Genomic DNA, 137,665 nt, shown 5'->3' with positions numbered 1-137,665 from the left:
TCCGGGTTTATCATTCAAATTGAAAACAAAGCCTTGTAAGTCTAGACCGATTTTGGGAATTTCTTAAATAAAAGTATTTACCCCATTTTGTATCAAATTAAGGTAGTTACCCCAAGGTTCGCCCACCGGGGAGGTTTAGTGTGGGTGCCCGTACGATCCATGATTTGGGTCGTGACACTATATTACTAACCTTATAACGTATACAAGGAATCATGTAAGCAATAGACAACTATGCAAACCTCTTAAACCAGTTTTAACTTAAACATAAGCACATAGATATCATATCTTACTGCCAAAACAATCGATAATCTTCAAGCTATTCTCCAATTAATCAACTACCAACCCAATATAACTAATCATGTTCGACCTGATTGACTATAACATACAAGTACTGAAATATGTTTAACCACCAAGCAAAATCGAGGCATAGACATTTCATCTAATCATACCAACATATAACATGCTTCACAAACTCCAAACTGAACCAACATAGTAATATGCTGAATCATGTAGACAACAAACTGCCGTTAACACATAACAATTAAGAAGGTGTAAATGCAAAGGATGAAGAATAAACAGAAGGGAATTAACGCACCTTTTAATAGCAGTGCAACCGGATTTTTTAAGTCTTGAACTACACTCGAACATCACCAAATCCGAATTCGCGTATACTCGGGTTCAAACAAGTACCAAGGAAAAAAACGGAAAGGGATTTAGTATTTTAAGACGATATCCAAAAAATCAGCAACCAATATTTTAAAAGGGGAATTTGAGCAGCTAAAGAATTCTTGTTTTAGGGGGTTTCAAACTTTGATTTACGGGAATTCCTCGGCTAAAAGGAATTCTTAAATCTTAGGGGGATTTTCCGATCTGTCCAACTTGTCCCAAAACGAACCCCGGAGCCATTATTTATAGGGGGAAATCTAGGGTTTGCTAGGGTTTCCTACCTTAGGCGGGATCTTTTTGGTCGAACATCGTTTTTGAATCACAGAAAGGCTTTTAAAACCTCGACCGAAACCACGATGAAGAGACAAAACCATTAAAAAAAAAGCGGTACTTCGAAAGACGAAAGCGATTGAGAAAAAACAAAATTTACCTCACAAAAGCCACAAACACCATTAAAACATTTTCGGATCGAGACGAGAGAAAGGAAACCAACAAAATCTCAACTTGTCAACGGTTGAAAACACTGATGAGAGAGTGCGGGGCATTAATTCGTTTCCCGAATCGACCATGCATGGCCTGGATTTGTAAAAATGCTCTGTGAGTTAGCCGTTTTTGGTCATAGAGAAGAGAGAGAGAAGAGAGAGGAGAGAGAAGGGGAGAGTGCGGCGTGGATGAAAAAAAAAAGAGTAGAAACCCTAGTGGTTCATTTGTGAGGAGGAACCGGGTCGGGTCGGGTAGATTAGTGGACTGGGCTGGTCGATTTAAAATGGGTTAATGAATTGAAAACATGGGGTTTGGGCATTCTTTATTTAGTCCGAAAATAATTATAAGTTGATTGGGGTGGATGGGCTAAAATATATTTTCTTCTGTGCTATTTTGGACTTCTAAATTTGCATAAATGACCTCAGTGTGCCAAAATACAAAAAGTATGTATTCATTAGTCACTCGATAAAATTATATAACCTCATAATAGCGGTAATAATATTTTTAAAGTCAACGGAATAAACGCTATTATTTAATTATGCGAAGATAATTGCGATGTGCATAAGATGCAAAAATCTTTAAATGATAAAATTCGAATAATAATAATCTTGGTAGTAATAATAATAACAAAATAATAGTAATAATAATAATAATAATAATAATAATAATAATAATAATAATAATAATAATAATAATAATAATAGTGGTAGTAGTAACGGTAATAAAATAGAAGATAATAACGATGGGACTACAACGGATAATAAAAGCAGTATTAGTAAAAGCCAATAATTATAGTAAAACACAAATATTTTTTTTTTAAAAATAAAATATTAGAAGCTCAAATAGATATTTTTCGGGAGAATTTTTAAAATTGGGTGTCAAAAAACGAATCCTTCATCCCCTAAAATTAAAAGTCGGTCAAAGCTCATTACTCAAGATTAAATTAATGACGGCCTTTATTTTCGTTCATTATTAAAAATTAAAAGTTAAATAGCAATCTTTATTTTCCGAATGTTAATAGGCGATTATGATTTTGACCTTTAGTTGTTGTATACCTATATATACAGCTTCAAATGTCTCTTGTCAAACACACTAAACATCCTCTCTTCTTCTTGAAGTTCTTCTTCTACTATTCTACGCACTTTAGGAGGTATCAAAGCTGAGTTTTCAATAAAAAAGACTTAGGCACTTTCTCACATTAAAGCAAATACAACCATTATATCATCATTCCAACTTTATAACATTGGGGCCATATTTAACGACAAGGGTCATCACCAACTAGTCGTTTTATAAACGACACAAAGCTCGAAAGGTCTTGTGGAAGAAAATAAAATACATAGAGAAGACATTTAATGATATGAGATTGGAATATATGGATCACTTTGGCTTAAAGCATTTCTTTCGAGTCATAATGAGGTTTCGCCCTGCCCTGCATGAGTACACGGCTTAGCGCATTGCATGAGAATAGCAAGTGGAGAAACAACGCTTTTCCTCCTCGAGTTGTACAACTTTGCTCAATCACTTGTACTTCTTCTGATAAAGGTAGGTCTCGCAGAGCCATCACTTGAGTGTTTGAGGACCAAAATAAATTAACTGCATAACATAACATGATCAATCAAATTATTACAAATTATATACTAAGTAGAGATATATATATAATTACTCCTTCCATTTCAACTTGTGTATTTTATTAGTTTTATCGGACACAGAGTTTAAGAAAATAAAGAATATTTTTGAATTATGCAATCTAAAATTAAATATGCGTACAATATATATATATATATATATATATATATATATATATCAAAGTTACACATGCTAGGTGAGATGTTGACATTAAAAAGTTACTCCATTAAATATCAAATATTTTTAAAAATTAAAATAAAAAACATAAATTGAAATGAATGGAATATATTTTATAAAAAGACTAATGGATATAATAGAAGCACAGACCAGTGAGTGTGATAAGGAGAACACAAAATAAGAACTTGTTGGCCACGTTTACAGAGTTTGAAGAGCTAATTGTGTGAGTTCATTTTCTTGGTTGATAAACACATATATGGGGCTTTTAAATTGTTTAAATATAAAAAAATATTCTTTTAAATCTTTTATATATATATCCACTGCTAGTGTCCCATGCACTCTCTCTCCGGCTGCTACTATATAAACCATCCAAAAGGATGGCTCACTTTTATTATTAAGAAATATTCCTAAGCTCATTTTTAACTTTTTAGTATTTTCAAAATAAATTTTCACTTTTTCTTATCACTTTTATCATATCAAGATAAGATAATTTATTTTTTTCTGTTTTACTCATAGTATTAACTACTCACTTCAAATCATTTTTTAAATTCGATAAAAATATGCACCAATTAATATGAGTATATTGATAAATTATGTACTTCATTTATTATTTCTTAAATAAGATGAAAAGTTTAAAGTGAACAAATAAAAGTGAACGGAGGGATTAAGAATTAATGTTTGATTCAAAAGTATAGCACAATATTCTATTGATTAGTGTCATAAAATACGTTACTTTATTGGCGGCTTTTATTTTTTCATCGCTGGGTTTTATTTTAATTGCGGCTTTACTCATGAGGAGGCACGTCCAAAGAAGAATTAATTTTAAATGTTATAAGTAACAAATAATGATATCTCGTAACTCGTAAGGATAAGGATGTGAAAATTTAACTTGTAGTGAAGCTGGTGATCATGATGAGACCAGTGAGTGAAACGTGGCATGTGAAGTTCAGTATTAATTACTGGGGATTTTTTTTTTTTAATCACCAATAATTGTGTTAAAATTATATTTCTAAAAATTTTATAATCATGCATTGGGTACATATTTCTGCAATTTTGAGATGATCAAGTTCATAATGAAGGTATGAAAATATTTAGCAGCATGAGTCTACAAATGTCTATTACCACGTATATGGGCCCCTTCTATATTAAGGTAATCTTATAATTAAGAACGGAATTCTTTACAATGATAAAATTGATCTTAATATACATATGTCCATCTTCATCGTCTGTCCTCATTCTTTTTTTTTCAAGTCACCTTTTTTTTTATTTTTTTATTCGATGTTCGGTATCCAGATTTGAGCCCGATTAATTCAGATTCGTGTCACTTAGGATCTATTAATTCGAGGGAAGCGCTTTCTACCAAGGATTTTTTCATAAATTTGGGGCTCGAAAATCGGACATCTAAGGAATGAGGAAGAAATTCATTCGTCACACCACGCCTTTTTTACTGGTGAGAGTCACCTTATATTCATACACATATTATATTTTTTGGTTTCAAAGTTATGTGACTGCCAATTTATGGTCCAGTTTAATTGATTTTTAGATCTTTTCTGAACATGTATCAAATTGAAATGAAATTTGGAAGATTTATAGTACTGCTTTACCATTTAAAAATTCTCGATCGAGTCTATTATAATTCTAGCAGACAGCATCTCATTGTTATATTTCTCATAAAGGAATTAAGTCTTGAACGCAAAATAATGCGAGGGATTTGTGTGCATCTGTATTATATTATTGGTGCAACTTCTATTGTTTTAAATATATATAGTATATGTCAGTACTGTACCGTACTTCAGCTGTGTATACTCTCCATCTTTAGTTAATCTTCACGTTTCCTCAGTTTGGATGTACTAAGTGTGTGATCATTTCATACAAAAGCTTAAGGCGTTAGAGTGGCATATGTGTGTTTGCTTTCCCTATTTACTTAGATCTAGTATGGCATATGATGATATAATAAACTTAAAATTTAGTGAATAATTTGTTTTGGATTATTGAAAAAGGTTGATTTTTTCTCTGTCCTAATTTATGTGATAACTTTCTTTTTTAGTCTTTCTCAAAAAAAAAAAAAAAAAAGAATGGTATCTTTTTATCTTAGAACAATTTTGTTTTAAAACTTCTTAATAAAATGATTTATCGTCACTAGAGACTTATAACTTATTTTCAGACCAAATTTCAATGTCTTTATTTCTTGCTTAAAATTTATGTCCAATAAAATGTACCACACAAAGTTAGGATGGAGGTTTGACTGTACTTTCCTCATTATTATAACTAAATGTTGTTATAACGAATGTATTATAAAGAGGTTTGAACAAAGAAATCAAATGATTGAACAATCGGGAGAAATTTACTTAACATACTTAGTTGACATTCATAAACAGCATTTAATTAATTATGAGTTTAATCCACCATGTTTAGCAGAAACACGGATATCCGTTGCTCATTATGAGACACTACCAAATTATCTATTTTTAAAGCAGTAATTAAAGTAAAAGCTTAGCTCAATTGTAAAGGGAATTCAAATTTTCGTAGAGCGGTGATTTCTTGAACCTCCATAACAAAAATTCTAAATCTGCATATATATATTACTATTATATATAAGAGGGAATGTGAGGACTTTTGTAGTCCTCACAATAATTTCCCAAATTTTTAAAAACTTTTTCATTAATTACTTTTATGTCCTAATTTTATTTATTTAAGTCAATTTTTTTTTTTTTGTTTTTAAAGTCTACTTTTCAAAAGCTATCGAGCTTCGGAGACTTTTGTAGTCCTTACAATAATTTTCAAATTTTTTTAAAACTTTTTAATTAATTACTTTTAGGTCCTAATCTTATTTATTTATGTCAATTTTTTTGTTTTTGTTTTTAAAGTCTACTTTTCAAAAGTTATCGAACCTCCTACCTCATTTTTCACGTTCTTTGATTTTCTGATTGGGTGCTCGATATTCGCATTTGAGCCCAATTAATCCAGATAATTCGCAACAGATCGCGCCTATTCGGGGAGCGCTTCCTCCAAAGATTTTTTTTCATATCCATGTTCGAACCCCTAATCCCTAATTAAGAGAGGAGCAGCTCCATTTGTTGCACAAGTTAAATTATGTATTTGTCTTAAAAGTTCATTAACTATGTATAGATTATTTATTTAGAATTAAATAACTTCAGAAAATTAGGATACATAAGTTATAATGTCAAATTCTGATTCCAAATTTGATTTGAATTAAATAATTTCATCAAAATGGAAGTTAAAATATTAAAGGAGTGGAATGAAAATTTTGCTTTTATATAACTACCCACTTATGGGACTACAATGGGTATATGGTTGTTGTTGTTGTTGTACACTTGTACTAACACAAATTATATTTCTTTAGTTAAAATATCTCTTTTATATCTTGAGTTGGGCCTAGGCTTAAGACGGCCTCACATAACTAGTATATATATAAGGGAGAACAAAAGGACTTTTATAGTCCTCACAAAATTTTACCAAAAAATATTAAACTTTTCAATTAATTACTTTTAGGTCCTAACCTTATTTTTTAAAGTCAAATTTATTTTTTGTTCTTATGGTCTACTTTTTAAAAATAGAACATCTCCTCACAAAGCCTTTATTTATCCGTTTTCTATCGTAGTATCACAAAACATTGGAGCTTGCCTAATCCAGATTCGTATAGCATAGGACCCAATCGGGGGACCGCTCCCTACCAAGAATTTTTTCATACCTAGACTAAAAACCCCACCAAGTTAAGAGATGAACAACCCCATCGAAATACTTTATTGTCCCCCCCTTTCTTCTATTGATCTTATCTATTAACCTAAAAAATAGTTCTTTGCTAGATATTCTTGCTTCTTGTTGCTCTTTGTTTTCTTCGTTTTCATTTGTTGCTTATTATAGATTTTTACATGTAAGCATTTCTTTTACTTTATATTTATACTTTAATGAGCTCATATGTGTTTACCAAGATTAGTACAAAAATGATTTTCAGATAGTTTTAAAAATTATTAAATGATGCCATATAATGTTAAAATAAAGACAATATTATCAGTTAAGATCGGGTTATCTTTAAAATCTCTTGTTTGGTTAACTAAAATTAATCTTTTAAACACAAAATGAGTTTGAATTAGGGCAGAATTAGAGTGTTAGCTACCGATTTGATCGGATTCGGTAGCACTTTGGTCCAAATTCTGTATTTGTCTTAAAAGTTCATTAAATATGTGCAAATTATTAATTTAGAACTAAATAACTTAAAAAATTAGGATTCGAAACTCATATATTTCAAATTATGGCTCCGCATTAATTTGAAGTAAATAATTGCATCAAAATGAAAGTTAAGGTATTAAAGGAGTGAAATGAAAGTTTTGCTTTATATATTGAAAATATACTTATTTGAAGTTTAATTATTACCAACATAAATTATATTTCCTTAATTAAAATATCTTTTATATCTGGAGCTGGGCCCGGGCTTAGCACAGGCCTAGTGAAACTAGTATATATATATATATATATATAGGGCAATTGGCGTGAATGCCCTTCAAATGCGCTGGTCTTTAAATTTTGCCCCCGTAATGCGTGGTCTTTAATATTTGCCCTTTTAAGCTAAAAGATAATAAGAAAAAGACTTTACTACCCCTACCCATAACATATAAAAATCTGAAAGTCCCCCAAACATCCAATTAAACCTATCCATCATTTCAACAACAAACCTTTCAATCGTTCCATGCTTCCAACATTTCACCGGAGAAATCTCCATTGATTTTGCTTTTCCGCTACAACATCGAAAAAGATAAAATACATAATATATAGCGTTTCAATTGAATGTAATTCAACTTAATTTGATGCTTTATTAAGTTTAGATTTGTTAATATTTGAAAATAACAACAAATCATCTTCTATGAACTAAACAATGATATGCGATTTTTAAAGATTCACATCGAAATCATAATTTTACTCAACAACATAGAATTGATCAAATTTATTGCTTTGTTCTGATTTTGATTAGTTTATACGTTCCTTTTGATTAGTATACAATGCCCATTGACTTAGACTTGAAATTATAGTAACTTCAACTTGACAAAAAATAATCGAAAAGTTCTCAACAAGTATGCCGGAGGAGGCAAAAGTTTACTTTACAAAAGAACAAAGTATGCTGTTAGAGGCAACTTTCATTTTCATAAGTAAAATAAAAAAAATACACAAGTGTTAAGAATTAGACAAGTATGCCGGAGGAGGCAGAAGTTTACATTAGAAAAGAACAAAGTATCTTGATTAGAGGCAAACTTTCATTTTTATGAGCAAAACAAAAATTTACGCAAGTGTTAAGAACTAGAAAAGTATGCCGAGAGGGAGAAGTTTTTACTTTACAAAAGAACAAAGTATGCTATTAAAGGCAACTTTCATTTTCATAAGTAAAATAAAAAAAAATACACAAGTGTTAAGAATTAGACAAGTATGCCTAGGAGTGCGTAAGTTTACATTAGAAAAGAACAAAGTATCACTTAGAGGCAAACTTTCATTTTTATGAGCAAAACAAAAATTTACGCAAGTGTTAAGAACTAGAAAAATATGCCGGAGGAGGCGTTTTTACTTTACAAAAGAACAAAAATTGTATGCTTTGTTAGAGGCAACTTTCATTTTCATAAGTAAAATAAAAAAAAATACACAAGTGTTAAGAATTAGACAAGTATGCCGGAGGAGGCAGAAGTTTACATTAGAAAAGAACAAAGTATGTTTAGAGGCAAACTTTCATTTTTATGAGCAAAACAAAAATTTACGCAAGTGTTAAGAACTAGAAAAGTATGCCCCGGAGTCCGTAAGTTCACTTTACAAAAGAACAAAGATGTTTTGTTAGAGGCAACTTTCATTTTCATAAGCAAATAAAAAAATACACAAGTGTTAAGAATTAGACAAAACCGACCCTTATTTGGTTCACTTTACAAAATTACAAAGTATGCCGTGAGAGGCAAACTTTCATTTTTCATAACCAAAACAAAATATTATTAACAAAACAACACCAATAACACATAAGATTGCATAAAAATCAAAATTATTAACAAGACAATACCAAAAAATCAAGACACACATAAATTAACTTAATTCATGAAGTTATGTCGAACAAGCATAACTTTATGCCGAACCGCATAACTTTTCAAAAATCATAAACTTTGGACCGGCATATGTTGCCTCGTACAAAAGCATTCTTCAAAAAATCGATTATTAAACAAAAACAAAGAGAGAACAACATAAAAAGTCATTCACAGTAAAACTTCAAAGATTCAACAAAGAGAAAACCAAAACGCATATCAAAATCGCCTAAAATATATTACGACATTCATAATACGATATTCAAAAAATCAAAATATATACATGGGGAACGAAACTAAAGTTGAAAAAATCGTAGAGACACTATAACAAAACACTATAATTTTAAATAAAAAAGGATCAATTAAATATAAAAAATAGACGAAGACAAAGATATCAATTCAACAAACAACAATTTAACATAAAAACAAATATTGAAACGAGCAAAAGATCCAAATTCGTACCTAAGTTTTAGAACATAGATAGACACAAAAAAGAGGAGGAAAGAAGCAAAAAAAAAAGAAAAGAGCAAATGATAAATAGAAAGAGTTTTAATGGGGTAAGGGTAATTTCGTCAAAAAACTTTCATTAAACGAAAGTAATGCAAGAAAAATTAAAGAAGACATAAATGAGGGGCAAAATATAAAGATCATCTCAAAAAGAAGGACACTCCGTAAAAAAATGATATATATATATATCCAAAAACATATATTATCCATTGCTATAGCGGGCATGTACACTCAATTGGTTATAGAACGCACTAGCATCAGAATCATAAAAACTCGCGCACTATTATACATGTTCTCTCATAAAATCTATGTTCATCGTTGTTTATCTCGTGTTCACAACCTAATACTTAATAAGAATCTCTTCATCTTTTTTTCTCTATGTAGTATTTCAATCCGATTATTTATTTTACTGTATATCTTTATTACGTTATTTCTATAACATTCACATTACAAAGATTAACCGAATTTGAATTAATCATGCACGACGTTACTTGTGACCTTCATCTTAATAATTTGATTTATTGACCTAATAAACTAATTTTAGGCAAAACAGTTTTCACTATTTGACGTGAATCCAATCAAGAAACGAACAGAAATGAAAAACTAACTAAGAACTACTTCTTTATTCAATGAGAAACCAAAAAGGAAAGGAAATACAGATAAGATCATAGAAAACACTACTTTTTTCATACGACATTCAAATGGATCGGTCAATTTTTCCAAATTTGGCATGTGGTAAACTTGGATCGCTTGCCATATTTGAGCCGACATTGTGTACACGGTCCACCTTTGTAATTGCAATCTGCATGAGAATTGCAAGGTTTGTTACATCCTTTATAATATTTTAGAATATCTTGGAGTACAACCTGCTTAATCACTTGTGCTTCTAACGGTAAGTCTCTCAGAGCCATTGCTTGAGTATTTGAGAACCAAAATGAATCAACTGCATAACATAAGATCAATCAATTATTTCAAATAGAGATTATGGGTGTCGAATGAGGGGGTCAGGCTGAATTTAGGGGTTAAAATGGACTGCATTAATAAATGAACGGGTCAAAGTTGGTTACACCAGCTAGATTAAGATGAAATTTAAATAATAATTCATTATCTAATCCGCGTAAATGTTGTTTGTTTTCTTATGAGTTGTTTATGGCTATGTATGACATATCAAACAACAAAACATATTTTTAAAAGTATTTTAACAAAGGTTTCTCCTTGATCTATTTAGGTTTACATAGTCCAAATCTTAGACGGACAGAATTGGGCGTGTCAAAATAAACTAAGTTAACAAAATGAATATTTCATATTTTTATGAACTAGTTTTACCACCTCTAATACATAATTATATTATATTTTATAAAGAGACTAAAAGATGATGAAGTTACTAATTACTTACCGGCCAGTGAAACAAGAAGAAGACCAAAAAAGAAAACAAGCTTGTGAGAAAGGGACTTATTAGCCATGTTAACAGACTTTGGCTTAGCTGATTGTGAGAATTGAGCTAAATTGTGTGGGTGCATTTTCTTCTTTGATGAATGGCTACTTATATAGGCTTTTAAAATTGTTTAAATATAGGAAAATGTTTCCACTACTAATATTGTCCCATGTGCACTCTATCTCTGGCTGCTACTATTTAGCATCCAAGGATGACTTTTATTTATTAAAGAAAGCACTAGTTGCTCAAGTGAAGGGCCACGCCACGTAGGGCCTTTAAGTGCGATAAATGTTCATCCCTCTTATCCTGCACTATATAGCGCCAAATGATCTTGTATCTCCGCATATATATAAGTATATAACCCTAGTTACACTTACACAGCCAAAGTCAGGATTTAAAGTTCAGATGTTCGAAATTTTATTCTGTGTAAGTTACTAAACTTTAAATTAATAATTCATATAATCTAATAAATTTCTTAAAATAATTAGAAGGTTTAATTAAAGTTATCAAATTATATAAAACCCGTAACCTATACTTTTAGCTCCGCCCCTGTATAGATACAATTATAAATTATATTATTTTAACGGTGGCTTTTCTTTGATCGATGCATTTTATCTTACTGGCGGCTTTATTGTAAAGGCACCTAAAGAAATTAGATCTAAAGTTTAATATGGTGATCGTGTAAGTGATAACTAACATGCTAATATTATCACATTCATTTCAGAGAATAGATCTATATTTTTAGCTTTTATCAAAAGTTTTCATTCTTCAGGAATAGAACACAATCATTTGAACGTGCCTTAAGCATATCAAATCGTGATAGCTTAGAACATCTTTTAAGATATTGCTACTTAAGGAGCAAATCGAGGCATACATATCTTTATTACGTTATTTTTATGACATTCACAATCAAAAGATTAACTAAATTTGAATTAATCATGCGCGTTACTTGTGACCTCAATCTTAATAATTTAATTAGTTGACCTAATAAACTAATTTTAGGCTAAACCGTTTTCATTATTGAAGTAAATCCAATCAAGAAACATACAGAAATGAAAAACTAACCAAGAGCTACTTCTTTCTTTATTCAATGAGAAACAAAAAAGAAAGGAAATACAGATAGGATCATAGAAAACGCTCTACTTTATTCATACGACATCCAAATGGATCGGTCAATTTTTCCAAATTTGGCATGTGGTAAACTTGGATCGCTTGCCATATTTGAGTCGACATTGCGTACATGGTCCACCTTTGTAATTGCAATCTGCATGAGAATTGCAAGGTTTGTCACATCCTTTGTAATATTTTAGAATATCTTGGAGTACAACCTGCTTAATCACTTGTGCTTCTAACGGTAAGTCTCTCAGAGCCATTGCTTGAGTATTTGAGAACCAAAATGAATCAACTGCATAACATAAGATCAATCAATTATTTCAAATAGAGATTATGGGTGTCGAATGAGGGGGTCAGGTTGAATTTAGGGGTTAAAATGGACTGCATTAATAAATGAACGGTCAAAGTTGGTTACCTGCGCTGGATTAAGATGAGCTAAATAATAATTCATTATCTAATCCGCGTAAATGTTGTTTGTTTTCTTATGAGTTGTTTATGGCTATGTATGACATATCAAACAACAAAACATATTTTTAAAAGTATTTTAACAAAGGTTTCTCCTTTATCTATTTAGGTTTACATAGTCCAAATCTTAGACGGACAGAATTGGGCGTGTCAAAATAAACTAAGTTAACAAAATGAATATTTCATATTTTTATGAGCTAGTTTTACCACCTCTAATACATAATTATATTATATTTTATAAAGAGACTAAAAGATGATGAAGTTACTAATTACTTACCGGCCAGTGAAACAAGAAGAAGACCAAAAAAGAAAACAAGCTTGTGAGAAAGGGACTTATTAGCCATGTTAACAGACTTTGGCTTAGCTGATTTTGAGAATTGAGCTAAATTGTGTGGGTGCATTTTCTTCTTTGATGAATGGCCACTTATATAGGCTTTTAAAATTGTTTAAATATAGGAAAATGTTTCCACTACTATATTGTCCCATGTCCACTCTATCTCTGGCTGCTACTATTTAGCATCCAAGGATGACTTTTATTTATTAAAGAAAGCACTAGTTGCTCAAGTGAAGGGCCACGCCACGTAGGGCATTTAAGTGCGATAAATGTTCAAGTATATATACAAGTATATAACCCTAGTTACACTTACCCAGCCAAAGTCAGGATTTAAAGTTCAGATGTTCGAAATTTTATTCTGTATATATATATATATATATATATATATATATATATATATATATATATAATTAAGTTACTAAATTTTAAGTTAATAATTATATTTATATAATCTAATAAATTTCTTAAAATAATTACAAGGTTAAATTAAAGTTATCGAATTATATTGAATCCGTAACCTATACTTTTATCTCCGCCCCTGTATAGATGCAATTATAAATTATATTATTTTAACGGTGGCTTTTCTTTGATCGATGCATTTTATCTTACTGGCGGCTTTATTGTAAAGGCACCTAAAGAAATTAGATCTAAAGTTTAATAGGTGATCGCGTAAGTGATAACTAACATGCTAATACAATTCAGAGGTCCAGCATGCATGTTTGATGGATCTCCGTAAATATGCTCTATCATTTAAACTTGTCGAATCTCCGATGTGTGTATAAAAAAAATAGCAGAGACCAACTATTTGTTACAAGCATTCAATGGCGTATGCAGAATTTTTCGTAAGGGGTGTTGACATTTAAAAAAGTAATCAAGTAAATAAATCATGATAACAACATCATAATTTAGATAAACATAATTAAAGTATTACACTACAACGATCAGCTTTCATTTTTTTTTTTAAATGTATCCTTAGTTGACTCACTTAAAATATTAATAAATACATCCTTTTATTAATTTACTTTAGGGAAGGAGTCAAAGGATCAAAACTTGGTGTCTTCAACAATTATTTTTTTCTGTAAAATATTAAAAGTAATTGTGGGCAACTATTAGCTTCAATAGTTAAGTGGAATTTATGTAAATGATGGTAACAGCTCTTCAAATTCTATTCAGTCTGATAGATATGTCACTGAAACAAAGTAGACCTATAAATGACAAAAGAAATGCCCATGCTATACTTTGTGACAAGGGATGTCAGTTTGAGCTATATGTTCCAATATTTCAGTTTGCAAATAATTTATATATGTATAAGTGAAAATATTTTTTGGCAGAGCGATGTTGGATGACTCCCCTTGCTCAATGTGTCTACGGCCCCGCACACCTTCGTCTTAATTTAAGTGCTAGTGTTTCACACACACACTCTTTTTACTAGTAATTGCTCTTTTTTTTTTTTTTTTTTTTTTTTGCGTGGATTGCCCTTCATTTGGGGTGGTCTTTAATCTTTGCCCTTCAAATTGGCGGTATTTAAGTTTTGCCCCTCACCTAACAACTCGAGGTTGTGGGTTCGAATCCCAGCTCAGTAAAAAAAAAAAAAAATCGCAAGCCAGAATTTTACAAATCTGCCCATGCAAATTCTGCCTATTTGGGCCTTAAGGCAGAATTTCTATGGACACATGCAGAATTTTTGCCCATGCAAATTTTGCCTTAAAGACCACCATTCTGAGGGGTAAAAATTAAAGACGACTCCCAGCGAAGGGTAATCCAGCAAATTGCCCGTAATTGTTTACGAGCCAGTGAAACGAGAAGGCCCAAAAAGAAAGAAAGCAAGTTTGTGAGATAGACATTTTAGGGAAAGTTACATAAATACAAGTAAATAAGTAAAATATTTCATAATCTACAACTATTAACTAAATTACATAGTCTACAGTATATACTCTATATTTAGGGTATATGTATGATTTTATACTATAAATAAAAAATGTTTCTATGAATAAAAGGCTAATAATAAGGAGTTTCCTATATTAGTGATAACCAAATTAAATACATATCAGAACACATTAATTACTTTTCTAAACATCCCAATATACTCAGCTAGCATTTTAATCCATAAAATAGTATACTACTATTTATATGATATATATTATACAATTCCTTGAACAAGTATATATATTCTTGTACTTATATATTACTTATATTTCACTATTATATACTATATATAATATTATTTTTTATGTATATTAACTAGTATATACTATATATAAAATAATTTCTTATGTATAGTAAACAAAAAGTATTATATATATATATATATATATATATATATTGACCACATACATTATTATACATATTAGGCATATATTGTTTATTATAGTAAATATATATATACAAGTATAAATTTAATTGAGTTAATTTTCTTATTTCATGGAAGAGAGCTAGACAAATTGAATAATTAATATGTGATGACAAAAAGGACGTCAAGTTTTATGGGATGAGGTGTCAATTATTAATTAAGATCCTATTTTAGTGGTAATCCATAAGTAATTATATTATTCTTTCTATATATTATATATTGTATATTTTATATGTTATTGTAGAGTACAATTGGTTGGCACATAGAGTAATATATTCATATATTAGGTATATTGATGATAACGTCCAAAAAAAAAATCGCAAGCCAGAATTTTACAAATATAAATTTCGCCTATATAAGGCGAATTTCTATGGACACACGTGTACACTTTCTAATATTTGGACGTTATCATATATCGTAATATTATATACAATAATATACTATATACAAAAATAATATTATTGTATTATATAATATATATAATATACAAACTTAAATATACTAATTTCTAATATTATATTCACAAATATTTTGTTATCACCTTTTCACTTAAATATACTAATTTGGATATACCATATACTTTTTAAGGTATATTTTCATGTACATTTCTTATACCATATTTCCATATACAATAGCATTTCATGTACTTTTCTTAATATTAATATATTCAAACAATTTATTTTAGTCACAAAAAAATAATTGAATCATCATCAAGTGAAATTAAAAAAAAAAAGAAGAATAAAAAGGAGAAAACGAAAGAAAAAAAGTCTTTTTAAAACGGTAGATGGAATATGGGATTTGAAGTTGATTTTATTTTGTTTATTTGGAAAATTACATTCTAATGATTTTGAAAGAAAGAGAAAGTAAAAAGTGGATATGCATTATTGGTAGTAACTCCAAAAATTAAGTATTTTTAATATTTTAGGAATGTCAAAAGTTGTATTTTTGTAATTAAGAAGTTAAAATTTTGAATAAGTTGTATTTATGTAATTTTTTGAAAGTAGTTGTAATATTTTTTATTACCATTTGAAAAAGTTGTATTTGTGTGACTTTTCCGACATTTTAGCCATGTTAACAGAGTTGATTAATTAGTACTTAGCTAATTGTTGAGAAGAAGAGCTAATTAATTGTGAGTGAGTTTTCTTGCTTGATGAAAAGCCACATAATGACATAATATATATATATATATATATATATATATATATATATATATATATATATTTTTTAAATTGTCCAAATATACAAAAATACCTCTCCTACGACATATATTATCCATTTCTATAGTGTCCACGTGCACTCTGAATTGGTTATAGAACGCACTAGCACTATGGATTTGGCTCCTCTCCATTTCTCTTCTCTAAAAATTTTTATTTGGATAGGTGACATGTGTTTTATTTTAAAATAAATGGTCTAGATTAAATTAACTTATCTTAACCACAATTAATTAAATATTTCCATATATTTCTCTCAAAATATTTGGTAACCCACCAATTGAATTAAGGATACAATAATTAATATTCTACTAATAACAAATTATCCTATTAACCCCTCCAAAGTTTAACGTTTTATATTTATATATATATATATATATATATATATATATATATATATATATATATATAATCAATTTTGAGAACATCTCTTATTTCTTAGGTGGCACATACCTTTTGGTTTTTTTTTTTTTTTAACATCAATATACAACCTATATATTAATTAAGACCTTTTATTGCGAGTGATGTCAAAATGAGAATATTTAGAGCAAAAATCAAGAACATACTTTTGAATATGAAGTCAAATTTATAAGAGATTGATAATGCTTTTTTTCAATTTTTTATAGAATAAGAGAAAGTTCTTTTGAATTGATTTAAACTATTTTTCAACGATAAAAGAAAAAAGTCATTTTAATTTATGGCTTGAATAATTGTGGAATATTGTCATTTTGAAGCAAATATATATATATATGAAAATATTTTTGGGAGTTCTTTAATAAAAGTAAATATATTGAATTATTAATTATCTAAACCATGGTTAGGGTCTTGTTTAGTTAATTAAATCTTAGCCTTTAGTTTTAACTCATGCCATGTGTCACCAATCTTACTAAGAACTTGGGGAAAATGGAGAGAAGATTTGGAGAGAAACAAGTTATAGCACTTTTAGAGAGTCCTAAAAATACATTATTTTAACGGCGGCTTCTCTTCGATCCATAAGTTTTATCTTAATTAATAATTAATGGCGGCTTTACTGTACAAGCAGTTAACAAAATTGTCTTAAAGTTCTATTGACTTCGTAAATGGTAATTGATATATATATATATATATATATATATATATATATATATATATATATATATATATATATATATCGTCCTGTTTGATGGATTTGTAAATCTTCTTAGGAACATGTTTACTGAATTACTAATGTTGTCACCTGTGTTGCTTAGACCTTTAGAAATATTGCCTCACTCAAATCGGATCCTTTAAAAATGAAGATTTGACACACATCTGTTGATATTTTTGTAAAGTCCGAGTAACATAGATCATCACATATTCATTCAGAAAAATAGATAGTCACTTAGGTTATATATCTTAACACTCGAACAACGATAAACGTTCAGATGCGAGTTTAGCCGAATTAAGTAACTTTTACTCAAATATATATATGTTTTAGAAATTTATTAAATATGCATAATATATTAAATTTAGGACTCAATTATTAACACTTTAAATTATCGCTCTAAAATTCAAAACACATTAAATTTAAATCCCCGCCTCTGATCTTACAAGTGACACAAAGCTCAGAATTAGGAGTAGGTAAAACTAAAAAGATTAATAAAAACACATTTTATCATATGAAATATATTAAAATGGGTCAACGTGGAGTCAAACATCTCCTAATTGGTGACCTATAATTCGGCTTTCGACAATGCCCACAGTCTGGCAATTTTCGGCAATCCCAATTATTTTCACATTGCTCAAAACAATGGACAGTATAGCTCAGTTCCGGAAGTACCATCTGCTTAATCACTTGTACTTCTAAAGGTAGGTCTCGCAAAGCCATCGCTTTAGTGTTTGAGGACCAAAGTGAATTAACTGCAATATATAGAGATACAAAATTATACTTCATCAGTTCAAATTTATATGAAACTATTCTACTGAAGTAATTTAAGAACGAAAGTAAGATTCTTGAAATTTGTGATATGCAATAATCTTTAGATAATATAATAAAAATATAAATAGAGAATAATAAATTATTCTCTCCGTTTCAATTTATGAGTCACCTTCTGATTGAGCAGAATTTTTTTTTTTTTTTAAAACTTATGGCATGAAATAAATATAAAGAATATACAAAATTATGCTCCTTTGATTCCGGTATGTGATATCGTTTGATTGATCTTGATTTTTTTTTTTTGAAAAAAAAATAGTAAGATATTTGAAATTTATAATCTAATAAAGTCTTAGCATTAAATCTGAAATATTTTTTAATATAAAAGTGTAATATTTATTTTGAGATAAACTAAAAAAGATGATGAAGAAGTTACAAACCAGTGAGTGTCACAAGGAGAATTCCAAAAAAGAAAGAGAGCTTGTGAGATAGGCACTTCTTACCCATGTTTACTGAGTTTGGACACTGCTGATTGTGATGAGAAGAAGAGCTAATTAATTGAGTGTGAGTGCATTTTCTTGCTTGATGAAAGGCTACATATATATAGGCTTTTCAAATTGTTTAAATATAAAATATCTCTCTTAAAAACATTATACTATTTATTATTTATTTCTAGTGTATCTCTCTCTCTCTATATATGTATATATATATATTATTTTTATTTTATTTTCTCTCTCTCCGGCTGCGAGTAAAGCATTCAAGGATGACTCACTTTTTGTAATTAAAGAAAGCACTAGTTGCTCTAAGTATTGGTCATGCATACTCCTAAGTCATAAAGGACATTATTTTTATGCTGCTTTTCTTTATCAATAAGTTTTATTTAGATATTCAAAGTAACGCTTTTACTTATTGTCTATTTGAATTCTAATTAAATGATGTATATTGAACACTTGTTAACATGGCAGTATATATGTTATTGAACACTTGTTAACATGGCAGTATATATGTGTCACGTTGATTCTTAACACGTGACTTGTGAGATCATTATTTTTCAGCCAAAAAGCCAAAACATGATTTGACCTCGAACTCGTTCGATTTTCCATCTGACCTCTCAACCGAAACGTTTACCATCCGAACCCCGAACATACAAGATAAAATGTGTCATTTGAACCCCTCGCGCACCGGGCACACGCGTGAAGCTCACTACGTGACACCGAAAAATAGACCGTTGACATGGAGCCATGTCATGTTACCTGTTTTTTTTTTTTTTTTTTTTTTAAATAAGCCATGTCAACAAAAACAATTAATTTTAACAAAAACTCTATATTAAAATCTATTTAAATAATTAAAAAAAATTGAAAAACCCAACCCATCCTCTCTGATAGCCCACCTCGCCGCAGCCACTGCCGCATGCCTCCCCCGCCGCCGCCACATTCTTTTTTAAATTTTTAATCATTAAAAATTAATTTTAACAAAAACTCTATTTTAAAATCTATTTAAATAATTAAAAAAAATTGAAAAACCCAACCCATCCTCTCCGATAGCCCACTTCACCGCCGCCACCGCCGCCACTGCCCCCGCCGCCGCCGCTTCAAAATCTATTTAAATAGCGTTTTTGTTAAAATTAATTTTTAATGATTAAAATTTTAAAAAAAAAAGCGACGACGACGAGGAGGCGGCGGAGGAGGAGGCGGCGGAGGAGGAAAATGCGGCAAAGGCGGCGGTGAAGTGGGCTATCGAGAGGATGGGTTGGGTTTTTCAATTTTTTTAACTATTTAAATAGATTTTAAAATAGAATTTTTGTTAAAATTAATTTTTAATGATTAAAAATTCAAAAAAAAAAAAATTGGTCTCTCACGCTCTCGTTTAAAGCGATGAGCCACGCGTGTGCCACGGGCACGAGAGGGTTCAAATGGCACGATTTATCTTATGTTTGGGGGTTCGAGATGGTCAACGTTTCGGTTGTGTCTGGGATGGAAAATCGGACAAGTTCGAGGCCCATCTATGACTTTGGCCTTTTTCAAAACATAGAAGTTCTCCTTTCCTCATTTTCTCTCTTTGCTACCACCTCCTTCACTTTTCATCACCATTCATCTTCCTTCTTGCTCCATGACATCGAACCCCGACTCAGTAATTAAAAAAAAAAAGAAAAAAAAAAGACAATTTCACGAGGCAGAGTTTTGTAGTAAAGTTAGGCCTGTTCGGGCCAAAGTTAAGCCTGAAGGCAAAACTCTGCCTTACTCTACCTTAAGAAACTCTGCTTGAAGGTAGCAAAATTCTGCCTCTACTTTGTGATTTTTTTTTTTTAAAATTTTTGATTGATCAGGGGTTCGAATCCGAAATCAAAGGGTTCTAACGAAAGGCAAAAATTAAAGACCACCAATTTCATGGATAAAAATTAAAGACTACCCCAAAATAAGGACATTCCTGCAAATTGCTCACGTCTTTTTCGCTCCTCCTCTTAATTATTGATGGCTACACAACCCAATACATCCTAGTCGTTTGTGCTTGGGCCATGTTTGGTGGTGGTAGCCCAATTCTGTATTCCATGATCTAATTAGGAATTCAATTACACTGTTCGATTGAATTAGGAATTAAGAGCAAAGGAGAACTAACCGGTTTTTTGAAATCTGTGGAATGGTCAATATCATGACAGCTACTACTCGATAATGTTTCTGGACTATTGCCATTTTTGAAAAAAATGTTTTGCTTGCTATTCATCGCACTGTACTTTGCTTGTCCGAAAATTGCACTTGGCTTTAACAAGCAGATTGTACGATGTATATAGTCTTACCTTATAAATTAGAAATCTAGAAAGACTGGTCTCAGAATTGTTGCACAAAGACAAGGGTCCTTGCCAGAGCTGACATTAAAACCTTTTATTTTTATTAGTTTGAAATTCTTTTTCTGCCCCTTTAATAACAATGTCTCAATCCTAAATTAACGAGTAAAAGGTGGTTATTATATGAATTTATCATTGTCGATATCATTGCAATTGAGTATGTACGCGCACTGGATACAAACTATTAAGGCTTTGTAACAGTCCAACAAAAATAACCTAATTTTTATTGTACAAATTTAGCCAGTATACATTGTGTATAATCAATGTATAGCTAGCGTGTACATAACTAATTACTACACCATGATTAGATACTTGTTATGCATTGAGCCTGAGTATACACTGACAACGGCTATATATTATTACGGCAAGATGGGTGAATTTCTCATGTCGATTTCATTGCATTTGAGTATATACGTGCACGGATATAAACTATTAAGGCTTTGCAACAGCCCAACAAAAAATAACCTGATTTTTATTTTACAAACTTAGCCAGTAAACATTGTGTATGATGAATGCATAGCTAGTGTGTACATAACTATTTACTACACCCTGATTATAAATTGATTATATACTTGTTATACTCTGATTCTGAGTATACACCGACAACAGCTACAAACTATTACGGCAAGATGGGTGAATTTTTTTAAAATTTTTTTTTAACCGGCTGGATGATTAAAAAAAAAAAAAAGAAAAAAAAAGCAGTTCCAATTGACGGGATAGTCGTTTCTAAGAACTAAACAAAATGTGATGCATTTCATCTGGTCTCGCCAAATTCAAATTTAGTAGAAAATATTCTATCTGTTTCACTTTTCCAGTAAGCCCATATTTTACTTTCTGGTAATTGGGTTCCCCTGTAGTACTGTACAAATCCTCTTAAGAAGATTTTTTGAAAAAAAAAAAAAAAAAAAAAAACTTTTTTTATAAAGGAGTTTTAATAGACCAAATTTAATGCCACAGCTGTGAAAAATGAATGGTTCTTGAACAGAGTCCTAACTCTTATCTATGTGAAAAAAAAAAAAAAGCTTTTAATGCGGTAAAGCAAGAATCAATGCCAGCTAGGCAAAATATGGGTTCACCTCCTTTGTTTGGTACTCTCTATTTTGATTTTTTAGATGATTTATATAATCCTCATTAAAATCCATGAGGAATTTAAGGTAAAAAAGGTGCTGCGTAACAAAGTACAAACGAGAGGGGCATGTGCTTATTTTGTGAAAATTAGCGGGTCATTTCCACTTTTATCTATATTTTGTGTTGGTCTTCAATTTTTGGCCCTCAAGTCAAACAGCTTTTCGCAGGACATAAGTTCATATTTTTGCATCACAATAATCTACAAGTAATGTTCGGTGTCTTTAAAGAACTTATGAATTCAATTTTGAAGGACAAAAATTAAAGAACATGAAGGATAAAATTTAAATACCAACCCATTTGAAGGGAAAAATTTAAAGACCAATCCATTTGAAGGAAAAACCGTGCAATTCCTTCGAGATGAGTTCTCTTGACATGGATCATAACAGAAAAAAATTGTTGTGTTTCTTGATTGAAAATAACTGATAAATATTGACTATGTATATAAAAATAGTTGTAAGTCTTTAAACTAATTTTGTAATGAAACAATTACGTATTTGAATAATCAAGTAATTGATAATAAAGCATTGACGTGTTTAGTAAAAAGGAACAGATATAAATTTAAAAACATCTCTACAAGAAGAAATATAAAAGACGAGAACGGAACTAAGAGAGTTAATTGTTGGGGGAGCATACTTCGGTAACTACAAAAAAGATATTAAGTAAATTTGTTTTTCAAATCAAAAGCGCTTATAAACTGAATTCATAAATTTGAAGTGATCGACTTATGATTTTTGACTAAATCTAATTTTTTACCACTTTTGTTGTTTATTAAACAAGTGAATATACCAAAAGTTCTCATATATTTATTTGACAATTTATAAACTTATTCAAACACCCTGTTAGGAAGTAATGAATGATGAAGAGGCTTCATTTCAACAAATGATGAAGAGGCCTCATTTCAACAACTCCCAAATACTAGTAATGCACATGATAGAAATATCAAAAACTAAATTCATAATGTTTTCTTGCGCAAGTAGATCATATTCCAATATTTTTCTGAACAAATATACTGTTTTTATCCCTCTCCTTTATTGCTTTAATAATCAATGCACCCCTTAGGTAAAACTTTTCACTATGCTAGCCCATAAAATGACAAGTATTTGCCAGTGATGAAAGTTGTTGGCCTTATCAACAAAGGTCATAAGAAAATTGCCAAACTATAGCCAAATAAAATTAAACCAAAGTACTACAAATATTTGAACTACTTGGAGAATGAGCCAATGAGGAGCTAAAAGATAAGACAAGAGCATACAATTCTCCTGTCCTTCATAACTCTTTTGATTTACTGTACTTTTGTCATTACATTTGATCTAGCTAGCTGGCTTACACTCATTGGTCAAAACCATACCATCAAAGCAAAGAGAATAAGGGGGTTCCATACCAATTTTCAGGAGGACAGAATCATTGTTGGAAGCTCTATCTCCAATCCCCCACCCCCTCAAAATACTTGGGTTCGGAATCTATTTTTATGGAGCCAAAATTATAGTCATAATCATAAAGACATATTTTAAAATTAATTTATATATAAACGTATAAGAATATTTGTTGACCTATATATATAGTATAATGTTTCGACAGATAAAGTGACTGACTCCCTTCATTAAACGTGGCTTCACTCGGCTATTGATTGTGTCATACTCTATATAATTTGAATTTATTGCGTTAAAGATCTATTTTATACTGATTTATTGAATTTTAATCATATATACAAGGTCTGAGCTTGAGTTCGTCCAAACTCACAACTAATGTACTAGGTCCGCTTCTGGTTATCGTATACAATGGCAAGTGCAGGAACTTTATGAAGAAAATTTGAAAAAAAAAGGATGCCTTTAGGAAACTCAACAATTCATATATACACATAAAAAAGATTTTTTTCATCTATATACAAAAAATATTTTTAATTTTTTAAAAAAAAAATTCATTTTTTGTTTTAACCCCTCTTTTTTGATAAATGTGGCTTGGCAATTTATAGTGTCCGATATTAGTTGAGAGGCATGGTGTCAAAATCAGACCTATTCTTGATGTTATGTTTCTTAATGTTACGTTCTCATTTATATTATTCACGCTTCAATTATTCTGAATATGTGAAAAATGTTATAATGTCCCACATTGATCGGAGAAATATGTCACACCACCCACCCCCACTCCACCCTCCTAAATCAAAAACCAGAGATCCTAAACCATCCAATGCCAAACAAAACAAGGGTCCAGCTCTTATGGTATATGCTACCCAAATCCAAAATTCAAAGGAGTTCACAAGTATTTTGTCCTCTCCTTTATAGCTCCCCTGTCTTCTAGCCACTATAAATACTTGTCCCCTTTAAACCCCATTTTCCCACACAAGCAAATCACAAACATTCTAAGTTTAATCACAAAAAAAAAAGATCCAACTTTTTCACTTCTATCCACAGATTGGCTAGCTAAAAAAAAATGGGATTTTCCCATTATGAGTTATCAAGAATATTGTTTATTCTTTTTGCCCTTATGAATTCTTGCATAGTTTCTTATGGTGGAAACTTCTTTCAAGAATTTGACTTAAATTGGGGTGGTAATAGAGCCAAGAATTTAATGGAGGCCAACTTCTTTCTTTATCTTTAGATAGAGTATCTGGCTCTGGTTTTCAATCCAAAAATGAGTATTTTTTTGGGAGAATTGATATGCAACTCAAACTTGTTGCTGGAAATTCTGCTGGCACTGTCACTGCATACTATGTAAGTTTTCTTAAATCAATTTAACTTATATACACTAACTATGCTTCTCGGACTCTTCAAAAATGTTGCACGATGTGTGTTGAATCCTCCAAAAATAGTATATTTTTTGAGATTTCGACTCTTGTGTGACATCATTGTTGGAAAGTTCAAGCGACATAGGTTAGAATAATTTTTAGTTATGCTACCAGTGTATGTAAGTTAAACTCTCTTATTAATAATAATGTATAGTCTACTATCACTACTACTAATAGGATGCGATTGTACTCTTCACAAGCAACTTGTTTCCACATACAAAAGCCAACTACATATCATCCATATTCTGCTATTATTAGGAAACAACCTGGCTGGTCATGTATTTTTTGCACATCAGACTAACCTTTTACATGCTCCAATTAGATAGAATTTGACTTCTATAAATCGGTGATCTTCAAGTTTTTACACTATCAGGTCACCTAAAAGATAGTTATTGGTAACTACTCGTAATAGGTGAAATAAGTAACATGAGAAATAAGAAACGTAACATGCTATAACAAGTTAAAATACAGTGGTATTAAACGTTATTTCTAACTTCTTGTTGGGCTTATATTTGCAGTAACAACTTATATTTCATCATGCATGATGAAATTGACTTTGAGTTCTTAGGAAATGTTACTGGTGAACCATATATTCTCCATACAAATGTCTTCAGCCAAGGCAAAGGAAACAAAGAGCAGCAATTTTACCTTTGGTTTGATCCTACCAAGAACTTCCATACCTACTCAATCATATGGAAACCCCAACACATCATGTAAGAGCAAACTTGTTATATATATTCAAAAGCTAACTCTATTTTATGATTCACTACATAAACCACTATTTAATTATCATACGTGAATTCAGAAGTTAAAGTCGGTCTGTTCAGAATTTAATCTTATTTTATACATATACACACCAATTGTTTCATTTTATGTGTCAATATAAGTACTATTTTGGCAGTCTAAGAGATTTTTATGTTGTTTGAATTATATATTAACTTTTGTCTTATAGTTTATTTAATGTAGTCTCCAAATATATACTTATATTTTATTTCTAAGAAGTTGAAGAATCTATGTCTGAATTCTTATATTGCTCATACTTTTCAAAAATGTCTCCGCTCCCTTATCGGTGTACGAGCAACATAACCGAATTCATGCTGAAAATTAAGTAGTTTAACACTCGTACTCTTCTGAACTAGGTCGCATAGAATGGAACCGGGGAGTATGCACGAGTATTTATCGGTATTAATTTATTTTTTTCGGTCGCATATACTACATAGTTCGAGCTGAAAGTAATGAGCTCAGTTGAACCAACATAACCTGTCCTAAATGTGCATGTGCTAATCATTGTTTATTTGGATTTTTCAGTTTCTTGGTGGACAACACTCCAATTAAAGTTTTCAAAAATGCTGAATCACTTGGTGTACCATTTCCCAAGAACCAACCAATGAGGATTTACTCAAGTCTATGGAAAGCTGATGATTGGGCTACAAGGGGTGGACTAGTTAAAACTGATTGGTCTAAAGCACCATTCACAGCTTATTACAGAAATTTCTATGCATAAAAATTTAGTAAACCTCAGTTCTCAGATGCAAAATGGCAAAATCAAGAACTTGATGCCAATGGAAGAAGAAGACTAAGATGGGTCCAGAGGAACTTCATGATTTATAATTATTGCACTGATTATAAAAGATTTCCTCAGGGGTTTCCTCCAGAATGTAGAAACTTTTGAGTTCTATGCTAGGTTGCCGGTCTCTTCAAAAATGTTGTCGCATTCATGTTGGATCCTCTAAAAATGCTTTACTCTTGTAGGATCAAACGTGCAACTGACACTATTTTTTAAGAGCCCAAGCAACATAGGTTCTATGTTGAATATGTTATGATTTTAGTTGGGATATAGTATGGGAAATTTTTGTTACTTTCTTTTTTTCTGGTTTCATGTTGATACGTAGTGCTTACATGAAATAAATACTTTGTTGGTTTCTTGCTGTATCTTTTGTCTCTGGTGGTGTATTTTTGTATCTGATAATTGTAACTCAATATCTAATACTTCCATACAGAGAACTTTTCATTTAGAAATCCCGAAGCGGATTTAGGATTTAAATTTTATAGGTTCGGAATGTCAGTGAACCCGCTGATCATTTGAGTAACTGTGTTTAAAATTTAATATTTGTACATATTTAGTAGATTTTAACACAATATACAAGGTCTAAATAAAAGTTACTTGGTTCAGTTGAACCCGTACGTTTAATGTTACATCTGCCCTTGAAACCCCCCAATCCCAAACCAACAAAAACAAGAACCAGACCAAGAACAGAAAGAAAGCAGGCAACAGAGCAGTTTGGATTGCAGATTACTGAATCAGATGTGCTTTTTGTGCTCAAATAAGGCTTTCTTGTATCTGCACAAGTGTCAAATTAAGCTAGACTTACAACTAAGGCACTATATCATGTCATGTTTTAACACTTCTATTCAAACACGTAATTACTTATAAAAAACAGTTTTAGCACTTGATACTAATGTCTTGCTGGACAAAATTACTCGATACCTCCATTGGTGAGATTCAATGAAATAATTGTGGTATGCACAAGGTGGCCTGAACACTAGCATTATTTAAAAAAAAAAATCAATGCCACTAATGTTAATGTGAACAAGAAGCTAATATTGAACTGCATGACCATAGTTTTTTCCATTTTTTCTTTTTTTAAATTCTTTTAACATACAAATGATTCATCAAGCAAAACCTCATGAACATAAGCCTTGAGATTCACATTAGAAGAACCATCTTCCTTCATAGCATCCTTAGCCAAATCCCTCCATTTCTTCGCATTCTTTCTTAATTCTTCTCCTTTTTCCCCATCTCCAACCACAATCTCCATACACCTTGCGAACTCATTCCTCTCAATAACGCCTTCATCATTGGCGTTCACTCTCACTCCAGTCTTCCAAACATCTTGAAGAAGCTTCGCATTGCATAATTGATCGGTCCAAAGTGGACACGCCACAACCGGCACCCCCGAAGCCAAGCTCTCCATACTCGAATTCCATCCACAATGAGTCAAAAAACACGCCACAGAAGGGTGTTGAAGAACCTCCACTTGTGAACACCAAGGCACTGTTCTCCCTAGCTCTTCCAATTCCTCTTTGCAACTCAACTTTTCAAATGGCTTTTCGCCGTTAGGACCCTCTCTAATTACCCACAAAAATGGCCTTTTACACAACACTAATCCTTGAGCAATTTCTTCCATTAGTTGATTTGGTATTTGAGAATAGCTACCAAATGCTATGTATACTACTGATTCTTCAGCCTTAGAATCCAAATAGTCCATGTAATTATCTAAACTGTGTCTCATATCAACTCCAAATGAAGTATCAGAAGGATCATTTCCATCAAGAAAAGCTGAAGGAATTAAAGGGCCAATTCCCAACATAGTCACATTCTTTAAAACCCTCAAAGCATCAAATTCTAAAGCATCAAAAGTGCTCACAAGCACTTTTTGACTTATCTCGCTATTCAGTAACTCAACATGTTCTTTCATGGCCACTAATGTCCAATCGTTTGAATCAGCAAACACGAACGTAGGGAAATCACGGCGAGACAGAACAGGCAGACCATCAAGCTCTAAAGATTGATCCTTTGGACAATTCTTGATAGAATCCTCAAATCCATTGAAAAAATAGTAGTAAATATCCAAGACTGTGGCTGGTTGAATCCAAAGAAACGTCGATGGAACGTTTATGCTCTTGGCCAGTAAACCGACCCAAGCAGTTAACGTCGTGTAGATGATACGCTTAAAGGAACGGCCCTGTTTCGTCCTGTTTTCGACTAAATTCGTCACAAATTCAGAACCATTAGTCCTGAATGAAGCATTGAATTCATGGAAATTGTTCATTGACCCTTTGAAGTTGCCGTCAAAACCATCAGAGAAAGGAGCAAATGTTAATCCTTGTATATTTGGAAGATTCGAGATTCGATTGAAAGCTGTTAGACTTGTGGAGAATGTGACATTTACGCCTAATTTGATCAAATTCTTGGAAAATTGAATACATGGATTGATGTTTCCTTGTCCTGGAAATGTAACAAGAAGAACATGGCAATCATCACTTAAAAGTTTCCATTTTTTTTAGGTAAAGAATTGGTTAAGGTTGTAAATATTTTTTCTTGGTGTTAAATGATATATACTAGGCAGAGTTGTCTGATGGAGTGTGTGGATGATCAATGAGTGGACACTGTAGCAAATTGACATTTTGAAGAGAACATCCATTCACATTCAATTATTATGTAGTTAAATATCTTTCTAAGTAAAAATGTAGCCACAAATTTATAGCTACTCGCACTACATGTTGTCTAGTTCTTTTTCTTAACCATCTGGTATAAGTGACTCGCTGGTCCGACTAATTAAGATCCATATTGTCATAATGTCTATTAAAGGCGAAAGCGGTCTCTACCATTTACCAAAGTGTTTTTCCATTCCCAAGACTCAAATTCGGGATCGATAATTAAGAATGGAGGGGTTACATCCATTTCATCAACACTTTCTTTCACAAGAGGTATTGCGCCACGTAACCCATTAAAGACGAAAGCTAACTAACGAAATCTAGGATTTTTCTGTTCCTAGGGTTCGAACTCGAGCTATCTAATTGTTAGCCTGAGTTGATAATATGGGAATAACTACAGTTGAAAAGGTGAATACATGGCTGTCAGCCTGCCACTAATATAGAATCCAAAATTTTGTGATTGATAAAGCATTTCATAAGAAACAAGATCTCAGTTATTGCACATATAAAGTGGTCCCCATCAGTAGAAAAAGGATGCACATGACATTGTTCTAAAATATTAATGAAAAATATTTATATTTTCGATTTTCTTGTACAAAGTAATAGTTCTTTAATCAAGCAACTAAAGTAAAACACACGAATATACGGAGGAAATGATCTTTGACAAAGATTATGTTTTATTTACCGATATATTGTGAATTTATAACAAAAAGGGCAAAGGTGCAAATATACCCCTCGATTTTGTGATTTAGAGCAGATATGCCCCTCGTTAAAAAGGTGGTGCATATATACCCCTGCCGTTACAGAAATGGTGCAAATATACCCTTGTCGTTACACAAATGGTGCAAATATACCCTTTTCGCTAACATAATTTTAAAAAAAAAAAAAAATCATTTGTGATTTTCTTTTCATAAAAAATTTCACGTGGCTTTAAAAAATAAGATCTACCAATTTTTGCACATATTTTTAAACTGGTCCCCATCAGTAAAAAAATACCTTCGTGACTTTAAAGAAAATAAGACTAACCATTTTTTTTTAAAACGAATCCATTTATATTAACACGTGGCTTTTCTACATCTACTCAAAAAAAATAAAAAATGGGTAGACTTTTTTGAATGCCACATGGCATTTTTTAAATTAAATAATAAGCTACTAAATGTTTTTTTTTTAAAAAAAATCTTTGACAAAGATATATTTGTGTTTTATATATATGATCTAATCATGTATTTGCTCTAAAAGGATCATATTTTTCCTAACAAAAATAACATTTCCAATGGATTGCAAAACCAAATCTCCCGTTCGAAACTCAAAAACATGACTATAACTTGTCATGAGATCTTTTTATACTTTCTCAACTTGGATTTTATTAAGTCAAACTTAAAAGGCACAAACTAAGTAGAATCTTGAACTTGAAATATATATATAGGAATACCAAGACCACTAAGGTGTCCTATGTTGCTAGAACTTTTCATAAATGTTGCCGCACTCGTGTTGGATCCTCCAAAAATTCGCTACCTTTGTATGATCCAACACGCACTCATCGCCGTTTTCCAAAAGACTGAACAACATAGAAGCTATCTTCATTTTATTCTTAACAAATGATAAGCAAAGGATACAAAAAGAGAAAAAAAATGCCGTATAAATTAAAGACTAAGTTATAAAACATATCAATAACATTTAGCGACTTCATCAATAAAATCCTTTAAATTCTTGTGTGAAGATCCACCTTCTTTCACAGCTTCTCTAGCCAATTCTTTCCATTTCTTAGCATTATTTCTCATTTCTTCCCCTTTTTCCCCTCCATCCATAACCAATTCAATGCACCTTTTCATTTCTTCACTCTCAACAACACCATCTTCATTCACATTCACTCTCACTCCACTCTTCCACACATCTTCAATTTGCTTGGCATTTGTCATTTGATCAGTCCATTGAGGAAACGCCACGACCGGCACTCCACAAGCTAAGCTCTCCAGAGCCGAATTCCATCCACAATGCGAAACAAAACATCCCAGAGACGGATGTCTCAAAACTTCGAGTTGCGAACACCATGGGACAATTTTCCCTATTTTTTCCAACTCTTCAATACAATTAATCTTTTTCTCATTTTCTTTGTCTTTTTCATTTTTTTTCATTATCCACAAAAATGGCCTCCCTATTTCTATCAACCCTTTTGATATCTCCTCCATTTGACTTATTGATGGATTTATTAGACTCCCAAATGATATATAAACAACACTTGAATTTGGCTTTGTGTTTAACCATTCCATATAATCATTTGATTTCTCAAAAAGATCAGCACCAAAACAAGAATCCAAAGGGTCATTTCCATCTAAAAAAGCACTAGGAATTAGTGGTCCAATTCCATAAAACTTGTAACCTTCAATTGCTTTGAGTGCCTTAGGCTCTAATTCATCAAATGAATTCACAAGAATTTGAGGATTAATTTCAGCATCTAATGTGTCTATTAATTCTTTGAAAGGGGGAAGTGCAACTCTAAGGCTTCCTTTTGCACTTGATGGAAGTAAAAATGAGGGAAGATCTTTAGTTTTCAATAGTGGAAGCCCTGGAAGTTGAATGGACCAATTTGGATCATTGGATTCGTTAGCCATTTGTTCTTCATAACCATGAAAGTGAAAATAGTATATGTCCAATATTGTAGCTGGTTGACTCCAAAGGAGAGCAGAAGGGATGTTAACTTCGCGAGCGACCTGTTGAGACATAATATATAATTAGATAATATAATTGAAAATGTGCTATCTTTAATAGTTCAAGGTTTTAGATGAGATGATCGCACATTTCAATGGTATCAGAACATGCAAGAGATCTTGGGTTCAAATGTGAGAGGACATGCTGAAACATAATATATTTAAAAAATAATAGCACTTTTGGTCTACCGTTACTGGTAAATTATGATTTAGTCACTGTGATATAATGACTAAGCATGTATATTTAACCTTCAAGCAACAAAAATGTGTCTTTTTGGTCCCTTTATGTAGGAAATATGTTATACGTAGACTATCTTCAGAAGTATATTGTCCTCAAACATTGTGTAATAGTACAAACTTAACATTACACCTAGATAGTTAAATAGTGTAGGAGTCAATAATCCGGTAAATTAGTTAAGAGTAAAAGTGAATCACTACAATCAATTGAAGGATCAATATGCTTAATAAGATACCATAAGCACTGAAAGTCATAATTACCAATAATTGAAAAAGTTAAAGTACTCTTATCCATAAGTAATAACTTAAGTCATACCTCCGCTGCCCAAGGAAGAAAAATAGAGTAAAGAAGGCAAGTTATAGGACTTCCATTTTCAGAGCAATTGAGAATAATCTTTTTCACAGTCTCACTCCCACATTTACGAAGTTGTGACATGTAAAATTTAGGGTCTTTTGAATGATCAACACCATCATCAAATCCATCAGAAAATGGAACAAAATTCATCAACCCCTTTGGAAAATTAGCAATGGATTTTTCATCCATAAGGCTTTGAGCATAAATGCTTGTAGAAAATGTCACTTGAATGCCCATTTTGACAAGATTTTTGGCAAATTGAAGTGCTGGATTAATATGCCCTTGTGCTGGAAATGTTGTTAAAATGATATGGGGTTGCACCATATTTTCTTTGCCTAGTGAAGCATAAAGATCTTGGTTTTGTACTTGTATTTTTTATTGGTTTTGTATTGTGGTGGATAGTTGATTTGTTCAACAACTATATATAACACATTACACATTGATGGTGGATGGTGGAGGGTGGCACATTTGTCTGTGGAATGGGGAGTGCAACTACCATTACTTGGAGAGTACAAAAATAACATTTTTGCATGTGTAATAAATAATGACAAAACAATTGAGCTTACAACTCAAAATTGACAGTTTGTTAAAGCAACTGGAAATTGGAATATAAAAAATAAAAATAAATAAAAAAAGGTAAATTAGTAAATGTGGTCTCTAAATTTTCCGTCTTATACACTTTAGTCCCATAAGTATTTATCGTTCAAGTCTGAAATAAGAAAAATAGTTTTATTAAATGAAAATTCAATGCAAGAACAAATCTTCATTATGCATAATTATCTCCCTTCAATTGGTTAATTCTCATATTCTTATGGCCCGTTTGGACATGGATTTTTTTTTGTTGCTTTTTTCTCAAGTTTTTTTTTTCTTTTCAAAAACCTGTTTGATTATGCATTGTGTCAATTTTCACCCCAAACTTGAAAAGAAGTTTTTCAAATTTGAAAAAGTGGTACAGAGCAGTTTTTCATGTTAAAAAAAATTCTCGGAAAACTTCAATAGTTTCAAGTGAAATGCATGTTCAAACACAATTTCAATTTTCAGTTTTTTGTTTTCAATTTAACTTCAAATACCAATACTTTTTTTCAATTTAACTTCAAATACTACCTTCTTCTTTTTCCAAATATAATTCAGCTCATGTCCAAACGCCTACTAAATATTAAAATGAATGCCCTTTCATTAATTCCTGTCCGAATTTCGTAGCCGTCCTCCTCATATTTTCCTTTCTCTTCACCACTCAAGACCATTTCTATGCACGTACGTTAGTATCATCAATTCATTTGTTAATACCAGATCAGCTTCATTTACTTGCACACTTACTCCTGTCTGTTCCACACCTAGCCGAATTAAAAATTAAAAATTGATGGGTTCAACATTTAAGGTTTTTAACACCTGATCTAATTCTATTTTTCAAAATATGAATCAAAATTTAATATACTTAATTATGTAAATTTTAGTGATCTACACATAATATATTTATATTTCGTGTGAAAGATATTGCATTCAGTTTCTCCATCCACCTTTGTCCCCATCTTAACATTAGTGCCTTGATATATTCAATGTCGAATTCATCCACATTGTGTGACAAAACTTCCCTAATAATAATTATTAACAACTATAACCCTAAGAACAAGTTTTTTCGACTTAAACACTTTAATTTCACTATCAAGTCCCTTTAACAAATGCCAGAAGTCTTAATACAAGTGACAAACTAGAACAGATCTTGTTATATTATATTATTGAGAAAACCAAAGACCATTTCCCTCTTGAAGAAATAGATCGAATCAAGAAATGCTTAAAAGTATTATTATGAATGACAAATTGGATAAAATATTTAATTTCTTTTCATTGATCGATGAAACCAAAGACCATTTTAATCGTGTTATTTGAACTAGACTAGATGGTTATTCTTTTAGTGTTGTCTTTAGATGTTGGCCACTTTTTCAAAATTAGACCCTGAATAAGTTTTGATTTTTTAGAACTTCAGATCAGTGGTCTAACTCTGAAAAAGTCACGAATTTCCAAATATTGTGACACAAATGTGACAATTTGCGTAAATCATCAATTTTAATCTGCCTAGTCGCTTAACCGTCCATTTGATACTATTTCGGTAAAAACTTAAATGCACCAGATGTTTATACTAAATTATGCTAAATTATATATCATGAATTTATGATTAAGTGATTTAATGAGGTGATACTAGTAATTAACTATATGAGTAAGTGAGAAAAGTACATGTACAACTTGATTACTAGATCTTGATTACTATAATTACAACTTGATTACATGTACAACTAGATGTACAACTTGATTACTATAATTCATCCATTCGTTTAGTGTAATGTACATGTCGATGAAAATAAGGTAAGTTTTTCTCAACATATAAAGCTAAAATAACCTTGCAGTCAAACACTAAGTTTTTCAAACAAAACTTACTTCGACACCCTTATATATATATAACCGTTCATATAAAATATTGGCGTTTGATCCTCACACACGATTAATCATTGCAACAAAAAAAAAAAGTTACTAGATCTTATCAACTTCAATCATAAGAAGCTTACCTTCCATAACATTCCTTTAGTGCTAAGTATCATAATTAATACTCTCTTCATCAACATTAACCAAGAATGAAGAAGCACCATTTCCTTGTTCTCTCTTTGCCTGCACAAGGCCACATAAACCCCACTCTCCAACTAGCCAAGAACCTTGCACGCGCTGGTGCACGCGCCACCTTTGTCACGACCGTTTACGGCCTCAAGCAAATGAAAAATCTCCCAACACAAGACGGGTTATTCTATTCCTCGTTCTCCGATGGGTACGATGATGATAGTTGGATTTTGAACAAACACAACAATTATTTCAACGATTTAAAGAAAAACGGAACGAAAAACCTCAAAAATCTCATTCGAAAATTTTCCAACGAGGGTCACCCCGTTACGTTCTTGATATACACAATTCTCTTACCATGGGTTGCATTGGTGGCGCGTGACTTGCACGTGCCGTCAGCTTTGCTTGTCATTCAGTGTGGTACTGCTTTTGCAATTTATCACCATTTATTCAATTCCACCAATGGAGTTTATAGTTCTGTTAGTGATATTATGGTTACACCCTCGTTTCCTATTGTATTTCCAGAATTACCCTTATTTTCATGCAATGATATTCCTACTATAGTTTTACCTAATAGTCCTCACTCTTCAATCATGATACCTATTATGAGAGAACACATACAAAATCTTGAAAATGATCCAAATTCTTGTGTTCTCATCAACTCGTTCAACGCATTAGAAGAAAAATCCATGAGAATTATCGATAAAATGAGGATATTTTCAGTTGGCCCTTTGGTTCCTTCTGCTTTTTCTGATGGAAATGATCCTAAAGACAAGTCTTTTGGATGCGAATTATTTGATAAGTCTGAGAAAAACTATCATCAATGGTTGGATTTGAAACCCAAGGGCTCAGTTGTGTATGTATCATTTGGGAGTTTAGCAGTGTTAAATAGAGAACAAGAAGAAGAAATTTTGCGCGGATTATTGGAAAGTGAAAGGCCATTTGTATGGGTGATGAGAAAAGGGGAAGAAGAAGGACAAAACAAGAATCTTGATTATGATGATGTTGTAAATGAGAAATTAGGTTTAATTGTGCCATGGTGTTCGCAAATGGAGGTACTTTTTCATAAGTCTATAGGGTGTTTTGTGACACACTGTGGATGGAATTCGACTTTAGAAAGTATAGTAAGTGGTGTGCCTATTATGGGGTGTCCACAATTTTCTGATCAAACAACAAATGCCAAAATGGTGGAGGAAGTTTGGGGAATAGGAATAAGAGCAAAAGAAGTGGAAGGAATTGTAAAAAGGGAAGAGTTGAAGAGGTGTTTGGAAATTTTGATGGGAAATAAAGAGAAAGGGGAAGAAATTAGAAGGAATGTGAAGAAATGGAGTGATTTGGCTGTGGAAGCTGTGAAAATTGGAGGTTCTTCAGATGATAATTTGAAGAAATTCATAGAGGGTTTGTGAAGGATTTTTGTACGTTAAGTGATATTTCGTGTGTTTTATTTTATATGGCATTCTTTCCTTTTTGATCTGTTTCAATAGGTACTATTACATTTTTATATTTAGAAACTCTTTAATTCTAAACATATCATTTAGTGACATCTCTTATAGTTACAAAAATATCACGGCATGTTAAAGATTGCAAGTTCTTCCCATGATAATCTCAAGAAACTATTGGAGGGGGTTTGTGAAGAATTCTTATGAATGTTGACAGTGTCTTTCATACACATATTTATCATTTAATCATGATCACGTGATATGTATTCTTAAATTTTAACTGCTAAAATTAACTTGCATGATTTGACGTAGAAACATCAAGTGCGGATATTTTTATCCTATGTTTTGCGTGTTTATAGGCAAGGCAAACCAGTGACAAATGCTATTGTATGGCCTACATCTATGTATTGAAGGAAACGTTGCTATGTGTAATCACCTTCCATCTTTTGTTACAAATATATGTAGTTGGGCCTTTCGTAAGTTTGTTGTGCTGTGAATCTGGTGGACTTATCTCCTAAACACAATGAAACTTTGGGCTTACAATGTCGAGAGGTTCCAGAATATTACGTACCAAATTTAATTTCCTTTTTAAAAAGATCAAATTTGAAAGATAAAAAAAAAAAATGGACGGAAAAGTCTCTGTAAAAACAGAATGTGCATTGCGAGTGTATTGTAAGTGGAATAATATGGCATTCTTCATATGAAAAACCTATTACTACTAAGTATGAAAGAGTTTTACAAACAAACTAACATTGAGGCCTTCTCAATTGAAGGGTCTAACTTGATTGGCAAGTGACAAAGGACAAGGGCTTCACAATTGCCCTACATGGCCAAGCAAGTGTTGTGTTCACAAGCATAAGACAAGTGCAAGCTTGAGGATTGGATTGTGTCAGCGAAAGGGCACTTGATGCGAAGAACATACATGTCCATAGGCAAGTTTGGGTGTACACGGGGGCGGAGCCAAGTGGTGGCCAGGGTGTTCACCCAAACCCCCTTCGGCAAAAAATTATCATGTACATAGAAGGTTAAAATTATTTTTTATATATAAATAGTAGATGTTGAACCCCCTTGACTTCCTCGTTTCTTACTCTTTTATATTTTTGAACCCCCTGATGAAAAATCCTAGCTCTGCCATTGGGTGTACATAAAGACAAAATCCAACATATAAAATGTGCCACAAGAACATGATAGATCAAGGCTGGAGCCTTAACATTAAAGGAGCACATTGTTGAAACTAAACCTCTGAGACAAGTTTCGTTACATACACAAGACCGTGCTAAAAACTTGGAACAAGAGAAAGATGGCTTGTAGTCAGATAGACTATCACTGTCCCACGGTGTTGTGAACCAAGCTGAGTCTGTATGGGCCTATGGGCTAGAAATGATAAATATTTTTTTGAGCAGATTGTCCTTCAAACGCGGTGGTGTTTAATTTTTGTCCTTCACTAAAAAGGTGGCTAAATATAACCCCGGCTCATTCGCAAGGCAAGGTTTCGCGAAAGTTAGGCCTTATAAGGCCTAACTTAGTTATGTTGTAGTTCCAAGTTAGGCCTTATAAGGCATAACTTCTGTAGTTCTAAGTTATGCCTAAGGCAAAAGTTATGCCGGACAAGGGGTAAAGTTATGCCTTATCTATATAGAAACTATGCCTCGAGGCACAACTTGTTTTACGATTTTTTTTTTTTTTTTACTTTGCTGGGATTCTACATATAAGGCCTAATTTTTGCCCGAATAAGCCTAATTTGCTACGAAATTATGCCTTGCGATTTTTTTTTTTATACTCTGCTGGGGTTTGAACACAAAATCTCTGGGATATTTTCAGCACTTATAAAGTTCCGAAGGGCAAAAATTAAAGACCAACAATTTGAGGGCAAAAATTAAAGACCACCCCCGAATAAGGGCATTTGTGCAAATGACCCAATGATAAATCAGACTGATCCAGCTAGAATTGTTGGACCAAGTAAAATGCTGGAGAATTTTATTTTAGTCAAATAGGTCATGGATTATGCGAATCGTGATGTTTAGTGTTCTCTCTCTCATCTCTGCTGATTTCCTCATCCCCTTCTGTATCAGTCTAATTCTCATCTCCTTTTTCTTATCTATGTTATTTCCATTGCTATTTTCCTTGTAATTCTGTTTAATAATTACAATACTACAAGTCAATTTCCTTGTGTGTGAACTGATTATTTCGGATTTGTTACAACTTACACACGAGCTATTGTGTATTGGTTGACACTAAGGAAGAATCGGCCTGTGACGGTTCGAGTCGTCAACCCTACAAATAACCACCGTATGATCTTGGCCATTAATAAACCAAACAGAAAATATATAAGTGTGTGTGTATGTGTCTCTCTCTATATATATAGCAACAACAATCAACCCCGTAATCCACGGAGCCATACCATCTTCAAAGGTAAAAGATTCTTACATTTATTAGTAGTAGTAATTAACACGCCAAAAAACAAAAAACGGTTACGTGTTAAAAGGTCAAGCGTCACAATTTCATAGATATGCTGAAGTTATTAAGATTTTGTCGAACTTCTTACTCAACTAGCTAGCAGATCTAAATGTAGCACCTCCTATATTGGGTAAATAAAAGTTTGGCAGTAAATAAAGGCTTCCTAAATTATTTCCTATTATTGCCTTATAAATACGCGATACTTGAAAGTTATTGTAGCATCACATACAAAGGAATCTAAAAGCAAAATGGATGAGAGTTCATGTGTATCTGCTCCAAAGAGAAGGTAAAAAAAATGTTTCTTTCATCCCTTTTTTTTGGTTTTAAAATAGTCTGGTATTTTTGTTACTATCATTTACTCTACTTCCTTTTTGTTCTCTTTTTTCACATTAATATGACAGTGCTTTTTTATGCTTTCTCTAATTAAATTCATTTTTTTAATCGTTGTTACTCTTGTCATTATCAGTTCTTTTGTTATTTTCTTACTAGTTTGAAGTCTTTGCAGTTTGTTAGATCAAGAATATGATGGTCGTGCAAGTATTTCATCTTTGAGTTAATTAAACTAAGCTTGGCATGTGAACAAATCCTTCCTAGGATCTTGGTGTTGAAGATTAATTAAAATGTGTTCTTTGTAATCATTTAATCTTTAGATGAGATGATCACACATTTCTAAATGTATCACAACACATAGAGATCGGGTTCAAATCTCAAAAAAATGCTTTATTGGAACTTCTTTTGTGTAAAGGGACATATAATTAAAAGTACTATAAGTTACCATAATTAATAATCTAAAATATTTAAAAGACATATGAAAACATTACGGTCAAAGAACAACTTATATTTAAAAGACATATGAAAACATTACTGTCAAAGAACAACTCATTTGACTCTCGAGAAACAAAAAGTGTCAAGCAAATTGGGACAGAGGGAGTAATAAGTGAAATCAGTACTCTGAAAAGAAAAAAAAGAAAAAAAGGCAAGTAACATTGATCTAAACCAAAGTTTAGTCAAACTAGTCATGTAGAAATACATTTGCAATATCTGCATTAGTGCAAGTAAGTTAAATCTCGAAAGTCGTTTTTCAGGTTGGAAGGCAAGGTGGCTATTATTACTGGTGGTGCAAGTGGTATTGGAGCAACTACAGTCCGTGTCTTTGTTGAGAATGGTGCAAAAGTTGTCATTGCAGACATTCAAGATCCACAGGGTGAAATCGCATCCCAGCTAGGCGAAAACGCTCATTACGTTCATTGTGATGTCTCCAAAGAAGACGACGTGAAAAATTTGATCAACGCTACAATTTCAAAATTTGGTCATCTTGACATAATGTACAACAATGCTGGCGTCTACGACACAACAATAAAAGGCATTTTGGACACAGAAACCGCTGAGCTAGAGCGTAAAATCGCGGTGAATTTAATTGGATCTTTCTTAGGAGCAAAATATGCGGCTAAAGCGATGGTATCTCGTAAAAGGGGGTGCATTTTGTTCACAACAAGTTGTTGCACTGAAGTGGCTGGAATTGGATCACACACTTATGTTGCAACAAAATATGCAATTGTGGGAATGTGCAAGAATTTGGCTGCTGAATTAGGGTTACATGGAATAAGAGTGAATTGCATTTCACCCTTTGCTATATTGTCAAGTAAAGTTGATAATGAAAGTGAAGCAAGATATGAAGGAATGATGGGTGCTATAGGAAATTTAAAAGGGATTGCTCATAACAAAGAAGATGTAGCAAATGCTGCTGTTTTTCTTGCTGGTGATGAAGGGAAGTACTTAAGTGGTCATAATCTTGTAATTGATGGAGGGTTTAGTGTTGTGAACCCTAGCTTTCTCAAGATTACAGGACAATATCAATGAGTCAATGCTAGAAATGTGATAATTAAGAAATAGATCAGGATAAGAAGGCTTGAGGCGTGATATTATATCACTTTCTTAAGCAAATGCTTGTTTTATTTAGATATCAGATATGCTCTTTTGGAGCAACGAGCATGTTCTCTGTTATGAGGCTCTTTCGATCATTATTATCACTCCAATATTACAAACTATTTAATAATGAGAACACTTTCTGATATCAACAACTTAAAATATTCATTGATTCTTTATGTCATTACGTACTCCTTGTCTTAGTATAAATATTGTTTCCATTCTTTGTTACTACTAACATATTTTACAACTCTTTTTTTGCGCGGATTATCCTTCGTATGGATTGGTCTTTAATTTTCTCTCCTATTTCTCATTTAATGAAAGTTTGTGGGTCAAAGTATCCTTATTCATCGGTTTTCGAAACTAGAGATTCTAGGTTCGAACACAGCAGAGTAAAAAAAAAAAAAAATCACAAGGCAATGTTTCATAGGGTAGTTTCTGTGTAACTTTGCAGGATAAGGCATAGTTTCTATGAAACCTTGCTTTGTAAGATTAGGTCATAGATCCGAATTTCTTTTTGTTTTTTTCAATGTCAGGAATATTTTTGGTCACTTTTTTATTACTTAACGTATCAAAGGACGAAAATTAAAGACCTGCAATTTGAGGGCCAAAAATTAAAGACCACCCCAAAATAGGGGACAATCGGGCGAATTGCCCATTTTACAACTCTTACAGCAAATATGATTGCACCCGGCCCATCCAATGTATATCAAATGGGCCGGCTCAACCCGAATTAGGGGTTGGGGGTGGAAAGGGAGCTGGGCTGGACACAATTTTAGGCCCAGAAGACCGGGATTATATTGCCCCGGTTAGCGGCACAGCCCAATTTTCAGTTAAGTTTTAAAAAAATTGACAAATCAATATTTAAAGCGGCAAGTATTTTAGTAGTCATTTCTAAATCATAAGTCAATAAGACATAAAACTAATCCGATAATTTGAAAAGATTAGTTGTAAGTGGTTGAAACACTGAACGACTATAATTTTGCATTCATTTGTCCGATTTGTGCGACTTCTTATTATTATTATTGTTATTTTATTTTATTTTGAGAAATTTTAACAAGGGGGTTGACCGAATCAATTTCGAGAATAACATATTTTTTTTCAAAATTGGTAAAAAAGTTAGTTCATTTTTATAAGAATTCAGATTAAAAAGATAAAATTCAAAATCGAAATAATTGTAATAACATTGATGTGAATGTCAATCTCAATATGCAAAATTCAATTTCAAAAAAGATGTGGTCTGGCATACCCTAGTTCGAGTATTTCAAAGGGCTATGTCGGGCTCTCTTTTATCTCCCAAAGACCGGCCCTAACCTAACCCATCAATTTATGTGATACACTTTGACTCGAAATGGTATTTGTCACACCCTTTTTTGGGCCCTGCGCGATAACGCACATGTTTTTATTATTAAAGGGTTTTTCCATTTGAAGTGACTGTTTGGAATAGGAATTATTTATTTACAGAGTCGCCACTTGGAATTGAGTTTTGGTGTTCTAAGTCACCTTATTGAATCCCTAATCAAAAGGAAATGACTCTTTATTTTTTTGGTCCGCGAAAATAAAAGACGGGGTGAGGAATTCTATTGACCAGGGAGAAGGTGTTAGGTATTCCCCGAGTCCCGTGGTTCTAGCACGGTCGCTTTTATTTACTCACACTTGCTTATAATTAATTCTCGGACAAAAATGTTTTAATGGCTTAGGCCTAGGAGCGTGTATGCATGCAAAATCTTTCATTAATTATATATTATAATTATTAGAGTGTCAAGGAGCGGGATGGCCCACATGACTTTTCTTTAATTATAGGCAAAATACATTAAATGACACTTAAACTATACCCAAAAAGTCAAGTTCATACTCAAACTATGCAGACGACCTATTATACACCTGGACATCTAAAAAGTGAATTTAATACCACCCTAGAAGCTAATATGGCACAAAAAAATTTATAATTAAAAAATAGGCGCATTTTGTTTAATTTTTTTATCTTTTTTATGTTTTTTTTTTTTGGCTAAATATACCGCCCCACACCCCCTCTTCTTCATCTTCTTCATCTTTCCCTCTACATCCCCCCCCCCCCCCCCCCACCGGCCCCCCCTCACCGCCGCCCTCCACCTCCACGTCACCTTACTCCCTCTTGTCCCCGACCTTCACGCCACCCCCTTCATTTCAAATTCACAAATAAAAAAACCGAAATATAACCCACTTCTTCTTCTCCAAAAATCACCCAATGATTTCGCCAACCAACCAAAGCAACACCCACTACCACCGCCACCGGAAAAACTGAATTGAGGAACAAATCATCCAATTCCTCCTCAAATTCGTCCCACTTACACTCAAATTCGTCCAAGTTTAAGAAACAATACGTAACTACAATGAAGAAATTGCACGAATTGCCCTTCAAATGGACTTTTAACAACAATGAAGAAATTGCACGAACTGCCCTTCAAATGGACCGGATAAATCAAATTTTCTTCATTGTTGTTAAACAATGAAGAAATTGCACGAACTGCCCTTCAAATGGACTTCCTCCATTTTCCTCTTCTTCTTCTTCCATAGCCACCGTAGCACCACCATTTCTCTGCTAAACCTACTGTTGAACCACCACTAAACCACCATTATTCTCCTATTTTTCCACTGGTGAGCTTAAGATTTGGATTGTCCAATTTTTCCAACCCATTTTCCCTATTCTTCTTTTATTCTTTACATATAGTTTTGTTTGTGGATTTGATATTAGTTTTGTCTTCTTCCAAACTTTTTCCTTTGTAATCATTTTTTTTATTGAATTTGAAAGATTATCATTGATTTGGGTTTGGCAGCTAGTAAAATTGATGGTGGTGAAATAAAATTGATGGCGGTGATGAAATTAATAGTTGGGTCTAGGGTTGATGATAATAACGGGAAGTGAATTTTAGTTGGTGGCGGGCAAGGCAATGGTGGTGGTTTAATGGTGGGATGGTTTAGTGATGAAGAAGAGATAATTATTAGAGCATTTTAATAGTTAATTAGGGATTAATTAGTATAAATTTAATTAACAAAAGAAAATTCAAATGGATAAAGAAAAGTAAAAGAATATTAAAAAATTTAGAAGATTTCCACGTGGCGCTGGCGTGGCGCTGACGTGGCGCTGATGTGGCGGCAAGTGTGTAACACCTCCCCTTGTGCAACTGGTTATGTACACATCAGGTGGTATTAAATTCACTTTATAGATGTTCAGGTGTGTAATAGGTCGCCTGCATAGTTTAAGTGTGAACTCGACTTTTTTGGGTATAGTTTAAGTGTCATTTGATGTATTTTGCCTTAAATATATGCATTTAACTAAGGAACAGGTCTGTCCACACGGTCAACACAAATTATTATTAGAGGGTCAAGTAGCGGGATGGCCCACATGGCTTTTCTTTAATTATATGCATTTAATCAAGGAACGAGTCGATCCACATGGTCAACACAATTATTATTAGAGGGTCCAGGAGCAGGATGATCCATATGACTTTTCTTTAATTATATGTGTTTAACTGAGGAGTGGGTCTGCACACATGGTGAACACAATTTTAATCGCACCTGCATTTGCCTAATCGGTGGATATATCCTAATATAGTTGAACATGTCACTAGCGAATCAACTGTACCAAAACGAAAGCAAAATCTAGCCCAGCTTCTTTCCAGATTAATCTCACGTCCAAACCCAATAATTCAACAATAACAATTCGTAAAAAAGATCAAGTCCGAAACCAAAATATGAAGCTAACAATTAAAGAGTTGCACTTATTAGCTCATCATTGGATAAATATTGTAATATACATGTTAGAGCAAATCAGTAAATGAAACCCCAATATGATCATCAATTAAAAAACTATAACGTATTAATGAACTGGCACTAATTATAGCATAATAAAGATCCAACATTCATGAAACCAACAAAAAGTTTAAGCGTATAGAATTAGGCATATACAATATCCTATTCACTGTATAAGAAATAAAGAGCTAATCCTCCTTATTTTATTAAACCAACTAAAGCATGATCCATTTGGTTCTTAAATCAGATGGTCCTTGAATCAAATTCGAACCAACTAAATTCCAAATTAATTACTAAACAGAACGTTCAAACATAAGAGTAGTAGTCAATGCAACTAACTAAATATTATTCACAAAAAACGCAGCATTAAAACCTATCATTTATATAGCTGATTCATATTAAGAAGTAAAAGAGGGATTAAACAAAAGAGAGAAAGAATTAGACCTTTGTGTAACTAAAAGAAGAAAATTAATTAAAAGATGACAACATAATAATGTAGCTGCTACCACACTTCCAACTACACAGAGAAAATATTAAACTAACTTTCTAGCAAGAGATACTACTAGTTTTCAAATTTAATGTTTAAAGCATGCAAAGGGAAATTTTATTTATTTTTCAAAAAAAGACATGAGCTAAACTAAACTTGATCAGAGGCATTAAACTTCAATAAACGCAAGACAAACATGATACTATTAAGCAATACGAACCAGAGAAATCAATTAGAACCAAATCTCATACAAATTCCCAACTTCAATTAAATGCATAATCTTGAACATGGAACTTCCTTTATTAATCAAGAACAAGGTAAAGATTGGACCTTTATTCGTAAAATTGAACATGGCCTTGGACCAAGAACCTCGCCAGCAAACTCGAACTCGAACGGGAACCGAAGCTTTGAGAATGAGCCTATGGCGGTTTAATGATGAGTTTCATGGTGTCTACAATGGTGTCTTCCTTTTTGGTGGTTTTAATGGTGTTAAAAATGGAGAAATGGAGCATTGAAAGTGAAATTCATATGGCTATTTAGGACTACATGATGGAGAAGAAAGGATTAAACAGATGGTGTTATTCTATTTCAATGGTGCTTGTGTATGATTTGCCTACGGCTGAATGTTGTTAGGTATTATCTTAGGATGATTCATGTGTAGTATGCGGCTGATTATCATTTAACGTGAAGAGTGTGTTGCGGCTGAATTCTGGTGTAGTATGATTGTAATCTGTTTTAGTCTCTAGGATAGGAAATTAGGTCCGTTTTCTCTATTTATGATGGTGTCTTGAAACTTTTGGCTTAACCTTCCCAAAATATCCTTGGATATTCTTTTCCCCAAAATAGAATATGTCATAGATATGGATATGGTTTAGTGGGCTATCATTGGTTTAATTTTTCTTTTCTTTTGATTAAATTAAAAAAAACCAAGATAAAATATTAATCAACTACTTTTAAATAAAAAAATAAGAAAAATCATTACACTGAGGAAAAATTTAAAAGGTAATTAACTAAAAAAAAACTAGATTAAAAGAAACCTATTTTTTGTTATTTTTCTTTTGTTAAAAAACAAAACTTGTACTCTGAATATCTTTGTTCTTTTTTTTTTTTTTAATTTCCGTTAATAAACCTACTAAATAAAAATAGAATAAAATCGACACATCAAAATTAAAAGAAATATTTAGACACTAGAAGGTGAAACGACTCGGAGAGGATCAAAAATCACGTGTCTACAATGTTTGAGAAAGAAAGACATGCCTTTGAAATTTATGGTCTAAAACAAGTCGTAGATGTTTATGTAACTATAAATCATCTCATTAAGGGTAAAATGAAAAGTTTAAATTATATTATTTCTAGATATATAATAGATTTTTTTTTTTTTTGGACAATCACATATAAGACGGAGCGAGTAATGTACGTGAATAAATCACTTACCAAGCCACGTACAGTTTAATAGAGGTTCATATTTTTACGTACTCTGCCTATGTCTCTTTTTAAATGTTAGGGAAGGTATCTACGTACATAGCTATGCACGATGCACGTAGTCTAGTATATTTAATTAGTGTATTTATCCGCATTTCGCTCAGATTAGACTTTTAAATATTAAATTTCTTAATTTTCAAAGTCAAATATTTCAAATTTTCACCAATTATATTATTAACGCTTAATTTATATATTCGACTATGTTTTCCATCACTTAAGATTATTTAATCTTCTATAAATACTTGTGTAATCTACGTATAAGCGAAACCAAAAAAAATTATTTTTCTTAAAAGAAAGAAAATAATTTCAAGAAATTTTTTACCTTTTTCTGTGCACCTATACAAATTTTAAAATACAATTATTTCCTTGTACATTTGTTATATGTATGTATGTATTTAATTGTATGAATCTTTTTGTAATTTTTGTCTTATTTTCCCTTTTTAACCTTTTTTAAAAAAAGTTTTTTTCTCTTTTTTTTCTACATTCCTACACAATTTGTTTAAAAATGTCATATCTTTTCTTCTTTCTCCTTTAACTCCATGGTAATATAAACTAATTAACCTAAAAATATTATTCTCAAGTCTTAATATGAATTACAAAAGAAGATATTAAATAAATAATGCATGAAATATATCGTAGAATATGAAGAACTATAGATATTATTGCATAATATATTCAATCAATATAGTTAGGAACATGAAAATGATAAATAATTTAATGGGAGAAAAAATCATTAGAAATACAAAAAAGAACCAACAAATGTTATAAACTATTTTAATATTTTTCTTTTATTTAAAAATTTAATTTGACAATATCTTAAAATCCCAATATTAATCCAGAGTAGCCGCTTCCTTATTTTCATTTGTCACTTTACTATATGCTCACGTTCCTTTCAATTGTTATGTTATGTATATTGTGACTTATGTTTGGTTGACGATTGTTGGGTGCAACAATGAAAATAAATCGTCTATGAGCATTTACTGTTCAGAAGTTAGATTTGACCTCGATTTTCAAATTATTGAACTTCAAGATAGCCCCCAAATTACAGTGTCAAATTTTAAACAGATAACATATAATTGGAAAAAATATGCTTTGTGAGAGAAATTAAATAAATTAAGAAGTAGAAAAAGAGTTTATTAATTTAGAGAGAATATCACTATCGAGTGTACCAGGCTCCTCGATGTAGATGACCTATAACAAAATATCAAAATTTAGCGAATAATGAGTAGAATTAATAATGGAATTCAAAAGTTGTTTCAAACTAAGCATGTCTTTGTTGGTATAGAAATTAATCTATTTGAATATGCTGGGAAGATGAAACATACAAATAAGTCAACCAAAGTAGAATATTATTTAAGACATGAATATTACAAGACAAATTATGATTACGCAAAGTAAAAAATAAAACACAGCGAATATGGAAAGTCAAGATCAGTATTAGTCCTTTGGGTTTTCTATCAAATAATGCATAATCCTATCCCAATCTAGCACAAAATAATTGCAAAAAAGTGGGAAATTTTTTTTATTTAAACAGCTACATATACTCACCATACATAATAGACAGAGGAAAATTTGTGAAAAGATAGACCCTCGGCATAACCTGATAACTGCAAAAAATGAAGCAATATATACAATCAATCACACAAGAATTGAAAATATATAAAGAGAAACAACGAATATGAAAGAACATAAAGGAGCATAGATATTGAATGTATTAATTGCTTAATTTAATAGGAAAAGGACATATATAGTCGCTCGGTCATAAATAATCCCATCCTCTAGTCCAATTTTTCCCCAACCCAAAATTTAGCAACTAAACAAATATCATCCATTAACCAAAATTTAAATAAGACAATTTTCAAATAAAAACCCAAACACAAAAATGTTTGAGGCGATTTTTATATATAATATGTGTCATTTGTGTATAAAATATGTATCAGTACCTATCTGTAATGTATAAAAACTGTATAAAATATGAATCACTAAGGTATGTATCATTTTTGTATATAATATGTATCATTTGTGTATATAATGTGTATCAGCACAGTGCAACTGTCCTGTATAGAATAGAAAATTTATCATTTTTGTATATAATATGTATCATTTTTGTATAGAAAGTGTCTATATAATATCAGCATGTGTATATAAATTGTATCAGTCTTGTATAGAAAGTGTATCATACGTATAAAAAATGTATTATAGAAACCGTATCATTGTGGTATATAATATGTATCACTATTGTATATGTAAAAAAAATATCATATCATTATTGTATAATATGTGTACAATAAATGTATAATTAACGTATAATTTATGTATAATAAATGTATGATTAATTCCAGCATACGTAAATAAACTGTATCATTCTTGTATATAAAGTGCATATGTAATTCCAACATATGTACATATGCTGTAGCAGCCCTTTAATGGTGACGTTTGCGTGGTGACTTAATCGCCAAAAAAAGTCTTTTTTTTTTTAAGCGCCTGGGCTGTTGGGCCGGCCAGCCTTGGTATTATTTTGGGCGGGCCGGCCATTTTTTGGCATTAATTTGGGCCGATCAGACTCTGGTGAGATTAAGCCCAAACAGTGATTAAATGTGGGATTAGTTTGGCTGAGTGGACACACAGTATCCTTTTCCCTAATTTAGGTATTAGTTAGAGATTAAAGTGATTGTTGACCCATGAAAGGAAAAAAATGAGTAAACGGATGATTGTTGCTAAATTTATGCTGTTTTATTGCAGTATAAATTGATCACTAAATCACTAAATTAATGACAATGACTTTTTGTCTTTCTAAACTGAAAAAAGTGATGGGTAATTAAGAGAAAGTAATTAAGAATTTTTTTTAGATTTTCTAATATATCATATAAATAGAAAAAATTAAGAAAAATGCCATTCTTGGCTTTAGAGGCATGCCACATCACATCTCATATTCCTATTGCATTGTATAAAATAGTTTCTTATAATACTCAAATATTAAAATGTGTGAAAAATATATTTAGTTCCTCCAGAAAATCAGAAACTATTATTATCCTTTCCTTAGATAACAAAGTCAACTCTCTATTCTCCCTTTGCTATTTTTTATGGAAAATTTCAAAAATAAATTTCTCTCTTTATTTACTTTTTGTTATATTTTTCATGATTTATGTTTTATATTTCAATCATTCATTATCTTCTTGCTCGAAACTTCTTTTCTTTCTCATATTCTTACGCTTCCAAAAAATCAGAAGCTCTTATCCTTGAGTAATCAATTCAAGTCTCCTTAATTCTTCAATTATTTTATTGAAAATTTCAAAAATCTTCCTAGCTTTGATTAATTTCTCCTGCCACTATGATAAACCCATCAAGTCCTCTATAAATTCAATAAAGAAGTTACGAAAAAAAAGGTCGAGAGATACATAGTCATAACCATGCAGAGAAGTGAATATATATCTAAAATAAAGCTAAGCATAGACAAAACTTTGTCAAAATTAAATTACTTATAGCAAGTGAGGAAGTTGAATTGTTTTTTAAGATTTACTTTTTACTCGTAACTATATGATTTTGAAATGAAATAAATAATTATACTTTGAAGATGTCACTTGTTCTGTGATCATGTGGAAAATCATACTCATCTTTTTGTGTTTATAAATAATAATAACAATTACCAAAGTCCAAATATGAAATTAATACAATTATTTCTAAAATTTAAAATAGGGCATTCACCCTAGAAAAGATAAATTATTACATTTGAATTCACACTATAACTATGTACAAGCTTACAACAACACATAAACAAAATTTGATATATCACTAATGATAGTGCAATCTTCAAGCTTCAATTTGACGGATACTTCTCGCAAATAAGGTCATATGCCATTCTTCGGCCCTTCCTAACAGATAAAAATAACGCACCAGTATAAAATTAATAATCGTGGCAAAAACACCAATAGTGAGAAAAAACAAAAAAGTTTCAAATGAAAAGGAGCAAAATAATAATGAAGAATTGAGAACAAAGATATGGAATGGAAAAGGAAGAACGTTATGCAACGGAGAACATTTGCTTAGTATTTGTAGTATCCAATGGAATTAGCAACATAACATGAAATGAAAACTAATTGAATGAGTATTAAGTATATTAATTGTACTTAATTGGGTTTTATTATAAACAGAGTTAATTAGCATTAAGGGGATATACTACGTGGTCTGGAGCAAATTTGATTGGGGATGCAACGTGGGCTCCTACAGATATAATTGGGCTTTATTGCTACATTTAATTAGGCTTTTATTGATAATACATTAGTTAGCACTAAGCCTGTTAACCGGTTCCAACCGGAACCGGTTATGGAACCGGTTAAGGAACCGGCCGGTTCCGGTTAAAAAACCGGAACCGCTTAACCGGTTCCGGTTTAACCGGTTCCGGTTTACCGGTTTTAAACTCCAAACCGGAACCGGTCCGGTTTGGAGTGTTTAAAATATGTTTTTTTTTTGTTTTTTGTATTATATATATATATTATAGTATTTATTTGTATATTGTAGGTATATTTACATATGTTATACAACTTTATAATTAAAGTTTAAATATTTATTACGACTAACGACCTAACGACAAGTCGGAATACGAATAATATTTTTTTCGTATACATATATATGTATAACTTACATATACTTATATATATGTATAACTTAATATATATAGTATATATACTTATATACTACATATACTTATATATATGTATAACTTAATATATATACTATATATATGTATAACTTAATATATATACTAAATATATGTATAACTTAATATATATACATATATACTATATATACTAAATATGTGGATAACTTAATATATATACTATATATATGTATATATATGTACTATATACTATATATACTTATATATAGGTATAACTTAATATATATACTATATATACATATATACTATATATACTATATATACTTAATATATATACTAAATATATGTATAACTTAATATATATACTATATATATATTAAGTTATACATATATATGTATAACTTACATATACTTATATATATGTATAACTTAATATATATACTATATATATGTATAACTTAATATATATACTAAATATATGTATAACTTAATATATATACATATATACTATATATACTATATATACTAATATATATACTAAATATGTGTATAACTATATATACTTAATATATATACTAAATATATGTATAACTTAATATATATACTATATATACATATATACTATATATACTTAATATATATACTAAATATATGTATAAACTTAATATATATACTATATATACTTACTATAAGTATATACTATATATACTTATATATGTTTAAGTATACTATATAACTTAATATACTTATAAGTATATTCTTAGTATATTTTAGGTATATTCCTAACTTAATAAAAGTAAAAATATGAACACAAGTAAATAGAAGTAAGCTCAATGAGCCATATTTTTATTCATTCTTGGATAACATTTATTTGCAAGTTGTATTTTTTTTTAACTTGCAAATAATACATGAGTTGTACAAAAATAGTAGAATAATAAAATCACCAATTTTGAACCATTTCGTTAATTTCCCCACATCATATTCGGTCATGGAAATATCTTCAAAGTCTTCCATTTGGTCCGGTCCACTAGCTATCAAATCTTCAATTTCTTCCTCTTCGCCTTCCTCCGCTTCTGAGTTTTGGTTGCGTCGCTCCGATCTAATCCAATCTCGAATGCACACTAGTACTTGCAAGCTAAAGCCGGATAATGAATGTCTATGGTCTCCAATTTGCTGTCTTCCTTGGCTAAATGCGCTCTCCGAAGCCACGGTTGATACTTGAACCGTAAGGATATCTCGAGCCATTCTTGAAAGTACCGGATAGCTTGCCTTGTACTTCTTCCACCATGCTAAGACGTCCACCTCATCCAGGTTGGTTGATATCTACATTTGGGTGCATCAAATAAAAGTTATATTCATCAAAGTTTGCGAGTAGAAGAAGAAGTTGGCTGTGAATGTAAAACTTTTAAACCCGACAAGCCCTTTTTGCTACTTTGAGAAGTAGTAGGGCGTGGAGCAACGGTGTCTTTACGCACGTTCTTCCAAACTAGAATAATGAGTAAAAACTTTTCTAAACTCATCATCAATAGCGAGTTCGGCTTGACTAAAGATGGTTGAGTTCCCGCTTCAATTTCTAAAAATGTATAAATTTGACTAACCAAATTTTTAGTATAAGACAGCTTTTAAACAAGGATTTAAAAGGGAACCCAATATAAATAAAGTTGGGATGGGAAAAAAATACTTCTTAAATTTGATTATCATTTCAAAAATAGCCACTTGATAATCGGGTTTATGTTTATACTCTTGTAAAACTCTAGCTATTTCCGCTAAGTAGGCTAAAATTCCGGTTACCGTGGGATAAAATTGTCTAGAAAAAGCAAGAGTTGCATTATTAAAATTTTCTAAGAGTTCAATACATTCTTTAACATCTTCCCAATGCATAAAATTTAACCAATCCACGACTATCGGTATTATATTTGTTGTGAACTTGTTGTATGGGAATCCTATACTCATATGCTTGTTGTAGCATAATGTAAGTGTAGTTCCACCTAGTCTCAATTTCTATTTGAATTTTCCTAGGTCTAAGGTTATTTTCCACACAAGCATTCTTAAAATCTCTAATTCTTCCCCTATTAGCATTACAAAAAAGAAACGCAACTTGACATTTCTAACTTTTTGAACAGAATCATCAAAATGCTCAAGACCATCTTTAACAATTAAATTTAAAATGTGACAACTACATCTTACATGAAAAATATTTTTTAGAGGAGGGTTTATTTCTTTTTTTAAAAGACCAACGCCTTTGTATTATTAGAAGCATTATCTAAAGCAATACAAAGTGTTTTTCTATAAATGTTAAAAAATCTCATAATAGTAGACATTGAATCGGCTAAAAATTTTCCATCGTGACGACCTTTTCCTTCGTCATATAAAAAAGCTATAATTCTTTTTTGCATAACCCGGTTGTCATCAACCCAATGACATGTAATAGCAAAAAAATCTAAATGGTTAATACTAAGACCCAAATCGGCGGTAAGACAAACATTACAATTTAAAGAATTAAATACGTGGCGCAAATAAAATCTATATTTTTTAAACAAATCTATAACATCGGCTCTACAAGTACTTCTAGGAATACCCTCAAATAACGGATTATAACAACGTTGAATGTAAGTAACAAACCCCATACCCGATGGAAAGGAAAATGGTAAACAATCATAAGCTACCATTTTAGCTATTTCTACGCGTTCTTTTTTCTTGTCATACTTAAAATTTCTACCGGTTCGTGGGTCTATCGTCATTTGAATCCCCGACATTTGAACCCGTTTGCTCTCCCCAAACATCCATATGTTTGGTTCTCATATGAGAATTTAGTGTACCCGTTCCACCATCCTTACCAGTTCCTTGCTTAAAACTAAATACTTGTCCACATACGTTACATGTAGCTGATTGGCTTTCCCTATTCTTAGTCATAAATTTCCAAATTTTAGCTGTTGGCTTACGAGTTCTAGGCGGTTTGTCTTGTGTATGTGATTGTGCAGGACATGTATCTCCTATGGGATTTTCAGGGGGTTGTGTTTCATCATCATCATTTAAGTCTTCATTAAAAGTGTCGGTAAAATGTTGTTGCATTGCCTCATGACCTAAAAGTGGATTATTTCCACCAACATCAATACCTACATTAGGTGTTTCTTCCACAAATGTTTCCTCATTAAGCGCACCCCTAACAATACGACTACTACTACCGCACCACGTCTTAATCTCTTTGACATTATTAAATAGAATTAATTTAAATCACAATCAAATAAATCACAAGAAAATAAATTACAACAAATTAAATTACGTAAATTAAATTGCGTAAATTAAATTGCTAGAATTAAATTGCAAAAAATAAAGATAGAGTTGGAACGAAGGTACCAAATTGCCGGATTAATTTCTAACAAAGTCAAGGCGGCTAGAATTGCAAATCCACCAAAGCTACTTCGGATTGTTGCAAAATCACCAACTCCACCAACAATATTATAATTGCAAAATTAATAATTAAAAGTTGAAACTATAATAAGACTTTGTGGCTAGTTATTGCAAAATAATTATAATTGAGAGATTGAGATTTGAGAGAAAGATGAAGAAGAGTGAATTGGTGTGAATTAAAATGAAAATGAAGAAGGGTTTATATAGGGGTGGGGGATGGGTTAAAGTGTTAAAAAAAAAAAATTTGGGGGCCAAAAATTAACAAAATGGCCGTTTGGCAACAGCCATTTTGCAAATGGACCGTTGCCAACGGTCCATTAACGGACGACGATGCGGCCCAACCAACGGCTCTTTTTTTTTTTTTTTTTTTTTTTTTTCACGGTTAAACCGGTTTAACACGTCCGGTTCGGTTTTACGGTTTAACCGGTTCCGGTTCTAAAATATTGGAACCGGACCGGTAAACAATTATCCGGTCCGGAACCGGTTTCTACCGGTTCCGCTTCCGGTTCCGGTTTAACCATTCCGGTTCTATTTAAAACCGTTAGCCCGAATTTTCCTTAACGAGGCTTAGTTAGCACTAGAAATAAATAAATAAAAAATGCATAAAAATGCAAAAAATGCCAAAAAAAGGAGAAAAAAGATAAATAGGAATAGTGGCTATAGAGAGGTGCCACATCACCTTGTCTATACCTGGCTTTATTATATATATTGATTGATGTTTACTCAAAAAAACATACTGTTATTTCACAACTTCACAAAAAAAGTATTTATATTTTTCTAATCTTGAAAATAAGACATGTTACGATTATAGTTAGGTAAAGATCATTTGATAGTGTAAAAATTTCTTACAATTCAAAGTATATAATATAAACTTTTTAATAACGTGCTCATAATCGGTGGTGAAAAAAAGAAGTTAAAATGCTCATAATTCATTGAGTATAAGTTTTTTATACTGACAGTGCAAAAAATATTTATACAATTAGGTCATATAAAAGGTAATTACATATAACTCTATTTAATAGAGCTGATCGATAACTTTAAATAAATGGTAAGCAATCTATTATAATAAGCTAAATTATAGTGATAGATGTAAAAGAATCATTTTACTATCAGTGTATATAACTTAATTAAATCCAATCCCGTTTATAGCTAGGGCCTCCCTTCTTTTTTCTTATGAAAAAACATTTTCTCTAAAATGATCTTTTGGCTGAATTAGAGCTTATTTCACTGAGTTAGTTTTCTTGTGTGGGAACTGGTTTGTAAGAGAATATTTTCCCTGTCGTTTCTCATTCATTCCATAGGTTAATATACATCATGTACATCATAATTGTAGGCTATAAATTAGGAACTAATTTGACTAATGGATTCTAACCTATTGGATCCTAAAATAGAAGATTACAAAATATATGGGAGATTAAATATGTACATACTCTAACACACCCCCCCGGTCGAAGCGGAGATTTACGAACGGTTAGTCACCCCAAAAATCATCAAAAGTACGCGCGGAAGACCTTTGGTGAAGATGTCGGCAATCGATAACGGGACGGAACATGTAGGACACGAACCTCTCCCGTCTAACCTTCTCACGAACAAAGTGAATGTCCATTTCAATATGCTTGGTACGTTGGTGTTGTACCGGGTTCCCAAGACAAATAAATGGCACTCACGTTGTCACAATAGACCAAAGTTGCTTTACGAATAGGACAATGGAGTTCAAGCAACATTCCTAATCCAACAAGATTCGAGACAACATTAGCAACCCCTCTGTACTCAGCTTCAGCACTAGATTTAGATAGAGTAGGTTGGCGCTTGGATGACTAAGAAATCAAGTTATCTCCAAGATAGACACAATAACCCGATGTGGAACGGCGAGTGTCTGGACATCCTCCCCAATCGATACGTATATGATAGTAGCGATTGTAGAGATGTTGTATAAATGTGTGCCAAAATCAATCGTACCTCGAATGTAATGCAAAATGCGTTTTAATGCTTCCATATCGGACTTTGGGATCATGCATAAACAAGCAAACTTCTGTTGGACGGCGTATGATATGTACCGGCCGAGTCAATGTCAAATATTGCAAAGCACACACGCGGACGACGATACTTCGTAGGATCCTCGTACGGGGCGCTTGAAGAAGCGGACGAGTTTGCCTTTTGTGTCAACGGAGTGGGGCAAGGCTTACATTGTGACATGCTTGCCTGTCAAGAATATCCTAGCATAAGAACTCGAGACATAAATAGAGAATTTTTGTCTCGGGAGACAAGAATCCCCAAAAATAGCTCGATACCCAAGTTTTTCATTGCAAATTCCGTAGCTAACTTGGACATAATACCAAGTCGAGAGAGTACGAAGATGCGGTTAGAATAATATCATCCACATATAACAAAATATAAGCGGTGTCCTTGCCACGACAATAAGTGAAGAGAGAGTTGTCGGATGTGCTATGCGAGAAACCAATGGTTGCCACATATTCGGAAAACGGCGGTACAAGCCGTGGTGCTTGTTTCAAACCATAAAGCGACTTACGCGAGGAGACGGACATGATCGGGACGGCCCGGATCCCGGAATCCCGAAGGTTGATACATATAGACGGTCTCATTCAAATTGCCATGTAAGAAAGCATTCTTTACATCAAGGTGGTGAATGGGCCAAGAGTGAGATAAAGCAATAGTAAGAACCACACGGATAGTTGCCGGCTTGACCACGGACCGACAAGTCTCGTCACAATCAACACCTTCCCGTTGAGACACGCCATCACCTACAAGACGGGCTTCATGCCTCTCAAAAGAACCGTCGGTACTTCTTTTTATGCCGAAAATCCATAACGACCGAATAATGTTAGCATTTGGAGGACGAGGACCAACTCCCAAGTCTTACTATCAATAAGAGCATTATATTCATCTTGCATAGCATTTTTCCAATTCGGGTCATTAAGGGCACCAACGGGATTCCGGGGAATGGGGGAGATGGAATTGGTGGTGGCACTTAAGGCTTGATTATGGTATTTCAAGTTTGGCTTAAAAATCCCATGTTGACTACGTGTAGTCATGTGATGAACGGGTGGGAGGCTGGCAGGAAGTGAGCTGCTGCCGTAGTGGGGCAGCGAGGGAGAAGAAGAAACCAGCGGCGGGGATGCTTTTGGGCGAGGCGGGGAGGCGGGTGAAGGTACAAGGGGCGGTACCGGGCGGTGGGAGGGCAGCTTCGCCGGGCTACCGACGCTGAAGAAGAGGAGGCGGGCGAGCTCGGGTGGTGGGTTGCAGGAGAGGGAGGGGGCTGGGTGGTGGAGCGGATGACACAGTCGTCACGCAAGTGGATTCTCGATGGGGAATTATCATCACCCAAAACTCATATGAAGTAGGAGATGGAGTATTTATTTTTGAAAATGGTAAGGAACTTTCATCAAACCACACATGCCGGGCTATGATTATTTTTCGGCTCGATAAATCATAGCATGTGTACCCCCGATGATTGGAAGGATATCCTAGGAAAACACACGGAGTGGACCTAGATTGCAGTTTATGAATTTGAGTGGAGGGAAAAAGAAGAAAGCATAGACAGCCAAAAACTCGGAGATGAGAGTATGATGAAATCTTTTGATAAAGAATGTGAGTAGGTGTCTTATATGCTAAGATTTTAGAAGGGAGAATATTGTGGAGGTACGTTGCCATGGCTTTGATGCCATAGGAGGGGGCATAGATGCATGGGCAAGGAGCGTACGAACAATATTATTGATGGATTTAATTTTCCGTTCCGCCTTACCATTTTGAGGGGAAGTGTGGGGACAAGAAAAGCGGAAAAGCATCCCGTTTTGTTCACAAAATTTATTAAAAGGACCATTATTAAATTCACGCCCGTTGTCACATTGAAAAGTTTTGATTTCTTTTCAAAAAAGCGCGAATGAAAGTAAAGGAAAACAAGAAACAATTATAAACTTGGGACTTTGTTTTGATGGGAAAAGTCCAAAGAAAATTAGTGTAATTGTCAAGAAATAAAACATAATATACGACCAAAAGAGATAAGAACGAGGTGAAGTCCATAAATCACTTTGTGAACAATGTCAAAGGGCATAGTAATAGTTGAAGGAGAGAGTCGTAAAAGGCAATTTAATTAATTTCCCCGGAGGGCAAGAATGACAAACATTGTTTCGAGCCTTATTACATTCAATCAAACTCTGGATACTACGTAAAGAACTTAGAATAACATCCCCTGGATGACCTAAACGGGAGTGCCAAATATGAGGAGAGATGACACTAAAAGCAGATGGTGCGGAAGACGAGATGGCTTGAAATTGTTGGAAGAATGGATAAAGATCACCCGAACTCTCACATCTCATGAGTTTGGTCCCCGTCCGGAAATCCTTCACAGAAAAGCCAAAAGGATCAAATTCAACAGAAACCATATTATCGATAGTAAATTTACGAATGGAAATAAGGTTTTTGATGAGTTTAGGTGCATGTAAAACATTTTTCAGGGTTAGGGAGGGATTTACTCGAAGGGAAGTATGACCATAACCACGAATAGGAATCATGTTACCATTACCAACAACAATGCTATTATTTTTGCTCAATTTATAGTAAGATGAGAGAGTACCTTGGGAGTTGGTTATGTGAGATGTGGCTCCAGTGTCCATGTACCAATTGGTGTCTTCGGACGGATTTAACGACATTGTATGCATAGCTTGATCAATATCGCGTGGGCGCGCATAGCCACCATGAAGACGGAAATTTCTTGAATAGAATAACGACCGAGAATAACACCGAGAATACCTTGCGGGGCCCGAGGCCCGCGACTGGCTATGGCCCCGGCCGCGAGGGCGCGGCTGCGCCGGCCCGGTGGTGGGGTAGGGGCACGGTGGGGTGGCCCGCGGAGGCCCCGGCGACCCCGGGGGTAGAACCGCGGCGGGCGGTGGCCTGCGGGTTCGGCGATCTTTCGGGGCGGTGCCTGGGCGGTGTGCGTTCGCCCCCCGCCGGCCCCCCCTTGCTGCCCGTTCTCGCGCTCCCCGCGATGGCTGTCGCGGTTTCCGCCGCCACGACCGCGGTTGTTCTTTTTTTCGCGATTTTGAGAATTTCCTCGATTATTAGAACCATTCTCGGAATTGTTGGATCTGCCCATTACTAGAAAAATTATAAGGATTAACATTGTGAAAACGAGAGCGAGCGTTCGACCGAGGGTCGTGGATGGTGTCCTCGCCGTGTTTGTCTTCCTCGAAGTTCGAGCATTGACGAACAACGTCAAAAGATGGGAGAGGAGAACGGTCTTGTACCGTCGTTCGAAGGTTTTATATTCCTCCGATAACTCGCGCAAGACGAAGCACAAGTCGTTCGTCGGAAACTTTGTGGCGACGTTTGCGAGATTGTACGCAAGGACTTTTAACACAGTGCGGTATGCTTTCATTCGGAAAGTCCACCAATTTGGTGTTGGTGAATTTTGCATCGAAGCGAGAGCCCTGCCGATTTGTTGTCTGAAAGAGATGAACAAGACGATTCCGTACCTCGAGCAGGTGTCCCTCTTGATGAATGATCGTATTGAGAAGATCGTTCGATATGTTACCATATATCCATTGACGAACAATGTCATCTAGCCGTTCCCATAGAGCTTTCGTAGCAAGTTTCTCGGCTGCCGTTGCCGGTGGTGGCACGGTGGGGGAGCGAGGAGGTAGTATATGGTCGATCACCAAGTTTACTCGGTAATGGAGCTTGAAGAGGTAGCCAGAGTTGTATTGGTCCGCCCATAGTCAAGAACAATAGGAATGCATGATTTGATATTGGTGAGCGTAGTCGCGGTGCAACTTGAGGTGTCGGCCATGGAGAAGGGAGGAGGAAGAAGCCGAAGAGGAGGAAGGCAAGAAAGGTGGCGGCGGCTAGGGTTAGGTTGCTAGGGTTATAGGAGAGACCTAGTACGATACCATGTAAGAGAATATTTTCCACAATGTCGTTCTCATTCATTCCATAGGTTAATATACATCATGTACATCATAATTGTAGGCTATAAATTAGGAACTAATTTGACTAATGGATTCTAACCTATTGGATCCTAAAATAGAAGATTACAAAATATATGGGAGACTAAATATGTACATACTCTAACATGGTTATTTCGAGATTGTTACACACAGGAGCTATTTGTGTATTGGTTTACACTAAGGAAGAGTCGACCCGTGACAGTTGGTCTCCGTTGTCAACCCTATAAATAACCACCGTATGATCTTGGCCATGAACAAACCAAAAAAATAAAAAATATATACATATAGCAACAATCAACCCCGTAATCCACGGAGCCATACCATCTTCAAAGGTAAAAGATTATTTGACATCTTTAGCTTATGCCAATCACGTAATCAAAAATTACAATTGCGGCACTAATCAATGAGCGTAGACTTGACTTGACCAATGATTCTTACATGTATTAGTAGTAGTAAAGTAATTAACACGCAAAAAAAGAAAAAGAAAAAAAGAACACGGTAACGTGTTAAAAGGTCAAGCGTGACAATTTATTACATATGCTGAAGTCTTTAGGATTTCGTCCAACTTCTTACTCAATGTTTACTCAAAAAACATATTGTTATTTCATAACTACGCGCAAAAAGAGTTTATATTTTCCTAATCTTAAAAACAAGATATGTTATCGTTATAATTAGGTAAATGTCACTTGATAGTGTAAAAATTTCTTACACTTCAAAGTATATAAGATAAACCTTTTAATAACATGCTCATAAACGGTGGTGAAAAAAAAAAAGTTTACATGCTCATAATTCATTGAGTATAAGTATTTTATACTGGCAGTGCAAAAAATATTTATACAATTAGGTCATACAAAAGGTAATTACATGTAACTCTATTTAATAAGGTTGATCGATAACTTAAAATAAATGTTAACTAATCTATTAAAATAAGCTAAATTATACTTAGTAATGATGTAAAAGAATCATTTTACTGTCGGTGTATATAACTTAATTAAATCCAATCCTATTTATAGCTAGGGCTATCCTTCTTTTTCTTATGGATTTTTTTTTTTTTATCTAAATTGATCTTTTGGCTGAATTTGAGCTTATTTCGTTGATATTACTAACACCTCATTTATATACGATTTTTTTTCTCTTTTTACGAAAATTTAACATTTTCCTCCACACAAAAAAAAAAGTCATTTCACGTGTAGTAATTGCAAAAGGTAATTTATATACAATACATACACACGCAGTCTGTCATTTTTACTTTTATTGATTTTACAGTATGAAGCAATTTGAGGTCACTAGTAATTTTTTTTTCTTTAATTTCCTTCACCTTTTTCTTTGTCAAACTAAACGATAAATAAACAAGACGTCGCTATTTGTTTTGTTCCTTTTGTGTCCTTTCTTTAGTTTCCATACACACAGGCTAAAAGTACGATAGTCACGCCTCTTTAATTGGCAACTTCAAAATTGAGAATACGAATATTTCAAAATAAGATATATATTCTTTCATTTTAATTCCATTATTTTTTTTTGCTTGCGCACGTTGGAATTTATGTCTTTAGACTTATAATTAAAGCAAAATCCTTCGAAGTCTAACGCAATGAATTTTTTGACACGTATTTGAGCAGTGAGTGCCACTGCAACTATAGTGAGTATAATAATATTATTCACTAATTTATAATCTTGAATCAACTTATGAAGTTAATTTAGTTGGAAGATTTTTTTTTTTTTAAATTTTGGGGAATATTTTAGACCTGGAGTAGGTAAAAAATTGTTGCTTGGTTTAGTCCCTGTTGATTCAAGGCAAAAATTGCCAATCTTGTGAGCCTATTCTTTACGTAAAATAGGGAACAAATAGGTGATAACGAAGACGATAACAACTACCAACAGTTGCGATGGAATGGTAAATATTCTTTCATCTTTAACTAAAGGTATCGAGCTCGAACTCCGAAAAGAAGTTGTCCTTTGTAAGGAGCACTTTACCTTCTCCACCCCAGTCGGAAGGCGCAAATTCCTAAAACCAGTGGCGGAGCCACATAGAGCCGAGGGTGTTCATCCGAACCCCCTTGGCGGAAAAAAACACTGTTTTTACAAGGTTAAAATTATTTTTTATGTATATATAGTAGATGTTGAACCCCCTTAGACTTCTTCGTATGTTTATTTTTTTATATTTTGAATCCACTCAGCGGAAATCCTGGCTCTGCCACTGTCTAAAACAAATGTCGAATACCGAATGAGAAACTAAAAAACAGAAGACGACCGCTACTTTCTACGATGCGAATAGAAAAAGAACTTTTTTGATATTTTATTCTATGTTAAAAATTTATAAAAACTAAAACATTTCCAAGAATTGAAGTTCATATATATTCGCTTTTTAAGCCTCCAAAATAATTAAAACTTTTCAAAATGTTACTTTACTAGTTACTTCTTCAATTATCAAGCACTAGTTAAAGTAAATAAATAGTTGTTGAATTATTCAAGTGTCGTTTAAGAAAGTTGATCTTGAGTTGTCACTACTTACCATATTAACTAGTCTTTAAGACTAGTAGGTGTAGATGAAAGTTATAATAAATACGATAGACAACATGCTTAAATTACTACTAAGTTTAGGTAAACTTATACAGTAGTTTATGGATATTTTAATTATTTCTTGACCCAATTTTAGTAAAAGTATATTCAATAACAGATTCCGAATTCCCACATTTTCTTTATATAGATTCATGGTTAAATGAAATGACGAAAATAATGTCCAAAGATTCTCTCATATTTCTTGTTCTCACTTGTACACCTTTTTTTTTGGGTCTTGTCATTTTTACACTATCTTACAAGGTAATTAGAGATTTTTACTTTTAAAGGGTAAACACTGCCGTTATTAAAAGTGGCTCGATTTTGTCCTTATGAACTAACAACGGCAACTAACATGCAAATTTAGATCATTCGCACAATTTAAGGACAAATTCAATAAGTGTTTTTTTTGGAGAAAATAAGTGCTTTTGAGAGTAGTAGAAGTAATTTTTAAGAAGCTAAAAAAAATAGCTTTTGCCTAAAAATATTTTTTTGAAAAGCACTTTTGAGAAAAATACACTTAGAAACATTTTTTAAAAGTTTAGCCAAACACTAATTTCTGATCAAAAGTGCTTTTTAAATTAATTGGCCAAAGACAAATTGTTTTTCGCCAAAAGTACTTTTTTGAAAAATACTTTTGAAAAAAAATAATTTTCAAAATAAGCTGATTTTAGAAGAACGCCAAACAGGCTAGAAATCATTTAAATCTAACCGAAGATTTTAATGAATAACCTATAAAAAATAAATGAATTACATATCGAAGTATATATATATTTAAATTGAACACATGAACTCTTTTTTTCCCTTTATGCAAATCCGTGAATAAGACTTTAATCCTAAGAAAGAGGCAACAAGAAAAACTTATCCTTGATAAATAAAAAATATTCTGTGTCTAGGTCAAACTGAGAAAAATAGTCAATCAATTAACTACATCTTGATCTTAAATTAATAAAACATAGTTATGTAAATACTTTACGATCATAAGGCAAACTTAGGTGGATACATCTCAACAATTCATCTGCCAATCATAATTAGATTACCTTTTATAATTATCATCAATCAATTAAAACATGAAAAATGTTTAATTTTACCATTTATTACACAAGATATCTTAACTTTACCCTCAATTATACTTCAAAACTTTTCCTATTATAAGTGCTAGCAAATCATTTCGTATTTACTCTTGATTTTATCAAAAATCTGGCCTAAATAATATGAATTTTATGTGTCAAAAAAACTTTTAGAAGAGATATAGTTACCGCTATGTTCTACAATAAGGTTTAAAATTACCTTACAATATACTTTTCTTACAGCCTCATTAATGTCAAGGTTACATGCGAGATGATTTGCTAATAATAAAGGAATGGACGAAATATTTATTTATACTCAGTGTTTGTACTGAACTATACTACTACTAATTTATCATGATTAAACCATAAATTAATGTAAGAATATTTATTACAACAACATATCCAGCGTAATTTCATCAAGTGGGATCTAAGCAATATAGAATGTATGCAAGCGTTACCCTTACTTTTGCGGAACAGAAGAATGTTCATTAATTAACTAGTCTATAATTTAGTGATATATATCTATATATCATGTATTAATTAATTTGATGTGTAAACACCAAACACGAATAATTTTTATCAGGTATGGAGAACTCAAAGTAGAACTATACTTTTCACATTTTTCCTTAAAATATTACTCCTTACACGTCTCAATTTTTGTCTTAATTTCACTAGGCACGGAATTTAAAAAATAAAGAGAGACTTTTGAATCTTGTGGTCTGAAATTAAAGATGTGTATAATGTATTAACATATCCTTTTCATCTTGTGGTTATAAATTTATTTAAACAAAAAAAAAAAGTAAGACACTTAAATTAGTATAGAGAACTATTCTTTTTATAAAAGTTTAAACCTAATATGCTTGATTTTTTTAAAAAAGTTAAAACATTTGAAAAAAGCGAAAAAAGAAAATAATTTAAGGGGAATTTGAGCAACAAGTTGATGACAAGAGATACAGTTCATTCAAAGCTGTCACCATTTAGCATAAATGCTCTTAACATATGAAAAAAAAATGAAAATCATTTCAACCAAAAAACACACGGACAAACATAGTTGCTTGCTAAAGAAACTCTTCTTGACCGAAAAAAACACACATAAACCAAACACATTTTTCAAGAACCAAAAATCTACATTATATGTAACTCAAAACTCTTCTTGTCCAAAAAACACATTTTTCAAGAACCAAAAATTCTCCATTATAATTTATATGTAACATACCAACCTAGATCTAGTAGTACTATAATTTCAATGGCTTCTTCTTCTTCTTCTTCTTCTTCCTTTCTCATTCTTTTTTTTCTTTCCTTTTTTACCCTCACATTTTGTGATGATGCTGAAGTTATGTCAAAGTTACTAGCTGCACTTTCTCCAACACCAAATGGTTGGGATTCAAAAACATCATTTTGTAAATGGAAAAATGTAGACTGTGACAAATCTAGTGGTACTGTAACATCAATAAATCTTGATTCACAATCACTTACTGGTTCTTTACCATCTGAAATAAACCAACTTTCAAATCTTAAAACACTTTCTGTTCAAAAAAACAGTCTTTCTGGTACTTTACCTTCTTTTGCAAATATGACCACTTTATCTGAGATTTACTTAGATAATAATGGTTTCACTTCTATTCCTCAAGATTTCCTTTTGGGTGTTACTAGTTTAACCACTTTTAGTATTAGTGAAAATGGGAAACTTAGTCCTTGGCAAATTCCTAGTTATTTGACTGATAGTGTTAATTTAGGCTATTTTTATGCAAGTAATGCTAGTATATTTGGTGTTATACCTGATTTCTTTGATGCTTTTGCTAGTCTTCAAGATTTGAGATTGAGTTATAATAACTTTACTGGTTCTTTGCCTAATTCTTTTGGTGGTTCTGAGATTAGGAATTTGTGGCTAAATAATCAAGATAAAGGGTTATCAGGTACTATTGATGTTATTGGAGATATGTCACAATTGTCACAAGTTTGGTTACATGCTAATTCTTTTACTGGTCCAATACCAAACTTGTCCAAATGTGAAAATATATTTGATTTGCAGTTAAGGGACAATCAGTTTACTGGTGTTATTCCTGATTCAGTAATGAGTTTACCTAAATTGTTGAATATTTCTTTGCAAAACAATAAGTTGCAAGGTCCAAAGCCAGAGTTTAGAAAAGAGGTTAACGTTGAATTTGGGACTACTAATAGTTTTTGTTTGGACAATCCTGGACCTTGTGATCCACAAGTTACAACACTTTTAGAAGTGGCTAGTGGTTTCGGATATCCACCATTTTTAGCTGATTCTTGGAAAGGAAATGATGCTTGCAATGGATGGTCACATATAAGCTGTGGTGGAAAAAAGAATGTGGATGTTGTAACATTTGGTAAGCTGAAACTTTCAGGTTTTATTTCACCTGCTTTTGCAAATTTGACATCTTTGAGGAATTTGTTATTGAATGATAATAATCTTACTGGATCTATACCGGAAAGATTGACAACTTTGGCTAGCCTTCAGGTTCTTGATGTTAGTAATAACAATTTATCTGGTCCTATACCCGCGTTTCGACCAGATGTGAAGTTTACTACTACTGGTAACTTATTTCTTGGAAAGAATATTAGTGGTGGTGGTGGGGGTAGTGGTGGATCCTCAGGGTCGAGGCCCAGTAGTGATGATGGTGGAAATTCGTCTGGTGGTAAAAAGGGGTCGACCCCTTCAGCTGGAATGATTGCTGGTGTGGTTATATCTGTTGTTATATTTGTCATAGTTGTGTTGTTTTTGTCGTATAAGTGTTACGTAAAGAGACGGCATAAGAGATTCGGGAGGGTTGAGACTCCTGAATTAAGCAATGAAATGGTTAATTTTAAGCCGCCTCCTGTAGTGAATGGTACGAATGGATATGCAGGAGTCCCGAGTGAGTTACAGAGCCAGAGCAGTGGTGATCATAGTGAGATGCCGATATTTGAAGGTGGAAATGTTGTTATTTCCATTCAGGTGCTTCGACAAGTGACAAACAACTTCAGTGAAAAAAATATATTGGGAAGAGGAGGATTTGGAGTTGTTTATAAAGGTGAATTACATGACGGGACTAAGATTGCTGTGAAGAGGATGGAATCTGGGGCGATGGGTACTAAAGGAATGAACGAGTTCCAAGCAGAAATCGCGGTGCTTACTAAAGTTAGGCATAGGCATTTAGTTGCTCTTCTTGGTTATTGTGTTAACGGGAACGAGAGACTTTTGGTGTACGAGTACATGCCACAGGGAACTTTAAGTCAGCATTTGTTTGAATGTAGAGAACTTGGGTACCCAATTTTGACCTGGAAGCAAAGGGTGACGATAGCGTTAGACGTTGCGAGGGGAGTCGAGTATCTTCACAGCTTGGCACAGACGAGTTTTATCCATAGGGATTTGAAGCCCTCTAACATACTTCTTGGGGATGATATGAGAGCCAAGGTTGCAGATTTTGGATTGGTTAGGAATGCTCCCGATGGGAAATATTCTGTTGAGACACGGTTGGCTGGAACTTTTGGCTATCTGGCGCCTGAATATGCTGGTAAGTACTTTCTTTGCTTGTCTTAATCCATTTTAATTTACATGAAAATTGTGATTAGCATGCGCCTAAAGGCAAATTCTATATTTGATAGAAAACTAAACGATTATCCTATCATTAGCTTTAATGTGCTTTATAATCTTCACTATACAGTCAAACCTCTCAATGACAGCGTCTTTTTTTTATTTTTTTATTTTTTTTATGACATGAGAACCAACAGCCGCTACCCTTCGGGTGCGCACAGGGTAAACCCAACTCCTGTGCAATAGCTCGCAAACCACACAGGAGAGGTAACTCGCACTAGGCAAGCCCGGTGCGATGAGCTTGACCCAGAAGGCAAATCCCCTGCTGCCGTAGGCAGGGGGTTTCGAACTTGAGACTTTCATTATGAAAGTCCCATGCTCAACTAACTGAGCCACCCTTGCGGGTGACAGCGTCATTTGTCTAGATATTTTTTGGCTGCTATAGAGAAATGTTGTTATATAGAACATAACATGAAAATCGGTTCAGAAGAAAACTTGGTCATTATAGTGAAATGTAGTAGAGGATGACTGCTATAGAAAGGTCTGACTATATGTGATAGTCATAGAGAGGTAGTAATTCTATTGAAGTCAATTACATGCTCAAATGCTAGTTTGTTAATTTGTTCCCGCACATGGATTGATACCACAAACAATGTTCATTAAAGTAACTGTTTGTTCGCTAAAAGGAGTAAAGTTCAAAGACAAACATAAGGTGGAAATCTAGAAATCCAATCATATGGTCCTCAAAATGAAACTTAAGCATTTAATTAATTTGCTGAGTACTGATGTTGGTATAGTATAATGTGCATGAGTGATACCATTGAATCTAAATCACTATAATGTCCTCAAAATGAAACTTAAGCATTTAATTAATTTGCTGAGTACTGATGTTGGTATAGTATAATGTGCATGAGTGATACCATTGAATCTAAATCACTATAAAAAAGCTGAAATTAGCTACGAATTTCGTCTCGCTAATTTGCTTATAGCTAACAAAATCTTGTGATAATCCGTGGCTAAACAGGATTAACGACAGATTCGGCTGTTGAGCTACAAATTTTGTTCGTCGCTAATTTCTGATTTTGTTAGTAGTGAACTGAAATCCGGCAAGTAAAACAGAATTCGTCTGCTAGACACGAGTTCTATATCTCTAAATTGGCATTGGTTGACAATAGTTTTCTGCTCCAAACATGTTTAATTTCTTTTCAAAATCTTGTTTTTATCTTCGTATCGACTCCTGGCCTGTTTATCGCTCATTTCAGCAAAGCTTGTCTGAGTATGTGTCATTACAAAAGAGAGAGTTCTGATATCATTTGGATCTGATCTCTTTGTTTACAGCTACTGGACGAGTCACGACCAAGGTAGATGTGTATGCCTTCGGAGTTGTTCTAATGGAGATCGTCACGGGTAGAAAAGCATTAGATGAGACCATGCCAGACGAGAGGTCCCATTTAGTGACGTGGCTTCGCAGGGTCCTTGTCAACAAAGACAACCTCCGAAAAGCCATCGACCCGACACTTGACCCCGACGAGGAAACATACGAGAGCATTTGTAAGGTCGCCGAGTTAGCAGGCCATTGCACAGCACGAGAACCGTTTCAACGACCCGATATGGGACACGCCGTCAATGTCCTTGCACCCCTCGTTGAGCTGTGGAAGCCTACGAGAAACGAAGACGAAGATAGCGGCATTGACCTACATATGAGCCTTCCTCAAATACTACAAAGATGGCAAGCTGATGAAGGAACTTCAAGAATGTTTGATGACTTGTCATACAGTCAAACACAGTCAAGCATACCCTCAAAGCCTTCTGGATTTGCAGATACTTTTAGTTCAACAGATTGCAGATGACAGAAAAGCAAAAATCAAGATAGGTCCACACGGTTTGCATGTTCATGTGGTTAATTTGTTTCTTCTTGAAACCGCGTTTTTACTTTTTTGGCTTCACGTTACTTTTTTGTGATAGACCTAAGTTCATATTAGTTTTATTTGATTGGATTCTTTAAGGAGCCAGGCTGGACAGTAGAGTATTTATGTGGTTTTGTTAGAAAGGAAATTGTATTAAATTCTTTTATCTTTTACATAGTTAATGTAAATAAATTTGAGTTCTTGTTTAAACGTGTACTGTATTTTTGCTACTAAGTTTAGTACGACAAGATTTCATCATTTTCTCCACTATTTGTCACTATATAACTGTGTGAACAGGCAGAGAAACGAGGCAGCATGGTTCTTAAAGACTGGTATGGAGTCTGGTCCTACACAATCTTAGGCTGATAGATTGGTTTTTAAGGTATAGTAATATTTTTATAACAATAGTGTTTGGGCTTAGTTTGTACGTACCGGATTATTCCATATTTGTTATCTTGCACTAATATAGGTAGAGCATAATTTTGCCCCTCTTTCTTAGGCTTATCTCAGTTATCCCAATAGGTGCTTGTTATCTTGCACCAACATAGGTATTCGATAATTCTGCCCCTTCTCCTAAGGCCTAGATAGATAATGTGAAAAATTGCCTAATTTTCTGTTGTTTTTATTGAAATTTGGATCTCGATTTTTCGAGATTTTTTCTTCACCCACTTTTTTGGTAACTAAACCAAACCCTTAAGTGCAACGAATATTAATTTTCTATACAACAGAAAGCCAAAATAGATGCAAACTACCTTGCTTTTATCCCTAGTCTTTTCAAGGAGGCTTATATTTTTTGCATATGAAATTCTCTTTTTTTATTTTTTTCGCAGGCTAAGAAAGAACTCTGGATACTATATTTGCTATAAAGACCTGATTTTTTTCTGAATGAAAAACATTTCTATGACTTGTATACATATTTTGCTTAAACATTTTTGCTGGATCTGCGCTGTCAAACATGCCATTCTTTATCTTTTTTTGAATTTTTGTTGGGCTGACAGAGTTTTTGTAGTTGAATTTCACATGGGGTGATCAAGAATTCAAGATTATTTTGTTTTGTATAAAAGGGTGTCTGTTGAATTGTAACAATACTTTTTTCTTTTTCTTCTTTTTCTTGGGGCGGTGTAGTGGTGCACATGTTATGGGGACTTTTTGTCATTATTTTGTTTGGGAATTAATGGCTTTTGTGTGTAAGCATAGTACAAAAAAATCTAATTTTTTCATGATATTGACAGGGGATTTAGGTCATATTCTTGATGTAATTGAAAGTAATGGTTTTCTAGATAGAGTAAGGATAATGGATACTGGCTAGCAACTAAATTTTCTTCTTATTGTTTAATTTTGTTTGGTCCCCTCTTTTGCCATCTTTTTATTAATTGATGTAATAAATTAATAATATGTCTCTATCAAGAATAGGAGAAGTTTCTCTTCCTCACCTTATTTTCCTCTCTAGTTCCCACATCTCCCTTTTTAGTTGGAAGAAAAAAAACTGAAGTTCTAAATTTGTTATTTAAAAGATAATTAAAGGTAAAATAATACTATCAACTTATATAAAAGATAATTACATGCATTATTGATGATTTCATAGTTTTTACTATATATAGTTCAATTTTATTATTTTTACTCAACTTAAAAAGTTAAGAGAAGAAAAAGTCTTCTTTTTTCATTGTTCAAGAAGGTTAAAAAAAAAATTATTTTTTTATTTCAGTCATCCAAATGATCTATAAAAGTTAGTGTTAATGAAAGAACGAAATTCAGGTATGTAGCAATACCTATTACGGACAAAAAAATAAAGATTGAAAAAAATAACTCTCGCGATCCATAATTAAAACAAAAAAAATTCTAAGGAGAGTTAAATAGCATGTATCCATAGAATACCTAGTGACATAGACAATAAGTAAATAGGAAAACATTCAAGAGCATAGGTCATTGAAGTTGTTGAAAATTTTGAAGATCATGGTGTAATTTCTGGTAGAGGCAAGCCTTGACAATCCTTCTACCTAAGTTTTAGTGGGTGGGGATTCTTTCTAGATAATTGTCTGATGGATGTAACAAATCTATGTATGAAATAGTGAGGAAGGTGTATGCTAATTGATGGTAGAAGCGTACATTAAGAGAAGATTAGTAACCTGGAGAATAAAGTAAACAACCGTCTATAACATTTTAAAATACTTTAAGAATATGAAATACTTTACATGGACAATGTATAAAAGTTAAACCCAAAATGCGATATTCCTCGGAAAAATATTTTATTCCATACTAAACACACCCTTCATTTTTCAGTTTTTTTTTTCCGATCTTGCCCCTACACCAACAAACCTCTTTGTATCCAACTCTCTGCAAATCCCTTGGCGATCTTAGCCTAAATAGTTGTTTCTATTCTTAAAATAATTCATCTCTGCCAAATTCAAGATTAAGTATACTATAAACATAATGGTGAAATGACTGAGACCCAATAGGACCGTGTAATTTAATACCTACACATGGTAAGCTTTTTAATATATTCATGTCAATCTGAGATCAAATAAAGTGAATCTTAGTTTGACATCTCTATCAAAGTCATTTTCATATTCTAACTACAATGGTGCTAAACTAAGATATGAAAGTAATTATAGTAGTAGCAAGTGGGACCCTAAAATGTCTTTGAAAAAAAAACAGTTTTCTTGCCAAACATACCTAACCTATTACCTGTCTTAACATTCTTGAACATGTGATGTTGCACCTTTTTTTTAAACTGCCACGGTATGGGTATATGTTTTTCTCTTTCATTTGATACGCTGTTCGGTAATTATTTTGGGGCTCAATTATTAAAATTTGTGGTGAGAAGTTTGGGGAAAAGTGTTTGTCAAAGACAATTTCATTTTCAGGGAAAACCCAAGAGTGTGACTTAATGACTAGTCAATAAGAGTATGTGATTTCTTTCCGTCAGTCCAAGTTTTGATATATAGAGTTATCTGGTATTTGTGTGTTGGAAGGTAGCAGGTAGGCATGGAATTAGTCGAGGCGCGCACAGGCTGACATGAACACTACAATTATCTAAATAAACGATTGCATTCTCAGAGCTCGAATCTGAAATTCTTAATTAAGGATGGATGTGTATTTGCCACTCACTTGCATCAAAATTATGCTTTAATCTCAAGGGATTAATCACTCTAAATAGAAATTATTGGAAGAGTTGAAATAGAATGATCTCGAATTAGTGCAAAATGATTATGGAGAATTTATATAACTAAAACTAATTAACTCGTTTGATTCCATATATGATGTATATAACCAACACAACTAGTTTGACCTTAAAATGTAGTTGATTGATTGATAATAATAATTTATATAATATGAAAAATTAATATTTAGTGCTGAGCAATAATATATTCACATTTCACAAGCATAGCTAGCAAGAGAAAAATCTTGATTAAATAGAGAAGCAATTAATTGAATTTGCAAAATCATTGGTATCGAAAAAGAAGGGACTATACGTTATTTGGTTTTATTCATTTGATCACATGTAATTCTCCATCCATTAATCATGACACATGGGGTAGTTGAATGGATATAATATGTACAAAGGTCAAAACAAGATGATTAATAATCAAAATTTGTTGGCAACTACTAATCATTATATTAATGCACAAGTAATTATATTAATACATATTATATCAATGCCAAGGCCATAATGTGGTTATGGCAAGAAAGTGCCATGATTTAAGGGCTAGGAAATAATAACAATGGAAGTTGTCACAATCATTACTCCATTATATTGTTATTCCCTATTATTAAAATTGCATGAAATATGTCACAGAGATAGATCTTGTAATTTTCATAATTTATATTTATTCCAATTTTTCTATGTAATTATACAACGTACACAAATTTCATTTCAACTACGTAATTTTGGTCAAACGTGAATTGGACGGCAAAAATGATAAGTACATAACATTGTTAACTACAATTATCATAATTGCTAGCGCATGTTACTTGTATAATTTTAGAACTGATCATGTCTCTTTCTTTATAAAATTATAAACCTATAGAGTTAAGCACCCTTCAGCCTCCCAACATTTTAAATAAAAGGAAAGACAGAAAGAAATTGTTTGGACATCCATTAGTTTTTTTGTTCCAGGATAATATACTTTAATTTAAATTTGTTCAATAGTAAGGGCAACATCTGCGTTAAGAAATTCATTTCAACTAAAATATGATCTTTTGGCTATTGTAAAGGTTATTGGTACTACATTATTATTTTATATGATTGGTATCCTTTTTTATACTTTCTTTTGGTATAACTATCTGACATTAATTAATTTAAATTTGTGTGCAATAGAACTCATTAAATAAGGAAGCGCTCCCTGCTCGAGGTATCTCCACTCTCGAGAAATCTCTGGCTAAGAATGCAATTATTCCAATCTTACTAGACCTCTCGAGGGTAGACTATTTTAAGGAGCGGCTACTTGTTTAAGGGAAACAACATTCAGCCATCTAGTTTATATGTACAGAGCGTATACTTTATACCAACATACACACACACACACAAAACATACTAAATATACACATACTATACATACCTATATACGATATATACAGCCGTAGTGTGTAGATAGTATATACTTCGGCCATATTGATAAACTAGTCGGCCGAAGGATAAATTTACGTAAGTTTCCACTTATTTAAAGGTGGTAGGCTTATATGTGCTCACAAATATGGGCCTTTTTCTTTTCTTCTCCAAAATTGACACAAGAAGGCTGAAGCGCAACTACAAGACTTATTAGACCTCTTTTGAAGTATCAAGTCGGGCCTCCATCTGAAATGTAACTGGGCCAAAAGGCTTGTGTAGGAGAGATTTTACATAATTCGAAGCTTGTCTTAAACTTTAAACTCATGCATGCATAAAGCAAAATGCAGTGATTGACCATTCAAATTGTCGTCGATGTCTTAAGCACGCAAACTTCACTTTATGTGATATCATAATAACAATTCAAACGAAAAGTATTGTATTTAGGAATCCTTATTTATATTATATATATAGATATATAAACGAGAAAGTGGAAGGAACGCCTCAATATCATGCTGTACAAAAAGCTACCTGAATTGTACGTAAAACTTAGGCCTTTTCTATATGAACATGTGTAACCAATTGAACTTAACAGTACCGCTCCAAATGTCCTCAACTCTATACTGATCTTACGCATGTTGATGTAGCAATCTCCGAAGGGGTAGTTTCGTAGCAATGAATACTTGAACTATATAAATTGTACACTTTAACCAACTACTTTTCTATCTCACGTGAACATATGTCATAGTACTGAATATTTGTTCTAACCATGTATACAAGTATGCACTTCAATTTTAATTCTTCGATATATTTATTTCCTCAATGCACTTTTACTTGTTCACTTTTGACTTTTCGCATTCTTTAAAATTAATAAATGAACGTATAAGTTATATTACTTGGCAGCATTACTAAAAATATATGTCCAAACTACTTGTTCATTTACAAAATCAAGATAAAATTAATTAAATCTTTCCATCTTACCCTCTCATCCCATATTATGCAGCTCTTGAATATTTATTCTCTTCTTATGTATACACGTATGCACTTCAATTTTAATTCTCCGATGCATTTATTTTCTTCGTGCACTTTTACTTATTCACTTTTGACTTTTCAAGTTCTTTAAGAATTAATAAATGAAGTACTCCTTCCATCCCATATTATTTGGCCACCTTACTAAACTACTTTTTTATCCCACATAGACATATGACATAATACTAAATATTTATTCTCTTCTCATGTATATACGTATGCACTTCAATTTTAATTCTCCGACACATATTTGTTTCCTTCGTGCAATTTTAGTTGTTCACTTTTGACTTTTCACGTTCTTTAAGAATTAATAAATGAAGTACTCCCTCCATTCCATATTACTTGACCACATTGCTGAAAATATATGTCCAAATTACTTGTTCATTTACAAAATTAAAATAAAATTAATTAAATCTTTCCCATCTTACCCTCTCCGTCCCATATTACTTGGCCACATTACTAAAAATATATGTCCAAATCACTTGTTCATTTACAAAACTAAGATAAAATTAATTAAATCTTTCACATCTTACCCTTAGTAATAAATGTTCTTGAAAATAGTCAATTTTAATTAGAATGTATTTATTAGAGAGAGATAGGGGTAAGATAGTAAAATACATCTTTTATTTATGATTTCTTAAGGGGCGTGCAAAAGGGAAAGTGGCAGGTAATATGGGACGGAGGGAGTATATATTTGTTACACCTTGGCCATTTCGTGACGTGGAGTCGCGAATGGACTGACGTCGGTCAAGGTGGACACGAGACCTTCACGACTATAAGAGGGCAATTGGCAGCCTTAGTGTATAGACGATAAGATTTTGGGGTCGCAGGATTTGGTGGAAACTAGATTCGTCAAAAGGAAGTAGAGTACATGTTATGTTGGGAAAGAATTCATGGTCATTGAACTAACGAATGTTTAGCGAGGATTTAAGGACGAGTTATAATGTCCGTTAGATCGTTAAGGAGGTGTTGCACAAGTACCAAGAAGGTTCCATAAGGATTCGAGATCGAACGAAGCGACGAGAACGAAATCGGAAAAAGCGGATTATGCGGTCCAATGTACGGACCGTATATTTTATTATGACCCGTATGTTTGGCCGTAGAACTCTTCCAGTGAAGGGGGGAAATTTCTGGAAATTCTGGAAGGAACATACGGTCCAATATACGGACCGTATATTCCGGGTCGGGTCTGAACTCTAATTTTATAAAGGCACGGTTTTCCCTTTTTTTTTTCCTGATTTCCCACGTTTCAAACACTCTCCAAACCTACGAATTCTTTCCATATCACACTAATACACATCCAAGTAGGGAAATTAAAGGATTAAACACCAAAAGTTAGTAGAATCAAGGGTGTAAATGCTTAGAAAGGTTGATAGAAGTTGGAAACCTCCTTGGTAGTCAAGTGGAGTTCTTCTCGAAAAGTGGAGTATTTTATCCAAAGATCATCTTGACGTAATCAAGGTGAGTATTACAATTATTTTATGATAGTAAGGGTGTTGAGTAGTTGAAGAACTCGAATTACAAATAAGTATGAAGTTGTATTCTAGAATGGTTATGGAGGATTCGGAAATGAGTTTAGAGATGAAATAATGTTTAACTTGAGGGGAAATTGCGTATTATGATATTATGGATGTTGTTGTGCTGTTTGGGAGGCGTTTGGTTATATGAGGAAAAGTTATCGAAACAAACGAAATCTTCAATTTTCGTTAGCTTTAGTCGCTTTAGTTTAAACGTAAGTATGCCCTCAACAATCTAACCTTCGTACGAACCCTCTTATATGTAGAATCGTAAGTCGGAAGGAGAGCTCTTAATCGACGTCGTTAAGGAGGTACAAAGGTATGTGAGGCTATCCCCTTTCTCTTTCAAAGGCATGACCCCTATATGTTGATTTTATATATGTTATTCTCCATATTTTACTCCCAGAAATGCCAAAAGCCTATAGTTCCTAGAGAATCTGACGATGACTCCAATTTGAAAGATTATCAAGATTAGCATTCTAAATGATTTCCTGACGTGACTGAGTGGGCTATAAAGCATATAGCCACTGCTCGTGTCTAAGTGAGCTATATTACATATGGCCCCAGGCTATAAAGCATATGGCTTCGGCTTATGTCTAAGCTATATTACATATGGCCGTAGATTTACGTCATGGATCCCGGACACGATCCAATGATGATGATGTCATAATGTAAGGTTTACGACCTTATGTCACTAATCTTTATTTGGGCTCTCACGCATGCTACGTATATTACATATATGCTATAGACGCACGGCCTCTGGAATCAGTGGCCTATCATGCCGGACGCGGAGCTATGGATAATGGATCGGGCCGTATTCCACGGCAATATATGGATCGGGCAAATACATGATATGATATGTTACGCGTATGCAATGGTTCCGCCTTAAGAGCAAGCAATCACCCACTTTTTTCATCTTTGTTTGTCTTCTGTTCTTACTTTATGATATATGCCTTACGGACTCGGTACATTGTTCGTACATCCTTTCCTTTTGGATGTTGTGCTCATGCCCGCGGTAGACGGGGAGACGACCCGGCCTCACAGGAGTCGGACATTGTTAGCACTTCACAGAAGGTGCCGTTTTTGATATATTCTTTTGTATACATATTTGGATATGATGAGGTCTGTCCCATGACCTCGGTTTCGGTTAGAGGCTGTAGATACTTGTATGTGGTATATATCATGTGCCCTCGATGTATATTCCGTACATTGTTCTTTTCTTGTCATGAATGTTTGTATATGTGGGTATGTGTACGTGTTTATGAAGCTTATATGATTACAGGTTAAGACGATAGTGGTATGACGTATGGTGCTCGGTATCTAGCTCGGGGTACCCGTCGCGGCCCTACAGTCGTGATAATATTTTACCATAATATTCATATTTATTGTGTAAGTCTCAATATCCTTGGAAAATGATTTGAAAATGAGTAATTAATGTGAAGGGTAAAATTAATAATAAGAAGAAAAAATTCTTTCTCTTGATATGTTAATGTGGACAAGTAAAAGTGAACGGAGGGAATGACTTTTATCCCCGTTTTCCTTCTTTGTCAATACTTTAATTTTTTTTTTTCCTTCTTTGTCAATATTTTACTTATTTTACTCACCTTTGCATCTCTGATTATTGTTTCTTTACATTTATAAAATGTATTACTTTATATTTTCATTTCGGAATTAAAATTTGGTGATTTACGATATAACATATATCTTTCTAATTTTGATTTCTTTGGAACAATTCTTTTTATCTATAATTGTTAATATGAAAAATTATAATGTAACTAATTTACCTCTTATTAACATATTTTTTAATTAATTTAATAAAAATATTTTATTAGTTTTGCTTTTAAAAAATCCAATATATACAACAATGGTTCTTATGTTTTGATTTGAACAATTAGTTAATTGAGATGGATATCAACCTGTCGATATACATATAAGATATTAAAGAATTTAAAAAAAAAAAATCTAGAATCAAAATATTAATTTTTCCTCATATTCTTACTAATTTTATTTTTCACATCGATGAACAACTTTCATTGTCATGACAATGAGAAAAAAGTCCGATTCTTTCCATCTCAAAGACTTAATTATATTCCATCATATGTTTTTAATTTTTAAACTCCATTTTTTGATTAAAACTAAAGTGATGGTACATAAAATACATTTTGTATATGTTGCTATTTATAATAACAATTAGAATGTTTTTAATGTTATTTACAAAATACAAATCTTAAAGAGTGGCTAATTAAAGTGAATAAACATGTTGCATATTTTGTTAGTATATATATATAATCGTTCCTTCATCAAGAACGGTTTTAATTTTAAAAATGAGAAAGGTGTTTTAATTGATCCCAAAAATACGGACCCCTTCCGAACGTTCTTATCAGAACGTCTAAACCAACATCGTAGACTTTGAAATATTAGGAAGAAAGCAAAAAAAAATACATGACTTAACATGGAGTAATTTTTTTATGAATTATAAGATCTAATGAAATTATTTAGAAGTAAAGTAAAGGAGGACCAACTACAATAACAATATCTCTTTTGGGGCAAGGAAGAACAAGGCAACATCAACATTAATATCCTTAAAGGACATGTATCACAGCTTATAACACATGGAGGATAAAGAGAAATAAATAAACACACTGGTACCTACACTCCTTTTGCATCCCATAGTCTTTTGCCTTCACTTTATTTATTATTGCCATTTTTTTCATTCAGATTCTAAGTTTCTTGATAAAACTCTCACGACCTTTGTCTCACTTGGTTACTTACAAATTCTATTTATGGTAGTTGAACTATTCCTCTAAGTTCTCCCAATATAAAAGCCCCTCCATTTTCACCTTTAAAGATACATCCAAATTTAGGATTTCACTTCACAAAAAGCATTCTAATATGTTGAAGTTTTGGTATTTGGTTAAGATGTACAAAGAGAAAGTCATGGTGGAAGTCGTTTTTGCTATTGCTTTCCTTTCTTTTCTTGCTTTCTCAGGTAAGTATTCCCTCAAACTATATCCTAAATGAACAATTTACCTTTTAGTTTCCCAAAATTAATATTCTTGAATGACATTAAGGGTGTGATTTGTATGATTGAAAAATATATTTCTAGAAAACTTTCTCTGAAAAAAAAACCTTTTCTGTTGTTTGCTTGCCATAAAATATTTTCAAGAAAAAACATTTTAAACAACACAGGAGAAAATTGACTTACCTTACTTTTGGGCGGAATTCATTTTCTGTCACAATTGTCTCAACTCTTAACCTTGTATTATTGCTTTAACCAACACTACACATTAGTATCAACCTTTAATATTCAAACATTTCATCAAAGCACTATCCGATTTGCCGATATCATCATCAATCTTTGATAAATAATATCTCAAAAATTGCCTTAATTTTTTTCTTTAACAATTATCTCAACTCAGATATTGGATTCTCTAAAACATATTTTCCGATAAACTTTCAGAAGGAAATCCCATAACTCGAACAACATTTCCACATGAACGTCGGTCAGAAATTCACATTTTTTACTACTGCACTCTCCAACGTGAAAACACCAAATTCTCCCAAAAAAATATGATTAGTAAATTAAATGACTTTCATCGTACCAAACACTGAATCTTAACTGATTAAAATATTCTTTTATCTTATTTTTCCTTTTTTTTCATTTTGTGTTTTGGGGTGTAGATGCATCAACAGCAAGCATGATTGGAATAAATTATGGAAGGCTAGGAAATAATTTACCATCTCCATATCAATCAATAGAGCTTATAAAAACCATGAAAGCTGGTAGAGTCAAGCTTTATGATGCAAATCCAGAGATACTTAGATTATTATCAGGTACAAATCTTCATGTCTCAATCATGGTTCCAAATGATCAAATCTCAGCTGTTGCTGCAAGTCAGTCAGCTGCAAATCGATGGGTACGCGACAATGTTCTTTCGTACTATCCAAACACGATGATTCGATACATTTTAGTAGGAAATGAAGTTCTAAGCAACAATGATGATCAAAGTTTATGGTATGATCTTGTACCAGCCATGAGAAATATCAAGAATTCGGTCGATGAACATAACATTCACAACATAAAAATTGGTACCCCTTTAGCCATGGACATATTGCAAACCTCATTTCCACCTTCAAGTGGTGAATTTAGGTTAGACATTCCAAGAAACAATCTATTGTTACCATTGTTGAGGTTCTTGAATTGGACAAAATCGTACTTTTTTATTGACGTGTACCCTTATTTCTCATGGTCCCAAAATCCATCTTCCATAAGTCTTGATTTTGCACTATTTAAAGGAACTCACACCTATACTGACCCTGATAGTGGCTATGTTTACACAAACCTCTTGGATCAAATGCTTGATTCTGTCGTTTTCGCCATGCAAAAATTAGGATTTTACAATATCCGACTAGCAATAGCAGAAACCGGATGGCCTAATGGAGGTGACTACGATGAAATTGGTGCCAATGTCTACAATGCAGCTACATACAATCGAAATCTTATACGTAGAATCACATCACAACCGTCTATTGGGACACCAGCTCGTCCAGGGACAGCGATACCGACATTTATTTTTTCTCTCTACGATGAAAATCAGAAGGGTGGTCCGGGGACAGAGAGGCACTGGGGTTTGTTACATCCTAATGGTAGGCCAATTTACGATATCGACTTGACAGGAGAGATTCCAGAAGCTGAATTTTCTAAGTTACCTGGCCCCAAAAACAATGGACCATTTCATGGGAAACTGTGGTGTGTGGTGACAAAAGATTTTGTGAATGAATTTGATTTAGGGCAAGCTTTGGAATTTGCATGTAGGAGAAATGGGACTTGTGATGAAATTGCTCCTGGAAGATCATGTTATCAACCTGTTTCAATTGTGTCACATGCAAACTATGCATTTAGTTCATATTGGGCCAAGTTTAGAAAAGATGGTGAAACATGTCATTTCAATGGGCTTGCTGTTCAGACCACTATTGACCCAAGTAAGTACCCTACACTTTTCATGTATAAATAATAGGATTTTTTGTAGAAACATTAAATTGAAACTCAAGAACGTAAAGGCTTTCTTAAAGAATGGTTTAACTTATATATACACTAACAATCTAGAATGGTTTAACTTATATTATACACTAACAATATAAAAAAAAACTGCACAATCAGTATATTTAATTTGTTATAACATATAACCTACCTTATTTTCTAGGTTATCAGTTATTCAAGAAAAGCATAAAAAAAAGAACAAAATTAGAAGTACATTTGATTAGCTAAATTTTATATATCATATATTTAGGTTGATTTTTTATTTTTTATTATGGTCATCACATTACAAACTAATAAACTTTTTTGTTGGTTTGGCAATTTTGGGCAGGTCATGGATCATGCAAATTCCCTTATGTTTCTCTCTAAAAACAGCATGGAAGATACATTTGGAGCCTACTATATTAAATCTCATTTTGATAAGTAGAATCTTTCTTAGGAGTATTGAGAACTTGCAATAAACTTTATTATTTTCTGACGACTATTGATTCATTGATGTGAATTGAGGGAAAAGAATTTGTTTCTCCGAGCTAATTTGGGGCTCGTATCTCATATGTATTGTCTTTGTTTCCCAGGTTATTACTTGAATGGAGGAACATATCATGATTTAAAATTGATAATTGAGATTTAATTAACTAAAACAAGATTCTAATCATGACAAGGAAGAGATATTTACATATATATTTTCTGCCAACTATTTTGAAATTATTATCACAATTCTAGTTACACGGGCGTTATCACATTAATAAATATATTAAACCTTTTCTCTCTTTTTCCTTTTTCATTACACATTATCTCATTCATATATATAATTGCTCCAAAATGTGAATCTAGATCGTGACACCGTAATCTTGTAATCGTTACGCAATCACACGCAGATGAAGGAGTCATAAAATTAAAGTTTTCGACTTATTAGTTAGACCATTCGACATTTATTTTCATTTTGTACTTCCTCTGTTAAATAGATCAAACTTGATCAAATACACCATGTTTATAAATTTCCCTTGTATAGTAAATTTCGAGTATAATTTGTTTCAAACTATTTTCAAGATTGAAAAGAGATTTAAATAAAGCATGTGAGATTTTAACAAGTTTGTCAAAACCTAGATGGAATCGAAGTATTTTTTGCATTATAAATTAAATTAGATAAGTTGCCCGCGCTTTCCGCGGTCATAAATGATCTCATTAAGATAACGAACTATCCTTCCCTAATATCCAAATAATAAAAATAACGAAAAGGTAGATTCTTACTAAAACTTAAGGCAATTAAAACTTTTTCAACATAAAGTAGTAGAAGATTTAGTATTGCAACACATATACATCAAGAAACTGAATAACCTAGAATTTTTCCTGTTGCATCAAGATTAAGTCTTTTGATCCTTCTCAAGCCTTCTCCCATCATGTTATCTTCTACATATTTTTCGGGGGTAACATTTGTTTCTTGATATAGTTGGTTCTCAATTTTGAACGATCATAATCAAGCATTACTTTCTCTATTTTGTGTACACAAAAAGTATAAAATACTCAATTTGAGGCGTACACTTTTACTTGTTTTCAAGCCCTTAGCAGCAACTTTCCTTACTGTTTATGACATTATATCATTGACCATAAACAACACTCATATATGTACTATATGGCAAGGCTGTTGTCCTTAAACACATTTTGCAATCCCAAACCCTCTATCTTATGGCTGCCTTAGTCCCCCCAGTTACTGTTACCAAGCAAATAGAGATGTATTTCTCTAACTTCTTCTGGGCAAAAAGGAGGAGAAAAACAAGTACCACTACCACTGGAGCTCTTGGGATAATGTGTGTTTTCCTTACGAGGAGGGTGGACTTGGATTCAAGAAACTCAGTGACATCTGCAAACTTTCACTACCAAAAGATGGTGGAGATTTAGGACTGAAAATAATCTTTGGTCAAGATTTCTCAAAGCCAAATACTGTCCAAGATCCAATCCTATCTCAAAAGTGAAAAACTCTAAAGACTCTAATGCTTGGAGATCCTTGTTGAGTATTAGAGGGGAAGCTGAAAAGAATTTGTTCTGGAAAATAGGAGAGGGCAATGCTCTTTTCTAGTGGGATTCTTGGACCTCTTTTGGTCCTTTGGTCCATACTGTTAATCATCTGGTGAAGCCTGGTAATACTAGGGTAAATGGATTTATCCTAGATAGGGCCTAGGATCACACTAGACTCTCTACAATCCTTCCTCATCAGGTGGTCAATGAGATCCACCATAAAAGTTTCAACATCAACAACAAAGACAAGGCTTTTTGGACCACAACCATCGATGGGAATTTCTCTACTGCTTCAGCTTATAGAATGCTGAGACAAAAAAAAACTCTCATGCCCCAGTCCAAAGAAATTTGGAGCAAAGGTTTGCCTTTTCAAATTTCCTTTTTTATGTGGAGACTTACTAAAAAGAAACTTCCTTTTGATGATACTCTTACCAGGTTTGGAATTCAACCAGATACCAGATGCATTTGTTGCAGAATTGATAAACAAGAGACTCTTAATCATGTATTTGCTAAGAGAGACCTAGCCAATAGAGCATGGAAAATGGCTTCAGATTCACTAGGCATCAACTATAGGCAACTTAATGTTGTTGATATTTTGAAAAACTGGTGGAACAAGAAACCTGCTAATGTTGTTCACAGAGTTCTACTAAATATCACTCCTAGCATTGTTTGTTGGGAAATTTGGAAAGCAAGATGCCTAAAGAAATATGACAACAAAAATACTTCTAATGCTAGAATCAAGCAAAAGCTCTTATTTCAAGTCAAGATCACTCTAGGCAAAATTTTCAGCTGAATGAATGAAGACTGGAACTAGGAGCTTGTTTATGACATGGCTATCAACTATAGACCAAGAATCACCAGCAAATTAATCCAATAGGAATGCTCAGATCAATATTCATTTATTTTGAATACTGATGGCAGTTGTTCTCCCTTTTTATCCAAGGCAGGGGCAGGAGGAATTGTTAGGAAGAGAAATGGAAACTTGGTTATGGCATTTATGGGTTAAAGTGAAATTCAAGCTTCCCTTTATGGATTAAAGTGGTATCATAATAATAATCTCTCAAATTTTCTAATGCAACTGGATTCTCCATTTGTTGTGCAGATAATTCAAGGTAAAAATAAAGTTCCACGGAATTATCAATAGTTGATTGAGGAAGTTAAGAAGATAGTCATCCTAAGAAATGTCAAAGTAATACACTACTACAGAGAAGCCAACATGGTTGCAGATGCATTGTCCAAGTTTTCCAACATCCTCAATCAAGAAAGATTTTATTACCAAGAGAGTGACCTGCCACCTGATGCTCTAGGACCTCTACGCATGGATAAAATGGGCCTTCCATCATTCAGAATCAGGCCTGCAAAGGACATAGGATGGTATTTTGATCCACCTTAGACTGATAAGTTCCCAATGCTCAAACTGGACCTCAGTCTAAGTCTGTGAGCAGATGGGAACAAACTTTTGGTGCTTCATCATGCTATATTGTGGCTGTGAATAATTCAGATCCTTCTTCTGATAAGTTTTAAGCTATGATGTACATGCCTTGTCTTAGTATAGTTTCCTAATATTAGGATAGAAGAGGTAAGGTATATGCGTCTTCCTTGTATTGTATGCCTTTGGTTTTTCAATTAATAAGGTAGGGGTTTATATCAAACCCCCCAACACCGCATGGGCGAAAGCTTGGATGATTGGCTTTTGGAAAAAATAAATAAATATATGTACTGTATCTTTTGATGGTGGCAGTAAATTTTATATTTGATGTTCATAATCTAATCATGGGAAAGATAAATTAGTCCCTCATAAAGGAACAGAGTCAGTGTAAAAGCCATATTCATCTTTGTATACATGCCAAAATACAGCTTGACATGTGGCAAAGTAGTAATGGATCACGTGGCAGGAAAAGATATAACGGTGCAAGTTGTCTCATTCAATTCGAATAAAGAGCTCCGGTGGCGTCCGAAACTAATCCGCCAAAAGCAGAGACACCCGGTCATTAATGGAAGAATAACGTTATATGACCAGCCATATACGGTGCAGAAGTTACGATTCAACATTGAAACAATATTTATTGTCCATTATTGCTATTTATTAGAACGTAATCATAGCCTAAGAGGGGTTACTTGTACTATAAAAAGAAGCTGAAGAGCCCTTATGGAAATCATCGAATACTACAGATTACACTTTATTCCTACAAGCTTTTGGTATTTAAATTCAGTCTCTTAAGATGATCTCTTGCTCCGGAGTATTACTATACTTTGAGTATTGTTCCATAGGATAATCACTCGAACCATGGCAAAGGGCGTAACACGACACACTCAAACCTACAACTTTTGTCCGAACGAACCTCATTTCATTCTTATTTCAAAACAATATACTTATATGATGCAATTTAAATGAATCATGAAAATGTAATTTGCGGAATAAAGTCTTGAAATTATCTCATAGCATGAAAAAAATCTTGAAAACGTAATAGTACAAGCATGAAAACAAATCACTGTATCTTTTAAACCTCTAAATAAATTTATGCGATTACATGGCCCCGGACATTTTAGGTTAATACAATGCAAACTCCATGTTGAACCCGAGATTTTCCATCCAATAATAGGAGAAGGGTGATCTCTACTTATTGTACGAAAACCGTCATCGTCGTGAAGTGCGGGCAAACCAAAACAATGTTGCCATAGTTAAGTGGTATGTAAAACTAAACTATATATTAATTAACCATGGCACTTAGTGATAATAGTATGTAACCGAACATGAGCATGAAACGTTTATAAAGTATATATTAAATCATATAAAGCGCTTGTATATAAATTTTTAACTCACAATGTCCGTGTACTTGAATAGTTGATCTAGAAACACTAGCACCTTGCCAATGGGATATGAGATTATAAGTAATAATAAGCATGTAAGGATCCAAAATTCCAAATGAAGATGTTGCTAATCAAAATCCAAAGTGGCTACGTAGTTTTCTGATTATCTAAAATGCCTTTAGCAACATGCAAATCCAAAAACATGAACATGATATAGTTGGCTGCAACCCATGATTTTCTTAACTTGTAAATAACTTGTGATCATGATTTCAAAATAACTTGTAACATGGTTTAACAATATCTTGTAATAATTACATAGATAACTGAATTCACCTATTCATGTAATAACAATAATTCATAATTATATATATATAATGACTTGAATACATGTATGTACTTGCATAAAATCATAAATTTTCTTATAAACATAATGAGAACACAGAATTCATGATTCATGGATTAAAACAGGGTTCAAATGCTTTTAGGAATATAATAACGAATATAGATACAAAATTCATGTATAAAGTTATAAATACGCCATTGTGGGTTCAATGCCCTTTTTTCTTCATGGATATCAATAAAGTTTATTGTTTTGAAGTCATGTTGCTCGAACAATGTAAAGACTTGAGTTTTGGAGAAGATTTACGTTTTCTGCTGAAACTTATAGGCTTTTTTAAGAGAAAGATTAAAATAATAGGTCTTGATTAGAATTAGAGTATATGTTAGAATGAGAAAATAAATAAATATGATTGGTGTTCTTGATGATGGAAGAGGATAGGAGGAGGTACGTTCTAGGGCTTGAAGGAATGAAATATATATGTTTGATCCGATTATTGACCGAATATGTAGTTTGTTTGAATTTTACACTCGGGCAAATGCGTTGACTTGCAATAATAATAGTATGAGTTTATGTCTCTTGCCATATAACTGTTAAATCATTACGCTATGTCCGTTTATTGTAATATAAAAAGTATTTCAAAGAACACAACTTTCATAATAACATGCTATTCCAAATATGTTTTGAATATAAAGGTTTCTTACATTATTGAACATAGATGTAACCTTAAGTGTCAATTACACAACAAAAATATGTGATCGTTAAATACGTTGTATAGTAAATACATCTTTTTTCATGGGCGTAAACCAATTTTAGCTCGAATTAGGAAAGGATAACATTCACATTTTTAAGAAACATAATAAGTCTAGGATCATGTTAAAAAACAATTAATCAACATCAAAGGATTTGCACTAAGGATTAATCAAACCCATGCTTAATCATTTCATTTTATTTAAAATCATTTTATTAGTCTACACGATAATCTCTAAATCATTCTAATCTTTAAAAAAAAAACAAATCCGTATCTTTTAAACCCCTAAATAAATTTAACCGTTGTACATTTTTAGTTAAAAAATGCTACCGGTGATTTTGTCCATCCAATAGGAGAAGGGTAACTTTATCTGATCGGATTTATCATGTAAGTTATCGACCGGAATATATATTAATCAAATCAAACATATGTATATATATTTTTAACATATGCATCAATTAATTGGTAATAACGACTGGATGATCTTTATTTTGTTCTCTTCAATAGTTGATCTAGAAACATGTAGCTACTTAACAATGGGAGATCATGATTATATATATATTCAAATGAACTGGAAAATTCCAAATTGCTGATGGCGATTATCAATCAAAAGTTCAGGATGATTTTCTGAAAATTGAATAATTAGAAGCAATAATTCAGATCTCCTTGTGCAACATTTTCTTATTAGAAACCTTGTGATAGTACAAGCAGCCATTCGGTGTTAACAATGACGTGTAAAATTACATAGCAGATGAATTCACCTATCTGTAATAAAATAATGTAAAAGTAGTAAATGCAATAGCATAATGTATGTACCGGTTGCATTGAGATGGCCTGAATCGAGAGAAACAGATCTACGTCGAGTGATTAAGAAACAGGGAAAATGCTTTTGGATTTCTGCTATGTATAAAGTTAGTAAACGCCATTGTGGGTTCAGGTTTTTTCTTTTGGAATCTTCAATAAGTTTATTGTTTTGATCATGTTGCCGAACAGATGCTTATTCTATGAGGAGCACGTTTACGTTTTCTGCTGAAACTTATAGGCTTTTTAAGAGAAAGCAAAATAATAGGTAAAAAAGTTCAAAAGAATGAGAAAATAGATAAATATGATTCCTAGTTTTTTTAGAGCGGCAAAATTTTTTATCCCGCAATTATATATGGCTTTTGATCCAGAGAAATATGCAGGGTAAGTTTGTTTGATTATGGAGTTTTGCAATAGTAATAGTATGAGTTTATGTTCTGACCATATAACTTTTAAATCATTACGCTGAGTTGATCTGTAACAAAAAAGTAACCCTTGAACACACATTGATAATAACATGCTATTGTGGATTGAATTACATTAACAATATAAAACAATATAAAGGTTTCTTACATTATTGATACATATGAAACTTAAGTCCCAATTACACAACAAGAAATATGAATCCGATCGTTATGAATATGTTTATAGTAACATCTTTTTTGTAGTCGTTAAAGCCAATTGTAGCTCGACATTAGCGAAAGGATAATATTCGACTGTTAAGAAACATAATAGCCGGTCGTTAAAAAATAATTAATCAACACAAAGGAGGCACTATTTGATTACTTCTTCCCTCTCATTTCGAAACCCATCCTACCCCTCAAAAAAAAAAAAAAAAAATCCACTATCAAAACATGACTTGTACAGTTTTGAAGAACAAAAAAACTACTGGCCACTAAAAGTAAGTTTAATGATCGGATTTATCATGTATTATACGTCAGAGCTTTTAATGAGGTGCTATTATCGTAATTGGCTAATAATTTTCCTTCATTAAGACCTTTAGACCGAATATTCTTCGCTAAAAGCCGTTTTTTGTAGGACATTATATATACTCAAATTTTGATCTGTGATTCGAATTGCTATTTTGATCTGTGATTCGAATTGCTGGTGGCCTATGTATTTTGTTTTAAAACGATAAGTCAATGCAATAATGTCAGATAATGGGTGTCCATTCATGTTAAAAACAAAAAGAAAGCTTTGATCTAATTATAGAGACAGAACTATAGAGTAATATCTTATGAAGAACGGAATATTTATAGGTACATTAAGTCATTGTTTAATTTTACAACAGTAGTAGAGCATGTACTCTTCTTTGGCATAGTTAGGAACCCAAATTAAAAGTCAATTGTTGACTTCTTTAGTTCTCGTTATAACTTCTATAATTTGCTTTAACTTACAAGGCTTTTCAAAGGGGCAGGCAAAATGCTGAACCAAAAAAATCGTTGTGTTCTCACAGCAGTGGCAATAATTTTGTTAGTGCTCTCAATAATATTTGGCTATAAATCAGAGAAGTATGCGGTAATATTTGATGCTGGAAGTACTGGCAGCAGAGTTCATGTATTTCGTTTCAATAAGAATATGGAACTTCTTCCCATTGGCAAAAAGATCGAGTATGTAAAGGAGGTATTTTTTTTTTTTTTAATTCATCTAACGAAGCAAAAGTTGCATAAGTCAGTTCAAAACGATTATAAGTTATATACATTGTATAGGGTCTTTTCGGAGTTTTTTTTTGCATTTCGTACCCTTAATGTGTGCGTTATTTTCGTAATTTAAACCCTATACTATTATTTATTATGATTAAAAATTTTCTTCAAAAACAATTAAAAAAAAATGTTTGTAATTATCCATGAGGGCAAAATAGGAAAAATTTAGTATATAGCGCAATGAAAAATGGGTCACATCTTCCTTTCCATCGGTTGCCATCTCCCTGATAAAATGGCTTCAAACGGATATATATCAAGTTTCGCTAGAGGTGCAATTGAAATAATAGCAATCCAATTTGCTTTCATTAAGACCTTCATGGCCATCCCATTCATGCAAGTTTCCATTTCTTCAAGTTACTTTATGTATAATGCACAATAAGGGATGTCATTTGGTTTGGTCCGACTTTATCGGCCCTTTGTAGTAATATATGCTTCCTCTGTTTCAATTTGTTTGTTTTACTTTCCTTTTTAGTTTATCTAAAAAAGAAAAGCATCTTTCTTAAATTGACAACTATTTAAGTTCAACATCCCATATAAATATTTAAGACCGCAAGATTAAAGGCATTCTGGTACATTATACATATCTTTAATTTAAAATCACAATATTTAATTTTTTTTTTTTTTTTTTTTTTACTTTCTTAAACTCTGTACCCGATTAAATTAAGACAAACAAATTGAAACAAAAGGAATATTTATTTTGCAGTAATGAATGAGATTTAGTTGAGTTGGGTAACAAAATCTGCATTTGTGGGTGTTTGTGAAAAGAGATGGCAATCTAAGGAGCAGGAGATGTGAACCGATAATCCATTTTGCACTATAATTATCTACTTCTTTTTTGTTATTTTGCAAAGAAATAAAAAGATAAGGGTGTAAATTGAAAAAGGGAGCATATATTAGTGTGCAAAATGCGAGGAACCGGATTTTTTCACATTAATTATCAATATAATTTGCTTAGAGTGAATAGGTTAAGACCACCCTAAACTATTACTATTTTGCAAATTTCATACTTAAGTTACTGGATGTTTCCGTTACCTACTGCAATACTACAATTTCCTTTAAATTACCAACCCTTTCGGTTAAATACATGGCAACATATTTAGGATGATTACTCGCTGGAAGGTATGAAATGAAAAAAAGTTATAACCTTTTTTTAAAAAAAGGACATGATATAATTAAGTTTTCTCTTGCGTTAATTTGCAGATATCACCAGGTTTAAGTGCATATGCAGAAAAACCCAAAGATGCAGCCCAGTCCCTGGAGCCACTTTTACATGGAGCTGAAGGTGTTGTTTCCAAAGAGTTGCAATCTAAAACACCCTTGGAACTTGGGGTCAATATTAGTTATCACTTGATAATTAGCATATATAATAAAAATTTATTCGCATCGGGTGTGTATACTGAACGGAATTAATTCACTATTATTAAATGATTTTATTTCCTTGCTTCTATTGGTGGGATCCAGTATTCATGTGTATTGTAAGGCCTTTCCTAAAAGAGGTCGAATAGTTCATGTTCCATCCATACTACTGTAGACTTCTAACCCTCCATGTATTGGATTGAATATTAACCATTTTCAAAAAGGATTTTTATGGCTATCGGACTACTCTCTCTAAAAGTTAATGGTTTGGGAGACGCTTCCTTTTTGCTTATTAACTAATCATAATTGATATAAACGCCCGATCCGAATAAGTTCTTACAGTTAACATAATAGATCTCTTAATGGTATATGCATTGACCGTGTATTGAAAGTTCTATATTATCAGTATTGCTATTTGTCCCATTTTATACCTTTTCGCGCCTTTTTACTGATTTATTCAAGTCTACAATATAGTTTAGCAGGCAAAACAAGAATTTCCCGCTTAATTGACTTGGTGCTAACTTTGAGCACTTAAAATAAGTTCAGGACAATAAATTGAGTGACCTGATTGAAAAAAGTATTTTATACGTAGTTAGTATACACAAGTTAAACTCTAATATAATAGAATAATGCATTTTTTCTTATAATTTATGATGCATTCATCATTAATTTAGTATTGTTTTATGGTACTTTTCACTTCTTTAATTTTGTGTTCTGTCAACATATATACAGGCAACAGCAGGCCTAAGGATGTTAAAAGGGCACCAAGCTGACGAGATCTTACAAGCGGTATATATTACCACCATAACAAACCTTAATTATATACTGCAAAATTATTTTATTAATTGTTATGATGAACAATTTTTTTCTTCACCAGTATTTCGTTGATTAATACTTTTGTTAATATAAAAGGTGAGAAATTTATTCAAGAGTGAAAGCATCATCCGTACCAAAGATGAATGGGTCACTATTCTTAACGGAACTCAAGAAGGTTCTTACATGTGGGTAAGTTATACCACAACACTTCATTGTTTTTTTTTTTCGGTATATATAAATTATATATTGAATATACACGCTTATATACTTATTATATAAAAAATATACTTATATTTGATATTTGTCGGCTATTATTAATTTAAGTGGTTAGGTGAACGACTATGTAGGTTTTCCTCTCTTTTTAAATTTTCTTTAAAAAATTATTTATGTGAATCCATTTTGGATAACATTGATTAGCCAACTAAATCTAGCTTATTAAGCTTATAATCCCAAAGACCTTGGAAGATTCTAACCAAAAGAAAAACTACTATCTCTATCCTAATTTATGTGACACCTTTTTTTTTTTAGTTATTGTAAAAAGATTATCACATTTTTATTTTTAGAAACAACTTAACTTTAGAATTCTCATTTTGCCATTGATGCGATGATTTTGTAACTACACAATTTCTAAGGCTTGCTTCAGACCATAAATTCAAAAGTTCCATTACTTTTTTAAATTTCGTGTCCTGTCAGTATCACATGAATTGAGACGAGTGAAATATGTCAAGTCGAGTTCTAATTTTATCCTTTTGGTGTCTATTAAATATACATGCAGGCCGCAATGAATTATCTATTAGGAAACTTGGGTAAGAGCTATAAAAATACAACAGCAACAATTGATCTGGGAGGTGGTTCAGTCCAAATGGCATATGCAATCTCAAAGGAACAGTTTGAAAAGGCTCCTGAAAATCCTGATGGAGAACCCTACGTTCTGCAAAAACATCTTATCAAAAGATATTATTACTTATATGTACACAGGTTTGTATCGAGAGGTATTTATGATTTGAAGTTTATAGATTCATATTCAGCGATTTGAAATTAATATTAATATACAATATTTGAGATCGGCGGAGTATTGATTATGTATTTGGATCGTTTGTGATCTATGTATGCAGTTATTTGAACTATGGGCAACTAGCAGGTCGCGCAGAGATATTCAAGACTACAAAAAATGATAGCAATCCTTGTGTTTTGCAAGGCTATGATGGTATGTATACACATTACTATACAAAATATCTGTCTATGATTTAATATAAATTGTTGTCGGAAGCAATATATATTTTATAATTCGCTAAATATTCTTCATCCCAAAGTCTGTCATTGAGTTTAGTTTCCTGCATTGCGTAACTCTCTGGATATTAAGGACCTTTTATTCACAGATAGTATTAGCATATATTAATTTTGTTGAACTATCTAATATCATTTCAATTACCTCGATAACATCAATCTCTACCTCTAATGGAGGTAGATTGTTTTGTACAACCATCACTACTAAAAAACAGGGAACTAACAATGGACAAGTTTTGTAATTAAAAAACAAAATTATTTTATTTTAAAGGGTACTACTCATACGGGGGAGTGGAATACAGAGTACAGGCTCCAGCAAATGGTAGTAGCGTGTGGGAATGTCAGAAATTAGCTGGGGAGGCACTTAACATTACAGCACCATGCAAGTATGACAATTGCACATTCAATGGTGCATGGAATGGTGGAGGTGGTTATGGATTCGATACTCTGCATGCTTCCTCATTTTTCTACGATATCGCCGTTCAAGTAAATTTCTGGCTACATCGTTGCTTATATTATCTATAAAAGCCTAAAAAATAGTTCCTACACTTTGGCCATGTGGCGCACGAGCTCAGGACCTTGCACGATAGTCGTGCATCTCATGCACCAGAGTGCCAGTGCCAGCTGATGGGCAAAGCTGCTAAGGCAAAGGCTTTAGGCCCCCAAATTTTTAGGGGTCCCTTTTTTTTTTTATTAATTTGTGACTATTTCTTAGAAAAATTATTTATTATTTTAAGGTAAAAGTTACAAGAGATTTTATGGAAAAAGTGAGAAGAGAATATTTTTTAGCCATGTGGTTGATTAACTATATGGCCAATTGGAAAAAAAAATTAGAATTAATTGATTAAAACAACTCTCTCTCAAAAAGCTAAAAATATACTTTAAACAAAAATATACATATAAAGAATAGTTTTTAAAATAATGAAAACATGCAGCTCACCTAAACCACTATAATTAAACAACTAATATGTGGGAAAAGAAGACTTCTAACTATTGAATTCTCTAACTATCCAACTTGATTAGACTTTTTTCACATTGATTAAAACAACTTTCTCTCAAAAGGGTAAAAAAATTATACTTTAAACAAAAATATACAGGTAAAGAATAGTTTTTAAAATAATGAAAACATGTAGCTCACCTAAACCACTATAATTAAACAACTAATATGTGGGAAAAGAAGACTTCTAACTATTGAATTCTCTAACTATCCAACTTGATTAGACTTTTTTCACATTGATTAAATAATTGATCTTTTTAATTTTAAGCCACAATAACCAAGCAATAATGCTAAATACTCTCTATGTCTAACTTCTGCACACTTTTCATTTTAATCTGTCCAAATAAAAAATATCATCTTTTTATAATTAAAAGATCTTAACTCTACGTTCTCTATTTACCCTTAATGAGATGATTTATAGCCACATAATTGTATAAGATTTGTCTTAGATCAAAATTTCAAAATTCTTTATTTTTTTTTAAAAAAAATTATGTATCCAGTCAAACATCATCACATAAATTAGGACGAAAGAAGTAATTAACAGAAATATGTACTGAGGTGCCACATAAATTAAGACTGAGGGAGGGCGAAATATTTTTAGAGCAATACTAGCTAGTTAAGCCAGATCTATACATGTATTAAGTATTTCATGTTATTATTACTTTGGTACCATCAATTTAATTTGAGGTTTATATGTTTTATAATATTGCAGGTGGACATTATCGATCCTGTAGCTTCAACTCTTGAAACGAAGCCAATTGAGTACCTAAATAAAGCAATATTTATTTGCGAACTAAATGTAGATGATATAAAATCAATATTCCCAAACGCTGAAGATAGAGATATTCCATATTTGTGCATGGACTTGGTATATCAATACACTTTGCTTGTAGATGGATTTGGTAAGTATATGTTTTGTACCTCTATCGCTTGTTTGGTCAAATTTTTAAAATTAGTTTATTTTGAAAAACATTTTTTTAAAATGTGCTTTCCAAAAAAGTATTTTCGGTAAAAAATAGTTTTGGCCAATTAATTAATTTGAAAGATTTTCGGGAAAGAATCTGAAAAATTTTTTCCAAACTTTCAAAAAACGCTTGTAAGTGTATTTTTCAAAAGTGTTTTTCTAAAAGAATACTTTTGGGGGAAAACTACTTTTTAGTTTTAAAAACAAATACATTAATCCCTAAAAGTGTTTCTCCTAAAAGTTTCACCTCACTTTTTTTTTTAAAATAAACACTTTTTTTTAAAAACATTAGCACTTTTGACCTCTCAAAAGCCCATTGACAGGCTATTAATCTGTCAAATATATATGAATTATATATAGGGCAAATTAAATGGAATGTTTCGATTACTTTGTCAAGGAATTTAATTCTTATGATACCGATGAGCCTCTTTCACATTTTAATTTCTTTTATTGTACTTAAAACTTTTTCTTTCCTCAAATTTTTTTTTCTTTCCTCGACAGGCCTAGATCCATACAAAGACATTACAGTAACGCATGATGCCAAATACAAGAATTACCTTGCTGCAGCAGCTTAGCCATTGGGATGTGCCATTGATTTAGTTACAAAGAGAGCCTAAATATCATCATATTAGTGTTTGTCAGCAAATTGTAACAATAATACCATGCCCTTTAAGTTGTTTCTTGTTTTGTTTCCTTGTCTTTACCTTTTATTAATTGGCGTTAATTACTTTGAGTTTTTTGGACCTTTTGGTTGTTGGCATATATTTATCTGATGATAAGGATATATGTAATGAGTGAATGTGTAAACAAACTTGAACGGGTAGGACATGTCAAATGGGCATGAATAGAGTTTGGCATCCCTAATTCACAACTGTATGATTGCACATTTCAACTTAACATTCGCATCTCTAAGACATAAACTTTGTGGATGTGTTGAACTTTAGCGGCTCAACATCCACTCCAATATGATATTGCATGCTAGTCTTATTACTATTTTATAGAACTTACATTTTATTTTGGTAGGCATTCTTTTCTACCAGAGAACACCTGAGTTTCGAGCAAATACATCATATTTATATAGAGCATTCAAAATTTGACAAATTTGACAAAGCGGTGGTGAATTCAAGTTTTATTGCATTAAATATTTGAAGGGGCCTGCGCATGTGATATTAGAATATAGAGAAAATTATAAAATAAACATTAAACCTTCCTGTCATGTGTGATCCAGATCCAGCGAAAAGGTCACTAACCACAGAACTTCTTGATTAGACCTTTTTTTTTTTTTTTTTTTTTTTTAAAAGCTTTGTTTAAAACATAATACTATAAATTTATATTCAGTACTAACTTTTTTAAATCCAAACACACGTGGCATATTGAACACCACAAGATTCGACGGGCATATTGGTACATTACATACATATTTATTTTAAGATCACAAAATTCAAAGAATTTCTTTACTTTCTTAAACTTCGTGCACAGTCAAATTAAACTTAAATACATGTATTGAAACAAAGGGAGTTGGAGTTTAATTTATGTATATTGACTGTGTATCAAATTTTCATAGCATCAGGTAAAGTAATTTATAATAATAATTCACTTTTTATAACAAATCAAGTATGATAAACTGAGAAATAAGATACATAATAACTTGTTATAAGTTGTTAACTTGCATAAATAAATGTCAAAATCTATTTACACTAACAAGATATATAACTTAGCTCCCAATAATATACTGATATTCTAACTTTTGATGCGCATCTAATAAACAAAACAAAATAATCTTACCCTATTTCACGACAGGAGGAAAACAAACAAAACCATGTTTTGCACTGCTGAAGGATATGGTAAGTATTTAATATTTTGCACCTCTTTGTTAATTATTATTTTATTAATTAATACACTTCTTGTCAAACTTGATTGTTAATCTTGGGCAAAAAGAAGTTGTTTCTATTAAAGAGTGAATTCTGAAAATATGGATCCAATATTTAGACGTTATAGGTTCTAAGTTGAAAGGATAAATTATGAAGATATATCACTACTAGAAAAACTCAAATTACATGGGGATTTTTCTAGGGATTGTACAAGAAAATTCACAAGTAATTTAGTTTCCTGCCAAAAAAAAATCCGATGGAAAAACCTTCGTGGGTAATTATTACCTGCGCATTTAAAATCCCCAGGAAAGTTACATGCGGATTTAAAATCCCTAGATAATTACTTGCGGATTTTTTCGTAAGAAATTCTAAAAATTCGCATGAAATTTTTGATAAAAAATTGGAAAAATGGAATTTACTTGCCGATTTTCATGGGGAGATATCCGCAAGTTAATTCCCATGAAAATTCCTTAAGTAATCTGTAGAATCTTTTTGACCAAAAAAAAAAAAATTAATATCATGAGAAAATTAATATAATAAATATTATGATTCTCCGTCATCTAGAACGTAGAGATTGAGGAAGTGTGAGAACATATTTGAATGAATATGAATATATATATATATATATATAGGTACAACAATGAGTTATTTTGGAATGGATCGATGCATTTTACAAAGATACACGATATACACGACTAGCCCTTTTCTCATGGAATCCTAGATTTTTTATTTTCTTATTTTCACCTTCTATCTTTATTTCATTGATAACTTGTTTTTCATTTGGGTATTTTAATATACATGTATTTGTGGATATGAAAATTGACTAGTTAATGAGTACAAGGTGGAGTTAGAATTTAAATTTGTATGTATAACCTAGTAAAATCAAAATATATAGTATACACGAACCCCTAATAATAAAAATATAATTAATTTAATATTAAAAAATTTAAATATTAAATCCCCCCGTCATCTTACTTGCTGGAGGTACAACAATGAGTTATTTTGGAATGGATCGATGCATTTTACAAAGATACACGATATACACGACATACACGACTAGCCCTTTTCTCATGGAATCCTAGATTTTTTATTTTCTTATTTTCACCTTCTATCTTTATTTCATTGATAACTTGTCTTTCATTTGGATATTTTAATATACATGTATTTGTGGATATGAAAATTGACTAGTTAATGAGTACAAGGTGGAGTCAAAATTTAAATTTGTATGTAATAACTTAGTAAAATCAAAATATATAGTATACACGAACCCCTAACGATAAAAATATAATTAATTTAATATTAAAAAATTTAAATATCAAATCCCCCCGTCTTACTTGCTGGAGACACAGCACACCAATCTAATACTAGAGATACCTCTCAATATTATTATCGCTCTCTTTAGTACATTATTGCTCTTTAGTACTCTGATTAAACCAACTTTTCACAATTATAGCTCAACCATATCCTCAATATTATTATTTGTCTTAAGTACTAATTAAACCAACTTTTCACAATTAGAGCTCGACCATATTTCCCCTCGGCCCCAGGAAGTTAATGTCAATTCCTGCAAAGAGAAAAGCCACAGACGAACCGTGCAATGATGTTGCACTAAGCTTAATATTGAGTGGAATTGCACAACAATCAGCCGATAGTTTGTCCAGTTAATTTATGGTTGTTTCTCTCTCACTTTTTTTATTTCACAAATTTTTTTGTCTTATTATTTCTTTGTCATTTTTTTTGTTTGAGAAGGAAGCATATAACAGGATGTACAAATGAAATGAAAACTCTATTTCAGATTAAAGTAAGTAGATCAAATTACAGTTGTACTCTATTTCAGATTAAAGTAAGTAGATCAAATTACAGTTGTATAACTTGTTATTCTTAGTCATTTTTACAAAAGTTCCATTTATTATATATCGGGAATGACAAATTTAATTCATTTCTTAGATGAAAAGTGCCTTAATTAACAAGGATTAAACACGTTACATGGTTATGTAATTGGTAAAAATAAAAATAGTTCTGGCCTAGCTTTTGGAAGGCCAAAAGTTCTTATTTTTTTAAAAGTGAAGTGTTTGGCCAAGCTTTTTGAAGAAATTAAGTGTTTTTGGAAAAAGCAAAAGAAAAATAAATCCCAAAATCACTTTTTTGAAAAACACTTTTGAAAAAGTGCACTTACAAGCACTTTTTAAAAGTTGGGTAAATATTAATTGCTGGTCAAAAGTACTTTTAAAATTAATTAGTCAAACACAAACTGCTTCTCACCAAAAATATTTTTTAAAAAGCACTTTTGAAAAAAAAAAACACTTTTCAAATAAGCTAATTTTAGAAGGTTAGCCGAACAGGCTATAAGTCATTTCAATAATGTAACCAATAAGTTAAATCAAGAAATAATGTTTGGAAATAGAATCATAATTTCACTTGATAAGTGTCAGTAAAATGCTATAATTGAATTCCATAATTTCAAATATAAGTGAAAAAATAACATGAGTTGAATAGATAGTTAAATATTTGTTACATCATATATGTTAATAGCAAATGTAACTTATTTGTTCTCTTCTTAAGAATTAAACTTAAATTATTTAGTACTCTCTCCGTTTCAATTTATGTGAACCTATTTTTTAATTATTCCATGTAAAAAAGAATGACCCCTTTCTATATTTGGAAATAATTTACCTTTATGCAATGATTTATAGCCACACGAATATATGTGACTCATTTTACACCACAAGCTTAAAAGTCTTTTCTTCTTTTTAAAATTTGTGCCCCAGTCAAATGGGTTCACAGAAATTGAAACAGAGAGAGTATATTTTATGATGATATCAGCTGAAAAATGTTAAATGTTATTGTATCATAACGTTGTTATATCCTTTTATGTTAGTCATAGTAAATTCTTAATTATTAAAAAAATTATGACAATTATTTTCTTATTGAATTTGCTCGAAACAAAAAGTAGTAACCCATTATAATGCTTAATGACTTGTAATACTCAATCCAAACCATATATCACATCACGGGATCAACATTTTAACTATATTTATCTAAATCATAGCAACAAAATCCATAGGTAATTCCCTAGGTAATACAATCTATGGGTCAATTCCCAAGAAATAATCCCCAGCTAAAATCACAACAACAAAATTCCTAAGTAATTTCGCAGGTAATAAAATTCCTGGGTAACTTCCCTAAAAATAATCTTCAGCAAAAATGGCAGCAAGAAAATCCCTAGGTAATTCTGTAGGTAATATAATCCCTAAATAAATCTCCAGGAAATAATCCCCATCTAAAATCGTAGAAACAATATCCCCAAGTAATTCCGCAGATAATAAAATCCCCAGCTACATTCCCAAGTAATAATCCCCAGATAAATTCGCAAAGAACAAAATCCCCAAGTAATTTTCCAGATAATATAATCACCAGGTAAATCCCCAAGAAATAATTCTTAGGTAAATCCGCAAGTACCATTACCTGGGGTTTTCCTACGATTTCTCAAAGGAAATAATTTTTTTTATATTTTTTGTTGTTTACCTGCGGAATTACCTTGGAAAGTGATACTTGGGGATTTTTTTCCCAAATAAATCCCCAAGTAATATTTTGGCGCTAAATTTACTTGCAGATTTACCTGGGGAAATCATATCCACATGTAAATATTCTAGAAATTACGAATTTATGGATTTTCGCATGAAAATTCGCGGGAATTACCTGCGGAAAAAGTTCCCAGGTAAAATCCCCATGTAATACGAGTTTTTCTAGTAGTGATATATAAGAACCGACCACGAAGCAGTCGGTTCTGCTGAACCCATGGTTGGATTCGCCACGAGAGGGACAGGCCAGGGTGTTGCTAGCTCCGGCACTATTTAACATAGATGGGAATTGGCAATTCACATTGACTAGTCATCAGGGCCGATCCACAACGTAAGCTATGAGTTCAATCGAATCAACTAATTATGGCCTAGACCTTATATATATGTTAAGAAAATTCATTAAATATGTATACAATTGAAGTTGTTGTCCTAGAATTTCGAATTCATAAAATGCAAATCACTAGTCCTCCGCAACTAGTCATGCTGGTGTAAGTATATGTAGAATCTAATTATAATAGTGGAAAGTAGTAACGTATAATTTCCTCCGTAAATATCCCGTATATATACACTTGCTAACCTACTGAATGAAGGTAGTAGGTAAGCATTTTGCTTCAATGAGTTTCAAATCTTTGAGTTCCTATCTCACGTACTATTTTCGAATAAGGCTGTGCTCAGATGGGAGGGAAATGAATTTGGGGAATTTTGGTTGAAATGACAAAAACGTCTTCACTTTTAATGAGTTGGTAAAAAATTAGTAAGGGTATTTAAGGAATTTTTTAAAAATGGAAAGTGTGCTAATATACTACCTTCATGTAGTTTGTCGCTACTTTCGCTTTTTTCAAAATATGAATAATTTTTTCGTTAAATAAATTAGTATCTTTTTGTGATATTTGAGCAAAGTTGAGCGATTTTATGTTATAAAACAAAACCATATAACATCACAAGTTCACAATTGTCACATGCAACTTTCACTGTTTTCAACTAATTAAAGTCATACAACTATGTTTTATGACATAAAATCGCTCAACTTTGCTCAAATATCACAAAAAGTTACTAAATTATTTATCTAAAAAAATATTCAATTTTGCCTAAGAATTACATCTACTTACTAAATAATTATTTTTGTAACAAGAAAGTCATATAACTTTATCTAAATATCATAAAAATGTCTCTTTTATTTCCTCGTAATGACCTTCCGTGATACTTAAACAAAGTTGAGTGACTTTTTGATTAAGAAAATAATATATTGACTTTTCTAATACTTCAATAAAGTCGAATGTTTTGCTTTTGCTACAAAAAAGTAAATAGTTTAATGACATTAATTATAGAATTAAAGTTGAGTGATTATATATGAATTTAACGCCAAATTCCTGATTTGTCACCTTTTTTGGTTGATTTTGCTAAAGCAAAAAGAAGGCTGGCATGGGAAGAAGGATAAAAAGAAATTAAAATCGTGGGCTGCGCACATAAAATAAGATTGTCAAATAACATATGCTAGTTATATTTTTCTTTTTTTAATATAATAAACGAGAATGTTAAATGGATGAGTCACCAATGCAAAATTTCAGAAAATGGGTCACTTTCATAGATATAATTAAATGAAAGCTTTCATCTCATTGCAAGAGACAACACAATAATGTCGTAAACAGGAAAAACAAATAATTGGTAGATCAAATCAAATACTATTTGTATAATAATAGTAGTACATATCACGTGTATCATGAGTAACTCTTCTTTGGGTTATTTTTGTGAGGCTATATAAGGGCAAAGATATAGTATTTGTTTTACCATCTTCAGCCCACAACCATAAAAAGGTGCCTCTCTCGGTCTATAAGTATATTTTTTTGAGTTAATACATTAACAACCCCCTCCCCCCCTCCCCCCCCACCCCGCACTCCGCAACAAAAATAAAAATAAAAAATACATATATATTTTACAAGTTCTCATATTAAATACCCCATAACTTTTGCTCTTTAAAACATTTAAGAATTGTTTGATTGGGGGAACAAGTTATATCAATATTATAATGGCAGAATTATTTAATGGATGTATTTTTATTGGTAGATGGAAGGTTCGTTCGACTAAACATCGAATATACGATAGATTTTTTAATGAATTATAGGGAAGTGCTTTGGAGGAAGGCATCTTGTTCATTTTAAGGTTTTATCCCGGAATTAGTGATCTCGGGATGTCATCCTACGTTGAAGGTGATAAAAAAACATTACGACAATTTTAGTATAACTATCCTGGCATTGTTAATTTCCGAAATAAAATTCAACCAAACATAATAAAATATTAATCCCCCATTTCATCCTGAGATTAATATTAGCTTGTATCTTTTAAGTACTCTAATATTATACCATTAAATCAAATAGAGGCTAGCTAATTTGGCGCCTGGCTATTTTTCTAATGCTTACCTGTTTTTTTCTTTCCTCGTGTATCATTGGGGAATTTGGACAGGCCCAAAGAAAAGACATTAATACAAAAATTACCTAGTTGGAGCAGTATGGCCATTGGGATGTGCAACTAATATAGCTTGTTCATCTTCAAAGAAGAGCAGAGTTTCATCATATTGTAGTGTTTTATAAATCATCCAATTGTAACTATATTAATGCCAGGACGTTTGGACCCTTTGGGATTATAACACTTTTAGTCCCTAGTTATTGGTAAATCTTGCTGGTGGAATCTGCTATATATGACTCAAAATATTTAACATTCAATTAATAAATAAAGTATGTTTTTGGTCTCCCTTAATTAAAAGGTTTAGGTTTGGGCTTTAGAAGTAGAAAAATTTCTACTAGAAAACGATTTTTCTTAAGTGAATCATCCACAATGCGAATTTGGATTGCTCGTTTAGTGAACATGGAAAATAATTTTAAATAAATAAAAAATAATATTGAAGGTATTAGCTAAATATGAATGACCCCCCTCACCCCTCTCCTTTTAAAGAAAGAAATCGATCCTTTTAGAAATTATTGAGTGAGGACTACTCCAATATGGAGCTCAATTGTCTCATTTTCTTACCTTCAGTACTGTATAAAATATCTTTCAAAAAGATTGTCTCATTTGGATTGGTCTTCCTTTTTAATGAATAATTAATTTGAAAGTGTTATGCTGGAATATAACTTATCGTTGGAAGTATATTGTCATATATTTTCTCAAAAAAATCGACAAAATCGACAAAAAACGAAGCAATGAAAAATCAACTTAATTAATTTGGTTTAATTTCAACATTTGAAAAACTAACTCAATTAATTTTATTTCCTTTTAGAGGAACATTATCCAAACCAAACCATAAACGCCCCTATATATAATAACTTAACAAGTTGGTTAAATTGCATTAAATAATATAAAAATTATTTACACCGTTAATATATATAACTTAAATTCTAATGGCATATACTCAAACTTTTGATGCGAATCTAATAAAGAAAACAATATAATCATGCCATGTGATCCATGGCAGGAGGAAAACAAATAAAACGATAAAGCAATAAGCTGGTGTACTAATATTTTATATTAAACGTGTACGGGTGACTGGTACAATAATTTCAGACAATGGGTATCTTTTCACATGTATGAAATCGTAGCTTTGGTCTCATTGAAATGACAGATCAATTATACTTAAATATTAATAAAATATAGATATAAAATGAAAGGTTTGATCTCAGTGGACAGACAAGATGATAAAGTCTTAATCCGGAAAAAGAAATAATTGTCGCATCAAATCATAGATTAATATTTTTTATAATAGTAATATTAATATCACATGTTTCCATGATCAGTAAGTCTTCTTTAGGTTTGTTATGCGAGGCTATATAAGGGCACAAGATTACCATTTGCTTCATCATCCTCACCTCACAATCGTAGTAAGGTATCTCTCTTTCCCTATCTCTTAAGTGGTGATGGTGGTGTATGGTTCATGCTCGCTTCAATTAATTTCCTTAGATACCTACTAACTCTTACCAGTACACATATGGGGTAATGCTTTCTATCAAGGCTTAGCCATATAAAAAAAAGATTATTTAGTATTTTTTTAGCCCTCTCTCTCTCTCTCTCTCCAAGTCGTGTATAGACTACAAATTCATGCACTAGGCCTAGGTGTTGTATCAAAACAACGTTAATGTCTTATGGAAATTTTCATTGGATTCCGTCGAAATTGGCCCATCGATAACGTTTTCAACAACTTTTTCGTTGGAAACCCCTTACTGAAGAGCCAGATTCTATCGAGATATCAGTTGGAAATTAACAATTTTCTGGCAGTATAAATATATTGTCTCTAAGTTAAATTTACTGATTACATGGAAAATTTCACATCATCGATGTAATTTAACTTGTTCAAGCAGATTAACTACATAAGAATTTTATATATCATTCATATTAAATAAAGTGACCTGTAATTACCTTTTACATAATTTAAATATGTTAATAATTTTACACCATCAATGCATAGATTTTATATATTTCTCTCTTTATAACTTGCGTGCTTTGCTTTTGCAGAAGATCTTCAAATTGGGGTGAAGGGCAAAATGTTGAACCAAAATAGTCATTTTCATATCTTATTTTTGGCAATATATTTGCTCTTTTCCCTTAATTTTTTCTCTACTAGTGTCAATGCCCAAATACCTTTGAGGAGGCATTTATTGAGCCATGAATCAGAACATTATGCAGTAATATTTGATGCTGGAAGTACTGGAAGCAGAGTTCATGTTTTTCGTTTTAATGAGAAATTGGAACTTCTTCCTATTGGCAACAATATCGAGTTTTTCATGGCGGTAATATATATTTTCCCATATTTTTTTACATTATCTTAGGAGTAAAATTCGCTTTTGTTAGCTTAAACCTCTGAATTTAAGTTACAAACACTATATACATTTTTTATAGGACTATTAATTCAATCTAATTTGTAAGAGTTTGCTTCATACTTTTGGTTAGTTAGTTCCACTTATTCTGAATAGTTCGTTATGGTTATTTTTTTAGGTGACTGATAGTGTAAAACTTTCTTTTAAACTGATAGTATATGTAGCCAATTAATAACTCTAGATTATAACTAGAAACATAAAATTATAAGTTTATAAGTTTAAGTATTTTTACATTATTAAGTTACTTAAAAGATAACTAAAAGTGATTTTTCACATAAATTAGAATTAGTAATCTAGAAAATAAGAATTTGTCTTTAGAATTAGTAATCCAGAAAATAAGAATTTGTCTTTAAGTAACCCAGAATTATGCTAAACGTTTATTTTACTTACATGCTATTATAACCATATACGTAGGCTATCCTATATATGTTAGGCCACCAATGTATATTTTTCTACGATCCAAATGTCTAGCTTGGACACGAGGATTGTTACAATCCCATATCAATTAATTATAAGCTACTTCTTGATTTATTTTGCAGACAAATCCAGGTCTAAGTTCATATGCAGAAGATCCCAAAGCTGCAGCCAACTCACTGGAGCCACTTCTAGAGGGAGCTGAAGGTGCTGTTCCTAAAGAATTGCAATCTGAAACACCCTTGGAACTTGGGGTCAGTATACATATTTGATTATCATATGTTAATTGACATGAATTTAATTTTTATAAATTGAGAAATATTTTTATACTATCAGATCATTTAAAAGGTAGCAATTACTTTATGTAAATATTCCTTTGTTATGTTGCTATTTAGATTTTGTCTTTATCTTTAAAAGCTGCGTAAATTTAGACCATGAAAATTACCTTTCAGCATAACGTTAGAGTCAAGTCTAATTCTTTTCTCACATATGTTTAATCTACCGACAAAATGTTAGAATGTGATTTAATGTTTTTGAATAAAAAAAGGGCAAGTGCACAAAGCATTCCGTGTTAGTAAATAACTTACAAAATAATTTTAGACTGTGATCTAACATTTTTCCAAAATTCCAGTTTCCTCATAAAGATATTTAGACCGTCGTTGTCTAAATATCCATAAGTTGCAACAGAAATAAAAAGAGTTTTTTTTTTTTTTAAAAAAAAAAAAATTGTTCATAACAAGTGGAATTAGTTACCTAGGAAATAAATCAAGCAACTCGCTACAAGAAGTTAAATTATGCTAATAGCTAATATAATAACTCTGTGCACTAACAACACATATATAAGTTAAATCCTATTAGCGTAATATACAATTCTATTATCATAAAATAAAGGCATATGGTCCAAATCTGAAAGCACTTTTCTTTTTCTCAGATTAGCACAATGCAAGTTGGTTATTTAATATTTCTCTGTCATTTAGAATTGTTTTACGTTTAATAATGCTTTTGGCTGCTCTTTTAATTTTTTCTTGTGTGTATAATGATACAGGCAACAGCAGGTCTTAGGATGTTAAAAGGGGATGCAGCTGAAAAAATTCTACAAGCGGTATATATATGTTTTCATCATACCTTAATATTATTGCCTTGAAGAAATTTATTTCATTATAATAAAAAGATTTAATCCACTTTACTAATTAATTAATAAAACTTTTTTGTCCTTTTCAATTTATAAAGGTGAGAGATTTAGTCAAGAATGAAAGCACCTTCCATAGCAAAGATCAATGGGTTACTATTCTTGATGGCACTCAAGAAGGCTCTTACATGTGGGTAAGTTACAAATAAATAAATAATTTATTATTTCTTTCTTTTCTTTAAAGAATTAACCTAGTTAAATAGACAGTCATTCAACTGCATAAATTAAAAATAGTTGACGAATATATGTGTGTATATTATGTGTAAAGATTTTTGACTTTTCTTTTTTGTCCCTTCGGATACTGAGAGGCCTCAGAATATTATATACTACTCTCTCTGCACTAATCTATGTGATATAGTTTGACTAAGCACGAAATTTAAGAAACAAAGAAAGATTTTTGAAAATTGTGTTATAAATTAAAACAAGACAGATATTTGTCTGGCTCTAAATCATTTCATTAAGGGTAGAAGGGAAGTTGAAGTTAAATTATTTCTAAATATAAAAATGTATCATTCTTTTTTGGACATACTAAAAAAAAAGTGTATCACATAAATTGGAATAGAGGAACTAACACGTAACTCTCATTTTAGTTTTTTGTTTAATAAATAATTCCAATTTAAAAGTAAACATCAAATAATGATAGTGTGGGGTAAGTGAGAGATCTCAATTGAGTGGCAAATCTTTTATTAAGTACCTATCCCAAATTGAATATATTTCCTAATTAATTTTTAATTTTTAATTTTGATATATATTGTTATTTATTAATAGGTCGCAATGAATTATCTACTGGGAAATTTGGGTAAAAATTATAAAAGTACAACAGCAACAATTGATCTTGGAGGTGGTTCAGTCCAAATGGCATATGCCATCTCAAAGGAACAATTTGCAAATGCTCCTCAAAATGTTGATGGAGAACCCTATGTTCAAGAAAAACATCTCCTGGGAACAGATTATAACCTCTATGTACACAGGTTTGTCATATCCTTATATACATTTTTTGGTTTTCCACCTGGTTGTTTGGTACTCGCTTTACAGGTGGGGCCACAGCGATAATACGGTTCGATAAAATCAAGTAATTTGGGCTCAAGTTCTGCATAACTTCACTAAAAAATTTATTTGTCTATAAATATATGGATCCAGAATTCAGTAAGTAAAAAGACTTGTCTATTAATAGGAAAAGCACACTGAATTGCTAGATTTTTTTTTTTGTTTCCGACACCCAAAACCCAGACCTCTGATTAAGGGTGAGTATAATGGATCATAACATACTTTTTTCACCCAAGATATTGATAATGTTTTGTACTTTTATGATGTATGTATGCAGTTATTTGAACTATGGGCAACTAGCAGGTCGAGCAGAGATTTTCAAGGCTTCAAGAAATGAGAGTAATCCTTGCGCATTGGAAGGATATGATGGTATATATTATATCTCTAATCTCTAATGACTTTTTGCCTTTAATCTTTACAATAATGAAAACATTTTAAGTAATAATAGATCCATTGTGCTAATTAATTTACATAATTATTTATCTATTTTCTAGTACCATATCAAGCTTGCACTTATGAAGAACTTGTTATTGTAGCTCAACTTCACCTGATAGCTTGAAAATTTTATATACGTAGAACTTAAACTCATAGATTAAACTATAAAGGTCGTATAAATAAATTTCACACTAACTTGTAAGACCTAAATATTTCTACGTAAGAATTGTATCATTTACTACTTGTGATCCTAATAGTGACTTACTACTAGTAATATTTCTTAAATTCATATTCAAAACATGAAAGGTCAAATGCTAATATAGCAACATTTTTTTTTCTTTTCTGAAGGGTACTATTCATATGGAGGAGTGGACTACAAAGTAAAAGCACCAAAAAGAGGTAGTAGCTTGAAGAAATGCAGGAATTTAACTAAGCAGGCCCTTAACATCAATGCACAATGCAAGAACAAGGATTGCACATTCAATGGGGTGTGGAATGGTGGTGGTGGTGCTGGACAAAAGACTGTTCATGCCTCATCATTTTTCTATGATATTGGTGCTCAGGTAAAAATAAAAGTTCTCTTTATATACAATAATCCAACAAAACATTGGGGAAAATAATAATAATAATATAGGTAATAATTAAATATATTGACAAGGAAGTGGGTAAAGAGAATATCGTTGCAGTGGTTAGAGTGAGCCTACCTACACGATTGGACATCTGGTTCTAGACAAAGTTTTAGGGGTTACCACCTCACCTTCCTCCTGCTTACCACCGCAGTTTGTTCAGAGTTCCAAATTCAATGTTGATAACTAAACACGAGGGTCACGCTCGTTGCGGGACTTAATTACCCAATACATGATTAGGGTACGAGATGACGACAATCATGCACCACATCTATCCTCGTTATTGTCTCTTGTATTCTAGTTCATGGCTTCTCTTGGCTGCTTGGTTCATAGGGAAAATATCACATAGTAACTAATAAATATGTGCATTCATTCTTAGAATATCGCACTCAATAGCGCCACTGAACAACGGTTCGCCATCTTGCTATATAGTTATGAAGTACAAATAGAACAACATCAACAATGAAAATTTACATAACCGACCCCAACTTACTCGATAATGAGATGTATGTAAAGTAGTTGCCATTGTTGTGATGTTTATACTTCTTATTATATGATTAATATTACTTTGGAATATATCATCAATTTTTGTCTACAATTTATAATTCTCGATTTGGGGTTCATTTTGCATTTGTAGGTTGGCATTGTTGATAAAAAATTTCCATCTGCTATAGCAAAGCCAATTCAATACTTAAATGCAGCTAAAGTTGCTTGCCAGACAAAAGCAGCAGATGTAAAAACTGTATTTCCAAACACTCAAGATAGAAATATCCCATACTTATGCATGGACTTGGTATATGAGTACACATTGCTTGTCGATGGATTTGGTAAGTATTTTCTCTACCTCTTTCGGAAACTTGTAAAATTATTTTAATTTATTAGTTGTTTAGTATATCAGGTTTAACTTATACACATTGAGCGTCCTTTGTCCTTATATACACTGAGCGTCCTTTGTCCTGAGAAATAAGCGTTGGCTTCCTAAAGTGTGAATATTTTATACTATCAATATATTTTAACTAGTTATTACGTTTTTGGTCCTCAATTTGGTTTTAGTCTCAATGATATAAATCCATACGATTAAACACATTAAACCTTCAATTGTTAAATTTGTACATTTTTTATCCTTTTGCTTGTGAATATTTACAAATTTACCATAATTTGTTGATTCACCACTTAATTACTCATCTGTATGTTAAATGTTTATTATTACATCATGTCTGGCAATAATATAATTTTATACATAATCAAATATAATATATTTTTCTATTTCAAGGGAACAAAAACACGTATTTTAATTAATTAAAGTTATATTATATGTTAAGTCATATATTACAAGGACAAAAAATAGAAGCTAAAAGTTTGTACACAAGAAAAGTTAAGATTCTTGTATTTCCTATAAAGACAACTAGAAGCTAATTTTTTGCTTGGCTTTTTTTTTTTTTTTTCCCTCCATATATAAGTACTTACCTTTTTTTTTTTCTTGTGAATCTTTAATTTTGACAGGACTAAATCCATACAAAGACATAACAGTGATGCATGATGTCCAATACAAAAATTACCTTGTTGGAGCAGCATGGCCATTGGGATGTGCCATTGATTTAGTTTCTTCATCTTCAAAGAAGACCAGAATATCATCATCTTAGTGTTATGTCAGTCAATTGTAACAATAATTTCATGCCCTTTGCTTTGTTTTTTCAATCTTGTATTCAATTGCTTGATATTAATGGGCATTTCTTTGAGGGGTTCTGAATTTTTATTTAATATCTTTTCCAACATCCAAATTGTGCACAATTTGTCTCTCAAATACAGCACCAAATAGTGAAGCTGTCACAATTTGAAAATAAAAAAAAAATCGTAATATCACGAGTTCAAAGTTCTACTGAACTGATATTGTTCAATTGGACCTTCTCTATTCCACTGTTGATTATGCGTGGAAAAAAAAATAATCAAAAAGATCATTTCAATATATAACTAAATCATATTTTAAAAGTTTATTCTGAAAAAAAAAAAACATTTAGTGATTCTTGTTATCTAGCTAGACTTGTCTAAACTTATTGCAGCATGTCATCCTTTGGTCTCCTTTATCACCCCACGTAAGGAACAAAATATCTGTATCTCTGATCACTTGATTTACGTTTGGACTTTTGCATTGAAGAAAACATTGTTTGGCTTGATTTGGCCAAGCAAAAGAAGGGCGCAAAAGGAACAAAAGAGAGGAAATAATGGGTGTGTAAAGAAAAAGATGTTTTTCCCATCAACATTCAGTGAAATTTGTGCTATAAAATATTATTTTTTTACTTCATTCTCATCGAATCAGCCCATTGGGAAACGCATGGGTAGAAACAGATTCTCACTGAAACGCTGGGAAGCTTCCTACTTTTTCTGTGTGAAAACATCACTATTTAAGTTTTTCCCACCAACATTCAGTGGGAAATAGCCACCGAACATTTTTCAGTGAAAAATCAGTGGAAAAATAGAGATTTTTTAGTAGTGTGAATGATAAAAAATTAATCGCACTCGGTGTTTACACCAAGCATGACATGGTTTGTAAGTAGATCATTTGCACTTAAATGATTTATTAACACATTCTTATCTCATCAAATCACTTAAATATAGTGAGTTTATAATGTTTGGTGTAAACACCTGGTGTGGATGAGTATCTACATGACATTATACTCATAGTCACCAACTTAAAATCTTAAATCAACCTCTATTTAAAACTTACTAACAAAATATTATCTAAGACACATTTTACCTAATGGAAGTGTTTGGTATGACAAAGCGTCAGGAAGTGTTGTCAGAAATAATTTTGTTTCAGAAAATATTTCCACCAAAATGAAAAAAAATTTACTTTTCTTTCTCATGAACATAAGTCATTTACCTTAATAAGTGATATCTCAAGTTTTAACTTCATATTTTGCACCACCAATAAAAAGACATTATTATCTTTAGTACTAAAAACAAATCACCGGTAAATTACATCTACTAATCGAACTCACTTGCACACCACCTAGCTAATCATGGAAGAACATTGCATGCAAATGTAACAGTCAGGGAAAAAGATGTTTTTTGGGACAAAGCACCTCCCTTTATTTACTTTTTTATTAGCAAAGACTTCTTAGAGACAGTATCTAATGGATCCGTTCCGACTTGTAATAACTCTTAATTTCCACTCTTTAATTTATGCAATTTCCTCTTTACCAAGAAAAAGAAACACTCACTACCCAAACAACGAAAGGTATTTTATGGACATCAAACACAAGGGGAAGAAGTTTTTGCACGGATTGTCCTTCAAATGCACTGGTCTTTAATTTTTGCTCCTCATATATGTGATCTTTAATTTTTGTCTTTGCTGCTTATTTAATGGAAATATCTAGACATGCTTCACTTGGCATAAGTTCTATAACATTTATCTTTGAAAACAAAAAAATTCTCCTCGCTCGGCATAAGTTTTGTAACATTTATCTTTGGAAACTGAATTTTTTCTTCGATCGGCATATCTGTAGGAATTAAGTTATGCAGCATAAGTTGTGTAGGATTTTCAGATTTTGTTGTAGTTTTCAGAAACTGGAGTTATGCTTTCTGTGATATATGTTCTTTATCCTTTTTGAGTTGAACAACGTGCCTATTTTTGTGGAGTTTTATGTGTTTTGGGCCATTTTTATATTAAGTTTTGAAAATTTTGCCGTACACAACTTGTGAGATATTATGATACAAAAATATAAATTTTTAATAAACGAATGTGAACTTAAAGCTGCGCGAAAAGTACTGAAGGTCAATTATTACACTGGGCCTGTAAATGGTGGTAGACATTAGCAAAACAAAACCACAATAACTAAGCCCGTTTAAGATATCCATTATGTCTTGGTCCATTTAGAAAAATAGGAGTTGCTATCAACACTGAAAGCTTGGACTTTCAGCTTTTGCTATGGAGGCGAACACGTCATCAGGTACTCGACCCGACCCATTTCGTCTATTTGATGAAAAATCTCAATCCGGGTTCGGGTTCGGGTCAGGATTTCTTGATGGTCCAGAAAAACCTCTTCCACCTCCACCACCACCTCCTTGTATTGAAGTACTTCCTTCACAGGTGCACTCTCTTTTGTACTAAAATACAACAACATATTGGATTACATAATTTTGTTAATTAGTTAATTTTGAAATTAAATTGTTACTAAATATGGAAAGATGTAATTCTTTTTGGGACTGACTAAAAGAGAAAATAGTGTCGAGGAGTACTGGGTATCCCGAAAACTATCTCTAGGAGAGAAAATTTTGCATCTCCAATCAGTCCCTTTTCAAGCGACTTCAGGTTTTTCACTTGAGAAAGTCTTTTCCTTAATTAGTTAGTTTGTTTGTCTTTTCCTCTTCTGCTTTAGGTCTTCTATGAGTTGGTGTAATTGCACCTTGCTTCCTGGCATATAAAAGCTATGGCCAAACTGATATTATAACCTATAACGCTGCTAGCTTCATCGTCTGCATTGCTTTAAATTGTTTTTCAGGGCACTGTGAGTAAACTCATGCGGATGGAGTTAGAGCAGATATGATAATGATGTAAAATCAATCAATCAACTTAGTCTCAATCCTAAATTAAGTGGGGTCACTTATATTGACTCGGCTCTATTTGAACTCGTTTCATTCCAATCGTAGAATGTTACAAAATTCATTTAATTGGACAGCACACAAATGAATCATTTAAAACAATTAAATATAAGTTTTTAAAACACAAAACTCCTACAAATTAAAGAAAAGAAAAGGAGAGATAAAAATTGTGTTTACATATGTAATATCTTCTTCTTTTTTCAAATAATAGTTCACATTTGCGATATTGACGTTACAAAACGCGCACAGAAATCACATACAACTAATTTAATCATAGTCTTTGTCGAATGAAACAAAAGAAATTTCGCCATCAAAGAATGTGGTGAAATGAGTTGAATTCTTTCATCCTTAATTAATTAAATGTCTCGAGTTTGAAATTAGAAAATGAAGAACTTTTTGATAGAAAATGATTTGATTGTCTTAATTGGTTAATCTATATTAGCTTGAATCCGGATTAATCGGACTATTGACGTTAAAATAATGGACAGTTAAACTGCAAACTAAAAGAAATTTCCCCATAATTGATTGGCAAAGTCTGTGTTCCATACTCCCACTGCAGTTGTCTAAAGTCTTTGGCCCATGGAATTTAGGCAAATACACTGCGAAGAAATTCATGACACACGTTTTTGTTACATAAATTTGTCCATTCTTGGTACACCCAGGCCCCAGCCTCACCACCACTCTCTAGTTTTTGTAAATTAGACTTAGTCTTCACCAAATTGGAAAATCTCAACGATTTCCCTATTACTTAGAGTTGCAAGAATCTTCCCTCTAAGTAAATAAGCATTCTGTTACATAGACTATTTTTAGAACGTTAAAATGGAAAAATAATGTTTGTTTGACAATCACCACTATTTTTGGCAAAAATTTTTTTAGAATAAACAAAGAAAAGGGACTAACTTGTAATTTTTTCTGCAAAGTGGAATAGGTATTTATAAAGATGAGTTTAAGTTTAGTGCACTGTCAGTGTACCCTTTTTTTTTACACCATCAGGTAATTTTAAAGATAAATACAGTAACTTGATTAAGTAATAGTAATTGTTTACCTTTTTTAATAAAAATGTAATAAACATAAAAGTAGATAATATTAAAGGAAAGTTGAATCCTACTTGTTGTTTGCAACAAATTTTAATATGCGGAAATAAATTACAACCACAAACAAAATATGAAGAAACAGAGATTTTATTTATGAATATTGCGGGTACAAGATCTGTTTACTCCCTTGATTCTTCTCTCCTAATATTTCTCCATAATTTGAGGGCCGTTAGTAGCTTGTTTCTCAAACGTAGGATGATTTGGATTTGGATATGTAGACTTTCTTGGGATGTAGTATTTGATATCCATGAAAGGATATTGTGGATCTTCTTGAAGTATTTGGTTGTCAAGAAGTATCCGGCCACATATTGACCCCTTTTTGAATACCCATGAGTTTATGAGATATCTGAGATGCCTCTTCAAGTGAATATGTGTCCTTTATATAGGCTTAATCTAGGGTTTAGGTTAGAATAGTCTCCAAGAAACCCTAACACATATTGGGCTCAACTTGTAGAGTCCCACAAAATTTCGATGTCTACAAATGTCCCCTACTTCAAGACTTGTCGGAGTATAAACTTGGCGAATCTCAAAGACGAGACTTGAAGTAATAATGAAAGATGACAATCGTCTCAAGTACTACTGGTTTAAGAGATACCATTGGATTATTATTATTTTCCAGTGTCTTTTGGCCTTGGTAAAACTAGTAGGACAAGTTTGAACAGACTTTAATTTGCACACAAGCTTAATTCAAACTCAATTCCCAGAGAAATCTAATTTTAATGGACTTCAATTTGCACCATAACCGCCTCTTGATTTGACCAAATATGCTTCGTAGTAGCCACCGATCACGTGTGTTCATCTTTGCGATTTTGCAACTTCGGTAAGGAATCACTCGGTGATTTGATTTTGCTTTTTATTTGTGAGGGAAGAGATGAAGGGCAGAATTGTCCCACTGGGCGTGCCAATTTGTTTGCAACAAATTTTAATATGCGAAAATAAATTACAACCACAAACAAAATATGAAGAAACAGAGATTTTATTTATGAATATTGCGGGTACAAGATCTGTTTACTCCCTTGATTCTTCTCTCCTAATATTTCTCCGTAATTTGAGGGCTGTTAGTAGCTTGTTTCTCAAACGTAGGATGATTTGGATTTGGATATGTGGACTTTCTTGCGATGTAGTATTTGATATCCATGAAAGGATATTGTGGATCTTCTTGAAGTATTTGGTTGTCAAGAAGAATCCGGCCACATATTGACCTCTTTTTGAATACCCATGAGTTTATAGGATATCTAAGATGCCTCTTCAAGTGAATATGTGTACTTTATATAGGCTTAATCTAGGGTTTAGGTTAGAATAGTCTCCAAGAAACCGTAACACATATTGGGCTCAACTTGTAGAGTCCCACAAAATTTCGATGTCTACACTTAGTACTCTAACTATCAAAATTATTTCCTTGTCTTGCTCATAACAAAATTATTCCTTCTCTAATGATGTTTACAATTTTGAGATTTTCATGAAAATTCGTAACTCTTCAACCACTGTGAATCTTGTAACATGTATCTAAAGGATTTGTCATATTTTCTCCAATATCTGCCATTCTTCAAATGCAATTTTAAATTGAATCCTTCAAAATTCATTTAAAAGTCAACCTCCAGCAAAAGTCTTTCATGAACATGGAGGGATTGAGGGAGAAACCAAATTTAACAGTGAAAAAGAAGCAAATTGAGAGAAACCATCGACTACATGAGAGCAAGAAGAAGGAGATTTAAAGGAAAGAGAGAGAAAGGGAATAAAGAAAAAATCAGTGACTAATTTTAGAAATAGGAAAAAGAAAAAAAAAGGGCTGTAACCTACTATAACAGGTCAATATTATCTGATGGTGTAAAAAAATGATGCACTGATAGCACACCAAACTTAAATTCTATAAAGATTCAAGAAAGGAGCTAACATACATTTGCAACAATGAATGTACCCTCCGTCGGTATATTATTTTTAATTAAATAGCGACGGAGTTTATCAATACAGTCAATCAAATTTTAACTTATTAAAAATCACAATTTTTCCAAAAGACGTCCCTTTGTATTTTTTTTAATAAAAAATATTAAAATATTTGACTTTTCCTAGATACTATCTAGCAAAGTCTCTCAGAATATGTAGTGACCCATATTTTGTCCGTCAGTAACCTTGGTTGTTAAAAGGAAATTTTAAGTAATGTTTCTATAAAATATTGTGTCTTTGCAAAAAGTATATTTAAATTTTGAATTACGTCGAAATAAATACCAACAACCATTCTATGTACAAACGATCATATCTTAACACGTTTCAATTAAAACCCTTTTTTTTTCTTCTATAAATTGGCACTCCCCAATCTCATTTAACATAAGCTATTTCTTTTTGTGCCTTAGAGAAAAATGTTGTGCAAGGCTACGATTACCTTCTTCATTTTCTTCTTATTACTTTCAGCTGGATTTTTCCTCCCCGTAGCACCCACAAGAATGTCTACAACCAGTAAGTTATTTCCCCTTTAGATTTTCTTTGTTAATGGGAAACTTATTTTCAGACTATAAAAATATCTTACCTAACATATGTAATACTACTGCAAACAACATGAGGCTAGAAATTACATTATGTTTACGTTATGATGAGAGGCGGAGCTCGGATTTGACGTTTATGGGTTCCGGATTTTCGTTTTTAAAAGTTAATGGGTTAACTCTGAATTAATAATTTGTATATTTTCAATGGATTTATTAATAAAAATATAAGGTTTGGACCAAAGCTACTGGGTTCGGCCGAACCCGCACCCAATGAGCCCGACTATGCCGGGTATGTAGGGTCTCATTCGGGGGGAGCGCTCCCTACCAATGATTTTTTCATACGCAGGACTCAACTCGAGACCTCTAGTTAAGGGAGAAACAGCCTCATCCGCTGCACCGCATCCTTTAATTCGGTGGTATCCGGTGAATCATTAAATTTACACAGTATGATAATTATACAGTAGTATTCAAAGAATGCCATATAATTCTTTGTTTTCTTTGGTTCTCACTTTCCAGTTATATCGAGAAATTTGAGACAGACTCGTGCCACTGTTTCACACGAAAGAATTGGTGTTCCGCAAAGTGTTAGCCCGGATGGTGCGACGTCATCAAACAATAGTTGTCCTCCAGATCTGAGCCGTGTCAAAGTGGATGAAAGGCATTAAGACTAAGATTTATTATTATTATTATTATTATTATTATTATTATTATTATTATTATTACTGCTGCTGCTGTTGTTGTTGTTATATATTAATTGATGAGTCCTTCACTCTTTCGATGAGGTCTAATGATCGGAGAAGCTAGCAATCTTCCTTGATGCCTCTTGACATGCAGACATATTTGATCGAATGTGTCTTTCACATACAACTATGAGAGGGCAACTGACTCATTATATTTCTATCGTTGCGTGGCATTGATCATGTTGTATAGTAGTGTCTAGTGTGTACCAGAGGTTTTTAGGCAAAAAATTTAAATTGATAAGACATGCATGTGAAATGGAATGTAATATGTTTAGAGTCATTTGTTTCGCATACTAGTTATGTGGAGATTATAATGAAAAAAATCACAACATGGTGATTATATATAATAATTAAAGGGATTGTTTATGTAAATTTAAGGGCATTTTTACTTCAAATAGTTTAATTCTTGTATTGTTAATATATGTATTCTTACTCCATGTTCTATCCCGCATAAAATAATATATCGCATAACTTAATGCGAATATTATATAATACTCTCAACCAAACACTGTATTAATTTATTCTCATTCGGCCAGCACAAAAACTGCATTAGTCATGAGTTTATTATTTTCTTATGTGGTCAACCAAAAGACTAAGAGCCTGTTTGGATGGGCTACCCAACTTTTTTGTTTTTTTTTGTTTTTGAGAGATAGAGAGAGAGTTTTAGAGAGAGAGAGAGAATTTAGATAAGCTAAGCCAAACATACCCAATTATTTTTTTGGGCTTATTTTAAGTACAAAATGACTTTAAGCTGGCCAGCCAAACACTCAAATAAGTTGTTTTCAGCAACTTATAAGCCAATTCAAACGGGCTCTAAACATACTTTTTCAACAAAAGGAGTAAACGAGTAAAAGAATTTATTCCACATTGTCCAATTAATTGTTAAACCATACTATGGTTTACCATCGTAACTTTTTCATTGTCGTCTAATTTCCACATATTGATCACATGTTTTAAGAAAAAATGGCCGAATGGTTAGAAAATGATGTTTTATCTCTCTAAATCCATTGTTCAAACTTACCTTTTAATTTCAGTTCTCTTTCTTAAATTACTTATTGTGTTTTATGAACTAAAGTCACTTTCGAAACGTTTGGAAATTCTTGGAACAAACAGAGTAGAATTTAAGACATGACATGACCTTTTGCTGTTTAAGTTTGAAAAGTATAAAATAAATTGTGGAATTTAAGAGAAGACTTGACTTTTTGAACCAAAGGAGAGTCTCCTAAATTAAGAGGCCAGCACAATGAGCCCCTTTTTTTCTCTATAAATTCACCCTAGTCAATCCCATTAAGCAAAAGCTAAATTCTTTTTAGTGCATGCTTGAGAAAAATGTTGTGCAAGGTGACATTCACCTTATTCATTTTCTTTATATTTTTGGCTGGATTCCTCTTCCCTGTAGCGCCCACAAGAATGGCTACAACCGGTATATGATTTTTCGAATTTTTTGTGGGAGTGAACGGAAAAAATGATATCATCCGATATTTTTTTTTTCCATTTATTTATCAATTTCCTATGAAAAAGGTCATATAATATAACTAAAAGAATATTTCTAGTGGATAATTTTTCTTTTGTTATGGTTCTCAGTGATAGCGAGAGCTTTAATACGGAGTGATAGGGGTGTACATGGACCGGGTTGGTTCGGATTGTTTAAACGCCAAACCAAACCAATTGGGTCGGGTTTTTAAATTTATACACCAAACCAAACCAATAAAATTCGGGTTTTTCAACCTCGGGTTTTCTCGAGTTATTCGGTTTTCTCGGGTTTTTCGGGTTTTTTTTCGGAATAGTCTTGATATAAAATATATAACTTTTACTTCAAATATTTCTTTAGTTCTAGTAAGATACAACTATATAATTAAGGTGTTTCTTAAGAAAATAACACAAAATGTGAGAAGAGTGATGACATTGTATTAAAATATTCAACAAAAGCTAATAAATTCGGTCAAAATAAATATTGCTAATTAACAAGCCATAAAGAAAATGACTATAATCTAAAAATACTAAGTCATGCTAAAATAAGTAGGGCTAATAAGTATTAATTACATGACAAAGAAATAAAACTTAAGTTATGTTTTTTCACTCTCTAAATAAATTATGCAAAATCAAGAATAGATATCCAACATTATTGTCATTCCTAGTGGTAAATTGAATTTCTTTTGTTAGCATTAGTGTTGAGTTAGTTTTGGTTTGGACTTTATTTGAGTTACTAACATCCATAGGATATAAAACTTATTGACATTCAAAACTCGAAGTTCAAGCTTGAATAATATGATAATAGTTAAAGAACTACGAAAAAATTTAAGAAATATTTATAAATTACATTACAAATAAATATTTTTATGTATAAAATATTTTAAAATTTGAATACATGTAACGTCGGGTTGGTTTGGTTCGATTTGACTTTTTTTTAGTTAAAACCAAACCAAACCAATTATGGTCGGGTTTTTTTTTTCCAACACCAAACCAAGTCAAACCAAACCACTAGTCGGGTTTTTTTCTCGGTTTGACTCGGTTTATCGGTTTGGTGTGATTTGTCGGTTTACTTTGTACACCCCTACGGAGTGATACTTCAATTGGTGTTCCGGTGCACGAGAGGCCTTCAGGTCCTGGAAATAATTAAGGGATGAAGGACACCATAAATTGATCCCCTCGTTATTGTTATTGTTGTTATTAGGGGTGTACAAAGTAAACCGACAAACCGCACTAAATCGATAAACCGAGTCAAATCCAAAAAAAAAAAAAAAAAACCCGACTAGTGGTTTGGTTTGGTGTTGAAAAAAAAAAAAAACCCGACCATAATTGATTTGGTTTGGTTTTAGCTAAAAAAAGTCAAACCGAACCAAACCAACCCAACATTACATGTATTCAATTTTTAAAATATTTTATACATAAAAATATTTATTTGTAATATAATTTATAAATATTTCTTAAATTTTTTCGTAGTTTTTTTTTTTTATCTATTATCATATTATTTAAGCTTGAACTTAGAATTTTGAATGTCAATAAGTTTTATATCCTATGGATATTAGTAACTCAAATAAAGTCCAAACCAAAACCAACACAACACTAATGCTAACAAAAGAAATTCAATTTACCACTAGGAATGACAATAATGTTGGATATCTATTCTTTAGTTTTGCAAAATTGGTTTAGAGAGTGAAAATACATAACTTAAGTTTTTTCTTTGTCATGTAATTAATATTTATTAGCCGTACTTATTTTAGCATGACTTAGTATTTTTAGATTATGGTCATTTTCTTTATGGCTTGTTAATTAGCAATATTTATTTTAACCGATTTTATTATCTTTTGTTGAATATTTTACTACAATGTCATCACTCTTCTCACATTTTGTGTTATTTTCTTAAGAAACACCTTAATTATATAGTTGTATCTTACTAGGACTAAAGAAATATTTGAAATAAAAGTGTATATATTTTGTATCAAAACTATTCCCGAAAAAATACCAAAAAACCCGAGAAAACCGAATAACCCGAGAAAATCCGAGGTTGAAAAACCCGAATTTTATCGGTTTGGTATGGTGTATAAATTTAAAAACCTGACGCAATTGATTTGGTTTGATGTTTAAAAAATCCGAACCAATCCGGTCCATGTACACCCCTAGTTGTTACGATCATCGTTATTGTTTTTCTTGTTAATTTTCGAGTCTATTTCCCTTAAAATGAGGTCTCATTCTAAAATGTTTAAAGCTTTAGCTACTTTAATTTTGGTGTGTATGAGCATTTAAATTGATAAAACCACGTGAACCAGTATCCATGGAGTGTAACATCATTCTCACAAGAACCTTATTATGAATAAAACCTTTTTTTTAACATATACATAGTGATTATATATTTCACGTAAACACTAAATATCCAAAAGATTATACTTATACTAGGTAATTTATCCGTGCTTTGCACGGTGGTGAACAACCTCATTAAGCTTTCATATGATCATTCCCTAATATTCGAGAACTTAAAAAGGTTATTTATTTGTGAAAAGTTTGGACATATATCTGAAGAAGCTCTAATAATGAATGCTCGGAAATGTCGTATTCTCTATTTTTGTGTACACAAGATGTACCAGTTTTTTATGATAATTAGAATGTACCAAATTATCTCATTGGGAGACCCTAACTACAGTTTTTTTGAATTTAGTTTTATTTTAAGTGCCACGTAGGTGTTGTCTGGTGTGAGTTTAGTTACATCCTTTAAATAGCAGAATTTTAATGCTGACATTTCAATTTTATATTACGCACTTATAGTTGGTTATAACCTTCTTGCAAAGAGAGGTTTAAAGTCGTTGTAGCTGAATCTAATGCAGATGGTGTACCCCAAATTGTATTCACCAGTTAATAGTGATTTCAATATAGAAACTTTTGTGTGATGGATTGCCAACAAACCCAAACAAATCAACTTGTGTTACACCCTGAGCACTTTATCAGAGAACCTATTAGAAATTGTACACTAATGAAACTTATTTGTCTTCACTTTCTCGAAATTTGTCCAATCCATTACAACAGTTATAATGTAACTTATAAAAATTATCAATTCACATCGCTATCAATTATAAATTATTTAAAGTTAAAGCTCTACACAGAAAGTACTTATCTGCATTTTTTCTATTGGAACGACTTCATCATTTTCTGGATGGTTTAAGCCAAAGAGAAGCAGAAATGTTGTTATGCTCATCGACATTAACCACTTATAATAAGATTAGAAAGAAGATGACATTAATATGGTTTATACGTAATAATGTTATTCAAAACTCATAAATGTGAAAACAAAATATCTATACATAAACCAATATATGCGCAGTCATTCTCTGCATGATGGATCTAACAAAACTACTGTACAAATTTAGGTGCTCAGTTGTTCCTTTTTTTTTTTTTTCCAGATATTGAATCCGCACCAGAAGTAAAACAAAGTGGATGAGAATGGAAAAACAGCATACCTGGGAGGCCCAGAGAGGTTTTGTGCGCCGCGAAGAAGAATTTCAAAGTCAGGATGGCTATTGAACGCCATGAAAAAGGATTTCAAATTTCTCTCCCGAATTTTGATATAAAGTGTCAAGCCAGATTCCAAAATCGATTAACCTGGAAATCCCAAAGGACGCATTTTTCCATAGCAATTTTCAAAGAACAATTTATCCAACACCGGAATGTCTCATGAAAATCTTAAAGTGCTTTAGAGATTCAATTTTAATTTTTTTTCCAGCTCAACAATAACTTCTTCACTTCTCTTAATTAGAGTCCCACTATTCCTCGGCTTTGTACCCCGTATCCCACGTCCTTTACCCGAGAAAACAATTTATAGAGAAAGCAACGCAAGCAAGTATTACCATAAATCACACGACCATCCGAGATGAAGCCATCCTTTTTTTTTTTCCTTTTCCTTAGTCAATCACCGCCATGATACTAACGTACCACAAGCGAACAAAGAGACGTTTAGGATCCAACGTCAGGGGTGTGAAGATTGAAAGAGTCGCTGAATTATTTGATTACTAAGAAACGACTCAAATGTCAATTTACTCAATACCAAAGAAACAGCGAGTGACGAAGCTATAATTGAGGAGACTATAACAATGATCAACTGTTTGATGAATGTGCATAAGTGTCTTTACGTCTACTTCAATGTCTTTGCAAAAATTCTTCGGTTAAATCATAGCAAAGTTTCAACTTATGTTGAAAATTTACTCCAATTAACAACGGAGTACAAATTTGCCCCATCGGCCGCGCGGTTTCACACAAAAACTAGTTTTCAGTTCCAATAACATCCAACGCAAGGAAAAAAGATCAATCGATGATAAATATCCAAAGGTACACAATTTGTCCAACACTGGAAAGTCTCATGAAATCTTAAAGTGATTTAAAGATCCAGTTTTATAGCCAAAACATATGGGAGTCTAATTGTAATAAATGGAAGAGTCGTAGGAAATCTGCGTCGTGAAGAATAATTTCAAAGTCAGCATAGATTTTGAACGCCGTGAAGAAGAGTTTCAAATTTCTGATGTTGGCAAGAACATGGAGAAATAGGAAGAAAGAATAGGAAGATCGATAGTGAATTAGGGAGATTTGGTCAAGGGTGGTTTCTTTTGCCGCAACTTAAGTGACACAATTAGCGAAGAGGCGTTCAACTTTAATTAGAGGATTTAATTGTTTACTTGTGGGAAAAACGAATTAATTGCCAAAAAATTGTAAAAAAAAAAAAGAAGATAAATATGATTCCTGCATTTTTGTAGTGCCACGTCACCGGGCTAGTTATATTTATATATATATATATATATATATATATATATATATATATATATATATATATATATAGAGAGAGAGAGAGAGAGAGAGAGAGAGAGAGAGAGAGAGAGAGAGAGAGAGAGAGAGAGAGAGAGAGAGAGAGAGATTTTTGGCCTCTAAAAGATTCAAACGTTACTGAAAACTTATATGGATTGTATATATAAAGGAAAACTGATCCTGATGAGGACCTGGATCAAAGAAAGTGTTTCACTTTGAGTTCTGAATTCTTCAAAAAAATTTCAATATCAGTATTAGTGATCCTCTTGCATGTATTACAAATTAAAAAAACTACATGTTAATCTTTTATGCTCAGCTCATAAATCATGAATTCTCTAGATATTTTTATATGTTCTCATATTTTTTCAAAATTTGTGTATGGCAATCATAAGGTAGAGTCTGTAAGAATATCATTCAAAATGAAAAATTATAAAGTTAGGTTCTTGTGGATTGCATGAATACTACAGTGTCACAACGCATAATCGAAGGATTGTGAATGTCACTTAGCAAAAGCATGCATCTATATGGGGCTAACTCATGTCCCAGGGCACCAAAAAGAAAAATGTGAAAGCAAATAATGGAGTTCTAGACGACTTCATACTAGCTTTCTCACATATGTAAAATGACAACTACAAGCGATCACACCAATATATATCAGTATAGTATAACGTGAAAAACATGAAGATGTCGTGAAAGTGTCAATATAGCATAACGAGGCTCATGATCAAACAATGTGCCTATGCAATCCCCAAAATACCAAAAAAATATACTCACTAGATTCATGGAGCTTCTAGGAGTGTCAAATATACATAACATGCATACTCAAATAAAAGGTAAATGAAGTGAATCTCATAATCCAATAAATATCATAGACTACCGCAAAAAGTGCAGGATAATATATATCTTTAGGGGTCGTTTGGTAGGAGAGGTGGAATTATTAGTCACATGGGATTGAAATTATCCCATGTTTGGTTGGTGGGATAACTCCTTTGGAATCCCAACCAATCCCATCTATATGGGATAAAAGACGGGATGAGTTATCCCATCCTATCGCAACCAATTCCATCTATATGGAATAACTTATCCCTCCTACCAAGCGACCCCTTAATATAAGACACATACATAATAAGTACTAACATAATGTATATGTCATATCTTTTTTTGGTAACTAAACGGTTGTATTAATCACCAAGTAGCAAATAAGTTCATAGCAAAACTACATCTCTGCTTTGCTTTGTCATAAAACATAATCTCATAACCCCAACCACACCTATCCCCAAAGCTGATTACATCAAAAATAGTACTTTTGTAGGCTAGTTCTAAGCTTTGGTGATGCTCTAACATTGCATACACATGCTATCTCTCTTGCTATACTAGCTGGATCCTTTCTTTTCTGCTCAAACACTCTTAAATTCCTTTTTGCCCAGATTGCTTGAACAACTTCTGTGAAAATCATCTTGAATATATGGGCCTGGCTAGATTTTCCTTTGGTCTTTCTAAGTATCTGATGTGCCGTGAAATTACGGGATATTCGATGCTAATTTCTTAAGCTTTTGTAACTCTTCAAGCACTTTTGGTGTTACTTTTCGTGTGTTTTTGTCATTTTGTAGGAAAAGGTATTCGGAAAGCATAACAGAGCAAAATGAAGAAAAATAGGCCAAGGACACACTTTGCACAACATGCGAGCTGCATGTCATGTCTGCGAATCCACAATTCCACCGCATAGCATGACAGGCCACTGAAGAATACAGAATGAAAGGTTGGGCAATTTGCGAGATCAATATGCGACTCGCATGTTGAACTTGCGAGACAACAATGTTAACGCAAACCTTGTCCGAAATACCGAAGCCTGAAGTCAAGAGCATAACATGCGGCTGCTGAGCATGCTTCTCGTCTCACATGTTTGTCTTGCGACACAACATGCGAGACGCACGTTGCGCACGCAGGGGTGTTTTTGTATAATATTGGTGTTGTACTCAGTTTTATGGGATTTAGAAGTGATTGGAAGAAACCAAGTGAAAATAAAGTCAAAAAGAGGCCAAACTGGACAGTTTTGCAAAAACGGGACAGATTTGCAAAACTGAAACTTTGGGGTTTATTTTGTCATATTTTGACTTGGGAAAGTGGAGGAGCTACAAAAGAGAGACTTGGGGCATATCATTTTTATCTTTGGCCATTTTCATCAAGCTTGGAGAGCTAGGTATTTGCATCCACACTTTGGGATTGAAGATTTGAAGATCTTGATAAGAAATTTCTTAATCATTTACTCATTTCTTCTTTTCCTTGCTATGTATTGATTATCTAAGTGTGTAGCTTTCTATTCCATTACTTGAATCTTGTTTATGAAAATATTCTTGATTAAAGTTTGGTTTGAAACTCTTGTTTTGCTTATGTATTGAATGATTTTTATTCCTAATGAAGTGGGTTATTGTTTCTTTAATTAATCTCGTTCTTGAATGTTTCCAAAGGGATTAGCTAACCCTAGGACTCACCCATTTAATTTGATTTGAGCTCGAGAGAGGAAAGTCAATTTGGGAAAGATTAGTTAACAAGGATTTGAGGCATAACCGTCATCTAATGACTTGAGCTCGAGAGAGGAAAGTCACTTGGGATTATATTGATTGTGCCTAATATCACACTTTAAGGCTTGAGAAAGCTTAAAGTGAAATTCATTGATTTGGTTGAGAAACTTTCAATGAGAATTTAGAAATCATTATCTATTAACATAACCTCGTTCTTAGTTGTAATATCATAAAATACGTTGGATCGTTACTTGAATGTAATCTCCTATTATCCATGCTTGTGGCCATTGATCATTTTACTTGCTTTCTAGGTTAGTTTACATTTCGCATTAGTTATAATTTTCTCAAAAACCAAAATATTATCTATCGTTTGGCTTTAGCTTAGTTGGTGAAAGTTCCTTACTTTCTTAATCGCCTAGTATATTGTTCCCTGTGGGATCGACCCCGACTCATAGTTGGGTAAATTATATTGCATACGACCGTGTACACTTTCTCTTTGAGGAGTGGATTTGGACGTTATCAATTTTGGCGCCGTTGCCGGGGAACAATTTGGCATATTTGGGTTAGTTTGGGATTTTAAGCTTGCTTGCTTTGGTCCAAACTTGTGAATATGTGTTTGTGATTTTTCGTGTTTCTTTGTGTTAGTTTTTATTTTTTGTTATTTATTTTTGTTACTTGTGTCTCTATGGCATCTTGGAATGAAAATGGGTTTGATGGTTGCAACCTATATTTTGATGACCCATGTCCATATTGTGGAGGACCCCACTTTTGGCAAGATTGTGAAAATGCTCTCGGGAGAGAGATGTGTGCACCGTCTCAATCCTCTGATGAGAGTATTTGTAATATATGTGGTGGTCAAGGTGGACATTGGGGTGATTGTCCCAATTATTTTGCTCCCCCTCCCCCAAGTTGTTCTAACGAAAATGCTAGTTGTGCTTTTGAGTTTGACGTCCTTCCAATGACATGGCAAGTGAAGGACAAAGTCCCGGATTTGAGGGCATCATGGCAATGCTCCAAACATACTTAGATCGGGAAGCTAAGATGGAGGAAGAGCAAAAACTCGTCCAACAATCCATTTTAGAAAATGGAGAAGCTATGAAAAAAATGAATGATTCATTTGAGGATGCCAATTCCTCAATTGTCATGGAAGTGTCGACTCCTCAAAATGAAATGGTTGAAGAAGAGATTTCAAGTTTAAAAGATGAGCCCAAAAATTCTTGTGACCACAACGAAAGTTGTGAAATTGAAGAAATGGTTCAACTTGAAGAAGAAGAGCAAAATCTTGAAGAAGAAATCTCCAATTCTCAAAAAGAAGAAGTTGAGGAAATTTTGAAAAGCATAATAGGGAGGAATGAAAAATATGGGCAAGTCTTGACCAAATTGTGGGAAGAAGTTCAACATGGAGATGATGAAACTATCCAAAAGGTGTATCTCACCATGGATGGATTTTTACAAGAGTTGGACGACTCTCACAATGAAGAAAAACTTGACAAAATGGAAATTTTGAGCCAAGATTGGCTAATGAATCAAGCTCAACAACTTGAAGCCTATGGAGATCACCGTGAAGGCATTTCACGGATGATGGAAGAATTTCTAAAAATGCATGTTGAGCAAAGTCAAGAAGTGGAGCTACTTGAAATTGCTATCCGGAAATTGGAGGCCGAATTGAATGCAAAGATTGAAGCATGTAATGCTCAATATCAAAGGGCCATGGATTGTAATTTTGAGTTGGTTTCCAATGAAGAAGAGGTCAAGATTGATTTTCATGAGCTAATGGTGAATTGCCAACCAACCAATCCAAAAATAATGCAAGATGCCGAGATTGAAGAAATGATACTAGAGTTGCATAAAAAAGTTCATGAAATGGTTTTTGAAGACTCTAGTTCATTTTTGGGTGAGGATGTCAAAAATGAAGTGAATTTGAAATTGAAGCGCATTGGACCACATTCTAACCATTTTTCAACATTGTGCTTGGTTGATGATATGGAAGTTGAACTAACCGAGCCTATGGAGAATTTTGGAGATGAAGAAGAAAGCGTTTTCATTTTGAAGTTTGCTATGCCAAGAAGACAAAATGGCATGCCTCACTTACGGCCAAGAAGTGCAAAATGCGACACCCGAGAGTTGGCCTCTTTGCTTTCCTACCACCGCCTCACGAGCATCACCGGAATCTTGATTCAAAGTTGGGGCGCAAATTCATATCTTCCAAATGGAGGGAAAAGTGGTAAAGGTAACCGTTCCGTCGTGCCGCGACGTTAACTTAAGCGCTTGGTGGGAGGCAACCCATCGTTTTAAAAATTTTAAATCGTTTTTGAAATTTTATTTTTTAGAATAGTTTAGTTTATGGTTTTTGACTAATCTGCAAAGTTTTAGAATTTTTGGAGTTGTTTTGAGCAAGTCGGATTTCTAGACAGCCCCAAACCCAATGGGCGGAGGGAAAAGCGGTAAAAGGTATCGTTGAAAAAAAAATTGCAAATTTAATGGTTTTTGAATTTTTTTGGAGTTGAAAAATCGGTTTTTAAAACTGAAAGTTGAAAACTGTTAATCGGACTCAGTTTTTGCAAAAAAACCGTCCAGTTGTCCGCAAAATTGTTTTTTTTTTTTTTTAATCACTGTGCAGTGAGGACACTGCAATGTTTTTAGTTCGGGGTGGCATGTGGTAGCACATTATATTTTGGTTATGCTTGATTGTGTGCCCTTGCCGGGCTTATTTTGTGGCTGTGGATAAACGTTACAAATGGAACTTGCTCAAATTTCTGAAAATTTCGTTCTTTTGGCATGTTGTGGATTAGTCACTCTTATTATTTTATTTTCTTTCTTAGCTTCTTTCATTAGTCTTGTAGTTTAGGTGTAGGTGCTCCTTTGAGGAAAAATATGGAAACTCTTGGCTTGTTTGGTACTAATAGAATTAGTCTCTTGCATGTGAAATGTTGAAATGCGAATACCCTCCAAATTTTTTGTGAAAGTTAAAAAGCAAGGTGCATAGGAAAGAATGACCTTTGTGACAACTTTTTGGCTCATTTGGTGACTCTTTACCTACTAGTTAGGTTTACTTTGGATTATGAGATATTGCTCTAGTTGTTCTTGCTTAGGAAGTGAAATTGCTCCATCTTGACTAGTTCATATGCCATGTGTGGTGAGTGTTTGTTGAATAATTTTTATGCTTACTTTTATCATCTAGAACTTGCCCGGTTAGTCTTTCAATGCTAATTTTGATTATGTTGGATGGAGAGATGACCGTGGGCTATATTTGTGATTTTTGAAAAAGCCCCTTTAGCCTTTCTAGCCTACCATTGCATAAATAATATCACTAGTAACCCCATTTGAGCCAAAGGACATTTTCTTTGATTGCCACATTACAAGCCTTTACTCTTCTTGATGAAACTCTCTCTTTTGAACCTTTCCCTCCTTGAACATTAAATTGTGAATTTGAGGCCAAAAGCCTAAGTTGGGGTGTTAGTGTTGCTTGAGAAGTGGTGAAGATTGATGTTGTGGAAAAGTCAAAAGAAATGAAGAAAATTTGAAAAATACAAAAAGGTTGCAAACTTTTTGTGCAAAAAAAAAATGTATCTTTGAAAAAAAAAAAATAGAAATCAAGAAAATGATTGCACAAAAAGAAGTTGGAATAATTGGAGAAACTAGTATGCAAAGGAAGGAGTGATGTTTTGAAATGAAGAGGAAAGTGGACAAAAGGTATTGTGTAGTGTTCAAGGAGGGCGTAGTCACTTGTATCCCAAATACTTATCCTACCCTTTCCTAAGCCTACATTACAAGCTTAAAAAGTCCCTATGTAATCTCCAACCGAATGTTCTTGAGTTAGTGATGATTGAAAATAAGGGCAAGCTTATGGTGTGATATTTGTTAGCACTAGAATTTCTTTGTTGAGTGTGAGTGACTTTGTGTATATGTCCTTTGTGTTGTTGTTGTTATGAATATAGTGATTTTGGGACTTTCTTTCTTGTGAGGGCATATGGATTACGATAGATTGGTGATGTTGAAAAATTCCAAGTTGAGTCAAATGAGCATATCTAGTAAGCTAGTGGTTTTGAGTCACTTATTGAGGCTTGAGTGTTGTCGCTTGATTATTTTGAAACTCCATTGCATTCTTGAAATTGTATTTTGAAATGAGGGAGTTATTTGGTTGAAGTTTCACATGTTTGTAGCCTAATTATTTGTACCAATCAAAGTCATGTTTTTGTGCTTAAAGTGGATCCTCATTGAGATTTTGGTTTTGATTTGCTTGAGGACAAGCAAAGACTTTAAGTTGGGGGTGTTGATGTGCCGTGAAATTACGGGATATTCGATGCTAATTTCTTAAGCTTTTGTAACTCTTCAAGCACTTTTGGTGTTACTTGTTACTTTTCATGTGTTTTTGTCATTTTGTAGGAAAAGATATTCGGAAAGCATAACGGAGCAAAATGAAGCAAAATAGGCCAAGGACACACTTTGCACAACATAGAAAAAGCGTGTCATGTCGCGATCCACAATTCCACCGCATAGCATGACGGCCACCGAAGAATAGAGAATGAAAGGTTGCGCAATTTGCGAGATCAACATGCGACTCGCATGTTGAACTTGCGAGACAACGATGTTAACGCAAACCTTGTCCGAAATGCGGGAAGCATCTACAAGTCAAGAGCATAACATGCGGCTGCTGAGCATGCTTAGTGTCTCGCATGTTTGTCTTGTGACACAACATGCGAGTCGCACGTTGCGCACGCAGGGTTTTTTTTGTATAATATTGGTGCTCTACTCAGTTTTATGGGATTTAGAAGTGATCGGAAGAAACCAAGTGAAAATAAAGTCAAAAAGAGGCCAAAGTTTTAACAGTTTTGCAAAAACGGGACAGATTTGCAAAAACGAAACTTTGGGGTTTATTTTGTCATATTTTGACTTGGGAAAGTGGAGGAGCTACAAAAGAGAGACTTGGGGCATATCATTTTTATCTTTGGCCATTTTCATCAAGCTTGGAGAGCTAGGTTTTTGCCTCCACACTTTGGGATTGAAGATTTGAAGATCTTGATAAGAAATTTCTTAATCATTTACTCATTTCTTGTTTTCCTTGCTATGTATTGATTATCTAAGTGTGTAGCTTTCTATTCCATTACTTGAATATTGTTTATGAAAATATTCTTGATTAAAGTTTGGTTTAAAACTCTTGTTTTGCTTATGTATTGAATGATTTTTATTCCTAATGAAGTGGGTTATTGTTTCTTTAATTAATCTCGTTCTTGAATGTTTCCAAAGGGATTAGCTAACCCTAGGACTCACCCATTTAATTTGATTTGAGCTCGAGAGAGGAAAGTCAATTTGGGAAAGATTAGTTAACAAGGATTTGAGGCATAACCGTCATCTAATGACTTGAGCTCGAGAGAGGAAAGTCACTTGGGATTATATTGATTGTGCCTAATATTACACTTTAAGGCTTGAGAAAGCTTAAAGTGAAATTCATTGATTTGGTTGAGAAACTTTCAATGAGAATTTAGAAATCATTATCTATTAACATAACCTCGTTCTTAGTTGTAATATCGTAAAATACGTTGGATCGTTGCTTGAATGTAATCTCCTATTATCCATACTTGTGGCCATTGATCATTTTACTTGCTTTCTAGGTTAGTTTACATTTCTGCATTAGTTATAATTTTCTCAAAAACCAAAATATTATCTATCGTTTGGCTTTAGCTTAGTTGGTGAAAGTTCCTTACTTTCTTAATCGCCTAGTATATTGTTCCCTGTGGGATCGACCCCGACTCATAGTTGGGTAAATTATATTGCATACAACCGTGTACACTTTCTCTTTGAGGAGTGAATTTGGACGTTATCAGTATCCACTATTGCATTTGGATGCTATCTAGTGCTTCATATTGGCTGGCCATTTCATCCACTTCATTAGTCTCTTCCAGAGTTGTCTTGCAAACCTGCACTCGATAAACAGATGCTTCTTTGTCTCTAGATCGGTGTCATATCATAAACATGTCATATACACTACTAGAAATAGAGGTTTTTCCCACCGACATTCAGTGGGAAATTTATGCTATAAAACATAATTTTCCCACCTCATTCCCACAGAACTAGCACTGGAAAAATGCATGGTGGGGAGCAGGTTCCCGTTGAAACATAGCAGGAAACTTCTTATTTTTTTCCGTGTGAAACACTAGTATTTAGGTATTTCCCACCAACATTTAGTGGGAAATAACCATTGAACATTTTTCAGTGGGAAAGTTGAGACTTTTTAATATTGATATACACCTTCACTTTATATGTGATGATATCAATTTGCTAAAGGTATTTCTACCTGGCTATGTTCGTGTATATATATATATATATATATTAAATTATTAAATTATTTTTAAATATAGAATTTAGGAAACATTCAATCCTATCATGTAATATATCCCCTCCGCTCTTCCTTCCTTTAAATATTAGTATTACTACTTCCTTTCTTTCAAATTATATAGTGTAATCGGCCTTGTGACACAAAAGTATGACATATTTTTATATTTATTGACTTTAAACATTATATTGTATTTTAATAATATGTTTTTATAGTTGGACAATCATTATGACACGTTTAAGATTACAAATTTTAAAAGTCTTATAATCACGCAAATGTTGTGACGTATTTAAAATTTCGAAACTCTCATCTATCTACTGTTAAATTTCGTATCAAATCAAACTAATCATAGAAATTGAAATAGACGGAGTACATACTACTACATCCATTTGGATTTGTTTGTCTTACATCCCTTTTCAATCCGTTGAAAAAAGACTGCGTCTTTCCTTTTTGGCAACTCCTTAATTTCAACTTTCCACATGATATGTTTAATATCACAAAATTAAAGGTCATTTGGATACATTCTATGTATCTTTAGTTTAAGACCACAAGATTAAAAAATCTTTTCTTCTTTTTTAAACTTTGTACCAAGCCAAAACCAAACAAATCAATTTAAACGGAGGAAGTGCTATTTTATTATTAGTCCATATGGAAAGAATGACATATACATTTCGAATTTTCTAATTTTGAACTTTACATTTTATTCGTCACGAGGAAATTTTATAATCATACAAAATACTTCTATAACAAGTGTTCATGATTAAAGTTTTAAAAATTATATAGCTACATAAATATTATAACATGTTTAAAATTTCAAAAAATTTCATTATTTATTAAAATTTCGTACCGAATCAAACTAAGTCATATAAATTGAAGGCATAATACATAAACAGGCCCTCAAAGTTGGTCTTAGCTTGCAAACATGCCCTCCAATTTTGAGTGGGCACAAGTAGACACCTCAACTTGTATGAAGTTGAACACGTAAACTCAAATATAATGCTGATATAACACATAAATTTTAGAGATGTCTAGATAATCATTTTGTAAGTTGGAGTGTTCAACTGACAAAGTAAAGATAAATTGAGGTGTCTACATGTGCACACCTAAAGTTGGAGAGCATATTTGTCAGCTGAGGTCAAATTTAAGATCCTGTACTCTTGTTTACATATTATGCCTAAACTAATATCCGTATCCGCGCGATGCGCGGATGATATAAAAACACTAATGATAACATTTTTTTTTTTTTATATCAAAGTAGCAAATAAGTAAAATTATAACTATTTATATTTAAAACAAAACTATTTGCCTACCTACATGTTCTTTAATGGTTCGCTTTCTCATATCCAAAATTTATTTTCTAAAGTTAAAAATATGTTTAACTTACCACTATGCATATTAATGACCTGACATGCATCTTCTTGTTTTAGTTTGACGTTTCTGCTATTTATTACTAACATAACCAAACACGGTTATCTAATGTGTCTAACATCACCAAATGTCTAAAATCTTTACTCTCATCAATCGATCTATCTTCTTCAGTGTCTAAAATCACCCAAAAAAAAAAAATGTTTGTAAATTTTGTTTTACCTATAAAACATATTATTTGTGGTAACTACATCCAATATAGCATAGCTTAACCGAAAACTTTACTCAGAATTCACAGCAACGCAAAGCTTTGCAGCTTTGCATACACTAGATGATAAAGCTACATTAATGTGATTATTTGCTAAGATTTTATTTAAAAGTATGAGAGCTGAACAATAATTTATGTTCTTTGAATGCACCTGCACATTGATAGCACAAAATTAAAATGATTAGAAAAAAACAATTCATAAAACAATATGTACGCTGCATGGAGAGAAAGTATCACCAAATGCATCTTTACTCCTTTTATCATTACAAATATTGGTATAATCATAAAGAAAACAATCAAATTTCAGTTCCATTAAACTTCTGAAAAAGCAATTTGAAAGAAAAGGTTTTACCTTAAGTTTTAATCTCCTCTAGAGAACCTCTTTCATATACTACACTACTTTTCTTTTTCTTTTTTTTAATTTAGATCATATTCTAATCATCATTGCATCTCAAATTAAAATCATGCAGTCTTTCTTAGATATAAGTTCCTTTTAGTAAAAAAAAGATATGAATGAGTTGTCTCTAAGGCAGAAACAAAAAGGAACTAAAGCCATTTCCTGGTACGCAAAAACATTTTGCGATCCCTTACTGTATCAGCTTATTCAAACAGCCTACGTGACAAGAAAATCAATGTCTATTAGCAAAACTCAAAGAACCGATATTACAATATGTCAATAGCAATTTCATAAATACCTTAATTAATGAAACATGAAGTATTCCCGACCTTCAACAAATGAGTAGTGCACATGCCAAGTAACTTGATTGTCGAGTATACAATGTTTCATTTTCCTTTTATCTTGAAAAAAAATCAAAGTGTTTTAAAGCCAAATCATGACCACAAATACACAAAACATATACCTCAATCTAAAATTATATTATCCCTCAAATGTATAGCAAGATAAAAAATGAAACAAATCAAAGAAAAAGAAAAAAATACAGAAAGGCTTCAAACAAAAAATTATTTTGTTACGCGCCAGGGGTAAAATTATAGACCAGCACAAAATAGAGTATATGTATCGATGACCCTATTTGGGGTCATTTGCACTTCTGCTCTTATGTCTTGGCCCATTTACAAAAATAGCCACACCTGTACTTGCGAATTGCCCTTCTTTTGGGGTGGTCTTTAAATTTCTTTTTCATATTTTTAGTTCGCCTTTATAAGACAAAGTTTATGCGCTAAGGAAAAGTTAAAACGCTTGGGGCATACTTTTAGTTACGCTTTATCATGCCTTAACTAAAGTACGCAATTATAAGGCATAACTAAAAGTTATCTTTCATAAAGTGAGAACTTTTAAATGGTAACTAAAAGTTTGCCTTATAAGGTAAAGTCTATGTCTTAAGGAAAAGTTATGTCTTATGGGGCATACTTTTAGTTATGTCTTAACTAAAAGTTTGCCCCATAAGGCATAACTAGGAAAAGACTTTTAGTTAAGGCTTAACTAAAAGTCTGCCGATAAGTATCTTAGGACCGGCATACTGCTGATAAGGAATAACCAAAGTACTTATGCCAAGTCTGCCCATAAGGCATGAGTATGCCGGGTCCGGCATAACTTTGGTTATTCCTTAACAAGTGTATGTCGGGTCCGGCATACACGCGACCCAAACCTTGCCTTGCGATTTTTTTTTTTAATTTATGCTTGAGCGGGGAATCGAACCTAGAACCTCATGATTGCTACGCGAAGCTTAGGGTTGCAACGCGAAGGCAAAAATTAAAGACCAAAGAATATGGGGGCAAAATTTAAAGACCACCCCAAAAGAAGGGCAATCCGCGCAAAAAAATGCTTGTACTTCCCATCAGTCATCAGGTACTCGACCCGACCCATTTCGTCAATTTGATAAAAAATCTCAATCCGGGTTCGGGTTTGGGTCAGGATTTCTTGATGGCCCAGAAAAACCACTTCCACCACCACCTCCTTGTGTTGAAGTACATCCCTCACAGGTAACACTCTCGTTTGTACAAAACACAACAACTTATTCAACTACATAATTTTGTTACTTACTGTACTTCTTTTATCCCAATTTACTTTATATTTTGCACCAACTAATACATAAACACTATAGTCAATAATTGGCGCTCAAAAAAGATATTCCCTTCGGGCTATGTCACAATTTAAC

The 137,665-nt window shown here is 32.5% G+C and overlaps 6 protein-coding genes, 2 long non-coding RNA genes and 2 pseudogenes across 8 annotated transcripts in view; 7 read left to right on the top strand and 3 right to left on the bottom strand.

Moving 5' to 3' along the window:
- LOC132040236 (uncharacterized) overlaps positions 1–3,201 on the bottom strand; it is a 99,734-nt gene extending 96,533 nt beyond the window's left edge. Inside the window, exons 1-2 of the long non-coding RNA XR_009410638.1 lie at positions 3,103–3,201; positions 2,656–2,742 (exon numbers count right to left, since the gene is read on the bottom strand). This is a non-coding gene — a long non-coding RNA (uncharacterized LOC132040236). The remainder of the gene's footprint in view (positions 1–2,655; positions 2,743–3,102) is intronic.
- Positions 3,202–10,134: 6,933 nt separating this feature from the next.
- On the bottom strand, positions 10,135–11,049 carry LOC132040270 (uncharacterized). Its single transcript, XR_009410656.1, has 2 exons — positions 10,927–11,049; positions 10,135–10,473 (listed from the first exon to the last, which is right to left on the bottom strand). It is a non-coding gene; the product is annotated as an uncharacterized LOC132040270 (long non-coding RNA).
- A 13,628-nt stretch (positions 11,050–24,677) lies between these two features.
- LOC132041218 (xyloglucan endotransglucosylase protein 1-like) lies at positions 24,678–27,071 on the top strand (annotated as a pseudogene).
- A 594-nt stretch (positions 27,072–27,665) lies between these two features.
- Positions 27,666–33,012, bottom strand: LOC132041217 (UDP-glycosyltransferase 75C1-like; annotated as a pseudogene).
- A 2,217-nt stretch (positions 33,013–35,229) lies between these two features.
- Positions 35,230–36,615, top strand: LOC132039535 (phloretin 4'-O-glucosyltransferase-like). Its single transcript, XM_059430008.1, has 2 exons — positions 35,230–36,232; positions 36,287–36,615. The coding sequence occupies exons 1-2, from the start codon at positions 35,230–35,232 to the stop codon at positions 36,613–36,615; spliced, it is 1,332 nt and encodes a 443-aa protein (XP_059285991.1).
- A 2,682-nt stretch (positions 36,616–39,297) lies between these two features.
- Positions 39,298–41,175, top strand: LOC132039620 ((+)-borneol dehydrogenase 1-like). Its single transcript, XM_059430118.1, has 2 exons — positions 39,298–39,391; positions 40,191–41,175. The coding sequence occupies exons 1-2, from the start codon at positions 39,354–39,356 to the stop codon at positions 40,963–40,965; spliced, it is 813 nt and encodes a 270-aa protein (XP_059286101.1). The 5' UTR covers positions 39,298–39,353; the 3' UTR covers positions 40,966–41,175.
- A 24,245-nt stretch (positions 41,176–65,420) lies between these two features.
- On the top strand, positions 65,421–70,071 carry LOC132040781 (receptor-like kinase TMK4). Its single transcript, XM_059431452.1, has 2 exons — positions 65,421–67,934; positions 69,293–70,071. The coding sequence occupies exons 1-2, from the start codon at positions 65,657–65,659 to the stop codon at positions 69,802–69,804; spliced, it is 2,790 nt and encodes a 929-aa protein (XP_059287435.1). The 5' UTR covers positions 65,421–65,656; the 3' UTR covers positions 69,805–70,071.
- Positions 70,072–80,521: 10,450 nt separating this feature from the next.
- LOC132040692 (probable glucan endo-1,3-beta-glucosidase A6) lies at positions 80,522–82,467 on the top strand. The gene is made up of 2 exons (XM_059431346.1): positions 80,522–81,936; positions 82,323–82,467. The coding sequence occupies exons 1-2, from the start codon at positions 80,652–80,654 to the stop codon at positions 82,358–82,360; spliced, it is 1,323 nt and encodes a 440-aa protein (XP_059287329.1). The 5' UTR covers positions 80,522–80,651; the 3' UTR covers positions 82,361–82,467.
- Positions 82,468–85,223: 2,756 nt separating this feature from the next.
- LOC132039246 (apyrase-like) lies at positions 85,224–96,405 on the top strand. Its single transcript, XM_059429776.1, has 10 exons — positions 85,224–85,381; positions 90,108–90,330; positions 91,611–91,739; positions 92,499–92,555; positions 92,676–92,771; positions 93,358–93,560; positions 93,698–93,789; positions 94,141–94,355; positions 95,579–95,768; positions 96,332–96,405. The coding sequence occupies exons 1-10, from the start codon at positions 85,224–85,226 to the stop codon at positions 96,403–96,405; spliced, it is 1,437 nt and encodes a 478-aa protein (XP_059285759.1).
- A 9,354-nt stretch (positions 96,406–105,759) lies between these two features.
- On the top strand, positions 105,760–111,630 carry LOC132039533 (apyrase). The gene is made up of 9 exons (XM_059430006.1): positions 105,760–106,057; positions 106,684–106,812; positions 107,604–107,660; positions 107,789–107,881; positions 108,516–108,718; positions 109,072–109,163; positions 109,578–109,792; positions 110,493–110,682; positions 111,359–111,630. Exons 1-9 carry the CDS (start codon positions 105,812–105,814, stop codon positions 111,496–111,498), a joined length of 1,365 nt encoding a protein of 454 aa, XP_059285989.1. The 5' UTR covers positions 105,760–105,811; the 3' UTR covers positions 111,499–111,630.
- The last annotated feature ends 26,035 nt before the right edge of the window (positions 111,631–137,665 follow it).

This window comes from Lycium ferocissimum, chromosome 12 (genome assembly GCF_029784015.1).
Source record: "Lycium ferocissimum isolate CSIRO_LF1 chromosome 12, AGI_CSIRO_Lferr_CH_V1, whole genome shotgun sequence".
NCBI lineage: Eukaryota > Viridiplantae > Streptophyta > Magnoliopsida > Solanales > Solanaceae > Lycium > Lycium ferocissimum.
Note: the sequence above shows the minus strand (reverse complement) of the source record. Positions and strands in the feature narration are given on the sequence as shown.

Excerpts from the sequence above, each read along its gene's own strand:
- LOC132039535 (XM_059430008.1), top strand. The coding sequence starts at position 35,230 with ATGAAGAAGCACCATTTCCTTGTTCTCTCTTTGCCTGCACAAGGCCAC. Across the intron at positions 36,233-36,286 it reads TGTTGTAAATGAGAAATTAG|GGTGTTTTGTGACACACTGT; the intron begins GTTTAATTGTGC and ends ATAAGTCTATAG.
- LOC132039620 (XM_059430118.1), top strand. The coding sequence starts at position 39,354 with ATGGATGAGAGTTCATGTGTATCTGCTCCAAAGAGAAG. Across the intron at positions 39,392-40,190 it reads GTATCTGCTCCAAAGAGAAG|GTTGGAAGGCAAGGTGGCTA; the intron begins GTAAAAAAAATG and ends GTCGTTTTTCAG.
- LOC132040781 (XM_059431452.1), top strand. The coding sequence starts at position 65,657 with ATGGCTTCTTCTTCTTCTTCTTCTTCTTCCTTTCTCATTCTTTTTTTT. Across the intron at positions 67,935-69,292 it reads TCTGGCGCCTGAATATGCTG|CTACTGGACGAGTCACGACC; the intron begins GTAAGTACTTTC and ends CTTTGTTTACAG.
- LOC132040692 (XM_059431346.1), top strand. The coding sequence starts at position 80,652 with ATGATTGGAATAAATTATGGAAGGCTAGGAAATAATTTACCATCTCCA. Across the intron at positions 81,937-82,322 it reads TCAGACCACTATTGACCCAA|GTCATGGATCATGCAAATTC; the intron begins GTAAGTACCCTA and ends AATTTTGGGCAG.
- LOC132039246 (XM_059429776.1), top strand. The coding sequence starts at position 85,224 with ATGGTTGCAGATGCATTGTCCAAGTTTTCCAACATCCTCAATCAAGAA. Across the intron at positions 91,740-92,498 it reads AAACACCCTTGGAACTTGGG|GCAACAGCAGGCCTAAGGAT; the intron begins GTCAATATTAGT and ends ACATATATACAG. Across the intron at positions 94,356-95,578 it reads TCTACGATATCGCCGTTCAA|GTGGACATTATCGATCCTGT; the intron begins GTAAATTTCTGG and ends ATAATATTGCAG.
- LOC132039533 (XM_059430006.1), top strand. The coding sequence starts at position 105,812 with ATGTTGAACCAAAATAGTCATTTTCATATCTTATTTTTGGCAATATAT. Across the intron at positions 108,719-109,071 it reads TATAACCTCTATGTACACAG|TTATTTGAACTATGGGCAAC; the intron begins GTTTGTCATATC and ends GTATGTATGCAG. Across the intron at positions 109,793-110,492 it reads TCTATGATATTGGTGCTCAG|GTTGGCATTGTTGATAAAAA; the intron begins GTAAAAATAAAA and ends TTGCATTTGTAG.